General features: G+C 38.8%; 25 protein-coding genes across 37 annotated transcripts; 12 read left to right on the top strand and 13 right to left on the bottom strand.

Moving 5' to 3' along the window:
- Positions 1-21,748: 21,748 nt before the first annotated feature.
- LOC117135087 lies at positions 21,749-33,454 on the top strand. Its single transcript, XM_033295024.1, has 3 exons — positions 21,749-21,836; positions 32,981-33,339; positions 33,447-33,454. Exons 2-3 carry the CDS (start codon positions 33,024-33,026, stop codon positions 33,452-33,454), a joined length of 324 nt encoding a protein of 107 aa, XP_033150915.1. The 5' UTR covers positions 21,749-21,836; positions 32,981-33,023.
- On the top strand, positions 33,425-48,352 carry LOC108596789. The gene is made up of 3 exons (XM_017982892.1): positions 33,425-33,499; positions 38,008-39,757; positions 47,677-48,352. Exons 1-3 carry the CDS (start codon positions 33,477-33,479, stop codon positions 47,878-47,880), a joined length of 1,977 nt encoding a protein of 658 aa, XP_017838381.1. The 5' UTR covers positions 33,425-33,476; the 3' UTR covers positions 47,881-48,352.
- Positions 48,353-48,725: 373 nt separating this feature from the next.
- LOC108596790 (kinesin-related protein 7) lies at positions 48,726-49,591 on the bottom strand. Its single transcript, XM_017982893.2, has 2 exons — positions 49,106-49,591; positions 48,726-48,896 (listed from the first exon to the last, which is right to left on the bottom strand). Exons 1-2 carry the CDS (start codon positions 49,492-49,494, stop codon positions 48,740-48,742), a joined length of 546 nt encoding a protein of 181 aa, XP_017838382.1. The 5' UTR covers positions 49,495-49,591; the 3' UTR covers positions 48,726-48,739.
- A 164-nt stretch (positions 49,592-49,755) lies between these two features.
- Positions 49,756-53,656, top strand: LOC108596786 (cullin homolog 1). The gene is made up of 4 exons (XM_017982891.2): positions 49,756-49,850; positions 50,509-51,634; positions 51,696-52,739; positions 52,804-53,656. Exons 2-4 carry the CDS (start codon positions 50,759-50,761, stop codon positions 53,203-53,205), a joined length of 2,322 nt encoding a protein of 773 aa, XP_017838380.1. The 5' UTR covers positions 49,756-49,850; positions 50,509-50,758; the 3' UTR covers positions 53,206-53,656.
- Positions 53,657-53,885: 229 nt separating this feature from the next.
- Positions 53,886-55,600, bottom strand: LOC108595458 (probable lysine-specific demethylase 4A). Its single transcript, XM_017980699.1, has 3 exons — positions 55,302-55,600; positions 54,374-55,243; positions 53,886-54,315 (listed from the first exon to the last, which is right to left on the bottom strand). Exons 1-3 carry the CDS (start codon positions 55,550-55,552, stop codon positions 53,952-53,954), a joined length of 1,485 nt encoding a protein of 494 aa, XP_017836188.1. The 5' UTR covers positions 55,553-55,600; the 3' UTR covers positions 53,886-53,951.
- Positions 55,601-56,290: 690 nt separating this feature from the next.
- LOC108595246 (putative inorganic phosphate cotransporter) lies at positions 56,291-59,094 on the top strand. Of its 3 annotated transcripts, none has more exons than XM_017980447.2 (4): positions 56,291-56,405; positions 57,531-57,740; positions 57,792-58,246; positions 58,310-59,093. In XM_017980447.2, exons 1-4 carry the CDS (start codon positions 56,369-56,371, stop codon positions 59,048-59,050), a joined length of 1,443 nt encoding a protein of 480 aa, XP_017835936.1. In that variant the 5' UTR covers positions 56,291-56,368; the 3' UTR covers positions 59,051-59,093. The 3 variants fall into 3 exon arrangements, with proteins under 3 accessions (XP_017835936.1, XP_017835937.1, XP_017835938.1); XM_017980448.1 differs by lacking the exon at positions 56,291-56,405 and adding an exon at positions 57,320-57,363 and having other exon boundaries at positions 58,310-59,094; XM_017980449.1 differs by lacking the exon at positions 56,291-56,405 and adding an exon at positions 57,389-57,423 and having other exon boundaries at positions 58,310-59,094.
- Positions 59,095-59,824: 730 nt separating this feature from the next.
- On the bottom strand, positions 59,825-60,971 carry LOC108595743. Its single transcript, XM_017981031.2, has 4 exons — positions 60,815-60,971; positions 60,626-60,758; positions 60,419-60,567; positions 59,825-60,361 (listed from the first exon to the last, which is right to left on the bottom strand). The coding sequence occupies exons 1-4, from the start codon at positions 60,937-60,939 to the stop codon at positions 59,995-59,997; spliced, it is 774 nt and encodes a 257-aa protein (XP_017836520.1). The 5' UTR covers positions 60,940-60,971; the 3' UTR covers positions 59,825-59,994.
- A 41-nt stretch (positions 60,972-61,012) lies between these two features.
- Positions 61,013-62,334, bottom strand: LOC108596354 (ribonuclease H1). The gene is made up of 4 exons (XM_017982016.2): positions 61,933-62,334; positions 61,604-61,878; positions 61,265-61,535; positions 61,013-61,207 (listed from the first exon to the last, which is right to left on the bottom strand). Exons 1-4 carry the CDS (start codon positions 62,260-62,262, stop codon positions 61,103-61,105), a joined length of 981 nt encoding a protein of 326 aa, XP_017837505.1. The 5' UTR covers positions 62,263-62,334; the 3' UTR covers positions 61,013-61,102.
- Positions 62,335-62,388: 54 nt separating this feature from the next.
- LOC108594963 (tRNA methyltransferase 10 homolog A) lies at positions 62,389-63,359 on the bottom strand. The gene has a single exon (XM_017980097.1). It carries the CDS (start codon positions 63,337-63,339, stop codon positions 62,389-62,391), a length of 951 nt encoding a protein of 316 aa, XP_017835586.1. The 5' UTR covers positions 63,340-63,359.
- Positions 63,360-63,533: 174 nt separating this feature from the next.
- On the top strand, positions 63,534-67,768 carry LOC108596351 (ribonuclease 3). Its single transcript, XM_017982008.1, has 3 exons — positions 63,534-65,082; positions 65,140-67,452; positions 67,516-67,768. Exons 1-3 carry the CDS (start codon positions 63,534-63,536, stop codon positions 67,650-67,652), a joined length of 3,999 nt encoding a protein of 1,332 aa, XP_017837497.1. The 3' UTR covers positions 67,653-67,768.
- Positions 67,769-68,228: 460 nt separating this feature from the next.
- LOC108596352 (mitochondrial-processing peptidase subunit alpha) lies at positions 68,229-70,351 on the bottom strand. Its single transcript, XM_017982010.2, has 6 exons — positions 70,198-70,351; positions 69,745-70,126; positions 69,272-69,688; positions 69,065-69,205; positions 68,507-69,011; positions 68,229-68,440 (listed from the first exon to the last, which is right to left on the bottom strand). The coding sequence occupies exons 1-6, from the start codon at positions 70,239-70,241 to the stop codon at positions 68,271-68,273; spliced, it is 1,659 nt and encodes a 552-aa protein (XP_017837499.1). The 5' UTR covers positions 70,242-70,351; the 3' UTR covers positions 68,229-68,270.
- A 415-nt stretch (positions 70,352-70,766) lies between these two features.
- Positions 70,767-71,133, bottom strand: LOC108596357. Its single transcript, XM_017982019.1, has one exon. It carries the CDS (start codon positions 71,076-71,078, stop codon positions 70,797-70,799), a length of 282 nt encoding a protein of 93 aa, XP_017837508.1. The 5' UTR covers positions 71,079-71,133; the 3' UTR covers positions 70,767-70,796.
- Positions 71,134-71,258: 125 nt separating this feature from the next.
- Positions 71,259-73,080, top strand: LOC108596355 (protein lifeguard 2). The gene is made up of 3 exons (XM_017982017.1): positions 71,259-71,683; positions 71,904-72,175; positions 72,237-73,080. The coding sequence occupies exons 1-3, from the start codon at positions 71,638-71,640 to the stop codon at positions 72,834-72,836; spliced, it is 918 nt and encodes a 305-aa protein (XP_017837506.1). The 5' UTR covers positions 71,259-71,637; the 3' UTR covers positions 72,837-73,080.
- A 42-nt stretch (positions 73,081-73,122) lies between these two features.
- LOC108596353 lies at positions 73,123-82,923 on the bottom strand. Of its 3 annotated transcripts, none has more exons than XM_017982011.2 (4): positions 82,766-82,923; positions 81,638-82,122; positions 75,125-76,001; positions 73,649-73,902 (listed from the first exon to the last, which is right to left on the bottom strand). In XM_017982011.2, exons 2-4 carry the CDS (start codon positions 81,779-81,781, stop codon positions 73,649-73,651), a joined length of 1,275 nt encoding a protein of 424 aa, XP_017837500.1. In that variant the 5' UTR covers positions 81,782-82,122; positions 82,766-82,923. The 3 variants fall into 3 exon arrangements, with proteins under 3 accessions (XP_017837502.1, XP_017837500.1, XP_017837501.1); XM_017982012.2 differs by having other exon boundaries at positions 82,784-82,923; XM_017982013.1 differs by lacking the exon at positions 82,766-82,923 and having other exon boundaries at positions 73,123-73,902; positions 81,638-81,781.
- Positions 77,179-77,807, top strand: LOC108596356 (calmodulin). The gene has a single exon (XM_017982018.2). The coding sequence runs from the start codon at positions 77,247-77,249 to the stop codon at positions 77,694-77,696; it is 450 nt and encodes a 149-aa protein (XP_017837507.1). The 5' UTR covers positions 77,179-77,246; the 3' UTR covers positions 77,697-77,807.
- Positions 82,924-83,515: 592 nt separating the features above from the next.
- LOC108597424 (protein lethal(2)denticleless) lies at positions 83,516-86,237 on the top strand. Its single transcript, XM_017983979.1, has 2 exons — positions 83,516-83,680; positions 83,958-86,237. Exons 1-2 carry the CDS (start codon positions 83,638-83,640, stop codon positions 86,123-86,125), a joined length of 2,211 nt encoding a protein of 736 aa, XP_017839468.1. The 5' UTR covers positions 83,516-83,637; the 3' UTR covers positions 86,126-86,237.
- Positions 86,238-88,423: 2,186 nt separating this feature from the next.
- On the top strand, positions 88,424-89,416 carry LOC108597425 (tudor domain-containing protein 5). The gene is made up of 3 exons (XM_017983980.1): positions 88,424-88,527; positions 88,729-88,955; positions 89,013-89,416. The coding sequence occupies exons 2-3, from the start codon at positions 88,737-88,739 to the stop codon at positions 89,400-89,402; spliced, it is 609 nt and encodes a 202-aa protein (XP_017839469.1). The 5' UTR covers positions 88,424-88,527; positions 88,729-88,736; the 3' UTR covers positions 89,403-89,416.
- A 767-nt stretch (positions 89,417-90,183) lies between these two features.
- LOC108596480 (tudor domain-containing protein 7B) lies at positions 90,184-97,306 on the top strand. 5 transcript variants are annotated; one of them, XM_017982251.1, is made up of 8 exons: positions 90,184-90,408; positions 92,142-93,518; positions 93,577-95,277; positions 95,688-95,806; positions 96,324-96,585; positions 96,646-96,797; positions 96,853-97,001; positions 97,062-97,306. In XM_017982251.1, the coding sequence occupies exons 1-8, from the start codon at positions 90,190-90,192 to the stop codon at positions 97,280-97,282; spliced, it is 4,200 nt and encodes a 1,399-aa protein (XP_017837740.1). In that variant the 5' UTR covers positions 90,184-90,189; the 3' UTR covers positions 97,283-97,306. The 5 variants fall into 5 exon arrangements, 4 of the variants coding, with proteins under 4 accessions (XP_017837740.1, XP_017837744.1, XP_017837742.1 ...); XM_017982253.2 differs by lacking the exon at positions 90,184-90,408 and adding an exon at positions 90,590-90,779; XM_017982254.2 differs by lacking the exon at positions 90,184-90,408 and adding an exon at positions 90,608-90,682.
- A 241-nt stretch (positions 97,307-97,547) lies between these two features.
- Positions 97,548-98,416, bottom strand: LOC108596483 (mediator of RNA polymerase II transcription subunit 8). Its single transcript, XM_017982260.2, has one exon. It carries the CDS (start codon positions 98,332-98,334, stop codon positions 97,573-97,575), a length of 762 nt encoding a protein of 253 aa, XP_017837749.1. The 5' UTR covers positions 98,335-98,416; the 3' UTR covers positions 97,548-97,572.
- Positions 98,417-98,491: 75 nt separating this feature from the next.
- On the bottom strand, positions 98,492-99,883 carry LOC108596482 (peroxisomal (S)-2-hydroxy-acid oxidase). The gene is made up of 3 exons (XM_017982259.1): positions 99,611-99,883; positions 99,281-99,553; positions 98,492-99,222 (listed from the first exon to the last, which is right to left on the bottom strand). The coding sequence occupies exons 1-3, from the start codon at positions 99,739-99,741 to the stop codon at positions 98,532-98,534; spliced, it is 1,095 nt and encodes a 364-aa protein (XP_017837748.1). The 5' UTR covers positions 99,742-99,883; the 3' UTR covers positions 98,492-98,531.
- A 235-nt stretch (positions 99,884-100,118) lies between these two features.
- LOC108596481 (peroxisome assembly factor 2) lies at positions 100,119-103,395 on the bottom strand. 3 transcript variants are annotated; one of them, XM_017982257.2, is made up of 5 exons: positions 103,328-103,383; positions 103,147-103,252; positions 102,549-103,085; positions 101,719-102,486; positions 100,119-101,653 (listed from the first exon to the last, which is right to left on the bottom strand). In XM_017982257.2, exons 2-5 carry the CDS (start codon positions 103,168-103,170, stop codon positions 100,256-100,258), a joined length of 2,727 nt encoding a protein of 908 aa, XP_017837746.1. In that variant the 5' UTR covers positions 103,171-103,252; positions 103,328-103,383; the 3' UTR covers positions 100,119-100,255. The 3 variants fall into 3 exon arrangements, with proteins under 3 accessions (XP_017837746.1, XP_017837745.1, XP_017837747.1); XM_017982256.2 differs by lacking the exon at positions 103,147-103,252 and having other exon boundaries at positions 103,328-103,395; XM_017982258.2 differs by lacking the exon at positions 103,328-103,383 and having other exon boundaries at positions 103,147-103,262.
- Positions 103,396-103,570: 175 nt separating this feature from the next.
- LOC108595147 (transcription initiation factor TFIID subunit 5) lies at positions 103,571-105,992 on the top strand. The gene has a single exon (XM_017980313.2). It carries the CDS (start codon positions 103,624-103,626, stop codon positions 105,736-105,738), a length of 2,115 nt encoding a protein of 704 aa, XP_017835802.1. The 5' UTR covers positions 103,571-103,623; the 3' UTR covers positions 105,739-105,992.
- Positions 105,993-106,141: 149 nt separating this feature from the next.
- LOC108595391 (periodic tryptophan protein 1 homolog) lies at positions 106,142-107,651 on the bottom strand. Its single transcript, XM_017980617.2, has one exon. It carries the CDS (start codon positions 107,586-107,588, stop codon positions 106,200-106,202), a length of 1,389 nt encoding a protein of 462 aa, XP_017836106.1. The 5' UTR covers positions 107,589-107,651; the 3' UTR covers positions 106,142-106,199.
- Positions 107,652-108,009: 358 nt separating this feature from the next.
- LOC108597252 (protein spinster) lies at positions 108,010-118,914 on the top strand. 3 transcript variants are annotated; one of them, XM_017983706.2, is made up of 9 exons: positions 108,010-108,852; positions 113,489-113,846; positions 114,560-114,886; positions 115,363-115,624; positions 117,027-117,125; positions 117,191-117,370; positions 117,429-117,573; positions 117,646-117,855; positions 118,162-118,914. In XM_017983706.2, exons 1-8 carry the CDS (start codon positions 108,507-108,509, stop codon positions 117,756-117,758), a joined length of 1,830 nt encoding a protein of 609 aa, XP_017839195.1. In that variant the 5' UTR covers positions 108,010-108,506; the 3' UTR covers positions 117,759-117,855; positions 118,162-118,914. The 3 variants fall into 3 exon arrangements, with proteins under 3 accessions (XP_017839195.1, XP_017839194.1, XP_017839196.1); XM_017983705.2 differs by lacking the exon at positions 115,363-115,624 and adding an exon at positions 114,959-115,220 and having other exon boundaries at positions 108,507-108,852; XM_017983707.2 differs by lacking the exon at positions 117,646-117,855 and having other exon boundaries at positions 108,507-108,852; positions 118,162-118,912.
- Positions 118,915-119,711: 797 nt separating this feature from the next.
- Positions 119,712-120,828, bottom strand: LOC108595715 (trypsin eta). Its single transcript, XM_017980998.2, has 2 exons — positions 120,581-120,828; positions 119,712-120,521 (listed from the first exon to the last, which is right to left on the bottom strand). The coding sequence occupies exons 1-2, from the start codon at positions 120,793-120,795 to the stop codon at positions 119,795-119,797; spliced, it is 942 nt and encodes a 313-aa protein (XP_017836487.1). The 5' UTR covers positions 120,796-120,828; the 3' UTR covers positions 119,712-119,794.
- Between the last annotated feature and the right edge of the window lie 6,116 nt (positions 120,829-126,944).

Here is a 126,944-nt window from a genome sequence, read left to right as displayed (position 1 = left end):
ACCTATAGTCAAAGTTATATTTTAGATCTGCTGTAGGCGTTGGCATTTGGCTTTGACACATGCAACACCCACACAGACACACACACGCGTTGGAACATGGACAGGTGCCCAACAGTGATACGAGTGACAATTGAACAATTCCACAGGCATTTTATTTTTATTTTTGATATGTATGCTATACGAGAAAAGAAAAAATTCAATTTCGCGCTACTTATTTTGTTTGTTTTTTGCTTGACTGCCATTTGGTATTTTTATTTATTCATTTCACAAATGTATAAAAACAGCTTTTGGCAGCATATAGAGCGCTACTATATCTATTAGAAATAATAAATTTATTTTTAGGCGCGCGCTTTTGCAGCTAAACTTGATTGACGGCGAACAATGGCAGTAAGTTTAGCTTTTACAGTGCGACTTTGACGCACATGTGGCGTATACGCAATAATAATGTTGATTGTTAATTGCAGCGTTAATGCTAAAGAAAAAAAACTTGATGACGCTGCTGCACGCAAAAACGCCGCACGCAGCACGCCGCAGCACGCAGGCCGAGATTTGAGCGCTTGTTTGTATTGATTGTGCTGACAGTTCAACGCACTCTCTCGCTCTCTCACTCTCAACTCAAGTGCCCAGTGGCCATTACCATTGAGCCCAGTGGCCATAAAATATTATTAGATTATGCCGCTGTATGCGCAGCATTCTGAGCATGTAATTCGCATACAATAAGCGTCAGAGACAGAGACAGAGGCAGAGACAGAGCGACAGAGCGACAGAGCGACAGAGCGTCGGAGACTGAGAATGAGACTGGAACTGAATGCAGAGACAAGAGCTGTTAGCAGCTGAATGGAAAACGAAATGAATTCACATGAAAATGTGTTTTTGTGCTTTTTACGAGCTGGGCTTGTTACTAGCTTTTGTTTCATGCCCATGCCCATGCCCATGCCCATACCGTTGCCATATATGCTGACTTTGTTTGATAAAACTCAACTGAACAACTGAAGGCAGCATAAAAACATAAAACAAAAAGAAATGACCATTAAATATATGTATATATATATGTATATAGCATGCCCGCTCGTAATAAATGTCCAACACAGCAGCTGGGATAACATTCAAGCACATGCATAATTCTACACAAAAGTAATCACAGTCTATTGTTGTTGGCTTTAACTACTTCAAATAGTACCTGCTAGCTAATCATAAAGCAAACACAAAAATATAATAGCTCCTGTTTATGACAATTGCCAATGGAGTTTCAGCCTTTTAGCTGAATTTAATTGACTTAAAACCGTTTGCTGCATTTGACAGTTTTCAATAGCCCAGCAAATTAAATGTAAACAGCGCAAAATCTTTTCCATTGTATGTCCAGCTATCAATGCAAGTTGCTTTTTATTTTTTTTTGTCACAGCAGCAAAACATGTTTTTATCAGCAATGCAAACACTATAGACTTAAAAAAATTTCATTGTTGCATGCAATCAATGAAATTGATGATTGTGCTCTGCAAAAATACAGCAGCAGATATAACTATTTACATTGTGCTTGGCTAGACTCTGTAAATAAAATGCACACACAGCTGTCTTGTAGTTTGAAGCCGAAATAAAAATAAATAGAAGCATAAATAAAACATTTTGAGTAAGAATTAAATTATATTATATTTGTTATAAAAGTTAAAAAGAAATAATATTCTTATATATATAAATAAAAACTAAGTTAAGTAAAAAATCAAGCTGAAATAAAATTAAATTGAAATTTGAGAACTTATTTCAACTTTAAACATTTTAATAATAAGAATTAAATACATATAATTCTGAAAAAGTTGAAAAGAAAAAATATTGCTTAAATATACATATATGAACATAAATGATAAGCTAATTTAAAAAAAAATCAAGCCGATTATAGCAAGTTTAATACTATGAAATGATGTTTAAATTTGTATTAGACTTAAAGATAGAGTTTTGTTTATACTAAAAAATAAAGTAGTACTTGATTGTTTATATTGGTGCAGCAAAAATTCTTATAAATAGTAAGATCAATAATAAACAATAATCAATAAAAAGAATTTTATGCTTCAAAAGATTCGCTTTAATTATGGAATTGTAGTTTGATAAGTATTTAGCTTAGCTACTGAGTCTCCCAAAGTCGCATGCGCCCAACTTTGCCGTGCGTGCTTTTTTACACCAAATACTGAACAAACAAGCCAACTGAACCTTGTTATCCATTTTATACGCACGTATTTTTACAAACGCACAAGTCAAATTAGTTTAACAAAATTTCATTTGTAAATATTTCATTTTATTTGCATTTGTTTTTGCGCCTTTATAATTAAATTTTAATGCGTCAAGCACAGCATAGCAGCAACTGCAATTCACAAAAATTAATCATTGAATAGAACAGAATTGGCAAAACTATAAATTTCTGCTGGCCAAATGGGCATTGAATAAATGATTGAAAATCAATTGCGCTCAAGCGCCGAAGCGTTGCTAGCTAAATAAATTATTGAATTGCCGAATAGACAAGTTGAGCAATGAGCGATTTTTAAATGCTCTGTGTAGTGAAAGAAATAAATTATATTTGCTTAATACAAAGCGATTTCTCACTGCCAAACTATTGCTGCTAACAAGATTTGTTGTTGTTGTTGGTTGTTTTGTAAATTGACATTTGTTATATATGGAGGTTTATGCAACTGTGCATAAGTTGTGCTTATATTTCATATGCTTATAACTGAAGAGAGTGCACTGGAGAGACAAAAGTGTATTGGGGGCTTATTGGGAGCGCAGCAGCAGCAGCAGCAGCAGAATCTTCCAGCTGGCTGGCTGGCTGGTTAAGCAAATGACAATATATCATGGCTTTATGCCACGTATGTGTGTGCGTGTGTGTGTGTATGTGTGTGGCACGTTGGTTGGTAGCTGGTAGCAACAGAAAGCCTTTGAGCCAGCTTATGGCATGTTTATGTGCAGGCATTTACTTTACTTCCCTTCTACATTTTTACTTTTTGCTGCTTTTGTTGCTTTGGCTTTTGCTTTTGTATGTGGGAGTTGCGGGTTAGCACGTTGTAAACGGCTTAAGCTTTGGCTATAAACTGTGGGGTGCGCGCGGAGCGTGTAACATTTGAAATTTTTGGTATAAAGGCTGGCCAAAGTCAATGGCAATTAAGTGCCAGTGCCAGTGCCAGTGGCAGCAGCATGAAGTTCAGTTTCAGTTGCAAGACTTCTTCAGTTACTAAGCGCACTGAACAAAAGCGCAGGAAACGCGTTTAAAGCGTTGCTAGACATTTTCTGCTTTGCACTTCCGTCTCCGCTGTGTGGCAAAGCAAAGCAGCAGCAAAGCAGCAGCAAAGCCAAGTGCAAAGCTCATTGTCATTGTTATTGTGCTGTGGCTGAGCTACGCTTATGCTTTATCAACTGCTGCCCAGACACGAAAATCAGGCAGCCCCCCTCCGCCCCAAAGTGCTTCAAAGCAATTGAATCAAATTTATTGTCCACATCCGTTGGCTCCATCATTGTCCACAGCGTCATCGCCCAGCGCCCAACGCCCAACGCCTGTCATTGTCAGTTTGCCTGGGCATGTAATGTCACGTTCTGTCTTTAGTAGGATCAAGCGCACAAAGTATGACGGCAAACGTTTTCAAAATGAAAAATTAAATATACTCGTAAATGGGATTTACGCGTAGATTTTTAACGCTAAGTGCCCCCACCCCCGAACACTCAAAATTGTTTGCCAACTGCCAATAAAGCGCATACGACAAGTACCAAACATTTCCAAGTTTTGTTACAAAAGTTAACAAAGCCTTTCTTTTAGTCGCAAGTAAACAAGAATTCCTTTACTTAATGATGTGAGGGTACTAGCTACTTCACTAGCTACTGCACAGCATAAAGTGAATTTCATTTAAATGTAGCGCATTAAATTTTATGCATTTTCGTTTCAATTTCTTCAATTTTATTTTCATAATTAATGTTTAATGAGAATTTTGTTTTAATTGCACATTTTAATAAAAGCAACAAATATATTTGATTAACTTGTACAACTTTTTCAAGCATTTGCTATTATATATACAAAATAGAATTCAATTCTTCAATTTTCGCAAATTGTTCGCCATTTGCATTTAATTACAAAATTTACTTGTCCACTTTGTAAATATTTGACGCCTCAAGTTACATGCGCTGCTGTAATTCGAAGAGATATTTTTAATTTTATTGTCACGTCTTTCACATTTTTTGGGGGCTCTGTAATTTGAGCTCGTCACTGTCAACGATTGGACGAAATTTTAAAATGAAATATTTTGCGTGTGCTATTTTTTGTAATTACCAACAATTAGGCAGCTAAATTGACAGTTGCTGGGTTAAGTTCTGCTAGTGGGTTTTTAGTGCTGCTGGTAGGTGTGGGTGGGCGTGGCACTAATTTTATTTACAGCAAAAGACCGTCAAGTACGTGCCATGAATGCGAGCAGCTTATTAAGACTGCTGCCCAAAAATAACAACGGAACCAAATAAATTCCGCGTACAAAGGAAGTGAGTGAGGCAGGCTGTGGATAGTGGTTGAGCATAAATGGGGGTGGGTGGAGAGAAGATGTGCTAAAACACATTTCCGTTTTCGGGGGTGTGAAATTTGCATGAAGCCTTTGTGGGCCGGCGGCGGCGGCCTTTTGACTTTTCACATTTCACTTTGATGGACAACGCAGCAATGAAAATTAATGCCAACGCTACGATTGTATGTGTGTGCGTGTGTGTGCTGCTGAAAATAAATTTTTAAACAATAAAAATCGTTTTGTCTTCGATAAACAGCAAGCGTGGCATTCATCCAAACTGGAAGACTTTTCAATGCTTCCCCTCGCACTATGCATGTTATAAAAATAGACAAGCAAACAAATAGACAAACAGACCGAAAGACAGACAGACAGACAGACAAGCTGGCAGTGGTATAGATAGATTGTTGAGACTGCTATATAGCAGGTCTGGTGGCAGCAGTCGACGCATTATAAAAATATAAAATGATCTGATGGCCCCAAACTTACTCATAGAGCCAACACCTGCTGTTAAATCGGCATAAGTATGATGATGATGAGGAAATCGCGGCACAGTTACGCGCAATAGATTTGATTGAGAAAAAAATCGCAGAAATGATTTCACTTGTTGCGCGCCTATTGCTTAATTATTGCTAAGGGACTCCCAAAGGTTATAATTTAAAAAAGTCAGTTTTAATTTATGTAGCAAAGTTTCTTTATTCGCACGAATTGAAACGTGTTAATAATAAATATTTCGCTTTTATTTACCTCAATTTAGGTTGTTTATTTTGCTAACGGCTTGAGAGTGTTTACGAAAATTGCAAATGGCACAAAATGCGGAAGCCTTTGCACAAATATGAAAGCGTAGATGAGATGTGGCAAGTGCAAGTGGCAAGTGGCATCCGGCAGCGGCTTGAGTGCACTTCAATAGCCAGGCCAAAGATCATTAGCCATGAGAAATGGCGTCTGTTGTGTGTATTAACCCTTAAACAACTATGGGGGGATAAACTACTGCTGTTGTTGTTGTTGTAGCTACTGCTGCTGCTGCTGCTCTTGGTGGCAAATCGAAAACGAAATCGATTTAGCTTGCAGCGACTTGAATCAACAAACAGCAAACTGAAAACTGGAAATAGCAAAAGGCACTTGGCTGGCCCAAATTACACAAGCACACACACACACACACACACAGACAAGCACACACACACATGCATTGAGTGTGGCCCAGCAGCCAACTGACGTCAGAGCTGGTTTCGACAACACTAAAAACCGCAACGAAAATGGCCATTGAAAATGTAACAACGACGTCAAACGTGTAACGGATTTGTCAGTTTATTTGTTATACGCTATTGTTGTTATTATTGGTCCAATAAATACACACACACACACACACACATAAATCGAGTGTGTTTTATTTTAGCTGCGTGTGCTTTGATTTTGTGCACCAATTACCGCTACATTTAACGCGCCCCAAAAGTAGGCAGCACCTGGGGGGCGAATGAAATAAATCAACAGCACTGACAAAATATTGAAGCGTCGCAATTTGCTTTTCGCTTTTCTCTTTTTTTATTTAGTGTTTGTCGTTTAATTGGAGTGTGTGCAGCACACACATACACTCGTGCCACTTGCCACTTGCCACACACACGCTTTGAGTGGCACATTTGACAAGCGTGTGCTAAGCGCTGCCTGCCACAGCAAATACAATTTGGCATTGTCAGTTACAAAGCGCCACAAAAGCCGCTGAACTCCTTGGCATACATGCAATTCCGAATATGTATATAGACTATATATATGTATAGTATGTAGTATGTGAACTGGCGGGCGCTCGCTGACAAGCTGACATTATCACACACGCACCAATGTGCGCTCTCTTGTCGTAAAGTGCAAATATGCCAAAGCCAGAGCGCGACCCCAGCAAATGTCCACCACATGTGGTGGGCGAGTTGCTCGCCTCGCCTATTTGCATCTCATTAACAACGTTGCTAGTCCAACTGGATGGACAAAGGACAATGCGATGTCGCGATGTCGTCATCAATGCTTGTCCAATAAAACACAAAACAGTTTGCAACAAATGCTGTGTCCTTCATTCATTCAGTTATTGCTGCTGTTGCCTTCAAAACTGTCGCCTGACATACTCGAACATTTATATTCTTGTAAATTTGTCTGAGCCAGCGCAACAGCTGTAGTTGTTAATAACAATTAATTTGGGACTGTCTACTTAACAACGCTGTCGTATGTTTAATATAATTTATTTAAATTGGAGTTCGTTTTAATAAGTTAATACACAATTTACACAAAAGCTTAACAGATCGATAAGCAATTGTCGAACATTTTCAATCGATCAGCATATTTGAGCAACGAAAAAAGCGTCGCTATAAATTAGCATGTGAATAATTCCTAAGTTCAAGTGTATTTGTGATTTATTTCAGATTTTTAAATATTTTTTAATTGCTTAATATTTTGGGTGTAATTTTTTTTTTCGATTTGCAAGGGAGGGGGCGGAAATAATACAAAATAAAATAAAAGCGATATGTCCTGGGTAAAGGAGCACCTTTTATTATTAATTTATAAATTTCACAATTAACCAGGTCGATAAGCACATGCCGAACATTTGCAATCGATTAGCTTTAATAATCGCAATCTAAAATAAAATCTATGTGTACACACTACGCAATTGAAGGACGCTCAATTTGAAAAAGCGTCGCTTTAAAGCGATCAACTGAAAGCTCATTTAACATATGTTAATGGTAATAAAAACTTCATGGTTTTGTTTTTGTACTCTAACTAATGGCTTAAGCATAGTAGCTTTAGCAAATATTCAAATTGTTTTTCAATTTTATTGCTTTTATTGCTTTAACTTTCTGAAGTATATCTCGCGATCTTAAAATGTTTTGCGTTTTCAGCTCGTTTTGCTGCTTATTGTTCCAAGGTTTCCATAGAAAATACTCTCATAATTTTCCGTAGATGCTATGTGCATACATCGCGACGTATGAAAGTCAAACACAGCTAAATTAAGTATACGCTCGATAGTGTGGCTTGAGCTATAAACATTTTTTATTTACTATTGCCACAAATTAATACATTTTTACGCTTAATGAGCAATGTTACACTGCACATGTCCTGCGCTTTTAAGGACAGCTTGAGTGATGCGTATGCTTGTGTGTGTGAGTGTGTGTGTGTGCCACGTTGTTGGTAGTTAATGTCACGAAATTTTGATAAATTGTTTTATGACCATAATTTGTGCAGTTTTAATGGCGTGTGCTTTTTATGCCCAGCCAGCCAGCCAGCCAGCCAGCGAGCGTTTGCGTATTAGCGCGCTTTATGTGTCAGCCATAAAAGTGTAGCGTAGTCGCACATGATTATGCTAATAGTTAATAGAGAAGTGGCAACAAAAACTGAGTTTAATCATTTGTAAAACATTTCGCATTTCACTTTCATTTTTATGGCAAAACAAACATGCCACTTTTATTTATTCAACATTTTGTTGAACACGCGCGCAAATAATTTACGAGTTGCTTCAACGCTTCTGGCCACAAAATAAAACACAATTTACATACCGCTATATAGCTTTAGATATACATACATACATATGTATATAGGCTCATATATATATTTTGTACATATATAGCAAGGCTTACGTGCTGGCCTCGGGGTTAAGGTTGAGCCGCTAGACTTAAATCTACATGCTTATATCTCTTGTATGCTGCTGCTGCTGCTGCTGCTATTGCCCCCTGAACCGAGGGCTATTTGCGCTTTATGAACATGATGATTTTGTGTTCTCGGATAACTGTTTACATACAAACCTCGTTATTGTTGTTGCTGTTGCTGTTGCTTTTGCTGTGGAAGCTGTCAAAAGATTTAGCGAAACGTTGCTGGAGCAAGCGACTGTCGAGTGGAAACCAATCCCGTTAGGCTTTTCGTCTTGACATTCTAATGCATTCTGCACAAAAGAAAAAATATATTTATATAAATGCACAAACATAGTTGATTAATAATATTTACATTGCGCTGCAAATAAAGAATTTAAACAAAGAAGAACATTACGATTGTTGAACCCAAATTGGAACTCGCAATTCATTCCTGCAGTTCATTATCTTGTTCCATCATCACAGCGATCATTAAAAACTATTCGTTTCACTAATCAAAGTGTATTAAAAAGTTGGCTGTGCTCAATGTGCTTTTTATGGTTGATATTAAATAAAAAGCAAGTCCAATTTATTTACTTGTAGTATGTTATTGGAATTCAAATTATCTTATTATGTAAAAGCTTAACATTTTTAGTAGCACTTACGCCTTGGAGCCACAATTTATTTATTTATTTAACAGCTAAAAAATATGTTCGATTTGTTATGCGTATTCATTTTTATTTGCGCACAAAGTTGAAACAATTACTTGACTTACAGCTGGGATTCTATACTGACGATGTGATCATCATGTGAACATTTGGAGAAGTAAAAGCAGAGAAATTATGAAAGAAACAATTGATTAACTAGCTTTGATAACTTTCATTTTTTTGCATTTGGTTTAAGGCACGAGAGTTCGCGTTTCAGCTCATGAAGTGCTGGACTTGAGTCTGGGGGACAATCGATCAGAACACATCCTTCCAATATTTAGCCATTGATGCGCAGCTTAAGGATAAATTTGTATGGAGTTGCGCCACTCGAGGCAGATCAATAGCAACAGAATTATCAGGAACGCTCAGACTTACATCCAACTAATTGCAATGTTTCGATTTGCATTATATAAACATTATATAAACATTATATAATGACGACCTAAATTGACATTTCAATGGTTGAACAAGTGAACAAATTAAAGTTGGGCGCAACAAACTTATAAACACTTTGACTTGAGTATCACCGCATACACACGGACAGACGGACGGACATGGCTATATCGACTCAGTTTGTCTTGCTGATCCTTCTTACTGCACAACTTCATAATACCCTATTGCATTTTTTATAAAAATGTTAAAGTGTCAGAACAGAAGAAAGAAATTATAGCATTGAGAAATTAGTAAATTGCAAATTGTAATATCAAAGTTACATCATGACAAATAAATTGAAAATTGGTAAGTGTATTGTAATTTAATCTAAAATATACACCCTGACAAAAATCCAAATAAATTGCTCATATTATGGTAAATATGTATTTAGTGAAGAAAATGTTGACATTTCAGAATATCACATTATGGGGGACAGTCTTGTTTTCGGACACATTGTCTCAAGCGTTCGTCATACAAATGAGTATCTAAGCATTGGCAACCCATTCTACACAAACGGGTGCACGCTATGACGGGTTCGTTGCAAGTTGATAAACAAGTCGATCCGCATTCAGAGAAAACTTCATTAGCACCGCATGGTTCAGTAGTACTTAAAGGATTATATATATATTGGGAGTAACACGATTGTAGGCCGACCAATAACAGCAGAATTGTCAAGAACTTCATCGCTAAGGCTTCGAAATGAACTAACTAACACATTTCGATTTGGAAGCCTCTTTATAGTTGGGATTATATAATGACGATGGAAATTGCAATTTGAATGGTTGAAAAATAGGAAGTAAAAACAGCAGAAAGCGATCTTAACCTTGAAAAATTGGCAAGTGTATTGTAATATAAAAGTTAAAAGTTGACAAAAATCCAAATAAATTGCTCATTTTATATTAAATATGTATTTAGTGAAGAAAAGGTTGACATTTCAGAATATCACATTATGGGGGACAGTCTTCTTTCCGGACACATTGTCTCAAGCGTTCGTCATACAAATGAGTATCTAAGCATTCGCAACCCGCTCTACACATACGGTTGCACAGTACGACGGGTTCGTTGCAAGTAGGTAAACAATTCGATCCGCATTCAGAGAAAACTTCATTAACACCGCATGGTTCAGTAGTACTTAAAGGATGATCTTGTTCTTGGGAGTAACACGATTGTAGGCCGACCAATAACAGCAGAATTGTCAAGAACTTCATCGCTAAGGCTTCGAAATGAACTAACTAACACATTTCGATTTGGAAGCCTCTTTATAGTTGGGATTATATAATGACGATGGAAATTGCAATTTGAATGGTTGAAAAATAGGAAGTAAAAACAGCAGAAAGCGATCTTAACCTTGAGAAATTGGCAAGTTTATTATTACATAAAAGTTACACCATGACAAATAAATTGCTTATTTTATGGTAAATATGTATTTGTTAAGGAAAAGGTAGACAGAATTTCCTATTATGGGGTACAGTCTTGTTTTCGGACACATTGTCTCAAGCGTTTGTCATACAAATGAGTATTTAAGCATTGGCAACCCACTCTACACTTACGGTGGCACGCATTGACGGGCTCGTTGCAAATTCGTATACAACCCGATCCGCACTTGGAGAAAACTTCATTCACACCGCATGGTTCAGTAGTACTTAAGGGATGATATATTCTTTGGGAGTAACACGATTGTAGGCCGACCAATAACAGCAGAATTGTCAAGAACTTCATCGCTAAGGCTTCGAAATGAACTAACTAACACATTTCGATTTGGAAGCCTCTTTATAGTTGGGATTATATAATGACGATGGAAATTGCAATTTGAATGGTTGAAAAATAGGAAGTAAAAACAGCAGAAAGCGATCTTAACCTTGAAAAATTGGCAAGTGTATTGTAATATAAAAGTTAAAAGTTGACAAAAATCCAAATAAATTGCTCATTTTATATTAAATATGTATTTAGTGAAGAAAAGGTTGACATTTCAGAATATCACATTATGGGGGACAGTCTTCTTTCCGGACACATTGTCTCAAGCGTTCGTCATACAAATGAGTATCTAAGCATTGGCAACCCACTCTACACATACGGTTGCACGGTACGACGGGTTCGTTGCAAGTTAGTATACAATCCAATCCGCATTTAGAGAAAACTTCATTAACACCGCATGGTTCAGTAGTACTTAAAGGATGATCTTGTTCTTGGGAGTAACACGATTGTAGGCCGACCAATAACAGCAGAATTGTCAAGAACTTCATCGCTAAGACTTCGAAATGAACTAACTAACACATTTCGATTTGGAAGCCTTTTTATAGTTGGGATTATATAATGACGATGGAAATTGCAATTTGAATGGTTGAAAAATAGGAAGTAAAAACAGCAGAAAGCGATCTTAACCTTGAAAAATTGGCAAGTGTATTGTAATATAAAAGTTAAAAGTTGACAAAAATCCAAATAAATTGCTCATTTTATATTAAATATGTATTTAGTGAAGAAAAGGTTGACATTTCAGAATATCACATTATGGGGGACAGTCTTCTTTCCGGACACATTGTCTCAAGCGTTCGTCATACAAATGAGTATCTAAGCATTGGCAACCCACTCTACACATACGGTTGCACGGTACGACGGGTTCGTTGCAAGTTAGTATACAATCCAATCCGCATTTAGAGAAAACTTCATTAACACCGCATGGTTCAGTAGTACTTAAAGGATGATCTTGTTCTTGGGAGTAACACGATTGTAGGCCGACCAATAACAGCAGAATTGTCAAGAACTTCATCGCTAAGACTTCGAAATGAACTAACTAACACATTTCGATTTGGAAGCCTTTTTATAGTTGGGATTATATAATGACGATGGAAATTGCAATTTGAATGGTTGAAAAATAGGAAGTAAAAACAGCAGAAAGCGATCTTAACCTTGAGAAATTGGCAAGTTTATTATTACATAAAAGTTACACCATGACAAATAAATTGCTTATTTTATGGTAAATATGTATTTGTTAAGGAAAAGGTAGACAGAATTTCCTATTATGGGGTACAGTCTTGTTTTCGGACACATTGTCTCAAGCGTTTGTCATACAAATGAGTATTTAAGCATTGGCAACCCACTCTACACTTACGGTGGCACGCATTGACGGGCTCGTTGCAAATTCGTATACAACCCGATCCGCACTTGGAGAAAACTTCATTCACACCGCATGGTTCAGTAGTACTTAAAGGATGATCTTGTTCTTGGGAGTAACACGATTGTAGGCCGACCAATAACAGCAGAATTGTCAAGAACTTCATCGCTAAGGCTTCGAAATGAACTAACTAACACATTTCGATTTGGAAGCCTTTTTATAGTTGGGATTATATAATGACGATGGAAATTGTAATTTGAATGGTTGAAAAATAGGAAGTAAAAACAGCAGAAAGCGATCTTAGCCATGAGAAATTGGCAAGTGTATTGCAATATAAAAGTTAAAAGTTGACAAAAATCCAAATAAATTGCTCATTTTATGTTAAATATGTATTTAGTGAAGAAAAGGTTGACATTTCAGAATATCACATTATGGGGGACAGTCTTCTTTCCGGACACATTGTCTCAAGCGTTCGTCATACAAATGAGTATCTAAGCATTGGCAGCCCACTCTACACATACGGTGGCACACATTGACGGGGTCGTTGCAAATTCGTATACAACCCGATCCGCACTCGGAGAAAACTTCATTAACACCGCATGGTTCAGTAGTACTTAAAGGATGATATATATATTGGGAGTAACACGATTGTAGGCCGACCAATAACAGCAGAATTGTCAAGAACTTCATCGCTAAAGCTTCGAAATGAAATAACTTATACATTTCGATTTGAAAGCCTTTTTATAGTTGGAATTGTATAATGACGATGGAAATTGCAATTTGAATGGTTAACCAACAGAAGGCAATAGCTGATGTTAGATGTTGGTTATGTAACCCTATTGCGACTTAACTGCAATTGAAGCTAAGCCTTGCTGCCAGCGCAACTACGAATAAGGAAATAAATGTTTATTTGGTTTATATTCAGCCTGAAAGCTACAAAATTTGTACTAAAAATCATTGAGTATCAAAAATAATTTTGATTATTTACGTTGGATGTATAAAATAATGTTGTCAAGTCTACTGATTAAAATGGAAATATTGTTCATCTGTCTAAATCTGGAGCTATTTTGTTTATAGTCTCACAAAGCTGTAATTCGATTAATTGGCACTTTATAAACTAAGTGGCCAATAAATTTGGTGAACTTTGTTTTAATTGAGGAGCAAATGAACAAGAGCATATGGCTGAGTAAGTGCTACAAATTGACGTGAGCGTCGGCTAAAGTCCTTGCAACATTTAACATGCAACACACATGTATTACCTGCCGCACAAGGATCCATCTATGTATGCACGTGTGTGTGTGCAAATAAAAGTTTAAAAGTGGCGCATCATAGTTGAAATTTTATGACCAAAGTGTTGGTCTCTATCGCTCTCTGTGTATGTTGAAAGTTTGCTTCTTAAAAATAATTTGGCCTGTTGTTTAATGTGCAAAATTGAAATAGCCAAGTGTCCCCCCCCCCCCACCCCCCTCCTCGTCTCACTAGAGTACGCTTCGTAGGTAGCCAAAAAACACAAATATGGCAATTTAATCAAGTTGTTGCCTAGTTTATTTGTCAAGAGAATAACCAGACTGGAATGCGAATTTAATGTGAGCCAAAGCAATTTCGAACAAAGTGTTTATTCAAGCTTAAAGTGTTACCAAATAGTTAAACTTTCAACAACGAAAAAAAAAAAAAACAAGATAAAATTTGCACTGCACTACAAATTTTTGTAGATTGTTTTGCTATTGTTTGAAATTAATTGCAGATGAAAATCAATTGTCTACGAACAGATTGGATCTGCTCAAATGTCATTTCAAATTTAAATACATGATAGCAAACGAAATGAAACAATTTATACATGTTTTTTATTTTAATAGATTTGGAATACCAAACAATCAAAAAAAGGTCAAATTTAAATATTTTTTCTTCTGTTGTTCTGGGTGTTTATGCCTGGCATATTAAAAATAGTAAATACTATAGCATAACTATTTTTAATTCATTTTATATACTATGGCGAAACTGACAAATCTTAGTAGATTTTATTGTATATATGTATATAATCAATTTGAAATTTTCGTACGATTTTGTAAGCTTGTGCTTTGCTTATAAATTACCAGAAGCAATACTGATAAATACTAAACGATTTAATTGTTTACAGAACTTAACATACATCATACTCCAATTTCAACTTCAAATGCTTTGCTTAATAATATTAAATATTTGATTTGCAAACAACAACGCGCTGTCAGTTGGCCAATCAATTGGAATAGTTTGCGCTATCAACAGCAGCCGTTAAGCACGTGAATTGTTTTTCATACACATTTAATTCATTTCGCTGATCTGATCGGACGAAAGCGTGGGAAGTCAAAAAGTGCGTTTGTGTGTGTCTGTGTGTGTACACAGTTCGATAAGCTGCAGCAGATACCCGCATTAAATGCTCGTTAGAAGCCAAAATGTTGCCCCCTTTGCTTGCCGCGTGCCGCCGCGCGCATTGGCAGTGGCAAATAATCAGAGCTAATCAACGCTTGAGTTGAAATTTACAGGCTAAGAGCCAAAAAAAAAAAAATTTGGTAAGCAATCAGCGCCCCTGCCCCCTGCGCTTGGCTTGCTTAACTATTTTGCGTGTTACATTTTTTGTTCGTCTAGTTTCATGTTTTTATTTTTATTTATTTTTTTGTTTGTTTTAGAGGCAATGCGCTGCGCGTCGTTGTGGCTTATCGCATAATTTGAATAAAGTAGCTGCAATCTTGTGTCAGTTTATCGCAAATTAGACTACAACAACGAGCGACATAGATAAAAACAACAACAACAACAGCAACGACGACGACGACATCAGAGAGCAAGAGACAAAAAGATTGAGACTTGAACTAAGCGAAATCTAATTCGAAAGAGCTGCTGAACACAAAGGCCCTTGAGCAGTCAACTTTAAAAACGCGCACGCTACTGAATTCATGAAAGAACAAAACAAAAATTATTCAGCATGTGCTGTGTGCTGTGTGGTGTGGTGTGGTGGGGGGAAAGCTTAGACAGCGCAAATAATTGCATTACAATTTGCAGGCATCAGTCGCTGTCAACGTAAACTGATTAAGCTTTACACATGCTACATAAAATTTGAGTAAATCTAATTTATCAATAGCAAAATTGCAGCTGCCAGTTTTGCATATGAACAAAAACCAAAAAAACAAGAAGCATAAATAAATGAATTTTTTATAGTTGTTATCAGGCGGGCAGCTATTAGTCTGTTGGGTATTAAATTTGAAAGATTTGCGCGTTTACCTTTGTATAAAAAATCACTTGTAAATAAATGGAAAATTCTGTTAAGAAAAATTTCCACGAATCAAAGGCAATTGCTGTTCTGTTTATTTTACTAAATACATGAGTTTTGCAGCTTGCCTTTTATTTTGGGGCTACGACAACGCGGCGTATGCGTTATATGCTATATTTATTATGCAAAGCGTCGTTTACTTATAAATATCTAAACGGCATGTTGAACTCTAAGTAGAAATTCAATTGTGGGCTAGCATTACGCAGCGTTCCTTTGCGTTTGATTGATTGATTGACACACACACACACACAAGCATATATGTAACTGTATGCATTTACCTATTAGTAACTGTAAACATGTGTTTGCCATAGTCGCGTGCTTGTCGCCGCTCTTTAAACAATTTTATGCAAATAGCTTGCTGTTTATTTATAGCTTTACTTTTGCTTTGCAGTCTCAAAAGAATTTCTCGCGCGTTCATACGCGTATACGTGTCGTATACGCAATGTTGTACTATTAACCAGCCAGCTTACTTTTATTTATTTACTTGCACTTTTCAATATACATGCGCGTATATATTTATCATTTTTTATTTGCCGTGTTCATTTGTTCATTTACTCTCGCATGTCATCATTGTATGTTTTTGTTTATTTATTTATTTCTTGAGCTTTTGCCTCATTTTCATTGCTGCTGCTGCCAAAGACGCGAAGCGTCGTAAGTGAATATATGTGCATATGAAAACAGAGCAGAGCAGAGCAGAGCAGCGCAGCTTTTGCTATTTGCCTGCTGCATTCGAAATTAACATATTTCCTGGAAAATGATGCCACTCCTGGCACTGGCACTGGCACTGGCCTGGCACTGAGCGCTATTCAAATTTATGGCAAATGTTTATTTCAACACATTTTGTTAACATGTTGCTCTTGCTACATTATGTGTCACTTACCTCTTTGCTGCTGCTGCTCGCTGCTGCTGCTCGCTGCTGCTTCAATTGTAATTGCTTGTAGTTTAGTATTTTAGCCACATATTCGTTTTTGTTTGTTTGTTTTTGTTTCGTACGCTTAGTTGTTGTTTACATTTGTTTATCCAACATTTTCTGCCAAGCAAAATCTATTACACTTGGCCTAACGCACACACACACACACACAAAGGTTTGTCTTTTGTTTTTCTTTTTGATTACAAAAATATATATGTATAGAGATTTGGCGTTGATGCGTTAGCAATATTTAAACGGCTGGCAATATATATTTATTGTATTTATAATTATTGTATACAGTTGGGCTAGCTCAGCTGTTAGCAGCTCAACAGCTGATATTTACTTGCAGTCGCTTGCAAACACCGGCACTTCCACTTTTAAACTGAGACCAATTCGCCTTGCGTGCGGCTATTTATATGCCCAACCAATTGGCCGCTCTCTTCGTTGCGAGCGAGCGCGCGCTCTTTGCTTAAGCTGAAGCTGCGCGGCTACGCTCACACACTTTTAAGAGAGCCAAAGCGCTCGCGCTCTCTTTGCAATACTGCAGCCTTATCAGCGTTGCGCCTTATGACGTCACTGCATTGCTCATTTGCTAAATTGCACGTGTTAAAGCATTTCTTTGTGTGTGTGTGTGTGTGTGTGTGTGTGAAGCTGTGACCATAAATTAGCAGTCAACCTTTTGAGACACTGTAGTTGGACAAGCGCCTTGTTTATTTACATATTGCTCTCGTTTGCTGCTGCTGCTGCTCTCGCTCTTTTTCTCTTACTCCTTTTACATGACGCGTTTGGCCACAGGGCAAGTTGTTGTTTCTCGGTTTGTTATTTTTCTTCTTTTCTTTTCATTTTTTTTTTTTTTGTGATTTTGACTGGCTTTGTGCTATTGTTTTGCATGCGCTTCGTTAACATTGCGCTTTAGCTGTTGAATTATCTTAAATGGCGCTTTACTTCAACTTTAGCATTCCAGCTGTCATAGAAAAAGTTATAAATAGCATAATTTTAATGAATAGCATATTTTGAGTTAATTAAAATTAAAAGCGAGTGTACTCTTCATTTAATTAATTACGCTTGTAATGAGTTAAAACCAAAATACATGTGGCTTAGTTTATTAACATCGCAACGCATATTGGCAGCTTTTTGCATTGCATATTTTGCAGTTAATAAACCAAGCAAAATCGCATAAATTATGTGATATGTAAAGTACAAATTGTTATGCATAAAATCATAACAAAGGCGATTTTGGCTAAAGTAATGCTCGAATCCCTAGAAAGCAAAACATACGCATCATAAATTTTGAGCACTTTTTTTTTTTTTGCTCTTTGTTGAATCTTTCAACAACGCATTTTACAACAGATTGCCACTTCAGCAGCAACACACACACACACACACACACACACACACACACACATACATACATAAATATATGCATACGCATAGCGATTGGCGCTTTTATTTTATCGTTGCCTACTTTTCGGCACTCAGCCATGTTGTGCAAAAGAATTTTGGAGCAAAGTCGTGCTGTTTCCGCATGGAGCTTGGGGTCTGGTCTGTTGGCTTTATTTTTAGCATGGCAGCATAATTTTTTATTGATTGGATTTCAGTCAAAATCACTTCCGGCAGTAAATTTGTTATGCCAGCAGCCTAAGAACAGACGCTTGTCGCTTTTTGGAGTTAAAACGGAAGCTGAAACATCAGAAGAGCAGAGAGCAGAACAAAACAAAAACTACATTGCAATGTTATGCTCTTTGATTTGTTTATTTGACTTTTGTTAAGCCTGCAGCAGCGCTAATGGACAACAAAAACAAATGGCAAATGTCAACTGACAAAGAAACTTTGTGTTTGCATAATTTGATATTTGTATCTGCACCCTTTTATTTTGCTGCTGCTGATGCTGCTGCCTCAGGTCAAACATATACAAATGCAAAATAATAAATTACATCAGTTTGTTTCAAGTTTGGGCCTTGTTATGTGTGTGTGGCGCGCATTTGATGTAATTCAATACTTCAATCAGTGACGAGGTTAATGTCCTGACTACAAGGCGACAATAAAAGCAAAATCAACAAGAGTCAAGAGTCACAGCCAAGAGCCAAACAGTCAACGCAAATGAAGAACTCAAAACAGTATGAGCAACTCGAGAATACAACAACTGCTCTATTACTTCAGCTCACCCAAAAAAAAAAAAAGAAGAGGAAAATTAAGCAGCAAGGCAGGCTTGGGGCCACTTTAAGATAAACATTTATTTAGCCATGTGCCCAGCGGGCAGCCAGCCAGCACAAAATGCGCCGCAAATGAAGCAGTAAAGGCCTAACAACAACAGAGCAACGAGAGTTACATGAGCTACCAAATACACTAACAAAAAAAAGAAAAATATATGCACAAGTTTTATTTTAAGCTGCAAAGGCAACTGCTTGAGATTAACAATTTGTTTTGGTATAAAATTTGTTCAAGCTAAAGCAGCTGCTAAGCTCTAGAGTATAGCCGACAGCTGCTGCTGGACACACACACACACACACATACAAACACACACACACACTCGCATACGCTACGCAGTAAGCAAAAGTAATGACGACGCTGGCTTTTAAAATAAGACACAGCTCGAAGAGAGTTATGACGTCACAGCTGAAGAGCGCACACATAACTGCAACTGTGGCGGCCATTTTGTATGTGCGCCTGCGTCAAATTGCGCCATAAGAACGCAAAAGAGACTTCCGGCTAAGCGCAACCATATGACATCATTGAAAACAATCGCCAAGCTTTGATAATGAAATTATGCGTTTGCTTCTATGGACACGCACACAAAAATTTATGTGTATGTGTGTGTGTGTGTGTGTGTGTGTGCGTGTGTGTTATGTGCTTGAGTCGGTGTGAATAGTTTTTGGCTTCTGGCTTGGCGCCTTGCTGCGCTGACGTCACTGTCACTTGTCGTTGGCTGTGCACTCGATTGTAAAATTGGCAAATAAATAGGATTTTATATTTAATGCTTCTTGTTGCAGGCTCGAGAGCTCGAAGCTCAGGAAGCCAAACAACAAACGCCCCAAATATCATCATAATCTTGATGTTGATGTTGATGATGATGACGATGTTGTTGATAATATCGTTAGACTAGTCGCTGTGTTCCCACCCTTAGCTTGAGCTTTGTAAGCGCTTGACGACAAAAGGTCAGGTCAGCTGCTATTGAGTGGCGAAGGTCATGGATGAAACACACACACACACACACATACACACACTTTGAAAGTTGAGTTTGAGAGCGAGTGTGTTGTGGCTAATTGAATTCTCGCCACGTGCACAAATTTAAATTTTTTTTTACGAATGCTTCGCTTTCAAGGCAATTAGATTGCAGCTACCAACAGCAGCAGCTGCATGTGCTCTTAATCATTTTATGACAATAATAAAATAAAGCAACACCCATCAGCTACCTTAGTGCTTGTTATAATTTGCATAACACCCTGGGGCACATTCCCGTGGGGACCTTTTCGATTTTGAAATGAAGATAACTCCTAGTTCGTCATTAAGAGATATGCTTAAGTAAACTTCTATTCGTTAATTAAAGTGTTGTGCGTCGTTTAACAGTAATTTAAATACAAATTGTAGAGTTAGAGCTCTCTTCCCTTTATAGCAGCGAAATTCACTGTTAAACTCTCTTCCTGAGTTCCGCATTTATCGTTAACAAATTTATTACTAAATGTAACAATTCAAGCTTTTAGTGCTGGCCTTTATATTAAACTTTAGTTTGTGTGCAATGCTAAAAATTAAAAATAAAAACCGATTTGAAAAGTTGTTTTGCATGTACTTAAGTCCACAGGGATTTACTGCTAATTAAAACGCTAAAGAAAAAAGTAAAGAAAATTCTGAACTTACTTTATAACAAATCTGTCCAGCACTCAAATATGTTACATAGAATATAACGCATTAATATGTTATATTTATTTTTTTTACCTATTTATTATTAAAGATAGAGAAGTTTACAAAACTAGACTAACTTAGTTGGTAAAGCGGTGGCAACAAGGCCTTCGGCTTTTAAGATTAATGATATTAGGTCTTTTAGTTTAATTACATTTTTCACATTGTATTTTGGCTACTTATTTTTAAATTAAAATTTAATTTTTATTTATGTACATTTTGAATATGTTAAATTTATTTCTCAACTTATCATTTAACCAGCTTTTACTTTTCATTTCATAGTTACGCCTATTAAAGCTTTAATATGTTGCTGGCTTGCTTGCCACGTTGACTCCTTTATTTTTGATATTTTACGCGCTATTACCCGCCATTTTGTGCAGCATCCGGTAGGATATATATATATATATATACACATTGCATTTTGCTGTTTCCTTCAGGCCCGTTTCCCGCTTCCTGTAATCATAATTAAATGACGTCAATGCTGCCACAAATACTTTGATGGCCTCCCAGTGTGTCCTGCTCTGCTCGCTGCTCACTTCAACTCTCTGTGTTTGTTTCTGTGGCCAGGTTTTGGCTGCAGCTTCCACATTTTATGGCCGCGTCTGTCTGCGGTAATTTGGCCAGACGTTCAGGTATTTGTGTAAGAAATACTTTTGTGGCTCTTTAAAATTAATACGTGTCATGCAATACAATAAATATTTATATGAAGCATTTAAAGTTATTGAGCATATACAAGAATTTAAGCAATTTACATCTGGTAATATAATACTAGTTATTTTACTTATTTGAGTTTATGCTGAGTAAGTTTGCAATTTCATAATATTTTAGCATTTCTTTAATTTGATCGAATTACTAAAATAGAAGTTGATATTTTCAAAGGTGTACTAATATTTTTGCCACCAGTGCGAGAGTGCTATTATCAATATTAAGTATAGCCTCAAAAGTATGCAATGACTTGGAGAGAGATTGAACAGATAAGCACTGACAAACGCTTCTCCAACAGTGCTGTGAACTCCAAGACTTTGGCTCAATGCATTCAACGAAAAGACGACAAGTTTAGCGTGATAAAAGCAGAAGCAGCAGCACTGATTGCAGAAGCGACGCGCAGCAACTTAACGGCAATCTTTGAGAGAGAGAGAGAGAGAGAGAGAGAGCGCGCGTACGAACGTGAGAGCGCCAAAGCACATGCAGTGTGTGGGACTCGCGCTGGTGTCTTGGATCGCACGTCTTGTATTTTCAGTTTCTTTTTGCCAGTCGTACGCGTCGGTCGATCGGTGAGCTGCGCGCAAACGCAAAGCAGACTAAGTAAAGCGGGCAGCATACGCAGACGCAGCAGCGGTAAAACCTAATAAAAGGTGCAATAAAATAATTCTAAGTGTTGTTGTCAACGGCGGCAAATAATTGCACATGAAATTGCTTGAGTAAATAATAAGTGTGCGACACACTTTTGTGCCAAAACTGTGAAAAACAAAAATAAATACAAAACTGTGTGCAAAACTAAAATGTGCATTAAATTGTCGGCAAAAAAGAAAGAAAACAAAACGCAACGAAGAGTAGCAAAGCCGCAACAGCAGCAGCAGCAGCAGCAGCGCGGCAGCGCAGCAACAGTAAAATAAAAATCCGAAAGAAAACAAACAGAAAAGAAATTGCATAAGCTGATTTTGGCATGCGCTTTTAAGCATCATCATTTTTTATTTACTTTACTTACACACTTCTTCGCAATGCAATATTTTGTTTATGAAAACGAGAAATACTAATAAAAAAAAATATGTATATGTATATATAATGTACATGGGAGCTGACCAGTTGACATTTTACAACAAATGAAATTAAATAAAATTTGCAACTTGAGTGCTGAAGTGTTGGTGGCTAACAAACGCATTTAATTTAATTGAAAAGCTTTAGTTTGTTTTTGTTTATTCGCAACAAGCCAAAGCGCAATTAGCATAAACGAATTACAGCAACACAAGCAATTAAATTAGTCGCCGGCACTTTTAGGGCTTTGATTCGTGGTTTATCGAAATTCGCATTAATTAGATAAGCCCCCCACCCCACCGACCGCGGAGCACGCCCCAGAGAGTTATGCAAATCCATTACACAGTCTCTACCAAAACTGACAAAATGCCAAACAACATTTGTTGCTGTTGTTGTGTGGCTGCTGCTGCTGATGCTCAACAATTTTTCAATACTGTAATTAATTATGAAATTTTTGCGTTGAAATTTGTCAAATTGTTTGACAAAGCTCATTAAACATTTGCTGGCTAACATGCATTCTAATGAATGACATAATATTTAATCTTTTTGCTCATTTTTCTTTGCAACTTATTATTGCATTATGCACATCATTATTTTAAATATATTTGCTGCCATAAATAATCTGTAGCTATCAATCAGCTATTGTTGCTGGCATATAAACAAATACTAATGTCGAAACTCGTCTTCAGTGGTTATTGATAGAATGCGAGCATTATGAAGAAATGAAGTCATTTAAATTAATTATACAGCCCATTTACAGTTGTGTGTGTCTTAAGCAATAAAAATTGTGTGTGTGTGGGCGTGGGTGTGGTTTACGTTTAACTCGCTAGCTGGTTTTATCAATGGGTTAATAAGCTATTAAAAATAATATGCTATTAATAAATAATACACTGAACAAAAGTAATGCAGCAAATATTTGATGTATGCAACAATTTTGTAGATTAGAAACCTTAAGTGATGTTCAAGTATATTTTTGAAATTCTTTGATGCTAATTTATTAAATTTCGCATGAAAAACTAAGTATAGTATTTCAATAATGAAACATATTGTATAAAGAGTTTTTCGAATTGTTTTTATTACAATTTCATTTCTTTCATTTGCCGCTTTGAACTCTTTGCTGCCTTTTGTTTAACCTCTGGCTGTCTGTCTGTCTGTCTTTATAATTATGTTTAACATATGTTGCCTGATTATGTTTATATGATTATGAGACGTGCGAAGTGAACAAGCTGCGCACATCTGTTGTTTGTTTTATTTATATTTTTTGTTGGGCGTTGACTGTGGCAAGCGGCAGTTGCAACAATTGGTTGCATTCAGGATTACAGCAGCAACTTAATCTAACTCTTAGCCGCAATGAGCAATTTGTGGTTACACTGGCTGACAGCTGCATTGAACCACATGGCAAACAAATTTATATTTTATTATTTGCCAATTTGCATAAATAGGCGCTTCAATGAGCTGTTAAAATCGCTTAATTAAATGCCAATATTATTTGTTTATGCGCATATTTTCGGAAAATTTTTAGCGTTAAATTAGTAATAAATTAATAAACATAGACAATTGTCAATGCAAGCGAGTTGGCGATATTACAAATTGTCACAGCTACAGTGAGTGTGACAAAGCAACGCCCCCACTGTGGACTAACTTATATGGCAAGAGTGAGATGAAGCAATCAATTGTTTAAATTTATGTGAAATTATTGCAGCAGCTGTTGCTTTAATTGTCAACAAAATATTTAACAAGCAGGCACAGCACATAACTGTAAATTTAACAAATTAACTAATGACGCAAAATGGCAAAAATTAATTGTCTCAAGCAAGCCAAAAGTTGCTATAAATAACAATTGATAACAGTAAGCATAATAAATAATGCAAAAATATTGTTATTGATTTTTGATATTTGATATTTATTGCAATTGATCGACTAATCAAATTTACACGTGCTCTGCATGTAGCGCATATATCAAAGCTTTAAATACAATAACTTTTATTTTAAAAGACATAGTCAGTGAGCCGCTCTAATAAGTGAAAGGGTCGTCGAACCGGAATTGGCTAAAATAAATACAAAACAAAAAAAATCGCATAGCAAGCAAATTTAAAAAATAAATAAAAGCGCTTAAATTATCAAAAATATCAGCAACGTCAGCTGATCAGCATAAAGAATTCAACTAAAAAAAAAAAAAAAAAAAAACAAGTTTCTACGCAAAGCTAGCTAAATAAATTTTTAAATATACAATATATAGACGATATAGCTTTTAATAACTTTATTGTGCGCAAGCAACAATAATACGAAAGATTTATAAGTAATAAGTTTGTATTTCCGTTTTTAATTTGAAAGCAAACATTTTTAATTTTTATTATAAATAACTGCTCTATATAAAATATATAGCATTGTGAACTAAGCTGCTTCCCAAACTAGTTGCTTTATGTATAGCTTAACACGCTCAACTAGTTCATTAAATCAATACGTTCTTTAAATTGTTTCCCATAGCTCTACAACTGACAAACTATTAATAAATTAGTCGCGACGTGTTAAACAATTAAGCAATCCAATTTGAAAATAGACTATGCAAATGCTAACTGCTTAAACTGTTTGGTACAGAGTTCAACAAACACAGCACAACACAAAATATAAAAAAATAACAAGCAATAAAATTAGTTTTTAGTCAAGTTCAGGGCACCCGTGACATCGATTTATAATATCAACTTTCAATTGATTTAAATGGACTTTAATTGTTTGCTATCGCCTTTTAATGCAGACAATGGGCCAGGCCATATAGACTTGAACCAGAAACCCACAAATGCTGTGTGCAGCTAATTTTCATTATAAACATAAATATAAATATAAATAACGCGCTCGCGCTCGCGCTTTGCCGTCACTTAAATTGGCATGAAAAGCGTAAAATAAAAAGCGCGCTTAACAAGAGTTAACAACGGGCCCATTTAAACCAGTTTCTCGACTCGACTCGACATTAGCATGTTGACGACAGGCCCAGAGAGACAAAAAGGCAAATACTATAATGGTCTGGGTAGGGAACTCAATATATTTGTGAATGTTTGACACGCTGACAAACAAAAGAAACAGCAACAAATTGTTGCACTCGCCATTGATGCAACACATTGAGAGAGTTGACAAAACGGTTACGGCTTTGTTTTATAATAATTCAGCGATAAAAATATTAATATTCCATATAAAACATTATATAATAATAACAATATAAATAAATGCATATTATTTATTTTATGAGTATTTATTTATCGTATTTATTGATGTCTAGTTTTAATTTATTGGCATTTATTTATTGTTAACATATTTTATTGTGTGTTTCGTACATTTTATTTTTGCAGCTTTATATAATTTAGTTTTATGCAAACAAAATTTAATTAAATTTTTTTAGTAACCTTTAACTTAAATGAATTTTCAAATAGCGCGTATTTTAATAACTAAACACAGTAGGCAGCCAACTATATTTTAATTAATTTTAAGCAATCTACACTTAACCCCTTAGTGCACAGTAAAACTTTCGCAAGCCAACTTATGACGTATACGCTGCGTATGTCGCACAGCTTAATGCAATTCAAAAATGAAAACAAAAGTTACACTAATTGGCAGCTAGATGGCGCAAGCAAACAAACAGTTAAAACCAAACATATGAATTTTTGTTTTTCTTATATTTTGTTTTTCAAGTAGTTTTGATTTTTGGTTGCCGTTGACCTAAAAACGCGGATGTCCGGCCGGCTTTAGGCCATTAACCATTTGGCTATTGTTATTGTTACACAATTTCAAGTTCAGCTGCGCAGACAATAAATTACAAATGTTTGGCCGCCGCCGCTTACACTTGTTGCTCTCATTTGTTGTCGCGCTCGCGAACTCTCGCTTTGGCTTTGGCTTGGCTTGAGTCATGAACTTAGCGCTGCAAATTAAATGTCAAATGTGATGTGCTGCTGTCGCTTAAAATGAATTGTTGCTGCTACGTGTGCGCCTTTTGCATTTGGAGCGCAGAGAGCTGACGCTGAAGCTGAAGCTCCAACTGATATTGACCTTGAGCAATTTAAATGATATGAAAAGACCGAAGACACCAGGCAGACGTTCGTTCACATCGACAGCAAACAAGTCTCAATAAAATGCTGACTGCTTTTAAAAGATAAAAAAGCACACAAAATATATAAACTTGGCATCGTGAGCGGCTGCTGTGCGCCACCACTCGACAATTCTTTGTTTCTAATTTACAATGTCAAGTGTGTGTGTGGCACTAAAGGGCTTCAAGTTCAGTATCTATTGTTTAAAAATAAGTCCAAACATGCTTTAAATATATCACAGCTTTGCTTTATTTTCTTATCAAATTGTTGCTGTCATTTCCCCGATCTACGGCACGTTCTGCATATTTTTGAGTTAAGCGTTTAATAATCACATTTATCATTCGCTTAGACGCTTCAATTATAAAAAGCATTCTAAAGACGCTTTTGACACACAGCTGAAGGCTATTATTATAAGCATATGATTTATCTCGCCACTAGCTATTAACTAAGCTTGTATAATTAGCAAATATGCATGTCTGTCTCTCTGTCTCTATCTGTCTCTCTTTTGTTTGTGCCAAACGTGTAAAATCAGTTAAAGTGCAGGCCATAAATATCTATAGAAAACTGGTCAATAAATTTATAAGCAAGCGCAGCAGCTACCACTTAGAAGCCCAAAGTCAACTCATTGCCAGTCCCATATACGAGATTATGTAAATCTTTGGCTCACACTGTCATTAGAACAGTTACAAATAGAGCTTGGCAAATTATGCAAAGCTCAGCCCGCACGCCCTTGAGGCACTTGTGGAGTCTCTCCACAAGAGTCTAGAAATCAAATTCTGTTGTCGTCGTCTTTTTGTGGAGAACGTCAGCTGTGCAATTAACCTTGTGGCCCAAACTATAAACACTGCCAAGCATATTACCAAAGCAGAAGCATGCGGTTTAAATATAGAAGGCTCAATGTCTTGACCACAGTCAAAAGCTATGCGCTTGCTATTAAATCAATTCGCATTGCATACTGAAATTCAAATATATGCTAACAATATAAAAATAAACTTAAAAACTAACTTGTTTTGCATATGCGCATATTTTTTTTTAGCTTTTAGATTTATTTTCGCATTTGCTTTCAAGGCAATTTCACAACTTTCGCTTGCTGTTTTCCATTTTCTTGTGCAGTGTGGCTAAATTTAGAATTAAAGCAAAAATAAGTTGCACAGTTACAGTGAAACTTGTTTAGAGTGTCAAATGAAATTAAATAAAATAAAATAAGTCGAACAGCAAAATAATTAAAGCACAAATATATGTAATTAGTTTAGAAATTTCAGCTAAAAGCTGCTTATAGTATTAAAAATACATTAAGTTGTTGAAAATATTTAGTATAGTATAAGAATTAATATATGTAAATAGTTTAGAAATTTTTTTTAGGCTTGTCTAAAGAATAAAAAATATATTTAATGCTAAAAACATATTAATTCAAATATAATGTATTCAGAAATTTCTTTTTTTTAGCATTAAGTTATTTAAATAAACAGCATTAATTTATTTAAAGAAATATATGCAAACAGTAACGAAATTTCTATGTAAAATGTATAGCAATTTTTTTTAAAAGCATATTTAAAGTTTTGTTATAAAAATGAAAGTTCTAGCTTTATTATTCTTGTTTATCAACAAAAGCTACGCAGCTGCAATTTATTGTTAACACTAGAGTGGCAACAAAAAGTGCTGCTCGAGCTTAAGCTGCCTGCCATGTTGAAGTGCATAAGGACATGAGAACATGTGGCACACACACACACGCACACACACAGTAAGCATTGAGAAAGGCTAAGCTTGTTGCTGTTGCTGCTTGCCCGACATTTGCGACTTGTTTCATTTTTAATCTGGCCAACAAGTGCAGCACTCATGTTTGCTTTTTTTTTTGTGTGTGTTCGTCTGAATAGACAAATGCATTACACTCGTAATTGTCAAATCGAGTGCCGAGTGCCACAATTTGTGGCAGTAATAAAGAAAGCAGGCTAAGCAAGGCTATGGCTTATGTACTTCAGTTAGTAAATAGTTGCAAAAGCTAAGCTTAAAATATGTATAAACAATTGCTTAGCTATAGCTTAGAGTTTAGACATTCAACTAATTTGCCTACAGTTGCTTTTGTTGCAAGGGCCGCAATTAGTTGCATTAACCCACTGCGCTTTTTATCACACACACACACACACTAACACACACTCTCTTGTAATAACATGGCATTAGTTGAGTTCAGGCCGCATTAATTGCAAAATTTGCTAGCGCTCTTTGCCAACTTGTCGCAATAATCATTGCAAAATGTCGCTTTGTGCCTTAGTCCGACTAATTAAAGGTTTTGTCTTTGGGCAGCTTCGGTGAACGCCTCAATGACAAGCATTTCACATTGCTGTTGCTTTTGTTGTTGTTGCTGTAGCGGCAACGAGCCATAAACTTGCCACTTCCACACACTTGCCAACAGCCTCGACTAATTAACGCAGTTACTTAGTTATATATCACAACTGCTTAATTTTTGTTCAGCTACGCACTTAAAGCCAACACTTGGGCCACTAACTGCAACTTTAATTGAAAATTAAATATATATATATAAAAATGTGGCAACGGCAACTTGCATAAGCTGACATTGTTGACCTTTTCTTTTTCCATCTGCCCCAAGGGGCGTTGGGTTGCAGTTTTTTTCACTTTTTCATTGAGTTGGCGGCAAGTTTTTGAAATGACAGCAACATGCACTTAGTTAAGATGGGCTTATTGTCTGCAAATTTGCAATCGACAGTGGTGTGAACAGTGTGCCAAAGTTAGAGATAAGTAAATAGATATATAGATATGCATATGCTAAGAAATATTGTGAAGCAAGCTGAAGAAACTTATGCTGCTCTAAAAATAAAATTGGCTAATGCTAATTCTTCAATAATTGTACCCCTATAATCAATAATTATCTAAAGAAATTCATTTATAATTAACTAATTACAAATTTTCACATAAAAAATGTTTACATACTACATTTATTTTAATTGAAATGAATGCATTCATACATCGAAATATTGTGTTTCATTCAAAAGTTTATAAAATTGATGCATCAAAATATGTTTAAATTTTAATAACATTAAAAAAAGAATTACTTAAAGGCAAAAATTCTAAAACTTGCACAAAAGTTTATTTTGCTTTAGTTTGCTGCTATTTATTTATTTAAGAGCTTCTACCATTCATAAAATTATACGCAAAAGAAGAAGAAACTTAGGGGTAAAAAGTAAAGAAATAAAGAAATTCAATTACACAAAACAATTTTAATAGATAAAAACTTTAAAAAATTTGCAGAATAAGTTGCACTCAGTCAACTTTATAATACACTTTAAATTAAAAAAACTTTCATTTAGAAATAAAATAAAAGACAAAATAAAAAAAATGCGCAAAATAAGTTGCACTCACTTTAAATTGAAAAACTCTATTATTTAGAAAATGACAGCACTCAAAATTATAGAATTTTTATAGCATACGCAGCAATTAAATGAAAACACATTTTTAGCGCTTAAGCTTAAGCCAAAGATAATAAAATTGTTTCTACTAAATTTTAAATAGCATAGCAGCATAAATAAGAAATTTTAGTCTAAAGGCTTAAATTTGCAACAGAAAGTTTTCAAACAAAATGTGCAAACTGAATGGCAAACTCTTAATCCGATTAACACTTGAAGTTATACCACTGTGCGAATTTATGCAGAAGGCGTTGATTGTTGTTTTTGTTCGCTTCGTTTTTGCGGTAAAATTTAAACGTTGCCAGTTTGGCTTGCAACATCATTTTGCAATGCTCTATGCAAAAGAAGCAACACATAAATATATTTCTATTGTCTGCAACTTGTTGGCTATAAGCAAACTCTTTCTTTTGTTGCTACTATGTATGTGTGTGTGTGTTATTGGCTGATCGACAAATTAGTTTGTTGTCGCAGTCTTTTGTTTTAGGGCGAACCTAAGCGCAAAATTCCATGCACGTCAAACTTAAATTAAATACAAATTCAAGGCTCAAGAGCTGCTGCTGCTGCTGCCTGGCAACGCCAATCGAATTGCCAATGTTTAATGATGTCTTTGTTTGTACAGCAATTGACTCATCAAACCAAAAAAAAATTAAATATAAATATAAATATAAATAATTAAAGCTACCGCCCCCGGCACTAAGCAGCAGACGCCAAAAACTGTACTATAAATAAAATACTCACGTTCGTTAGCAAGTCCAAAAAAAACAAGCGCACAAAAAACTAAAAGAATGCTGCATATATATTTAACAATATATCAAGTGTTTGCTCAAGTGCCGCAAGTCGAGTTGCTTGAAATATTTATTTAAAACTAGGCTTGAACTACTAACTGAAGTGAGGTTAGGAAACCAGGCGAGTGAAGATTGATGTGCCCATCAGCAGCGTATGTTACACTCTGATGATTTGTGCTAAACATTTTTTTAAATTTTTTCAACTGTCATTTGCATTGTTTTTACTGTCACTTTGAATTGTCACCTGTTGCGCTGTAGAACTAGAAAAACAAAATGAAAAACTTGCCGCGGCTAATGCTTCTATGTGTGTGTGTCTGTGTGCTTGTGTGTGTTTGTCATGTTGACCATGGCACAAATGTGCATCCGCAGTGTGTGCCATCGTCGCATGGCATGCGGCAAGCGTTTGATTAATTCATAATTATGATTGTTATTAACATTAAGGCCTGACACAGAAAACAATCAATTGAGGCGCCATTTATGCTGAGCATCTTTTAATATGCGCACAGTGGTAACGAAAACAATTAAAAAATATATTTCGCTTGAGCAATGAGCTATAGTAAAAATCGAACAAGAACTGCAGAGCGCAGTTTATTATATATAAAATATTAACTCAAGCAAATGCTTGACTAAAGCGTCTGCTAAGTTTATATATAAGATATTTTATTAAATTTCATTAAATTTAACACAAACTATAGAGAAAATTTTATTATATATAAAATATTAACTCAAAAATATCCTTTACTAAAAGGTCTCTAACTTTATATGTATATACAATATTTTATTAAATATATTTTTGGTAGCAAATGCACAAAAAGAAGTTGGAAGTTATCTTAATGTATAAAATATTAACTCAAGCATATGCCTGACTAAAACGTCTGCTAAGTTTATATATAAAATATTTTATTTATTATTTTTGGCAGCAAATGCACATAAACTAGTTGGGTGTTATTTTAGTTCAATGCAAAGTGTGCGTTAGTCCTTAACAATTGATTAATTACCTAAATATATTTATAAACTAGCTGCTGGCTCGCCCACATTAGTTGACATGTAAGTCAATGTTGACATTAAGTTAATTAATTCTAGTGTAAACAGCTGTCAACTTAAATGAATATTTTGTTAATGGTTTATTGTCAGCATTGACATTGTATAAATTGATTTAGTTATCAACTAGTGTTAAGTGCTGTTTTAAAAAATAGTAAATCAGCTGTTGAAACTTAAATTTTAAAATATATTTAAAAGCTATTTTTGAAAGAGCTCAAGAACTTGAAGAATTGGAAGTTAGTGCTAAGAAAATTTAACCTGAGCTGTGCGATTAACTATTTAAATATATTTAAAAGCTATGCTTGGAAGTAGAGCGCAGCGTAACTAACAAGAACTAGTTGGTAGCACTGTTGCCAGATTTTGAGAGGCAAACAAATAAAGCGAAAAATAAGCTAGAATAAGCTAGATTCTAAATTTGCGTCAAAATTCATGTGAAACCCTAAAAAAAAGAGTCTAAATTAATGAGAAAAAAACTGTCAGTAGTAGCAGCTGGTAAATTTCATTCAATTATGAAGACATATGACCAAAATTTAAATAAGCTAGATTTCAAGCCATAAGCTACCAACTGTCAAAAAAGCTAGATCTAGCTTATAATAAGCTAATATGGCAACACTTAGCGCTTAGCTTTGCTCACAGCAAAATTTTAGCTGGCAGTGCGTCTTTGTTTAATTACTTAAATATATTTAAAAACAAATTTTGGCAACTACAAATAAATTTATAACTTTGGCTTAATAGTTTAACAGTTATTCATACTATTGTCGCTAGCTCATCAAACCTTTTTTTGCAATCTATGCATAACTTTGCTCACTGACAGCTGCTGAAGTTAATGCCCGATATGTTTCCGCATTAATTTTCTCCCTAAGCTGTTAGACCCATCGTAACTCTGAACCTGTTGATTACCACACAGCCTGAGAGACTCGACTCGACATGCACACCCACCACAGCTCAGAGCTTGGCGTAGGGTGAAGCTGCGACTACGAGTTGGAGTTAGTGCTGACAGGTTATGCCAGGCAGCCCGCCGTCTTCATTATATGCACTTATCTATAAATCTGGCTGTCTATCACATGCAAACTATAAGCGCAGACAGGCGCGCATTCAATTTTGCGCATTATGTGCGGCGAGTTTAATATGCCACAAGTTGCATAGGTCAGTTTATCAGGCAACAAACGGCAAACAGCACAAACTGCTGTGTTGGTCATAAATTATGTTGGGAGGCGCATTATGCAAGCTGAAATCTGTTGCTCGCCAGATTTTGTTGCGGCAAGTGCTAATTAATGCAACGCCATGCAGGGCAAGCAAACAAACTAAAATCAAGTAGCCGCAGTGTGTAACAAATAGAAGCGCACAGGCGGCCGCTTAAACGTTTAAAATTGTTACATACCAAATATATTTATTTAATGCATATTGTTCGCTCTCTTTGCAGCTAAGACTGAGTCAGCATTTGTGCGCGTGTGTGGGCGTTAGCCATGCCCATTTGCAAGAGCACGCCGTCAACGGCAACAAGCAAAAAGAGCAGCACAGATATATCCGCCGATCATGTTACGGAGGCGGCCCAAGTGAAGCGCACTCGTGAGCAGGCCTACTTCAATTCCTATGACTTCGATGCCATCGAGGTGCTGCCCTATGACGATGATGAAGACGATGATGAGCCGGCTGCGGTTCATGCTGGCGGCGGCGGTGGCGGCAGTCGCGCCAGCAGCGGTCGCTACTCCGCACACAGTGGCAGCAATAAGTATGCCTATCAGCTGCAGCAGCGCCTGGGCAATTTTTTTGGCCATAAGTCTGCCGCGAGCAGCAGCGAGACAGCAGCAGCAGCAGCAGCCGCAACGTTGCCCGCAGCAGCAGCAGCAGCCACAACCAACAGCGCTGTTGTTGCTGTTGGCGCGCAGACAAATGAAAATTTTCTGCTGCCGCGCGCTATGCTCAAGTATCAGTATCAGAGGTGAGTGTTGACACAGCATTTACCTTCAGGTTGCCACAACAGCAACAACAACAGCAACAACAGCAACAGCCAATTGCAATAACCTTGCTGCATTGGCCTTGGGACAGACCACAAGACAACAGAAATTAAAAAGCACAACAACAACTTCAACTTCAGCAAGCGAGCCCTTTGCAATGACCGTAACTATAATTTGATTACGATTATGACTTTGAATCGCAGTCGTAGCTGCTATGAAAAATCTCTGCTTGATTTTTTTCTTGCAACGCTTGCAGCGAAGCTGAACATATTAATTAGGTTAGCCGCATAGGCATTAAATTCATAGAGAGCAACTAATTGAATGCACACAAAGCATGTAACAAGCTAAAAGTACAACTAGAATGCACAGTCGTAGGCAAAAGTAATGCTACAGCAAGCGCTATGTATAAAGAAAATAATTGAGCAACTTTTAAATGTAATGAAAAGTGTTTAAGACAGTTCACATGCATTTTTATAGCTTTCAACTTATTTTAAAAAATATATTTTCATGAAGAAATATCTTAAATTATAGAGCTGCAAGTTTTAAAATATAAAACTCAAATATCTAGTTCAAGGAAATTAATTATATTCACTTTTAATTATGAGCAGCGTCGTATATTTTGTCAGTCATTTTTTAAATTTTAATATATACTTGAAATTATATTTTAAAATAAAGAACAGCAAGTTTTAAAATATAAAACCGATATATCTGGTTCAAAGAAATTAATTATATTCACTTTTCATTTTTAATTATGAGCATCACTTTTAAAATTTAATTTTTTTTCTTATCGCAAATTAAAAATAAATGTTTGCTTTTATAAAATTTGTGTTAAAAAAATGCAATTAAATTTTTTGTTAAATATTTTAACACATTACATAGTTAAAATGTAATTTTTTTCTTAACGCAAATTAAAAAGAAATATTTGCTTTTATCTATTTTTTGTTAAAAAATGTAATTAAATTTGTTTTCAATACTTAAACACATTACATAGTTGAAATGTATATAATTTCTTAACGCAAATTAAAAATGCTTAATACTTTTATCAATTTTGTGTTAAAAAAAAAACTTTAATTAAATATTTTTTTAATATTTTGACACATTACATAGTTAAAATGTATTTTTTTCTTAACGCAACTTAAAAAGAAATGTTTGCTTTTTATCGTTGAAAAAATTTAATTAAATTTAAATAAATATTTAAAGTTTACTTTTAATAGCAACTGTAGCTTCAAATTGCTGGAATTTTAATTATTTATTTGCTATAAATTGTTAGCGTAAATTTGTTTAAGTTTGTACAATTGATTGGCAGTTATCAATTAAAGCTGTAGCATACTGCTGCACATGACTGTTTGTTGTTGATTGTTGGCTAGCAAATCAATCTCAATTGCTTGGCCAACAGCCAATTAGCTTAGAATATTTGCTCTAGTTGGCTGCGCAACTTTAGTTTTTGAATATGTTGGCAAAATTACGCATACGCCACGCTGCCGTTGACAACTATTGTCTTGTCAATGTGGCAGCTAATCAAATGCTGCATGCCACATGCCGCATGCCGCACGCCACATGCAGCTGGCAGTTTTAGTTTATGTAAATTATGGCTGCAACTGCAAGTTGCACATCTCGAAGTTCAAGTTGCACGTTGCTTGCAATGCGGTTTGCTCTCAGTTATTTTATTTTATTTTTTTTGGCGCCTGTCGTTAGCCTTCACCTCTTTTAGCGCAGCAGAAGCCACATGACTTGGCAAACACTTGATGGCGGTCAACAACAGCAGCAGCAGCAGCAGCAACTAGTTGCTGCCACAAGCAGCTGCAACAATTACGTTTATTAATTGAAATTAAAGAAGCGACATAGGCAGCTGAAGGTCAGCGCCAATTTGGGTTTCAAATATGCATTTAAATATATTTGCAATTTATTGTCAATTAATTGGCAGCTGTTTGAGTTTCAAGAGCAACTAACTAAAGTATGCAAGGTTTAATGAAAATCCCTGCATTATTAATTAAACGCTTAGCAAACTTAGGAAGCGAGCATTAGTTAATGGGCTGCGGCTTTGGCATGCGGCATACAAAATTGTGTATTAACCTTCAGGTCAGTTTTATTAGCCACATGCAATCAATTTGGCTATAATTTATATGCAAGTACATATTTGGCTGGCCAGCATTGTTATGCCAGGGTCAATGAGCCAAGCGTCCAAGAGCCATGTGCGAATTTAATCGGCAAATAAGCGCTGCAGCAATTGCGATTAGTTTAAATGATTTGGCACTGATTATCAGCAGCATGGCATACAAATTTATTATAAACTGCAAAATAAACAGAAGGACGCTTATTAACGGCGGCTGCTGTTGCTGCTGCAGTTAACTCTTGGCGCATAATTTGTTGTGGCAGTCAAGTCAACAGCAATTAGCGCTTAGTAGTTTCTAATATGCTTTGCTAACGGCCCATGTAGCTAACGCGACATGCAAACGAGGCCTGAACATTTTAATTAATACAACCAACGAAAAAAAAATAAATAAATACGCCAAATATTGCAAAATATTTCATGCCTCAAGCTTGCGATGGAACGTTAACCTTGTCGCTGTATGTTTAACAACAAATACACACACACACACACACACAGTTACAATTTGACCAAAAAGTAACAACTGCAGCCAACAAAACATTCAAACGCAGCTAAACAACCGTAACCAAGTCCAAGTCCGCGCTCTAACTGATCGCAACTTATCAATTTTGGTTTCATTACGCGCAGCAGCAGCAACAAAAGCAACAACAACAGCAACTGCAGTTAGCGACAACATTTAAACCGTTATTACGTAATTTACCGTTTGCTTGCGGTTTGCTACTGACCCACTGCCCCAAGTTAGAAAACCCAGGCGGGCCTCTAAAAAATGTAAGCGCTGCGCCGACTCGCGACAAATTTATGTGCCTCGATAAGCGCTCAAGTCTAGCACAAACAATTACAATAAGAGTCGATATATTGCAATAAAAGAATCGAAAGAATAAAATATGGTAGTCAAACTTATTTTATTGTACCTCAGTAGTTACAGCGCCAATTAGTTATGCATAATTATTGATAATTAGCTTATCTTTCAGCACTTAAAAAATCGAGCACTAGAAATATTTTATGACTGCTTCGTAATTAATTCTTTTGCCTTCTTATAATATAAATTTTCTTCTACCTAAATATAAATGTAAAAAAAAATTAACAATAGAAATATTTTATGGCTTGCTTCGAATTTTTTACTATCGACCGCTTGTAATTAATTATTTTTCCTTCTTAATTACTTTTCCATTTATACTTTTTAGAAATATTTTATGATTTTAATTTTTAACCCTGCTTTGAAATTTTGTTTATCGACCTGATAATTAATTATTTTTCCATCTTTATTTCTTTTCGATAAATTCATTTTAATTGAAATATAAAAATTTAAAACTTAAAGTAGCCTTGCAAAATAAAAAATATTACAAATGTTAAATAACATTTCTCGCTCGTAATTAATTCTTTTTCCTTCTTAATTAATTTTAAATAAATTTTTACCAGCTTAAATTTAAATATATAAAAACTTTAAGTAGCTCTGCAAAATAAAAAAAATATTACATATTTTGAATAACATTTTAAATTAGAATTTTAGCATTATACGTTAATGCTAAAATGTTTATTAAAATAAATGTAGTATTGATTTTATTTACCTTTTGAGTGTTTTTGGGTTTTTTCCTTAAATTTAAACCATTCACTTTCACGCTGCTAATTCAAATACATAACTTACTTTCTATTTGTTATAGCCGCGTTAACTGCTAGATCGCTGGAAACTTAGAATATTAGCAAAACAGCAGCATGTTGCATTAATGTGCAAAGAGTTAACTGTAAAAATTAAAGAAACTTCAGTCAACACATAAGTAGAAACAAACAAAAAAAAAATAAGAAGAAAAAAGCGAAAAAAACAAAAATTCAATTGCAAAAGTTACTCAAGCTGAAATCCTGTTTAGAACGAGTTTCAGTTCAAACTCGGAATTGAATTTTGATGTTGAATTTGAAATGTAGTATGGCAAAAAAAAAAAAGCGAAAAAATGTTTGTGTTGCTTACTTTTGTATAACTGCACTTAAAGCTCAAGCTTTAATTTAAATATTGATACTAAGTGTGGCAATGCGTCTGCGTCAAATGCGTCAAGTAGCAATAAAATATTAAATTATGAATATGAATGGCAACCGGTTCAAAAAAAAAACAAAACAAAAGCAGCAGCTCAAAATTTAAACGTAGAATCTTTAAGGATGCAGCCGTAGCTAATCTAATCGCAGCTTAAAACAGAAATTGCAGACAAGTTGGCCAAGTGTTGCTAAAAATAGTTGCGACTAACCCAGAAAACTGCAACAACACAGAAGCTGGAAAATCCACTTTCGTTAAAAGTTTCCCTTTCAATGTTTTGCCATTGGCAAAGCCAAACACAAACAAAATTTAGTGCACTTTTATTTTCTCACTCTCTCACTCTCTTTCTCGACTTGTAGCAGCGTTGGCGATGGCCATGCGACAACTTCAATGTCGGCAGCAGCGATGAACATCAGCAATGCTCTTGATAGCCAGACGAGTTCGTCTATGGCCTGGCCAGCTAAGAAACGCTCCATAGCATCCAATGCCAGCAGCACGCACACCACAGACTCGGGATTGGGCAACAATACGCCAACAAAAACAAAAATAATAACAACAACAGCAGCAACAACAAAAGTAATTGCAACAACAGCAGCAGCAACAGCAGCAGCAGTCAATGGCTCACACTATTCCACCGATAAAAGCGGCTCGTCCGGTTACTACAGCTCCCATGTGTGCTCCACTTATTCGCTGGACGAGCATATCTATTGCGAACCGGTCATAGATATCCTAGAAAATAGCGAGCAAGCAGCAAAGAGCAGCAGCAACAGCAAATTGGCAGCTTGTGGCAAGCCAACGAAAGTGTTGGCGATTAGTCAGCGATTGGACATGCAAAATGCCGTTACCCAGGCGGACTCAGCTGCCAAGCAGGCCGCCGCCGTCGAGCAAGTGCAGCTGCATCTACAGCTACAGCAAGTGGTGCCGCACTATAGCGACAAGCTGCGCATTCTGGAGACAAGCATAGAGAATTTGGATAGACATTTAAAAACATTTCCCTGCCTAACGCAGCAGCAGCAACACCAAGAGCTGCCGCCGCAGGAGCGCAAGGCGCTTATGGCATTGGACATAAGCGAGAAGCTGCGTTCGTACAATCAGCTGCCCACCATTGTGGAGCAGCTGCAGGTGGAGCACTCGGATGACTCGTTGCTGGACATTGATTTGGATGCATTTCTGCTGCGGCCCAAGGGGCAGCAGTCCAATGCGCACGCTGGCATTGATAACGCCTGTTTCCTGAGCGATGAGCAGCTGGAGGAGAACAACTACAAGTGTGCCAAGTATATCAATTCCTGCCCCGAGGTTGCTTATCGCCTGGAGCCCGCGCACAGCAGCAGCAGCTCGTACGCCAAGCGCTATGAGGATCAGCTGCACTTCCAAAGCACACGCGAGCTGCTCGAGGATGTGCGCGATAAGATTCGCCTGCTGACACCCACGCCCACGACGGACATACCGCCCGAGCTGGACGGCATGATACAAACGCTCAAGGATGAGCTCGAGTCGTATCTGAAGCGCATGAATCAGCACAGCGAGCTGGAGCTGCGCCAGCTCTGCAGCGGCCTGGGACGCCAGCAGCATGTGCTGCGTCTGCAGAACGCGTTCGAGCGTCGACGCAGCTACGCTGGCGGCGACTATGAATCAGTGCGCGAGATCGCTGGACTCCCTGGACTGCGGCAGCAAGTCCTTTCCATACGCTGTGCCAGCGATCCCAATTTCAAAATGAAACGCAAATCGATTACGGAAATCTTTCCCACAGCCGAGTGCTATGTGGAGACCATGACTATATCGCGCAGTGCCACGCCCACCACGCCGTCCACTACGCCCACACCGACACCAACGCCATCGTCGTACGAGCTGAAAACCACAACCACAACGATCAGTCAGCTGCAGCGCAATTTGAGCTTTCAAAAGCCCACACTGTCCACTCATCACTCGCAGTCCGATCTGGGCGGCGGCATTGCCAGCGACAAGGTGGACAATGTGGCCGAGTGGCATCGCAAAAAGCCGAGCATCTGGGAGATGTACTACGGCACCAATCGGCTGCATCAGTCGCTGTTGGGCAAGCAGCGACACGGCGAATTTGTCATCGGCAGCACGCATCCAACGCTTTCCTATGTAAGTAGACAACACAACATTATACTGCCAACTGATATACTGTAATACAAATTGTTCTTTGGAGCATATTATACAGCTAACTGTTATACAGAGCTGCATATGCAAATTCAATCTTTACTTTTTTGTATTTTTTTATAAAAATGTCTTAGAACAATGCTAAGTGTAATACAAACCGTTATACATCTTTATTTAATAGTTTAACCATCATTATGTCTTAGAACAATGCTAAGTGTCATACAAACTGTTATACAGCTTTATTTAGTATATATTTTAACTAGCATTATGTACTTAGGCGGCTATATCAAAAATCGTTGCTTTATACAAACTGTTATACTAGATTTGTATTCGAAAGTCTTTGCATTCTACAAAAAATAATTGAAGCATTTTTTTTAAAATTGCCAATTATGTATATATGCTAAAGTGTTATACTGATATATAAGGTTTTCTAGCAGCATTACGTATGCTTAAGTGTTATAAAATCTGTTATACAACATTGATGCAAATAGCCAAATATACTAAATGACCTGACATTTGTTTTGTTATATGCTGTTATACAAACTTTTATACTAAACTGTTATACGTAGCTATAAAATGCGTTTATTACACACGTTTTGTACTTATTTTAGTAGCAACTAATTGCTATAAATCACCAATAACTATTGCTAGCTGTTATACAAACTGTTATACAAACACTTTGTGTGCATTAGATATAAACAATAGCAGCGAGGTCAGTCCACAGTCCACAAGCTTATCGAGATTAAAGCCTTTGGAGCAACAGCAGCTGGCACACATTAAAAAGCATTAATCATGAATTAAAGAGTGGGTGCATCAGCAGCTCATTAATTTATTAATAAAATAGCTTGCAGTTGTTTTCATCTTTTTTTTTATATACTATACGCTTGCACTTGTTGCCGCTTGCAGTTCGTGCTGGCTTCAATGCATTTCATCCTTGGCCGCAATGTGACCAATTTTGGTAGCTTCATGCTCATAGCTCGTAGCATTGACGGTAGCAGCAGCCACATTATCGTGAGTGTGCTACTGGCTGTGGCAGCTGCAACACCCCCGCACTTAAATTGCAATGCCAGCAACAGAAAAGCAATAGCAGCAACAGCAGCAGCAGCAACAACAACAACGTCAACGGATGCGTCTACGCCGGACGTCATCAGCATTGACGCCATTAATTTTATTATTGTTGAGCACATGCTCCAACACACACACAGCCAGCACTATTACTGTTCTTGAAGGGGTTTATTATGCGACAGGCGATATGCGATATTATCGCTGTCATGGCCTATTCGATTTGGCAACGAGCGAACGAACATATTGGCATTATGATTAACGATGTGCGTGCCGCAGAGGCGGTGGCTACTGTTTAAAGCCAACTGGTGTGTGTGAGTGTGTGTGTTTGTAAGTTGGAGATGTGCCACACAAGGCGCTTGGCATATCATTAAGACATAATTCGATGCTTTTGTAATTACAATCGTGTCATGTTTATAGAACAGCCAGATAGTTCAACTATAATTGTTATAGCCAACAATTGAATGCAGGTGTGAATCAAAGGCAATTGAGTTTAATCGGCTGGTATGACAGTTAATATAACAGTTGGTTTGGCACCTTTACATATTTCAGCATTAGCAGTGCAACAATTTTTGTAATTATGTTAATGATTGCTATTATGACAGTTTATAACAAAAGTACGCTCAAACATTTTGTACATTAAAAATGCAAATGCAAAAATGTTTATTCAGCTGCTTAAATTATTAAGATAGATATCTAATGCGTATGACAGTTATTAAATCAGCAAATATAATAGTTTCTCATATTTAATCTTTAGCAGCATAGCAAGCAGTATAACAATTTGTATAACAGTGCGTATAAGTATTTTTTGTTTGATATTATGACAGTTTATAACAGCAGTAACGTTCTGCTTTCTAACAATTATTTCATATTATATATCAAACAATTTGGGTTATGTATAACAATCAAGGCAAATTAAATTATTGACAGTTAAACTATTTCATATTAAATATTCAGATTTAAATTTTATATAAAGTACTTGTGGTAACAATAATATATATATCAAACAGTTTGCTTTTGTATAAGAATTAAGCAAATTAAATTATGACAGTTAAAGACAAAATGTTGTGCTGTTTAGTTGTCTATTTAACAAATAATTTCATATTAAATATTCAGCTTTAAATTTAGTTTCTTTTTGTATAACGTATTTGTGCTATCAATAAGCTGTATGACAGTTGACGGCTTATGCAATATCCGCTGAACTAATGAAATACAAATTAAGAATTTCGAGGGCCTTTTAAGGCCTCTTCGCTTTGAATGCAGCCAAGAATTTCAATGAGTTTTCACTTTCAATGCCAGTTAACAGCTGCTTAGCTGAATTTTTGGTAAGCAGAGGGCGTCGGTTTATTAACCTTAAAAGCAAATTGCTGGCTTGGTAGCTTCAACTTATCAATAATACACGTTCTCGTGTGCTATTTGAACTTGAGGTGCGATTATAGGTCGCGCTGTTTAATGCAAATTCAAATAGTTGTTGCTGTGGCAAAAAGGTAAAGGAAACAACAACAACAACAGCAGCAGCATCAAGAGCGACGAGAAGACGGCGAAGTTTAAACTGTACCGGTTAACCTTAAAATTCCGTTAAAAGTGCCAAGCAGCATCAGGCCGAACAAGTAGCTGACCAACTGACCGCCATCGATGCGGGCAACCAGATAACAACAACAGCTTGGCATGCAGCAGCAGCAGCAGCAGCAACAAGTGGCAACTAAACCGGTGCAAACCGCATTGTTGCCCTACAACTTGTGTATATGACCTTTAAGGACGTTTCCACTGGCGCAAGCAAGGATGCCAAAGAGGCAGACAAGCTAAATTGCTTTAGTTGCCCCGCATGCCTCTTGCTGCGCCTTGGCTTGCTTGGCCGCAAGCCTCCGCGAAAGCGAAACTCGTCCCACGTAGAACTCGTTTGCTACTTGCTATCATGAATGCCAAAATGTAAACCAAACAAGCAGCAACCAACAACAACAAGCTGAGATGTAAGGCGATCTGGTAACAAAGTTGCTGCTGCTGCTGCTGCTGCAGTGTTTAGAAGTGGCTGCCACAAAATGTTGCAATACACCCATCAGAAACAGAGACAAACAGTTGAACAGTCAACGGCAACTGGGTGTTATGGCAATTTCCATTTGGCCAAGAGCGTGCGCACACAAAAGTGCGCCAAAATGGTCGCAGATTCGATGTTGCTGCTGCTGTTGTTGTTGCTGCTGCTGCTGCAAGCGACGACATGATGTTTATGCTTTTTTGGTTAGTACAAACATAGATTGCTACATACATAAAGTATTTGTATGTCTTACATAGATCAGCATGCAGTTTCCGCAGGCTAGCTTAAGGCTGAAACGAGGGTGGCTTGAAGCGTTTAATTGCAAGCGTCGAAATATAGAAATAGTGCAAAATAAATGGCATAGAAGTTCATACATTTTGTTCTCTCTCTTTTTATTTACAATCTGTAAAGTAAATTTCAATTTTCCAATGAACTCTGCAATAGTATATAACATATTTTCAGTTTGATGGATTCATCTATCGGGCAGATCGAGAATGTGCTATCTTTTCGGTCTTCTTACTTTTAAAAATACATAAATAAAATTTAATTTAATTAGCTTTAATTGTATACAGACTTACCGTTTAGATGAGTTAAATTGCTTTTATAGTTTGCCAGCTACTGAGCAGATGAATAAGCTAAATTCTGGCTACAAATAAGCTAGCTAGCTGCCTAAACTCGCTACTTCCTAGCGTTTAATTGTATATATATTATTTTTATATTTTTGGCTGCTTTCACTTTACAATTCTACCTATTAAATCTATCAATATATCTATCTATTAAATAAATTTATAATTATTAGACAAAAAGTTTGCAAATTTTGATGCCGCTCATTAAATAATTTTCATTCGAATGAACTTTAAAATATGCCAGATTTATTTGCAAATATTTTGCGCTATTTCATTTTCAAATTTGCATTTATATTTTGTAGCTAACTTATTAATTTGCTGCATAATACAAATTTTGATGTTGTTTTAATAATTTTGTTATACAGCTTGTTTTTATTATCAAAGGCTTATAAGCTTAAAATTCACTGCAAAAAATAATAGTTGGCTTTATAGCTTAGTGTACTTAAATTAATTAATTATATGCAAATCGCTACTTGCACATCCGCCTCAAAAGCTGCCTGCTATGCAGCAGCGACTGAGTCAGCATATTTATATTGTTGTTGCTATTTGAAGTATTGCAGCTACCCTCGCTAGCTGACGCTATGTTATTTAGCCAAGGCCTTCAATTTGTAATTTGCAATCTAGCCTGAGTGAACTGCCTTTTGTGCCTGCGGCGCTGACTCAAGCGGCCTGCGAGCTACAAAATTTTCTTCTCGCTAACTTACATAAGTCCAAGTCCAAGACAGTGGTTAGCCTTAGGGCATTTGGTCAGCAGCGCGGAAGCTGGTTGGCCATGTTACACAAAGTCTAACTTGAAATTTGCACAGATTACTCATACGTCATGTGCAACGGTGCAGCGGCAGCGGCAAATGTTTGGTTAATGAAGCAGTAGTGGCGAAGTTGGCAATTTGTTATCATATGCCACGCCCACTCGCACACGCTTGCAGCACATTAACCCACTGTTGACCACTGATTGATTGACTAGGCGAGAAAGAGAGCGCGCGAGCGTTTAGCTGCTGCTGCTCCTGCTAGCCTAGTTTTTAGACAGTTTTCCGTCATTCCAGCTGTTTGTTAATGTTGTGTTGTGGTTGTGGCTTTGCAGTCACTGTTGAATGCATTTTCAATGCTGCTGCTGTTGCAAAGAAAAGTGCAAAAGAAAACAAAAACTCAATCAACAAAGCGCCTGTTGCTTGCCAAAGCGCAATAATTGCATAATTATTAAACACACTTACGCACACAGACAGACAGACAGACCGACTGCTTAAATTAACACACTTGGATTTTTGTGCATAATTTAAATATGCTTAGGCCATAAGCTATATAGATATAGAACTGATATTTACACATATTGACAGCTTATTGCCACACTTGGCAGCTTTGCGCTAATTAAAAAATATTGCACCAAATCAGCAGCAGCAGCATCAGTTGAAATGCCAGACAAAGCTGTAAAGCTGTCTGTCTGTCTTGGCGCTTAGTTTACCTTAAGCGACTCGATCGAGCAGCATGAGAAATACAGCAGCTGTAAGTGAAGTTTTAGAAAAACAAAATGCAGCTTAAAGTTTTCTTTGCATATTGAGACTTCAAGCCATAATTGCATGTCCCTCACTCCAATCAAAATTAGTTCTTAAAACCAAAACACATGCTGTGTGCTATACGTGCAACAAAAACTTGGATTTTCCATTCCACACAAATTTATGTGTATGTAGCATACAAACATAAGCAAAGTACGTGCTAAAATTTGTTTTCACCCAAGCGGCTTAATGCGCTCGCATGTAGTAATAACTACATTTAAACTTGGCCAACTCCCAGTCGAACAGCAACTATATAATATATATATATAAACGTTTCATATGTAGATTGGTTTCAATGTCAGTGTTCGAAAAACAAAAAACGTGTGCAGCACATTAAAAAAGGCGTCGTAACTGGCTATTGATGGATTTTCTTTTGAGCCCAAGCTACTTATTTCAAGGCCAGGCCATGTTGGGTGGGAATTTACAGGCAGCAAATTTGTTAAAAACCAGTCAATATATATTTGAGTTATTATCACACGCCAATTCCCGCTTGCCACTTGCCACTTCCCTTTGCTTTAACTATTAATTTATGGCCTGGCATCATTTGCAAATTAGCCATAAGACTAATTTTGGTCATTGAAGCGTTGTCCATAAATTTAATATTTCAAGTTAAAACAACGAAATATGCTATACAAGTTGGTTTAATGTTAATTCAATTAAGAGCCCGCGCGCATAATTAACAAATATTTATTACGCTGCATACATTACAAACTCATTCACGCTGTTCAACAGCTGCTCCAACACAGCATAATGCCCTCCAAATCAATTTCAATTTCAATTGCAATACACACACACACACACACACAGACACATTTACGTATACGCGATATGCCACAGCAGGCTAATAAAACCGTTACACGCGAGCAAACACACACAGAGAGAGAGAAGTTGAGGCTATGCCGTAATTTCGCCGTCAAAGTCGACGCTTCGATTATGACGCTCAAAGTACTTTGACTGATAATAATAGCAACAACAACAATAACAACAATAAGGCATAACTAACCTCAGACAAGGCAAAAGCGCAAAATCAGCCAAGGGGAAGATTGAACTAAAGAAGCAGCAGCAGCAACAACAACAACACAAACTAAAAAAGAAGCCGGAAGGCAAACAAATACCGCAAAGTTGTTTTCTTTTTAATTTCTCATTTCATTTCTCACACTAATCGCTCTCTGCCTGTCTGTGTGTGTGTCTGTGTGTGTAAATGCAAAACCCATTGACAACAAACTGAAACTGAAACCCAAACTCGTAATAATCGGGCACGGCAAGAAAAAAAATATAAAAAATGATCACCCAAAATGAAGCGAAGACAATGCAATGCGCGCAAAAATAAAAATAAAACAAATAAAGAAAGTTATTTACAACAAAGTCGAAGTTTGTATGCGCTTTAAATTGTTTGCAAGTATAATTTAATTTGCTTTTTTAAACACTTTGCTTAGCTAAGGCAAAGGCTACAATATTTATTACACACTTTGAATAAGCGTAAAAATATAGTTATGCATATAAATCAAAGCCCACGCGCAATGAAGTGCAAAAATGCGAATTGTTTAGCGCTTACAGCAAACACACAATCATCTCTAAATATAGGTGTGTGTCTGTGTGTGTGTTGAAAGCACTTTAAAGTTGAAAATACCTACATTGAAATTACACATGAATGCCCTTTTAATGACTACATTGCGTATGCGTAACTTTCACTTGCTAATACCTTTGCAATTGGATACGTATCGTCGAAACAGATCTACACAGATCTAAACAATTATATTTTATTGACTTGTTACAGAATTCAATGCATATCCACATCCGGGCAAAAAGATTACACAATCTTTTTTTTACACACATATCAGAATTAATAAAAATCCCAAAAAACAACAATTTAACGCTTTAGCGTGTTAAACAATGTTGTTGCTTTTTGTTTTCAAGGTTGTGTCGCTAAAAATGAAACCGACAACCACAAAAAAAAAATGATGCGCAAAACGAACGCTTAGTGGGTCAAACTTTTATGCATTACATGTGTGTGTGCGTGTGTGTGTGTGTATATATATACTATGTACGCATGTGTATTCTGTTTGTTGGTCGCGTGTCACGCCTTAAAAGTTATTGCAAATATTTGTGCATGCTTAAGCCGTGATTTATGCCAAAAAATTAAAGTTGGGCAGGTCAAGCTTCAATAGATTTTAACAAATAAATCAAAAAAAAAATTGTAAGGCGAAAGGGTTAGACGAGGTCTTAAGATGATCAATGCAGTCACTACTACTATATGTATATATGTTAGTTATTATGTACAATCAATCGACATCAATGTCAAAGCAATCGACGGTCCAGTCAGTTAGTCAGTGATGGTCAACTTCCCCAATATAATTAGCATATGCATAATCGATTTACATAAAAAATAATAATACAAGCCACACATGAGGCTAATCTTTAAAAATTTAACGCCAAATTTGAATTACCATTAGCTTAATTACAAATCTTATATAAGCATCAGCTTAAGCTAAAGTTAATTAATTAAACGTTTTTACAAATTTAAACATAGTGTTTGATTAGCTCAACGGTCTTGCTGCTACTTGCTAAATTTGTATACACCTGTTAATGCAAAAACAATATAAAATATATTTTTTGTTTATTTTTGTTTCACAGCCATCATCGCGACCCGAATCGGATTTTACACTTGATTTGCCGCGCGCCGAGCAGCTGCGTCTGAAAATGGAAAAGGAGAAGAAGTTTCGCCAAAGATGTCGCTTCATTACCACGTTTCTAAGTCTGGTATTCTTTCTGTTAACCGTTATGGTTGTCAGTTTGGTTTTAACGCGTGGCAAGCGCATGTTTGGCAGCATGATTTAGCCCTAAACTAAGTTAATTAACTCTAAGTTAGCCAGAGCATTAATTCAAACTCAAATTACAGTGCCGTAGTAACAAATATTAACAAACAAACAAACAAATAAATAGATAGACCGCGAGCAGAACAAATGGGCGTATGAAAATAAAATGAAATAATTTGTAGTCTTAGGCTTAACATAGTAGTCAGTCATTCAACACTAATATTGTTTTTTTTGTGTCTTTTTGGGGAATTATCAACACGTTTTGTTGTGCGCAGTATTCTTAATTAAATTATTTTTTGTGATCTTAGCTCTTAATGTAATTTTGTGCATTTTGTATGTGAATAGTATGAAAGAAAGCGAAGACATTTCATTTACATTTCAAATGCATGTTAATTGTATTGCCTATAAGTTTTAGTATAAGTGTGAATTTGTAATTTGTGTGCGCGTGTGAGTCAACAAAAATCAATAAACAAATAAATAAATCAACAATTATGTACCGAAATAAGCAATGCACTCGTTTACATATTTAAATACACATACACTTTAGCATTTATTGTATTCAAAATTGGTTAAGAACAATTGCTTAATGTTTACATTTCAATTTTTTATCACAAATTCTTTATCGTTGAACTTGAACATTAAACTATGTTTTGTGAAAGAAGTTGCGACAAAAATAAACTTATGTTTACCATATAAGGCAAGTATATATATGTATATATAGAATTATAGGCATGGTTAGTAACTACAACAATATCGTAGGTTTTTAATCTACAAATTACAATTACAATTCTTACAGAGAGCAAATGATGAGAAGGCCAATTAGTGTTATTTGTTTTTCTGTTTCTAATGAGAATCTTGGTATCTGGCAGCTATTGCTGCTCTCATAATATGCGTATGCTCTGGCGCACCTCGAACAGTGTGTGATCCTCCTCGTCATCACTATTCACATCCTCGATGGCCATGGGCAAAGGAGTGAGCTCCTGATTGGCGCGATCACCTTGCACGCCGTACTTACGCTCAGCACGCGATAAACGTAAACTGCAAGTAAAATGGTCGACATTAATAGGCTTATCAGCAAATTTAAGCATGCATGTGTACATATAAATTGATTGATTGAATGCGTTGTGTCGCATACAAAACAAACTGTAATAATGATGATAAGGTAATTGTGTAGTGTACATAAACTTTCCAGTGACCCACAAGTCTAATACAATTTCTATTAAATGTTAGAAGACTCTCTTGCTTACCGATATAAACGTAAAACCAAATACAAAAGAGCAATGCTGCTTATGCCCACAAACATATAAAATAAGCTTGTATATGTTTCCGGCAAGCCTGCGTTATTGTTTAATTTCGAATGCTCAATCTGTACATCTTCTACGGGCAGTTTTGGTTGTGAACGTTCCGAGATAACAACCACATCTTCAGTCGTAGCTGTCTTTGTTGCTGCAGCCGGCTGTTGATTGGGCTCTCCTGTTTGTTGTTGCTGCTGCTGCTGCTGCTGCTGCTGCTTTTGTTGCACTGCCACATCATGTGCCAGTTCCTTCTTAACGGACTTGGCAGCTTCACTTTCTAATGGCGTGGCATTGCTTTGCAACAGAAAAATAACCAGCAATAGCCAAAGAATTTGCTCCATTTGCTTCAATGCTATTTTTATTTTTATTTCGTTTTTTATTTACACTAGAGCGGAGCCGAATTTCATTATAAAGGGCTGGAAAGCTCAGTTTATTTCATCACACAGCTGAGGCGCTGCCAACTTGCTACAAAAATGTTACTATCGAAATATCGATAACATAGTAGCCCTGCTCAATTGAACTAATTCTGAACAACTCCATTACGAATGCACTCTGGCAGCACTGTGCAACTTTTTTAGTTGAAAGAGCTGATTTGTAAAAAGGCTAATAAAATCCATTTTAATAGTTAAATTAAAGTTAAAAACTAACATAAATTGCACATGAGACGCACGTATATTATATACACACCAGGCAACAGGTAAAGCGCAGCTCACGCATATAAAATAAAGAAATTTCACAAGCAGTAAGTAGCCAACAGTGCTGTGAAAATGGCGAACAAAAGAAAAAAAAAATTGTGTGTGTGCTCCAAAAGGGAAATCACGACGTCACAGTACGAATGCCAAAAGCGAAAAATGAAAATCTTTATTGAATTTAACTAAGTGCAATGCTAATAATAATTTTAAAGCAAGTGCCTGGTGTAAAGAGATATAATTTTATTTACAGTACGATGCAGTTTTAACTGTGTATGCGTCTGTGTGTGTGCAGGTTTTGTGTATGTGTGTGTTTATTTAACCAGGAAGTTGAAAACTACTTTAAGTCGCTCGTACAAGTTGCCACCTTATGATTAATGCTTACATACAGACACATACACATGTAAACAATGTTGATATTGATATCGTAACTTTTGTAGGCGCCTTGAGCATAACTGTGGGTACGTCTATGTATGCATGTGTACAGACACACATGCACACACACACACACATTTAATTTCATTTTGTTTTATTTTTTTCTTTTAATGGAATTGACATTGGAACTTCTTTGGCAATTGTGCAAAGACCTTGTTTGGCATTGTGTGCTGATTAAAGTGAGGCCTACTTTGATTCAATTAAACAAACTTTAATTTTTTATATTTGCAGATTTAAATTACTACAATAAAATAGATAAAGACAAAAATATATAATCATATTTCTCTTATAAATTGTTTACATTTGATTTGCCAAAATTCCGACCAAAACACCCAAAACAAGAACAACATCAGGCAAACGACGCCATCAGGATAGCCAACCCTCCGCATCCGCCACCTCCAGCACCTCGTCGCCAGTTGTAGCCGTTCTAGGAGCGCCACAGCAACAAAAGCAACAGCAAACGGAACGGCTAGAAGGCAAAATGAACCGTTCAAGTAATTCACAGAGCACACAACGACCAGTCAATTTAGATGACATCTGGAAAGAGCTGGTCGAGGGCATCTTGCAGATATATCAGCATGAGAAATCACTAACACGCAAACAGTACATGAGATTCTATACGCATGTCTATGACTATTGTACTAGTGTTAGTGCTGCACCCAGTGGACGCAGCAGTGGCAAGGCGGGCGGTGCTCAGCTCGTAGGCAAGAAGCTGTACGATCGCTTGGAGTCATTTCTTAAGGACTACCTAAGAGGCCTGCTGACCACGTTTCAGTCAATTAGTGGCGAGGAGGTTTTGCTCTCACGCTACACCAAACAATGGAAATCATATCAATTTTCCAGCACCGTGCTCGATGGCATTTGCAATTATCTGAATCGTAATTGGGTTAAACGTGAATGCGAGGAGGGTCAAAAAGGCATCTACAAGATCTACCGCCTGGCTTTAGTTGCCTGGAAGGGTCATTTGTTTCAAGTGCTCAACGAGCCGGTGACCAAGGCAATACTCAAATCCATTGAGGAGGAGCGACATGGCAAGCTAATTAATCGCGCCTTGGTGCGTGATGTTATCGAATGCTATGTGGAGCTGAGCTTTAACGAGGACGACGCTGAGGCCACCGAACAAAAGTTGTCTGTATACAAGGATAATTTCGAGCAGAAATTTATTACTGACACATACGCTTTCTATGAGAAAGAGTCTGATGCGTTCCTATCAACCAACACAGTAACCGAGTACTTGAAGCATGTCGAGAATCGCCTCGAAGAGGAAAAGCAACGCGTGCGTGGACGCAACACCAAGAATGCCATGTCCTACTTGCATGAGACTACAGCTGAAGTGCTCAAATCGACATGCGAACAGGTGGGTTATTAAAAACAAATGCATTTAAAGCTGTTTATTTAATTTGACGTTCATTTTGCAGGTGCTGATTGAAAAGCATTTGAGATTATTCCACACCGAGTTCCAGAATCTTTTGAATGCCGACAGAAATGATGATTTAAAGCGTATGTATTCATTGGTTTCGCTCACACCGAAGAATCTGGATCAGCTAAAGAAAATACTCGAGGAGCACATCTTGCAGCAGGGCACAGAAGCCATTGAGAAATGTTGCACCAGCGAAGCGGCCAACGATCCGAAAACCTATGTACAAACCATACTTGATACACATAAGAAATACAATGCGCTTGTATTGACAGCATTTGATAATGACAATGGATTTGTTGCCGCACTGGACAAGGCCTGTGGCAAGTTTATCAATTCGAATGTTGTAACAAAGCCAAACAATGCTGGTAAATCGCCAGAATTGCTGGCCAAGTACTGCGATTTGTTGCTCAAGAAATCGTCAAAGAATCCCGAGGATAAGGAGCTTGAGGATAATTTGAATCAAGTGATGGTCGTATTTAAATATATTGACGACAAGGATGTCTTCCAGAAATATTACTCAAACATGCTGGCTAAGCGTTTAGTTAGTCACACCTCGGCTTCAGATGATGCTGAGGCCATGATGATCTCCAAGTTGAAGCAAACATGTGGTTACGAATACACTGTTAAGCTCCAGCGCATGTTCCAGGACATTGGTCTGTCCAAGGATTTGAACTCCTACTTCAAGGAGTACCTGAAGACTCAAAATATCTCTTCAGAAATTGATTTTGGCATTGAGGTGCTCTCCACCAATGCCTGGCCCTTTACACAGAACAACAATTTTCTCTTGCCCTCGGAACTGGAACGCTCCGTGCAGCAATTTACCCTATTCTATTCTGGAAGGCATTCGGGACGAAAACTCAATTGGCTGTTCCACAAATGCAAGGGTGAATTGATTATGAATGTTAATCGCAGCAATGTAGCCTATACGCTGCAGGTGAGCACGTTCCAAATGTCCGTGCTGTTGCAGTTTAATGATCAGCTTAGCTTCACCGTCCAACAACTGCGCGACAACACACAATCCCAACTGGATAATTTAATACAGGTAGAGCATCAAAGACAGAGTAATAGACTAATATGGCTGCTAATAATTTAAATTTAAATTACAGGTGTTGCAAATACTGCTCAAGGCCAAGGTTTTAACCTGCATCGATAGCGAAAACGCTTTAACCCCCGATTCGACTGTGGAATTGTATTTGGATTATAAGAGCAAGAAGCGTCGCATTAACATCAATCATCCGTTGAAGACTGAGCTTAAAGTCGAACAGGAGACTGTCACCAAGCACATTGAGGAGGATCGCAAGCTATTGATACAGGCAGCAATAGTGCGTATTATGAAAATGCGCAAGCGTCTCAATCATACCAATCTAATATCAGAGGTGCTTAATCAGTTGTCCACACGATTTAAGCCCAATGTACCCGTCATTAAGAAATGCATTGATATTTTGATTGAAAAGGAATATCTGGAGCGTATGGAGGGACATAAAGACACCTACAGTTATCTTGCTTAAGTTTATGTTACACATATAATAGAATTATCGTTCCCAAAATTATATTTTGCCAACAACCATTAGAAGATATCGATAGAGCATGCCTGCCAGTCGTCCTACCAATTTCCCACTCTCTCGCCCTCTGTCTATTTACATAAGTAAAACAATCACTGTGAAAATCAGTCCCCTTCCCCTACTGCTTTTATTAGGCACGTGTTTAGAATGCGTGCAGTCCATCAACATTTTATATAAACTTCATACACATACACGAATGTTGTGCAATTTGTGCGAGTTCATCAGCTAACGTACATCAAATATATATATATACAACTATAAATGTGCAAGCACAGTTATATATTTCATGTATACATTGCTCTATTTCATCATTTTCTTTCCACTTTTTTGATCAAGACCTGTTTTACTGAGTTTATTGCTGTTCATAATTTTACGCATACATATATAGTATACATAAATATAAACGAAACAAATATAAATTTGAAGCAGCTATATTAAATGTAATAATCTCGTTGTTTTATTTCTTGCAAAAGTTCAGAAATTCAAAAGACAGTATTTTATGGTTTGTATAAAAACGACAATCTTATTTATTATATGGTATATTTACATGTTTTCTTTTTACAAAAAGTTAGATTACTCTTTATTTGTATACATGTAGGTACATTGTAAAATGTTTTTATGTATATATATGTATCTAAAATAAGTAATTACTAACAACAGAGATCAGATAAGCTGGCGTGCGCTCAAAGATCTCAGTCCTCATCGTCCAATGTTAAGACCTTGGTCTGAAAACGCATTCGCTTAGTATTCTTAACAATGCCGTTGGTTAGTAAATTGGTGCCGGGCTCACCAGGTAAATCATTCCAGAGACGTTTGATGCGCACCACAGCAATGGAATTGAAATCGTATTTCTCTGCTGGCTCAGCTGGTGGCGTATCTGTAGTGTTGGCTGTGGCCGGAATGCTTGGCAGCTTGCGTATCTTGACAACAGCTTGCTTCAGGCGGCTACTGCAGGAGCTGCTAACGCTAGCTTTGTCATCATCCTCGCTGGATTGCATGGGCAACGAACAGCCACGCTTTTGTGGTAAGCTAGACTTTGTTTTAGATGATTGACAGCTGCAAGAAAGGCAAAAGGTTACATATCCTCATTAACAAGTGCAACATGATTACGTACCTTTCCAGCTGTTCCATCTGGTATTCATTTAAAGTAGGCGGTGAAGCAGCGCATATTTTTCCAGGCTTCTCTGGATGGCAACCGTAATCCTTGCCCTTTAGCCAATTTTCATAGCGCTCTGGCTGGAAATGCCTTACAAATGTCTCCATAGATATTTTGACCATATCGCTGCGACATTTGCAGATGCTTGCTCGCTTGCCATATTCTATCCAACGTTTTGATGCAAAATTTGTGGACTCGGCACCATTGAAGCCATGATTAAAGCCCGCGTGGTATCCAAATGGAAAAGTTATAATTATTTCTCCTGCCTCCTGTGTTATTTTGTTAAAAGGTATATTATGTTGGTTCAAAACCTTTGGGCTTATCATCGTCATCTTGTGGCGCAAATATGCATTGCATTCCTGATAGTTTTCCTTAAAGGTTTCATTAGCAAGCTTCTCTAGACGCGTTCCGTAGGCAGGTGGTATGGCATACCATGTCTTGGGCATGCCAAAGTGTAAATAATTAATGGAATATAAATCCATGTCTTCAGTATGCCAGGCAAAAGAGCTCTTCCACATTCCGAAATACAGGTACGCTGTGTTAACACCATCAATCTCTATACCATAGTCAGTATTAACTAGATTTAGAATTGTATCAAGTCGTCCAATGTTCCACACATCCAAGTCATCGTCACTTAATGTTCCTTTAACATCCGCTGCATATAATGCTGATATGTATGTTATATTCTTCCAATACTTGCGCTCCAGATCATCATAGTCGATGTGGCGCGGCGTCTGATGCAACTCCGAGTTAGCCTTTTCCATAAACTGACGCAGCGTCATCTGGCGACGCTGTTGTATATTAATTTGTTGATAAAGTCCATGAGCTCTATTTAAATGAAACATAAATAAAACCGTTGGGAAAATATATTGCTTAATTAAGTTACCCCGTAACTACTTGACAAATAGGTGCCGGTATTGTCATATTTATATTTTCTATATCATATCCGGATTTTCGCGGCTTCCACTCTCTAGGGGGTATTATTTTGACTATGCCCGCTTTATGTGCTCCTCGCGATTCCATATACTCAATATAGGCGGAGAAGTTGACAAATTCATCATAACTGGGCCGGAACACCATGATCCGTGGCACAGTATTCTGATCATCCGTATCAAAAGACAAACGACTAGACGACATTTTAAAACAATAAACACATTTCTTTTTTATTCTTTCAATTTCTGTCAAGTAGACTGTACTGGATGACAGTGTATTGGTCGTAGCTTGAAAGTGCTGTAAAATGTTAGGCAGGTAGCGCCTAACTGCCAACAACTCGAACTGATTATTTAAATGAAGCACGCTGAGCCATAATTTAAATTTATGAGGCCTGCAATGTAAACGTAAATAAATAAATACTTTACACGCGATATGAGAAATTATTCATTTAAGAAAATAATTTGACTGTCCTATGATTCACTAAACTAATAAAAGTAGTCACAATTTAAGTTAAGACATCGTCTGCATTTAATATATTTTTTTATGACTTGCACTTATGTAAATGCTGTACTTCCTAAGAAATCCAAATATGACTGGAATAATCTTACTTCACAGGAATAAAAGATCAGGTCATTAAACACATCTTAGATAATTTTAACTGAGATAAAAAAAATCTATTACTTTTAATTAAGTTAATTAATTAACACAAAAATCTCATGTTTGTATCTATGCAATACATAGTGCACAGAAATTCCAATAAAACAATGCAATAAATCTAATTTATTTTGGAAACAAGATAAATCCGAACTTTATTATTTTACGGTTGACGATAATGACAGCCGCCAGTATCTCGAATCGGACAACGCCAGCAGATAAAGGTTTCTTGTAGCCCCGTATAAAAGCGCCAGGTAAAGGCATTTCGTACTTCAGTTGTTGATCAAACGCCGCAGACGAAGCACTTGGACTAAACTCAATTCCAAACACATACTCAACACAACAAAGTAACGATTAGGATCAACAATGGGGTTCGAAACCACAGCGGATAAACTAGAAAGACGTAAGTGCTTTGGGGTACATTAGATGCCCAGCATTAGATTAGGAATAGAAAATGATTAGAAATTAATTGAGATTGGTTAAGCACAAAAGCAATACAAATTGAAACTAAGCCTCTAGAGTGATATTGCAAAGTTTCCATTCTAAAATTAATCCCTATGAGGTTATTGATACGATTTCAAGTCAACAATTTAAGTACTGAACACTCGTATTTTATATTGACAATGCGGCAAATTGCAATCATTCTTACTGGAGCATATTTAGCTGATAATCGTGCTATATAACAATAAGAGGAAAATAAGCCATCACTTGACTGACAGCCTGTCTTATACGTATACGCAGCGCACACTTCAGAATATAAGACTTGGCTGCCAGACAGATCAGTTCAATTTCCAACGGTCTGAATAAGTATGCTCAATAAAATTTATAAGTGAAAAGTTGACAACAACTGATACAGATTCATGCGAAAAACGTGTTGTTTATTCTCGCATAATATAAACAATTGCAAAATGCATATTTACTGTCTACTCATCAAGATATCTTGGTTATCAAAGCAAAGCTGAAGTAACTTTTTTCTTTTGGACTATTATCAGCTTAGTAGTAGTAACGAGACATTACCCCTTTTTGCCCGTTGTGGAACGACCACAGAGTCCAACGACGTTAAATTTTTCCATTGAGCTCAGACACGGCGTTTTGCCTTTTGTTTTCATCATTGACATTTGTTAATGATAATGACACAATACTTGTAAAATAAAACAATCAAGTAATACACGCGCACTATCAGAGTTAAAGTATATAAAACACACAGATTTTTTTTTGCCAAGTAATATATGCACAGGCCATTTTATTATAAATTAAAACGTGCAGTTAGTAAATTAAATCACTCGGCATGGTTTATTTATTGCAAAACGAACGCACTCCACTACTGTTTGGTGTAACTGCACTAGTTAAAACGAAAAATGGTTAATTCAAATCTAAATTTCAATTATAGTTTTAGAGAAGGAGCAATAAACAGTGTCACAGTTAAGCACGTTCTAGAGCTAATAAGGCTTTATTTCTTTAAGGATAATAAGTTATTAAACAATGACGGAATCGAAAGTGATTAACACAAAACTTACTTATTTTACAGCAAACAATTTTGGCGCACGCCATTGGCAGGCCATATTGCTCTTTGTTGGCATGATGATCAACTATTTCCAAAGAGTGGACATCTCAGCTGGTATAGTGCCTATGACACAGTCCACTGCTGGTGCTCCTTTTTACAAATGGGAACTCTCGCAGAAATCCTTAATACTAAGCAGCTTCTTTTGGGGCTATGTGGTGGCTCAAGTGCCCGCAGGTGCGTTTAAAATAGTGTTTAAAAATATGTAATATATATGTTAATGTTTAGGTCTTTTGGCTAAGCGCTTTGGCGCAAAGAATGTCCTGTGCATAGGCACCGCGGTTGGTGGCATATTCTGTTTCTTCCATCCCATGGCTGCTGCGGGCGGTTGGATACAGCTTTGTGTGCTACGCATATTAACAGGCCTGGTCCAGGGCACTGTCTATCCCTGCATGCATACTTTATTATCCAAGTGGGTGCCACGTACTGAGCGTGGCTTTCTCACTACAGCCGTTTACTCCGGCGCACAGTTTGGAACAGCAGTAATTTTGATCAGCAGCGGCGAGATTTTTGAGTCCAGCATGGGTTGGATGGGTCTGTTCTACATTTCTGGCGGCTTGGGCGTCGCTTGGGCTGCATTATTTTTTTGGCAAGGTGCCAATGAGCCCGCCGTATCGCGCTGCTGTAGCAAACTGGAACGGGACTATATTGAAAGCCTTACCGGCAGCAATGCTGACAGTCAGGTATGTAAAACAAACTGCTCATCTTTTAATAAGCTTTTATTTATTAATGTTTGTTTATTTTAGTCATTGGCTGTACCTTGGAGTTCTATATTTAAATCTGCGCCCTTCTATGGGCTGTTAGCGGCTCACTGCGGCTTTACCTGGGGCTTCTACACCTTGCTCACCGAACTTCCCAGCTATATGAGCAGTGTGCTCCAGCTTGATGTCAAATCGAATGCGCTACTCTCATCCCTGCCTTACTTTGCTATGGGCTTCCTTTGTTTTGTGGTTAGCCCCATCTCAGATCTGCTTATCAATCGCCATGTCCTGTCGGTGACCAATGCGCGCAAGCTTTTCAACTCCATTGGCTTGTGGGTGCCCATGGCTTGTCTAATTGGACTTGGATATATGACAGCAGATGATAAAATTAACGCAATTGTGCTGCTCACACTGGCCGTTGGCATCAACGCTGCCTGCTTCTGTGGCTATCTAGTAAATCATATGGATCTGTCGCCGAATTTTGCGGGTCCCATGATGGGTGTCACCAATGGATTGGCGGGTGTTACCTCAATTATAGCACCTTTAGTAGTGGGGGCTATTTTATCAGATGAAGAGGATCCCAATCAATGGCGTGTGGTATTCTTCATCACAGGCGGCGTCTATTTGCTGACCAACACGCTCTTTGTGATCTTTGGCAAAGCTACAGTGCAGCCTTGGAATGATGCACCCAGCTTATCCAGCACCATGACTTTGCGCAATCATTTAGAAACAGATTCTAGAACTATTGTGCCTACGACAGACAGAGAGAAAGAGAATCGCTTTTAAGTAAATAAATCTTGCTAGGTTTTAAGATATATTTAAGTTGTAAATAAAATTTAATTATTTGTTAATGTCAAAACAGTTATTATGTGCCTAAGACTTTAATACTTTTATTTATATTTTAGAAACGAGACAGATTTTACTTTGACCTCATTAAAATGTCTTTACTCTTAGATAAGGTTCTGACTCAGTTCAGTGAAAGCTGTCTACAGTTAAGATAATAGAACGGAAATAATCACGAATTTAAAGCAAAACATGTCTAATCCATAAATCTACGCTTCCAAAGCGGTACTAAAATTTAAATACAATTAGCTTGCATTTATGACTTATTTTTATAATGTTCACACCTTTTGGTTTATTATTTTATTATAGCTGCTGAGCACGATTATAAAGATGTAGAAATAACAGCGAATCGCTGCCTATAATTGCTAAAAACTTAAATTCGCATTATGCCATGACTTTTGTTATTGTTATTGAACTACACACACTTGTATATATACAATACTAGTCAAGTACGCTTAATCTAACTACAAACAATAATCGTAGCCTCGGCAATTTATGCTGATAAGCTAGCTTCATTTTGTTTGTACAATTTCCAACTAAAAACTTTTTTGGTAATACCAGAGCACTTTGTCTAATCAAGAACATAAGTTCACTTGAGACGTTATATACAAGAGCTTAAGTTTGATGTGTTTACCTCAAACTATTTTATGTGAACAAATAATGTAAGTGTTAATGTTAGCAATATAAGATTTATGTTCTATTTGACAGAGATCAACTATAATTATAACTACGCTTATGTCGTTGTAAAGTTTGGAATTTATTAAGCTGGTAACTAGTCTATCTTCGTCTGTACGCACCTTGATATGAAACACTGCGACTTAATTTAAGTTATTTTAAGGAAATGTAGCAAATTTGAATAGTCTCTTCTTTATAGATTTACAATCTTTTTAATTAGACTTCAGATTACGTTGTTCGTTAAGCTGCTGATTAAGCCGCTTAGGCACAGATTGCGTACGCAGCACAGTCCAAATAGACATCGCCCAGCTTAGTAATATAGTGGCATATAATATGAATGGATAAGCTTTGGCATTGCCTACAGGTATCTCGGCACGCAGCGGCTTTAATAGCTGAATGTCCAAGTCTATGTGCTGCCAATTGCATTCGCCGTTTGCCTCTAGACTTGTCTGCTTCTCCTCAAAACTACTTTGTGATTCATTCAAGCAGTATAGCTGATCTGATTTGTGCTGCTCCAATTCAAGAAGCGGACAGTTTATAAAAAGCTCAGGCAAGCCAATTGATACAGTATTAAAGGAGCTGCAATGCATAAGTGGCATAAGTGGGTGATTGAAATTGCGTCATCTACGTACTCACCGCTTATCACTTGCAGCATGATAGCGAAAATGTATGGGTAGTACTAAGGTCTCCGTTATCTTTGGTGCGCCACGCAATAACACGTTGAATGGCTTAGCATTCTCGGTTATGATTTCAATGTCGACGAACTTGGGGTACACTGCACTTAGCTGCAAGTAAATAAACCCATGAAATAAATTGCTGAGCTAAATAAATAAACACAATTACTTTTTTTAGGCGTTCCAGCTCCTGTAGTTCATCGGTGCTAATGTAGACACCAGCTGGTAGCGGTTGTGACAAAATAAACTCACAATTCATGCTTGCCGGTGGATAATCAAACTGAAGCGTATACATTAGCTTTCTAGTTTTAAAGAAATTAAATTAGTTCGTTTAAATAAATTGACTTTGCAGACAAACCTGTGCATGCCGGCTTCGTCCATTTCTATATGCACCAACGGCAAGGATTGAGACAACGCCCCTTTTATACGTATCATAATTATGAAGACTAATATCACATTTGTATAGTTTAATTTACCATACATGTTTTTAAAGCTGGTTAGAAACACAACTTAAACAAAACCACGCAGAATTTCAATTGTAAACAAACACAGCTGAGGGAGTGCTGTCAACTTGTCAAATTTATTAAGCTGCCAACTTGATGAAATCCTTGTGGCGCCCAATGTATACATTTCAATTTAGTTACAATCAAACTCGCTTACGATTTAACTCTTTGTATATCTGTGACCCTTCACGTGCCAGCTTGTCGGCCATTTCATTACCCTTAATACCTTTATGTGCTTCAACATAGTTCTATAAAATATTAATGTAAGTAAAATCAATTGTGATTAACAGAATTTTCATACACACCCATTTTACTCTAATTTCATCATTTTGCAACAGTTCATCCAATTCTTTAAAATCGGCTACGTTCTTTACAGGCTCGTTGTTCTTTAGACGCCAGCCACGTCGTTTCCAACCCGGCACCCACATTGTTATGGAATTGATCAGAAATTGTGAGTCCGTACAAATGCTAAGTTTTTCAATTCCTAAATCTAAAGCTGTCTTAATAGCATATATGGCGGCTTGTATTTCGCCTACATTATTTGTAACGCGTCCCAACACAGGCTTGGCTGCATTTCTGAAAATAAAAAATAAGTCAAGGTAATTCCATTTAGAAATACACTGTCTATTTAATTTACTACTCACAGTTCATGATCATCACCAAAATAAACACCAAAGCCAGCACAAGCATTGGTACGTCCATTATTTAAGCAGGAACCGTCTGTATATACAATAACATAACCCCCAGAATCAAGGGAAAATTCATGTCCACCAATTTGCTTAAGTGCAACTATTTCCTCAACTTTGCAGACATGGCGAGGGTGTTTAGATTTAGACAATGCCGTACCATCATCATACGCTTTGCGCTTAGGGCCGGTGGCGCTGGTAGTGAAGCCTTCGACTTCGTTCATTGCCGCCATCTGAAATTCGGTTGTGATATGAGCAAGGGACAATCTTTTGTGGTCATCACTTACCAAATCCTCCTCAGTAACAGCATCTTCTGTGTGCTCTACATCTTCTGGCCAATAATCTGCATTGTCTGTATGCTGCTCTTGCTTACTTACAGCCTCTGCCGCATAATTCTGACATGCTCCAGACTGATTTGGATTTACAAACTCCTCCGCTTCTTGGCGTGTGTTGAACTTTTTGTAGATAGCGCCCTTAAAACCTTTCACCTGTTGCTCACACTGCGTCCAGTTAGCATAAATGCCTACCTTGCGTCCTTTTGCAACTGCGTAGAAAGCCATACCGCGCTCAAAACTCCTTACATTAGAAAGTAATTGTTTACATAGAAGACCAAACATTCTGAGTGATGTGTGACCAGAGTTATAAGAATGTTATAGACTTGCCAACTGAATATAAAATATGCCATATGATTTTGAAACCTGTTGTTTTATTTGTTTTAAGCAATTTTATGAATGAAAACAATGTCAACTTTCATTTTCGTCCCCATTTGCCACTGCTCCATGCTCTGGTGTCTCCTCCGGCTTCTCTTCCGGTGAATCGGAATCTGCTTTAGCATTGTCATTCTTTGCTTTGGCGCCTTTACGTGGAGGTATTGTGCCCAAAATGGCCTGCGTCCAATCCTGTCCAGCCGCCACGCGTGTTAAAAGCTCAAAAACATGAAAAGTACTCAGTACGGATCGTGTTTTCATATCTACGTGCTCGCTGAGAGGCAAGCGTGCCGTTTGGATACCCGCTTCAGTGGCGCGCTGATGACACAAGCCTTTAAAATGATTATGGTCTACCAAGCCACCAATCACATATGTGTAACCTGGGCTTAGCTGCTGCAACACTATATCCGATTCACAGGTGAGGTAGACGAGCTTCTGCTTATCAAACAGCTCCAAATGTGTGCTGTCAAAATGGTAATCCACATGCCAATTCTCCCAGCCATCGTTCTTTTTAAAACAATCGTGAATGTTTCCATTACGTTTGATGCCTGTAAAGTGCAACTTGACTGGTTGTTCGGCACGTCGATTTATTGTATAAATGCGTAGACATTGCTTTACACACTTGGCTATGTCCCGTTCCTGCATAAGTTCATCATAATTCAAGTCAATAGCAACACTTATGGCATTTTCCTGATTGCCGGCAACTTGCAGCTGGCGGCGTTTCAGCTCCTTGCGTGAAGGACCTGTATTTAATGGCAGTCCCTGCGCCTTGGCCTCTTGACGCTTCTGCTTACGACGCTCTCGCTCCTTGTGCCGGCGTAATTTGCGCAACTCCACTTGTTCTGCATGTTTTCGTTGCTTTTTCAGTTGGTTTTTGCTTAAAGGTGTTCCAGCTGTAACACCCGGACAACTGCTAAGGCTAATCTCTGTTGCGGGCTGCGCTGACTCATCCGCTACAGCTGCACTTTCATTTATATCATGCTCCATTTTAACAAATTGTACTCTGTTTATTATTATTGTAACTTAGCACTGTTAAGTTAATATAACAGCACATGTGTTGCTCAGTTGGCAATGTAATGGCTGCCTGTGCAGCCCTGCTAATTAACAGTCTATGTTACAAAATGTAAACAAAGTGTTTCTATCGCAAGCAAATTAGAAATATTTAATTATTACATTTTAAGATGTACTATCAACCACCACCACCGCCGCCTCCTCCTAACATTCCTCCACCTCCTCCTCCACCGCCGCCACCTGAAATAGAAGTGAAGCTTACACCACCAGGCGTTACAGATGCAATTCCATCTGCAAATAATATATATCAGCAGCCAATTTCGACAACTGAAGCATCCGCCAGTTCTGCTTACTATAATTACGATACTGCTGTGCCACAATATCCGGCATATAACGCAAGCGTGCCGCCGCCAAACTATGCAGCCAATTCCACTGCATATGGATATGAAAACTATTTCTACCAGGAAGGCGCTTATGCAGGCTACGCACCAATAGCCACTCCGACTTCGACCTCTGCACCTCCACCCCCACTTCCTAATTATCCAGCTCCGCCGACTTCAGATTACAAATATGAGCAACCGACTGCAGGGTATAAATATGAGGAACCGACTGCAGAATACAAATACGAGCCACCCTATGAAAGCGATGCTTACGCTCATAAACATTCAGAACGACAGCGCCAGGACTATGCGCCCAGTTATCGTAGCAACAATTCCAGGTATTCTAGCTACAAACAAAGCTATCAGCATTACCAAGGCAATTACAAATATGAAAATGATTACGAGCAGCGTTATTATCAGTCACGCTCGTCACGCACCAGCTCCGGATATGCTTCGTATCCAAGTAAGAGCTATGTCAAGCGCGAAGATAGTGTAAGCAGCAGTGCTTCAAAACCAGAAACTGAGCGCGATCGCCTACTGCGTCAGTGGTGTGCCAACTATTGCGAAAAGCCAGAGGATTACATCAAAAAAATGTCTGCATTGCGCGAGGCTGAAGCACCCGTGGATTACTGGGTGCGCTCTTCGCCCGCTGAACTCTACTATGAACGCAGCAAGGTGGCGCAGGAAGTGACCGCTAAGGTTCGTCTGCACAAGCTCTGTGCGCTCTTTGACGATGAGCTCAATATGCGCGCGGATCGAGTGCGTCAAACATTGCCGCCATATGTGCCGCCACCCAGAAAGGCGCGCCGTCGCGTCTGCAAGCATAAACACAAGTCCGAGGCCTGCTCCTCCAGTTCTGACAGCGAATCGGATGATGATTCTTTTAAAATTGAGCAAGATTGCTGCATGGAGGAGCTATCACGGAAGGTGCATCATCCGCAGCGTGTGCATGCCGATCTTTGGCACAATGATGCAGGCGAAATGAACGATGGACCGCTTTGTCGCTGCTCAGCAAAATCCAGACGCATTGGCATACGTCATGGCATTTATCCAGGAGAGCATATTTATCCACTGTGCGACAAGGATAGCAACAATGCCAGCAAACTTTATCACTATAGAATAACAATATCGCCGCCCACAAACTTTTTGACTAAAACTCCGACCATTATTAAGCATGATGAGCATGAGTTTCTCTTTGAGGGCTTCTCGCTGTTCTCTCATGTGCGCCTCAGCGATCTGCCCGTGTGCAAGGTGATTCGATTCAACATAGAGTACACCATTGAGTATGATGAGGAGCAGATGCCAGAGAACTTTACCATACGTGAATTGGATTTGTTCTGTAAGTTCCCCTCACTGCAAAATATGATTGCGCTAAAAATTTAATTTCTTATTTCAGTTAAATACTTATTTCATGAGCTGCTAGAGTTGGTGGACTTTGATCTAATGCCAATTGGCGCGTCGTTGGGATTCGATTCGTGTCCAGCGTTTCATTTTATGCCACGCTTTGTGCGCGATCTACCCGACAATGGGAAGGAAGTACTAGCCATGTGTGAAGTGCTGAAGTACTTGCTGGATAACTCAGCAAAGTTGGTGGAGCGCCAGCAGCTGCTGCATCTCAACCAGATTAGCCAGCATGAGTGGCAAAAGTATGTGGACTTTATCAAAGGCATGCTGGTAACTAAGCCAGGCCATAAACCTTGCTCCTTGCGCGTGGATCAGCTTGATCGCAACAATTCTGATTTGCCCGAGTGCGAGGATCGCAAAACGGGCACTTCCCATCCGGCCATAGTGCACTTTGGCATACGTCCGCCGCAGTTGAGCTACGCAGGCAATCCAGAGTATCAAAAGGCTTGGCGTGAATACGTTAAGTTCAGGCATCTGATGGCCAACATGTCAAAGCCATCGTTTAAGGACAAACGCAAGCTGGAGGATAAGGAGCAACGTTTGCAGGAGATGCGCACGCAAGGGCGCATGAAGCGTAATATTACCGTTGTCATTAGCTCTGATGGCTTCTATCGAACCGGCATTATGTGTGATATAGTGCAGCATGCTATGCTTATTCCCGTGCTTACGGGTCATTTGCGCTTCCATAAGTCACTGGATCTGCTGGAGGAGAGCATTAACTACAAGTTTAAGAATCGTTATTTGCTGCAGCTGGCCTTGACGCATCCATCGTACAAGGAAAACTATGGCACTAATCCGGATCATGCTAGGAATTCACTTACCAACTGTGGCATACGCCAGCCGGAATATGGCGATCGCAAGATTCATTATATGAACACACGCAAGCGTGGCATCAACACGTTGGTCAGCATTATGTCCAGATTTGGCAAGGATCAGGAAACCTTATCGAATATAACGCACAACGAACGTTTGGAGTTCCTGGGAGATGCTGTCGTCGAGTTTCTTAGCTCTATACATTTATTTTTCATGTTTCCCGAGCTGGAGGAGGGCGGCTTGGCCACCTATCGTGCAGCCATTGTGCAGAATCAACATTTGGCTTTGTTGGCCAAGAAACTGCAGCTGGAGGAGTATATGCTATATGCCCATGGCTCTGACTTGTGCCATGAGCTGGAGCTGCGACATGCCATGGCCAATTGCTTTGAGGCTTTGATGGGCGCGCTGTTACTGGATGGCGGCATCAAGGTCGCTGATGAAGTTTTCACAGCTGCGCTGTTTCGTCAGGAAGACAAGCTCCTTAAAATATGGAAACATCTGCCAGAGCATCCGCTGCAGGAGCAGGAACCATTAGGCGACCGCAGCTGCATTAATTCCTACCGTGTATTGAAGGATCTGACCAAGTTCGAGGACTCCATTGGCATTAAGTTTAAGCATATACGTTTGCTGGCGCGCGCTTTTACAGATCGCTCCATTGGCTTCACGCATTTGACACTGGGCTCTAATCAGCGCTTAGAGTTCTTGGGAGACACAGTGTTGCAGTTAATCTGCTCGGAGTATTTATATCGCCATTTTCCAGAGCATCATGAGGGTCATTTGTCTTTGCTGCGCTCCTCGCTTGTCAACAATCGTACACAGTCTGTGGTCTGCGATGATTTGGGCATGCCCAAATATGCTGTCTATGCTAATCCCAAAGCGGAGCTTAAAACCAAAGATCGCGCTGATTTGTTGGAAGCCTTTCTGGGCTCCTTATATGTGGACAAGGGTCTATTGTTTTGCGAACAGTTCTGTCATGTTTGCTTATTCCCACGCCTGCAGGTGTTTATTATGAATCAAGACTGGAACGATCCTAAGTCGAAGCTGCAGCAATGTTGCCTCACTTTGCGTACCATGGACGGCGGTGAACCAGATATTCCCTACTACAAGGTGGTGGAGGCTAGCGGGCCAACCAATACGCGTGTCTATAAGGTAGCTGTATACTTTAGATCCAAGCGTTTGGCCACTGCCAGCGGCTCCTCCATTCAGCAGGCCGAAATGCACGCTGCCAAGCAGGCGCTGGATAATTCACGTGATCTATTTCCACAATTGGATCATCAAAAGCGTGTCATAGCTAAAAGTATTAAGAAGCAGACGGGTAATGAAGTAGACGATTCTAAAGATAAAAAGATTAAGCAGGAGCACCCAAGCAAGCCACGCCTTGCAGGCCCGCTGGCGGATGAGTCTCACTTGCCCAAGCAGTACCGCATGCATGAGAATATATCCAGTGATGAATTGCCCGACGATGATGACACTGCTCCCAGGCATTCTCCATGTAAGTTTATGACCATACATTTTTAAGAATGCGCAAATAATTTTACTTTACTTTTAAAATTAGCACCGGTGCCTAGAAATCGCTTCAGCAGCAGCTACAGCAGCAGTGGTGATGATAGTGATGACTCTGGCACTCCACCCAAGCAACGACCGCGGTTACAAAGAACCAGCTCAGCTTCTTCATCGACTTCTAAATGCTAAAGCAATATATTAAAACGAATTTGAAAAATTTGCAACATAAATAAGAGTATAGCTCTAACGTTACTTGGACAGCAAATGTGTAACTTGACACCTCTATTTAGTCAATAAAAATAACACCAATCAAAAATTAAAACGCTAATGTATTTAATTTATAAACTTACAGGCGCTTGGTTGAAGCAAGTCTGGTGTAGATCAAAAATACGCATACGCATCGTGGGCACAATTTAAGCCTTTTAATATAACAGCTGCGACTGCTACTCGCTAACTGCCGTCTACAGCTGGAGCTGCTGCCCAACACTAAACAATGATAGATATGTTTACAATACACTTGTGTCCACAACGCTCTGCTACCATTTTATAAAAATATGCCAATTTTATTGCTTTTGGGAAAATTAAGCCAAGTATACGTGAACCAAAAAAAGTGGATTTAAAAACAACATAAGCTATAAACAGCAATATGGTTCAATTTAATTGAACATCATTACTGATGCTACCAGATAACAAATGTTCTTGGCCAAAGTCATAAATCGAATTTTATAGCAATCTAGGCCCAGGGTTATAAAAATGCAATCCGAATTTAACAACGCGTGTTTAATGCAAGTTCTGAAATTGTTACAGCTACTTGAATAGCGACAAACGACGTCCAAGCGAACGCCCACTGTTGCTTAGAGCGTTACTTATATGCGTCATCTCTGGCAAATTCTGTATGTCGCCACGTGCAGCTACCGATGGCACCGAGCTGAGCAGTCTTTGGGCCACACGTTGTATGTCAGCTGCACTAACTTTTTCTGCAAAGGTGCAAGAAACAAATAATTAGCATCATATTAATGTCAATATGCAGCTGAATAGTTTACCAATCTCCTTGATAAAGTGCTCCGGTCGCTTGCGATGCCCCGTGACCAGCACTTGTCGACCCACATCTTCGAATACCACAGGTCGTGACTCGAGGTTCATTAGCAGCATGGATTGCAACTGTATTTTGGACCTCATCAGCTCCTCTCGCCCCGGTTCGGTAGCCATATTTAACAGCTCACGCGTTAGCACCTCAACCATATCACGCAGATGCTGTGGCGGTGCACTGCCGTGTATGCAGAAGAGACCGGTATCTGCATAGGCATGATTGTATGCAGTTGCGCTATACATCCAATGATACCGATTTAGAACTTTGGTATAGAGACGCGAGTACATGCCCTTGCCGGGGCCACCAGCTGAAAATGAGCCGCCGCCGCCCATCATTATGTTGAGCACACACAAAGGCACAAAGTCTGGATCTTGATGGGAGCAGCCCTCAAAGCCGAGCACCACATGCGCCAGCTCTGGCAAACCAGCGGCCGCATAGATCGGAATTTCACAGTGTTCCTTAAAAAAATGTGTTATGTTTATTTAAAATCTCGAAAGCTTTTTTTACTTACTTTGACTAAACCACCAGTATATTGCGCTACGGAGGTATCCACTTGTTTGGGACTGTCGGCACTTACGTCTTCACATATCCAAATTGCCTCATCTTCAACAAAATATTTTCTGACATGTTCTACCAGTTCGTCATGATCAACCTTTATATAAAAATACAAATTTACAATTATTTTCGAATCTAAGTTGATCGCCCACAGTCAACTTACGCCGACGCCTGCAATAACCATACGATCTGGTGTATGATGATATTTCAAATAGTTCATCAGCACATTACGATCAATATTTTCCAGTTGCTGTGGAGGGCATAACTTTGGCAATCCCAGCGTATTGTCTCTGTAAGCAGCCGCATGTATCATGTCCATCAATATGGGCTCTTGCTCTGGCCGCATGCCTAATGTTTCCAGCTCAAAGCTGACTGCACGACGCGCTAAGCTCACTTCCTGATCACTTAGCGTGGGCCTCAAAGTCACATCGGCCAGCAGGCGTGTAACAGACTCAAGCGCACGGCTATCAATGCTGGCGGCATAAATTAGCGTGTCTCGTGAGCTCTGGCAGTCGCAAATGCCGCCATTCTTCTCGAGCTCTTTGAGTATAGCATCCTTGTTGGGAAAATTAACTGTGGACTGCATGTAAACACAATTAAAGCTTTAGACCATATTTAATATAGTGCTGTACTCACATTGAACGCAAGCTTTTCCAGAAAATGTGAGACGCCACTGGGATAAGTTACTTCATAGCGTGGTCCAGAGTCCAGCACTAGACCAACCGTGCAGAACTGTCCGAAACGTGGCTCCGACGCAATGCGCAGTCCATTGACTAACGTCGTCACTTTTGTGGTAGCACTCTCGGCCAGCGGCTCTGCATAGACAGCGGTTGGCAAATTGGGCAGTGCTTCGGTGAGAGGCGGCAAGTCCGTAACAATTTCTTTAGACGGCGTGTTTATCTTATGAGGCCCGCCTTCGTTGTATCGCACGCGTCCAGTGATTTGTCCAATGCCTGTCCCGCTACCAATTTCATCACCGCCAACTGTTGTTACTTTTGTAGCGAACCGTCTTGGAAATCTGATTGGATAATCGTGAAAAACATTAACTGTTACCGGGGTTTGTCAAAGCACACATACAACGATACTTACGTGCGCCAGCAGGTTTTGAGCATACTGAAGCTTCGTACGTTCATGATTTGCAGGTGATTAGGGCCTGAGCTTGAGCGTTAACAACGATATTGAAATTTTTAAATATAGAATTTTGTCAACCTTTCAGGAAATCTGTTTCAAAGGCATAGTTTTCAAGAAAAAATATTCTCTTCCTCTTATCAGCTGTCAACTAGATTCGATAGTATCGGTGCCTGCGAACGTTTTGGGGATTTTTATCTGGCAGCACGGTTGCCAACTGGCAGCGCGATTAATAAAACAAGGCGTTTTATATGCTTATAATCACAAGATCTTCGTGCGGAGATTAACTAATAATGCCCAAAAGTAAAATTAATACCGTCTTATAAGCAACTTCGTTCAGAAAACGTATACATTTTGTGTTTTGGGGTAATTGATAAGGCAATCGACACACCACCACATTCTTATCAATTCGCATCGACTAGTCGATTCGTTTGATTTTCGAAAAATTGGAAAGTTTACTTCTGGCCTTAGGCACTAAAATTGTTCAATTCAATTTAATACTTTTATTTACATTTCATAAATACATTTCGAACGCATTAGGAAAAATACATATTTGAACATCAATCGAAGTTGAAGCGGCGCTTGCCATCAAAGCGATAGCCATAGGCTGCTGTGTTTTTTATATCCACCAGAGCTGGATTACGATGTTTAAAGAAGCTGCCATGTCCAAATGCTGGACGAGATGCACTATTGGGAATGCCATCCACTTCACGAGGATAAAATGCTTCAAACATACCAGACGGTGGCAGACAGCACTCACTTATTTTAGTATCATTTGGATCATAGGCATTGACTTGAAATATCAACAGCATTATCAAAAATATATTAATTATTGCAATCATAACTGCTTGTGTCCAAACTTGTTTCTTGTAGTTGCGCGAAACTTGTTTCAGTTACTTTGACTCAAACTAAACTGGAGCTCAATACGGGCTTTTAATGTTGTAGTACTTAACCGAAAGCTTTACCATTTCAATTTCTCGCGCTCTTGTGTTACACGAACAATCGCAAAGTTCGAAATTCGCAACACTGTTGATGGTAGTTTACATATCGAAGCACGACCACAACACGAATTGGGAATTTCCCAATTTGATGAAGTAAATTCTAATAGGCGGTGTTTAACCAGAATTATTGCATCTATTAATAACAGCAGAAAACGCGTTCAAGTGCAGCCGGCTATCATTTAAGCGTTGGTAAAAAGCAGCTAACAAGTGAATGTGCTTAGTATTCTGCCAAAAGTGAATATTTCATATGTATTTCGAATAAAAGCACGACCCAGGTTCATCTCTTATCGTCTGCGGACTGGAGTCAGAAAAATTGTTTGTGTGTTATCAACGACGGATTAAGTGCGGCTTTGAATAACGTTATATTAAAATCCAGTAATATACAGATTAATACTAAAGCATGTCGTATAATCGCATGAAAACTGAAGAATCAAATAACATATCAGGTCAGTCTTAAATGCCTCAACTTTGTATATATTTTGGCCAGGCGTCGAAGTAAACATTAATATACAAGACATGTACATACATATTTAACCTGTCTGGATATTTGCTTATGTATGCATTTGTCTGCGAAAAAAGGGAGAAAATTGACCGGCGTATGACGCATTACTTTTGCTTGGAAGAGAACAAATACATTAACATTGCATACATATTTCAATTTCTTAGTGCCACTTAGCAATGGCGAACGTTATCCACCCATACCGCTGCCCCCACCTAATGCCGCCGCAGCAGCAACAAAAGAAGCAATGGCAACGGAAAATAATATAAATATGACTGGGATGAATGCGGTGCCAATGATGGAAGCTGGACAAATTATAATACCGAACACGCAGGTTCTTATTGTACCCGGCACCGATACCATGGAGGCCAAAAATATGATTTTTAATGATCAATCTATAAGAAAGGGTTTCATTCGCAAGGTTTACTTTATATTATTGGTGAGTTAAAATTGATATTATAAAATTCACTTGCTTAATCTATTGATTTTTCAAATTGCAGACGCAGTTGCTGTTCACGTGTGGCGTCATTAGCATCTTTATGTACCACATGCCCACTAAGTATTTTGTACAAGAAAATCCAATCGTGGTATGTGTGGCGATGATTGCCAATTTGATCATCATGTGCTCAATGGTCTGTTGTGAGGTCGCAAGACGTCGTTTTCCATTGAATTTTATATTGTTGGCTATGTTTACGGTGACAATGTCGCTGATGCTTGGCGCCGTCGCCAGCACTCTGGATGTGGATATGGTGCTCCTGGCTGTGGGCATAACTGCTGTAATGGTTATTGCACTGTCGATCTATGCCATACAAACCAAGTATGACTTTACAGCCTGGGGTGGCGTTTTGATATCTGTTGTTATACTTTTGCTTATACTGGCCATTGCCGGTTCATTTTTACGTACAAACTTTGGAAATACGGCTGTGTCTAGCTTGGGTGCATTGTTGGCTAGCTTTTTGCTTATCTATGATACACAATTGATTATGGGCGGCAAGCACAAGTATCAGTTTAATCCTGAGGATTATATATTTGCGGCTTTGACGCTTTACTTGGATGTGGTGCGCATATTTTTGTATGTGTTGCGTTTGGCTAAGAGATAAACAGTTAACTGCATTTACTTGAATTTTCTATGAATCGAAATTTATTATTGTGTATCTATGTGAATTTATTATGAATTATATATGCTGGACTTTTTGACTCCTATACATAAATGTACAACAAAACAAAACAGCACGCTAACAATTATTTAAATATTAACCATAAAATGGTGCAGCCAAAACTAATATAGTATAAATGTAAAGCAAATTATTTATGTAATTGTACTTATATATGTGTGGCAAAGAATAAAGCTAAAACAAATAACGTTTGTTTATAATTCAGTGTTTATTTATATTTTATTTGTTAAGTTTACTTAGCTTAGATTGTTTCTTTTGTTTTTGGCTCATTTGCATATGGTACATAGTTATATAATTGTATTTAGTTAATTGAATTTATTATGTACGTTGTGTAACTATTGAATACAATCACAAAATATATATGTATGTATATAAATACGTATGTATATTTATTTACAAAAGTGTTTCAAGTTAGGCAGACGTATCTCAAATCATAGACTGTCCAAATAAGTAACTAAGGCGTGTTTTTAACTAAATCTAGCACTAAATATTAGTTAGAAGCTGCTGCTCTGCACTGGTCTGGCACATGTATGGCCCAAAACTATATAAACCTAAGTAACTAAATCACTAAAAATTTTCCTCTTCTCGTCTGTATTCAATGTTAAACACAAACAAAATAAAAAAATAATCAATACTCTATTAATTATAATAAATTTTTTCTAAAGCAATAAGTTATGCTTTGATCCAGCGGCTCCTGAGTGAGTGTGTGTGTGTATGTGTGTGTCTTGTCCGACAGCTCAGTCCTCCGTAAATGGATGATCGGATGTGCTGCTGCTATTGCGTCGTCGACTCTCCAATATTTTGGTGGCCTGCTCCAGCGTCTCCTTATAGAACATCGGCACAGCGGCATTGGCGGGCAGCGAGTATTTGGTATCATCCAAATGCCAGGTTACACCCAGCACCACATTGAAAGCTGACGCATCATAGGCATGACAACCGGAATAGCGATATGATGGTTTTTTGTTATACTTGCATCCATTTGATTGAGCACCTGCAGTTAAAAAGAATAATTATCAGCACAATATTAACCCGATTAGCATTCAAACATATTCACTAGAAGGCCTTATCAATTTAGATAATTATAATAAACCCAATTAGTTTAGCCTATGCTGTAGACAATAATGGAACCCACACATTTAGGTAATAAAATTGAATTATTTTGTGGCATGTTATTAAATTAGCAATTCTCAGCTCAAGATGTTAGCATACAGTGTGAACTATTAGTGGATAAATTGCATAGAACTACGCCGGAGTTTGATATAGCGGATGTAAATCTGAGGCGTAAGCTAGTGCGGCGTTTCTACTGTTTACTAATGGTATGTACTATAAATCTAACCGAGTTGGATATGACTAAACTTATATTACATATTTAATAATTCAATTCAACTGAATCATTAAATTTCATTTGTAATCTACTTTGATTTATCTTCATGCCCCCATAAACATTTAAACTGTTTAGCTGGAAATACTGCTAGCCATACCCTGTGTGGAACTCTTACTGAACTTTGAATGGTTGTGTAAACAAGAATACATGAGACTGGGAATCGTTTTTATACAATTTTGTATATACATTTGGCTGTACAAATGGCGTATCTGGCGACGTCATCCTCCCTACAATTATCTAGTATATCTCTTAACTGCATGCTGCGAGGCTATCAACACAAGTTTTTTTATCTCCGAATTGGGCCAGACACATTGGGTGCGTATAGCTTGCATAAATATTTATGCCCCAAAAAAAATAATATACGCTTCAATTTGCAGCTGCATGCCTATCCATTGATCATGATAACTGAATTAGCATTGCTTGCCTTGTTTAGTAAACAACGTATAATGAAATTCACACTTGGCATAGGTGTAATTATTATATTTCTGATCTTTGGCAGCTTTTTGGTTATAGCCAAATTTCTGCACATGTTCCAGGAGCTTTTGCTTGGAATTGCTTTAACTTTGAAGACTACATATATTATCTACGATACACATTTAATGCTGAGCGGCAGACATGGCTACAATGTGGGTCCCGAGGAGTATTTATTTGCAGCTAGCAATATACATGCGGATATGCCCAAGGCTGTGTGGCTGCTAATCAAATCATTTGTGTTGGGACCATTTTTAACTATTTTAAAGGTACTAAGAGATTGCCGAACTATGCAAATTTGTTGAATTTTGTAATGTAAATAAATGTGGAAACTCTCTAAACATAAACTGCAGCGTACCAATTGGATCGATGCATTCCATAGTAAGCGCACATCTTAGCCAGGGCAGCATTATCTTCTCCGTAACGAATAGCGTATCGACAAAGAAAACTGCATCGAGATCGACCATGCGCAGAAAATTAAAATCATCCGCATCGGATTCAAAGTAATCAAACATTTTGGGATGCGTACGCGAGGATACAGCTGTGGGCGTATTCCAGCCAAGTACGCCGGAGACCATGACACGCTTCTGCAGCTCCTGCAGCTCGCGCTGGCCGCCACGCAAGCGCATGTAGTTCTCAGTAAAGAGCACGCACTTGGCGCGCATTAGCGCGTCCTTAATCACAATGGGGCGATATGCATGCGTGCGCTGATCATCGACAAACGATGGAAACTCGGATAGATCGTAGGTGATGACGGCGCAGCGACTGCTGTTACAGTAAGCACTCAGTGAGCGCAACTGCTCCTCGCTGACGCCCAGATCGTAGATCAGCAGATACTCGCTGGGCAGCTTCGTGGCTATGTTTTGTGCCCATAATATTGCCGATGCCACCTGTCCCTCCTGCACATAGGTAACTATAGTAAAGTTCGCCTTGGTGCCGTTATACGGCGTAGTTATGCGTTTACGCTGACTCTTCTGCTGCCGATTCGTGGCGCTCTGCAAACTGTTGCTGCCCTGGTAGCGCAACTCATTCAGCTCCTGCTCCGCGTGCCTGCCCACAACAGGCGTGTCTGTTTTTTGTTGTTGCTGCTGCTGCTGTTGTTGTTGTTGCTGTGCGTTTGCCAGTGGCTGCTGTGATGCATCGTTGGTGTTGAGGGACGAGCTGAAGCCCAGCAGCAACAAGTACTTTGGCTCGAGCTCAAGTTTCTTTCGTTCCAGGCCAACGCGCAGATTTTCCTGTAAGCAAATGATTTACGATTAATAAGAACTCATTCTCGAAAGTCTTGTTGCAATAAAAATTTAAAAATATTTATTTATTATATATACATATATGTTTATTACTTATAGTAGTTTAAATAGTTTAAAAGATACAAAATAGTAGCTGTTTTATACTTATTTTAAATAAGCAAAGCTTTTATTCTTTCAATTTATATGAATAGCGCTGGAGTATTTGTTTATTTGAATTAGTTTAAGAAAGGAATTGTTAAATTACGCAGACACAAGAGCTTAATCTTAACTTCAAGCCTTATTGTATATTGCTCTAATTGATTTACTTTTAAAAGCAAACTGCTGAATATGAAAAATACCAATTATTAAATTACGTATACGCCGCACTTAATCTTAACTTAAGCCTTATTGTCTACTTTCCTAAATGGTATACAATTTAAATCAAATTTGCATATCAAACTACATGCTCAAAGTGCCATCGATCAATATACAGAAGCTCTGTGTTTTTTTGTTTCTGTTTAATACTAAGAAATTGCTCCCTTTCCCAGGCAAGTTTGCTAAATTGCTGTTTACCATGAAAGCAAAGGCCTAAAAGCCAAATGGTTCATACATACATTGACATATGCATATGTTGGCAAACAGTTTGTTCAGTCGAAATGATTGTTTGTGCCTATGGGTAATGGATGGGCATGTGGACGGGACGGGATGTGGCGTTGAGGGGGTTCAACTAGGCCAGGCTAAGGAAAATTAGCTTTGTGACAGAAGCGCACACTCAATGAATGTCAACGGCGCAAATCGCATGACAACAGCTTGACCTCTCACCCCAACCAAATCGCTCTCTCTCTCTCTCTCTTACTACTCCTTGCTTGATTTCTCTAGAGCAAAAGCATTAGTGTGTCAAGGACCAGGGGCTTTGCCACTTTGTAGCATTATCGATCTCATTTATCAATTGATGTTCCTTTTGCCTTTTGTATTGGCATTGAATATTTATAAATGAATAGTTAGGCGCCAACAAAGTTTACTTTGAAACACAAGTTTGTAAACGAAACTATTTTAAAACATGTTTAAATTACACTGTTACAGAAACACTTGCACAGTTCATTACACTGTTATACATGTTTTATTTTTAGTTACAAAAATAAATACGAAAAAAAACTAAACAAAAATAAACGATAAAAACTACAAAAAACACATAAAGCCTACAAAAAATCACAAATATTTTATTTAGCATAAATTGTCGTATCAAAATCGCAAATGGATTTAACTCCACAACAGTTTGCTTGCTTTAGAGAGGTTTTCCAATATCTTAACCTAGATGGTGATGATAGCGTTTCGCTTAGAGAGTTCCTGACTGTTATGGAAGGATTAGGATTAAATCCGTTTGAGGGCGATGTACAGTCACTCATCAATGAAGTCGATCTGGATGGCAATGGTAGCATCGAGTTCAATGAGTTTGTCGCCTTGATGATCAACAGATTAACACAAATTTATAAGGCGGAAGACATGATCGATGCATTTCAAGTATTTGACAAATCCAATTCTGGTTATTTAGATGCTGGCGAGCTGCGTACCGTATATTTGGCATTGGGTGTTAAGATAACCAATGCAGAGATTGATGAAATTATATCTGCGGCTGATTTCGATGGGGATGGTGTTATAGGCTTTGATGATTTTATACAAATGATGACTGAACATGTTGAATAGGATGGTCCAAGCTGGGGCTATTTTTTTAATATCTAATAAGAACTGATCTGAATGGTTCGGCATTATTGGATTTTGACAAAATAGTCTCAAGTTGGAAGTAGCTAAATTTATAAAGTATTTGATTTAATAATAAAATACGGCAAAGAAAATGTTTAAATGTTTTGGATTAGCAGGCCTTGAAATAGACTATAACACGTCTCAGTGCTTTCAACTTTTAGTCGACTTGCTGGCATACATAAAACAACATAGCAGCATTAAAAATTATACAAATTTACAATAAATATGGAACCAATAAAAGAGGACGAAACATATTTCGAGTTACATGACGCCTTTATGGTATACGATCCTTTGGGCACGGGTAAGATCAGCAGCAAGTCGTTGGGGAATGTGATGCGTTCGCTGGGACAGAGCGTAACGGAAGCGGAGCTTTATGACATAGTCGATGATATTGATATGGATGGTGATGGCGAGGTGGACTTCATGGAGTTCTATCAAATGATGATGAAGCGCTTCGAGGTTGTCTACAAGGATGAAACGCTCAGAGCGGCATTTCGCATCTTCGATCGCGATGAGGATGGATTTATAACCTCAGCCGAAATGCGCACTGTTATGTTTAATCTGGGCGAGCGTTGCACCGAAGAGGAGTTCAATGAAATGATGAAGGAAATCGACGCCGACAACGATGGAAAAATTGGGTACGAGGACTTTGTGCACGGCGTGCGCTCTTAAAATAAAAAATATATATGAAGAGTACGAGTTAGTGCCAGTTGTTTTTATGGCCAATAACAGCCGCATTCCTTTTGGGACATAAAAAGTAGCTGTGGACGCCGAGCCAAAGGGCTACGCTCCAAACTCGGCTATATAATTTACGAACAGTCACATTCAAGTGTTGCACGTGAGCCAGCGATTTCAATGCTGATTTGGGTTGGGTTTGTTGATATATATGTATATAGGTTTATATGCGCGTGACTCAAAATGGTCGCATGTGCCTAATGATGGGCGCACACTCCTAATGTGCGTGTGTGTGTGTGTGTGAGGCGACATTATGAACACGAAGACACATGAGAGTCTGACAATAACGATTTGAGCAAAGGAAGAAAAAGGATACGCACCCCTCAATAAACTCTATAAAACTGAAAAATGTTTTAAATCTAAATCAAATTTTTGAAGATAGTTTTCAGTATTTTTATAAATACTGCAATTTTAACTCGAATTTTCAAAAGTTTTTTTGATTTTGTTTTATGATTATGAATTGAAAGATAAGCTAAATCGTAAGCTTTAATTTTGAACTTGTGTATAAAAGTCTGTGCCTAACTTTGCCCACATACTCTATCTATAAATATAGTAGTAAAACAATGTTGATTACATGAACAATTTAAATATTTGAGCATGCACACGAACAGTTAAGAAATACCTTGTAAATTCTAAGCCACGCCAATTTTTTTCATTTTTTATTCCTTTGATATTTAATTGCATTTCATTTTTTTTGCTGGGCACTGCAGTTGGCAAACGTTTGCATATAGACTACCGTTAATAATAGTAAATTAATCAGTCGCAGGTGCTATAATAGCACTACTATCTATATCAATAAAATAGATTGCATGCCAGGCAACATATGCTAGCTGCTTTTAACATTTTAATGGACTCATGGTTAAAGTGCAGCGGCGACTTTTATTGAAATGTTCACATTTCACATTTAAAAATTTTAAATTTCTGGCTATTAGCTATACAACTATAGCCTATTTTCTCGCAGTGTTTGTTTGCCAATTAAAATAGGTCTGCCTTTAGAATTTCTATGCACACAGCCTTTGAACTAAGTTGGGTCTGGGGTCTGGCAGCTTTATCACTCATTCGTGGGGTATATCTATTCAATTATTAAAACACAATATCGAAGCTATTATTATGACACATGTGGCAATGTGAGCACACATTTCATAGAGGACAATGCAATTAATTGATGTCACTTGCTGTTTGGCGGGGGTCAAATGTCAGCTGTAAGTCGCAGACACTTTAAATGAACAGTTGACTCGACGCTTGAAGTCAAACGAATATTAATGAATGTAGATTAGCCAGCATAAAAACTTATAACAATAATAATAAAAGCATTTTTTTCAGCGCAGACGTGTAAACTTATTTATACGCCATCATTAATTGCAGCTGCATGGGTTCTCAAAGTTTATTTATTCATCGTCTATAATTTAAGGAGACTACACTACTTTAAAAACCCATAGGCTAACGGAAACTATTGACGTCATTGTCATTGACGAATTCATTATTATACGCCTTTTATAATATTGTTTACCCAATTCCTTGCTATTGTCACAGTTGTTCAACAAGAAAATGCAAAACACTTGTCTCACTTTTCTCACGAGTCTCTCTAAGTCGCTTCAATTGCCACAGAGCTCGTTCTAAGGTCTATTGCAGCCAGAGTAGTGCAAACAATAAATACTCACATATACTATAACTATATATAAATCAAACCTGTTGTATCTTTTAATACAATGCTAGACCCCAGCGGCTGGGGTGGTGACTAATGTTCTACAATAAATAAATAAAATTTAATTGCTGTTTGAAAGTTTTCGTTTGTTTTGATTGAACGAGTTTTTGTAATCTATGTACATATGTATATAGGAGATTTTCCTATAACAAATCGTTTAACGATATGCTAAGTCTATGGGTAAATTGATTCGCTAGACATATTGATTGATAATAGGCAAGTTGCAGTGTTAGAGTCTTTAGAAACTATGAGTAAAGTTTCAAAGTTAAGGCCTCACAACTATTTCATTGCCACGTAAGCCTTTAAAATTATATTTTTGCCCACTAAAATATTCCAATTTTCTCTTTAATTTACAAGCAACACATGCGGTTTGGTAATCTAAAACGCGCAACTTCAACCGCAAATGTTGCTTAACGCTAAAAACACATTCAAGTATGAAATTCAATATGCCGCTAAAGTTTTTCACGGCAATTCAATTAAAGTAAACAGTTTCGCTACATACCAAATGCTAAGCACACAAAACGGTTTCCAGATAAAGCCAAAGCATGGCTAATTCAAATGAGTTCAGAACAGAAGTGTAGGCAGGTGTTTTACTTGTACAGTTTATGGAAATTAAAGTACTGGCCTCACTGACTTTTGCTTAAACGAGTGGGCGTGTAAATATTTGCTTGCTATCCCTTAACTATGGACAAATGGCCAAAACAAATATATAGAGAGACAAATAAACGATGATATCTTTTTTTTGGGAGTTGGCAGCGTGCTTAAAGACATGCATATGTATTTCAATTTAACTAAAAGCTTCTTCCGTTGCCATTGATATGCCGGCTATTAGCCATTGACTTTTTGGGGCGTGTCCCAATCAGTCAAGGCCATTGACTAAGCAAATTTTCTTGTACTGTTGCCAATAATAATGTATACTGTTCTATATAAAAACAACAAGAAAATTATAGTTGGCTAAATCTAAGCATTACGCATGCCAATCTACAGTAGAGACTCGCTACAAGCAACATAAGCATTACTCTGCTAAGACTTAAGAGTGCTTGAAGTAAATTTAAAGTGCTTTTCTCATTGTATTGTGCTTAGTTAGTTGAAAATTTGTATTATTAAGCGTTAACGAATTAACCTCGTAGCCTTTAGAGAAGTTTTACAAGTTTGTTAATTAACAATTAGGGCCAATGAACCTTAGACTGACAATAAATGAAATTGAAACTTTCAATGAACCGCAAAAATATGGGAGAGAGTGGAATGTGAGAGCGAGAGCGCGCACATTAGTCACGTATTAACTGTGATAAGAGACTACGTTATCAGCTTTGCTCTTTTTAATAAAGAGTTACGCCCTTCAGCATGTTAGGTGCATGTAAATAAAGCACGTTATATAATATACATACAATGTATATATGTATGTAATTGGTAGTTAGCTTATTTTACTAAACTGCAAACTCACCTGAAACTCTTTGAGCTGTTGATGCGTCTGCACCACAATGTGCTTGAATGAATCGTTTGGCTCGCCGGCAGGTCCGAAGGCGATAAAGACGATCGTTGCGATTATCACACCGATTAATATTAGTATGAGGTGCTTAGTTCGCATGGCCGCTAAAATGGACTTTGTATTGGCTTTATAGGCAATTTTGCGTGCAAAAATGCGCTTCAATGTTAGTGAGGCCTCCAGTCTGAAGGCCGTTGTTGGGGTGCTGCAGCCGCTCCGCCCTGCTCTGCTTTAACTATGCGCTGCTCCTCACACAAAATAATATGCGATATTTGTTGTATATCGTATTGATAGCATTCTAAGCTGCAGCGATTTGTAGCGCGTTGTCTTTTGTTTGTTTATTGTTTGCTTTCTGAATTTCATTTGTTAATTAAATCGCTGCTGGTATTTATGTGATTAGCATAGTGTTAGCAATCAGACACATGCATTGTTGTATATGTAATCTATAAAATATAGAATTTTCTCGAATTATTTGTATATGTTGACCCGATCGCTTAAAATGTGACTAACTAAAAAGTGTTTATAGTGCCACGATGACTGTTTAATGCACTCTACAAATGTTTTTATTCATTATTCCACCAAAGCTTTAATGTGCAATTTAATGCGGTAGGTCAAAGTTTCGACCACATTTTTATCGACTCAATGATAATGAAATAAAAAAAACATGACAAATTGTTTTGTTGTTTTTTTTTATATTTATTACTTTTTTGCTAACCAAGTCTCATATTGTTTTACTTGACAGCATTTTTTTCGCACACATTAATTTTCCATCTCACACACACACACACGCACGCTATCTCTGCCCTGCCCTGCGCCTTTTTTCGCCGAGATGCTTTTATGGCGCTCGGCCAATGCACACAAGGTGAATGCTTAATATATTCCTATTATTTTTTGTTGCTATTGCAAAAATCACAATTGTTTTTGTTGTTGCCTGCATATGCATAAATATCAATTCAATGTGGCGCTTCAGGCACACAATAGGCGCCGACTTTTGCTATTTGATATGTGATGCCGCCGCCGACGACAATGCTTTGCACATTGCCGCCTTTACGTTTGTTGTTATTGTTAAAGCTTTATTGCACTCACACTTGCACACTCACTCACTTGTGCACATATTAAACTGACGGCTCTCGTGCGGTTCTCTTTCTTTACATAATTTGCCGTGTTTGCTACACTTTCACTTTCTATGTCTATTTCTTTCTGCGATTTTTCAGCCGTTCGACATGTAAACAATATTTCGACTGCAGTATGACCGCACTTTAAACGCAAACAAATGCCAAGAGTTGATGTGACCGCGCATTAAACGGAAAGAAATACCAAAAACAGATGTAACCCCACAAACAAATACGATGCTCAGTATGGATGTTTCACAGTTTGAGAAGCATCGCTACTTTCCCGATACAATTGTATCATAAATCGATATCGCTAGATTTAAATTTGAATCCGGATGTAAGAATTAGGTTTGTGGGGCACTACTGGGCGGTGGCTTGTAAGGCTATGTTTGAGTGGCACTACAGGAAGGAAGAACTCGTCAACGCTTGCCTCCCGATCAGATGTGGCTTATTACGTTCTGTTTACGTTTATGTTACGTCCTGTTTACGAATGGGTTGTGCTTTTATGATTTATATAAATGTAAATGAAAAGTAAATAAAATAAGTATGTAATAATAAAGTAAAAAATTTAGAAATAAGAATTATTATTTTATTTAATTATTCGATTTCTACTGATTGTGAAAGATTGATATATCGCATGTAGCATCTATTGTGTGCCGATATTTAATATTTTGATAATGCTACTAATCTGGTCACACTGAGTATTGAAATCGGTATCGTTGAAGGGTGATCATGTATAGCAGATAAATGCTACATAGTTGAATTTAGAAAACAAAATAAAAAAGAATTAAGTAAAGTAGTAGAAACGCGTTAGAAGCCACTTTTACTATCCTGACAGTATTGATAATGAACATATATAGTAAATTGCGCAATAGAGAACACGGGCTAGGTAAGTACTTGGGTTGGTGCGCGGGGAAATTGACAACAAATATTTTTTGGCGCTCGAAATGCCTCCTTTCGCGGCAAAAATTCGAGCGCCAAAATAATTAATGAATTCCAACTAAAAAATGTTAGACAAGTTTAATCATCATTGCATTAAATGCAAGTTGTAAAGACAAAGTTGTTAATTTTGCTGACTTTGCGCAAAATATTGCAAGAGTAACTAGAACGTAAACAAAGCAAATTATGAAATAATTTTTCTCTTGCGCTCTATCTCTCTTGCTCAGCAAATGACCACAGCTATGACTTCGCACTGCGTCGTCTATGTGTGGCACGCCAGGACAGCTGGCGCGGCATAGCACCTGCCAACTACAGTCCGGACTTCAATCCAGAGCCGCCTATATTCTCTGCAAAGTTTGCCAACTGTGACGGATATAGACACATCTTGGCCATAGCTAATGAGGATGGCAAAATAGCGCTGCAGGACACGACACAACGGAACCAGGAGCCAGAGGAACAATCGCTTGGCGCACCACAATGTCACTTTAATGCCGTGTTTGATCTGGAATGGGCGCCGGGACAAATGCGGTTTGTGTCCGCCTCTGGAGATCATACGGCGCGTCTCTGGGAGGTTACAGGCTCGGGCATATGTGGGCTAAACTCCTATGTGGGTCACACGCGATCTGTGAAGACTGCAGCATTTAAGCGCACAGATCCGGCTGTCTTTGCCACAGGTGGACGTGATGGTGCCATATTAATCTGGGATATACGCGCTAATCTTAATATGGACTTGACCTCACGCGTTGATAATTGTATTTATAGCGGACATACAGGTGGTCCGGGCACGCCGCAATCACAACGCAAGCAGCGCAGCCGCACACCCAAAATGTCCAACGCCGGCAGCAATACATCCAGCAGCATTACTGGCTTGGCATTTCAGGATAACGACACGTTAATTAGCTGTGGAGCTGGCGATGGTGTTATCAAAGTTTGGGACTTGCGTCGCAATTACACGGCGTACAAGAAGGAACCGCTGCCCAGACAAAGTCTCCCCTATGCCGGCCACTCCACATTCAAAGGCTTTACCAATGTCATTGTAAATGCAGCGGGCACTAAACTCTATGCCAACTGCATGGATAATACTATTTACTGTTATAACCTGGTGTCCTATGCGCCCAAGCCTTTGGCCTGCTATAAGGGTTTGTTAAATTCTACGTTTTATATCAAGAGTTGTCTCAGTCCGGATGGCAAATATTTGCTAAGTGGCAGCAGCGATGAGCGTGCTTATATTTGGAATTTGGATCATGCGGAGCAGCCACTGGTGGCTTTGTCCGGACACACTGTCGAGGTTACCTGTGTAGCCTGGAGCGCTAGTCATGATTGTCCCATTGTGACCTGCAGCGATGATGCAAGGCACAAGATTTGGCGTATTGGCCCAGCGCCGGATACGCTTAGCGCGACGGAATTTAATGAACAGTATCGAGGCCAGGCCAGTTATGTGCGTCAGTTTGAGCGACAAAAACCGCAACAACAGCTGCATGAACTGGAGTCTACGCCGCGCTCATTAAAGCGACTGATGGAGCAGAATGAGCGCACGCCCAGCAGCTTGGAGCCCAGCAGTGGCAAACGCAGCTTTATGGACATGCTGGGCGAGGTGTCGGGGGAGGAACAGCCGCTGCTAAAACGCATCAAGCCATTAGAGTCTAGGGGACGTCGCCTGTTTGCGCTGCCTGCAATAAACGAGGAGCAGCTGGTGACGACAGCAACGCCTAGTTGTAATCAGGAGAACAGTGCAACGGATGTATCACCGCTGTCACTGACCAGCGCTGGCAAACCGTCGCCATCACCGCTTAGCGAGCAGCATGCGAATCATATGCTTTACACCTCACCGCCCACCACATCTGCGCAAGCTTTACTGCAATCGCAGTTGCAGGTCACGCCGTTAATCTACTCGCCCACCTCGAATCTGCCCAACTATGTGCTGGATGGTGAGGCGCCACATTTGGGTATTATGTCACCCAAGCGCAAGGCCAAAGAGAAGGTCGACTGGCTGACCAAAATACGTAAGCAGAAGCTGTTAACCACTAGTCGCGCCTCCAGCTTAACGCTTAGCGATAAAATGCATGAGGATGTTGCGGCTACTTCACCCGATATGCTTGCCTCGCCGCGTTTGCAAAGCCTACGACAGTCCGAGTGCAGTCCACGTTTGCAGGCCACGCCACGCCGTCGCATTTCACACACGGATAATGGCCTACATCCCCGAACGCCCACCTCCAGTCGACGCAACAGTGAGACTACGTTGCTGCGTTTCTTCAGCGTGCAACGCAGTAAAGATACAACGCCGCCTCGTTCCGAGGAGTTGAGTGCACAGCCTGCCAGCTCTAGAGAAGCCTTATCTACGCTACATGCGGCCACGCCCCATGCCAACACAACGGCTGTGGGCGGCAGCGAGTGAATGTTAATCCAAATTGTTAGGCTAAGCTAATGCTAAATGTAATTTTAACTTTTAATATTTGTACAGTTTGCATACAAAAGACTAAATATAAAATAATCTAATATATTAAACCAGGGACCGCAAATACAAAAATAAATAATTGTTAACCACTTTTTTTTACACACATTTTTTTTCAATTGCTTATCACATTACCAAAAGTTTTTTTTTCAATTTAATCTCAAAAATAGAAAAAAATTTAAAAGATAATTCCAATACAAATTCTTTCTTACAACTTGATATATAAATAATTTACTATTAAGAATATTTCGATAAGCAATTGGAAAACTAACAAAAAACATTTAGTCCTACAAGGAGTCTGCTATTTAAGTAAAATAATTTGTAATGTCTAATTTAAGAACTAATAATATTCTTTAAGTATTATCTGGAACAGAAATGTAATATGCTAATTGGCTGGCTCAACAAATGACAATACAAACCGAATCTTCTGTAGACACTAGCATTTGTATAGAATGTCAAAGCTGATGCCTAGACAAATAACTGAAATTCTTCTAATGCTTGCTCTGGCTTCTTTGGCCCAAACACTGCACACAGCAGATGACTATGAAAACTCGATACCGCCTTGTGGTCAGAGCCCCAAGAGCGACATTGGCGAACGCTTGGATATGTACGATATGGATCCCAGCAAATTATTCAAAGCACTCGACAATAAAGACGGCAAAATTGATGAAAACCTATTACGTAGAAGGTTCAAGTATCCCATGAAAGAGGAATCCATTCATGCACTCTTCAGAGAGCTGGATTCTCCCATGTTGTCTAACCCTGGGACAAATTTCGCAAAAGCTCGCAATAACAAAGCAAGACCCAAGACAACCGAGCAGCACGATGCGCAAGAGCTTACTCATCGGGAACGTCTTAATAAATTGGCTAAAAAGTTGGACATATTGCGTAACACTGCAGCAGATCGACAATTCGAACACATAAAGCACTCGGAGCGGACACGCGTGCGCCACCGAAAGCCAACCCAACGACGCTTGACTGAAGGCTCTAGAGAAAATAGTGCGAGACAGCATACCCCGCCTAGAAATCTAAAATTCTGTCAAAAGTTAGATGAATTCACTGCCAGGACTACGCGCAAGGTGTGCACCACAACCACATGTAGCAGCTCCACCACCAGGAGCCCAATCACAACAACTAGCTGCCCGTTAGACCAAGCTAAAGAACAACAAAAGAAAAAGATATGTAAGAAAAAGTTTAGAAAAAAGAAGAAACATAAACCAAGATTAGAAAGTGCCGCTGTGCAACAGATAATGCAACGTTCGATGAATATGAAAAAACATTCGTTGCGCATTATAAAGAATCTCAACATGTTAGAACTGGAGCTTATTAATAGATTTGAAACGGGCAGCTGCTCTAAACATAGGCACAATCCAACGCAAGAGCCGACGCCTGAGGATGAGCCAGGACCTGGTCCAGATCCGGCTCAAGACTATAAGCCTTTAAGCAACACTACGGAAGACAGCCAAGCCAAAGAGCGTTTGGACAAGCCTACAACTCCACCAACGACTGCAACTACTAAAACAACCAGAGCTCCAACAAAAAGTACCCCATCAGCACTTAAACATAAATTGAGCTTTTATTTTGGCCTGCGTCCATTGGATGCTAATCAAAGTAAAGAGGAATTAAGATTAGCCTTGAAGGAAGAGCAAAAGCTGGAGCAAAAGGTGCGTAAAGAACAGATACAACTGGCAAAAGAATACAAAATACATTTGATTAAGGACAAAATCAAACGAGCCCATCATAAAGTGGCACAACCCTCAGCACTCCATAAGAACCAATTTGAGCTACAAAATGCTTTGACTAGTTCTAATCAAAAAGCGCTGTGTAATACTAATTTTAATCAGTTATTTTTAAATGATGAAGATGTGCAACCAACACAAAGCAGTCATAAGAGTTATCGAAAAAAGAAAAAACGCCGCAAGAAGAAGAAAAAACTAGCATATGCTCCTATCTCACAAGGAATTGCTGAGTATCAGCAAGCCGTATCATCAATCTGGGCAAGTCCACAACTTCAGCAAATATTGAGCAAGAGAAAGTTGGAAAATATCTAACTTGAATTGGGAAACACACACTTTTATTTTTTATCCTTGTACATTATATTTTTGATATTTTTAATGAGTGAAATACAAATAATTGGTTTTTAAATTTGCCGGCTTGTTGAGTCATAAAAATCGATAGGCAAAGCGTTGGCTTTGAACAGTGCTCAACAATTTAGACTCGAACATATTATTTCCCATTCAACTGTCAACGTTAAAGCGGGAAGTTTTAGCTGAAACATTTGTGTTTTTAAATAATACATGTTGATATTTGTTTTATGCAAAACTGCATATTGTCCGTCAATTAAGGTGAGTTCCTAAGTAAACATAATACCACCAAATTAATAACACTTGGCTGTTGAATTGTAAATTTTGTTAAAATAACGGCTCTTTGGGCAAAGTTGTTGTGTATATGTATGTATGTATGTATGTTATGCTCGTATTGGTGGCGTCATAGCCGCTTAGTAGTTGATCGCATTTATAATTATCTGCTTTATTTTATTATTGAAGTTTTTGTGATGAAACCAGAAGAAAAAGCGTTCTATTTAAAGCAAATCACCCAGGTGGTGCGCGCCTTAATCGTCTCGACCAAGCCACCGGTTAGTTTAGATGATATCGAACGGGATTACAGAGCTACGGAGGGCGAAGGGTTGCCTTATCTGCGCTTGGGCTATAGAACCACACGCGACCTACTGGAAGACACTAAAGCATTCGTTATTAAAAGAACTCACAAGGGGGTTAGTCCTTAAAATTATTGAATATTAACTCGTATTAATCATTTATTTTAAACACAGTATATAATTAGCGCTCATTACAATCGTAAGACCGCACATATTGCTTCTATGGTACTCAAGCAAAAGCCGGGAAAGCCAAAATTCAAAGCTGCGCGACCTCAAGCTCCTTGCTATGATAACAATTATTCGCATAGTCAAGAAAGCAACGAAGAACCAACTTGGAGAGTGTCGATGTTCCGTCTTCGTTGTGAAATGGAACAGAAACTCGAGTATTTATATCGCCAGAATCAGGAACAACAACGACGTGAGAATATTATGTACCAGCAGCAGCAAGATCTGCTAAGAGATCTAAGACAGCTATCAATGGTAGTGCAGGAACAGCAGCAGATGTTAGAGGGAATGTGGCAGCCAGAAATCAGGCAGCCATACAAAAAACAACGCTACATGTAATAGAAAAGTAGAAAATAAACAGTTTACTTTCAAATTTCATTGAGTTTTGCGCTGCATTTGCAATATATCGATAACAATAAAAAATGAGTGCTGGGAAGCAAAAGTTTTATGCAAAAGAGAAGCCAAGTGTCATTATACTGTCAACGTAAAAGCGGAAAGTCTAAGTTGTGAAAATAAGCGCGTTTGAAAATTATTAAAAATTTGTGTAACTAGATTTTAAAGACCCTTTTTATTTAAGGTAAGTAATATGTGCTATGTTTACTGTTTTTATGTTCTGTGCAATGAAAAGAAAGAAAAAACACAAGAAAACACTTCAGAAGAATTTTGTCTATTTCAAATAACGGCACTTTTGGTAAATTAACATGGTGGTCAGCAAAAGAAGCGAAATTTGTTCATGCATACAAAATACAAAATACACTAGCAAAATGTACATTTTAATCAAGAACACAAAAGGAAATTCCTTACGCACGTTATAGGACACTTGACAAGGCTCTTCGCAAGGCTGACGCTGCGCCGGCGTCTTACTGTGCTGTTTTTCGCTTTGTCAGTCTTTATGTAGATATGTATAAATGTATGTATGTATGTAGTTTGCTGTTGACAGAACGCATTATCTAAGTTTTTGTGAACGTTTGTGTGTGTGTGAATAATTTCGTCTTTGCTAGCATAGTTGTAGCTGTGGGTGGTGGTGCCAGTATTTTTAATCTATTTGCTGATCGCATGTTTGGCATTGCCAATACTTTTACATAGATATGACGCTCACACTTTTATTAAACTTTTGCAGCTAAAAATGCATCTGGACGAAAAGGAACAATATCTCAACCAGATCGCCATTGTAGTGCGCTCGTTAATCGTTTCAACTAAGCCGCCGGTCAGCTTGTCGGACATTGAGCGCGATTACAAAGCCGTGGAGGGTGAATCTTTGCCGTTTGTTCGTCTGGGGTATAAAAGTTCATATGAACTGCTCGAGGATACTGGTGCATTTTCAATATGCAAAGGAGGAACGGGGGTGAGAAATGTTGATAGTAGCAAATCGACATACATATGTACATAAGCTGCAAGCAATGCGCGCGCATTTCCAATTTTACCCAACTAACTCTCGCACTCTTTCTCTCTATCAGTCTGTTTTTGACGCTCTAATTTGAAGCTTGCAGCTTTTGGGGCTTTTGACGAGCGCATTGCGGCTGTGGAGCTCTCAGTACGTGTCGGTGCCTCAACACGACCAGAGCTGCTCCACTGCTGCTGTTCGCCGCGCTTCCGTATGTGCGTGTGTGTGTGTGTAGGTGTGTGCGTGTGTAAACGTGTATTGTATGGGGCTTGGCTTGCCACACAAAGAGGCAACGTGTCAACATCGCGCTTCTGTTGTCGCTCAGCAAAAGTGTAAACAATGTTTCTTTTATTTATTTATACGCTTAGTCTATAAACTAAATGCTTTTTTCTATTTAGCGCTGTTTCTCCAAGTGCGTGGTTTGCATGTGTGTGTGTATGTGTTTGCTATTGTGCTGATTAAGCGCTTTTAAAAATGCAACACACACATTGGCACCAAAAAAAAAAAAAATATTAAAAAAGAAAACAATAACAACAAGCACATGCAAAAACTACAAACTGTATCTGTCTGTGTGCCAACGAATTAAAAAATATTTTCGTTGGTCTATTTCTCTCTCTCTATCTCTCTGTGCGCTCTCTCACACAGTTTACCGCTCAACATAACGTGTTCATGCTATGAAATTAAAGATTTCTTTTACATTTTGCTTGGCAAGAATTTTGTTGGTGAATTCGAAATGCTGCGCTTTTGATTATAACAGAAAGTGACAACACATAGCCGCGCTCTTAAACTTTTTTGCTTTACTTTTTTATTATTTTTTCGTTTATTTGTACTCTTTGCTTTGCTTGCATGCATGGTGAAAGTGAACTGAATGCTGCGAGCTTAATGAACAAACAGTTTTATGCATTTTCCATTTGTTGTTGATGCTATAATTTATTTTTAAATACTGGCATTGTTTCGATTTCAATCGTCATGCGTTCATTCACTGCAGCACCTTGTTGTCGCCCACTTATCAGTGGACTGGCTGTCTGTCTGTCTCTCACTTCTTATATGCATCCGCCTGTTTCCAATTGCGTTGCGCTTAGCTTCTCCCACGCTCAGCTGGCTGGCTGGCCTGTTTGGCACTCAAGCGAGCCTACAGCAGCGTTTCCCATTGCCAACTTGTCTATGGGGGGATGCATAGTCAAATCAATAATGCATGAGTGCAGTTCTATATGTATACACACATGCCAATGTAAATATAACATATTTTGTTTTAGCTTCTATATATACACGCTGTATTTCCTCAAAGTAAAATATTAAGCAATGGCTTTCAAACTAAATAATGTACATACATTTTTTTTGCTATTATTGAGGCTATTTTAATTGACCTTTCGCCCGCTTTATTTAATTTAACTTTCAATTATAAAAACCCAAAGCTAAGCATAATATATTTAAAAGTTATAAACCTTATTGTTGTCATTGTGTAATAAAATAGTTTTGTATCGCACGCTTTCACTATTTCTCACATTTTTGCAATTGCATTTGCATTCTGTGCCGCATTCCCTTTAATTTTAAAGCGTTATCACGTCTTAACGCGCTTGCCCATATGTGTGCGTAGTTGCTCAGCCAATTGTTTCAACAAATAACAAACTCGTGAATCATAATGAAAGTGCAATTAATAATTTTATTTATATAATTCTAATTTTTTTTTGCAGTACATAATCAGGGCCAATTACAATCCCAATTCAGCGCACATTGCGTCTATGGTACAAAAGCAAAAGCCAAGCAAATCCAAGGGCAAATTTACACGTCCTCAGGCAGCACCTGTGCGCCATAACGTGCGTCCGCCCGTAACTTACAATCACTACACGCGTGCACCTGCCAGCAGCTACACCAACAACAACAACTATAGCTACGCACAACACCAAAGACACACTGAGGAAACTATCTGGAGACAGGAGCTGTTGCGTTTGCGCCAAGAGCTTTGCGTGGAGTTTCGCAAATTGCGTTGCGAGCAAGAGGTGCAGCAGCGCAACGGAAACAGCGCTCGTGAATTCCAGTATCTAATTAAAGCGCAAGACGAAAAAGTTAATAGGAGATTTCATCAGCTGCAGGTACAGCATCAACTGGAGCAACATAAGACTGACCAAGTCATACAAAAGCTGCAAAAAGAACTGGAGCTCAAGGTCAAGGCACAAGAGCAGCAACGCAAAGAGCAGGGTGAAATTAAGAATCTGCAGGAAGTTCGCACAGCATTACAGAATCAGATATTAGCGCTAAAGCAGCGTAAGCAACAGCTAAGCAATCAAGAAGAGCAGCTTGTGCAAGAGCAAAAAAAGGCGATAGAGCAGCGTGAGCAAGAGCAAAGAAAGGAAAAAGAGCAGCGCGAACAAGAGCAAAGAAAGGCTGAGCAGCGTGCGCTAGAGCAAATAAAGGAAACAGAGAAGCTTTTTCAAATAAAGGCTGAGCAGTTTGCGCAAGAGAAAAGAAAGGAAAAAGAGAAGCGTGAACAAGAGCAAAGAAAGGCTGAGCAGCTTGCGTTAGAGCAAAGAAAGGAAAAAGAGAAGCTTTTGCAAGAGCAAAGAAAGTCTGAGCAGCGTGAGCAAGAACAAGAACTCGAAATTGATTTTAAAGGAATTGTAAGGGAGCTCAGCAAGCAGCAGCAGCAGCAAAAGATATTGACTGATAGAAACAACAACAGCAGAAATATGAACGGCAACACGGCTACGGCTACTGCCGCTGCTAGCAGCGATGCTACTACGCGCAAGCAGAACTTACGCCCCATACTGGGCAATAGTGCGCCCCAGCGTCCAAATGACAAAATCTCGGCTGAGGCTGCTGCTGCCGCTGCTCCCTATAAACGTCCGCTGCATACACGCATACAGCATCAGCCCACGCGCAGCGCTGGCTCTGTAAACTATAGACTTAAACAACAACAACAGCAGCAGCAGTGCCCAACGACACCAACAACACCCCCAACACCTACGCTGCCTATTACGCCACCAGAATCACCAGAGAATAGTCAAAATGTAGCCAAAAAGCAACAGTCTCCGAAGAAGGACAAGAGCGTACAACAGCCGCTGCTGCAGCAGGTTAGTTAACTTTTGATATTCATAAGCTTTAGTTATTGACACTTTTTTCTCTACGCAGAGTGTCCAGCTGCCCAAGCAAGCCAGCGGCTTTGAATTTAATCCAGCTTACGATGCCATCTCCTTGTTGCAGCAATATTGTGTGGCTCACAGCTTTGCGCCGCCAAATTATGAGTACTACAATGCCCACAAGAGTAAGCGTGTGCATTGCAAGGTGCATATTGGGTCTAGAATTTATACCAGCTATCCGGAGGATCATGCGGATGAGGCGAGCGCACGCCAACGCACCTCGGAGTTGGCTATAGAGCGTCTCAAGTCAATGGAGGCACGCAAACCGCAAGTTATGGCGGTGCAAGGTGAACAGTTTCTGCTGCGTCTCTACCAGGAGCTTGTCAAGCATCCGCATGGCATTGTTAGCCACAAGTTGCCGCAATGGTATGAAGCTACAGTAAAGCTACAAGTGCCTGGCAACTGGGAGTCGCTAATCAGTAGCTCTGACAAAATGCGTCTAGAGAGCAGCAACAACATGGTTATAGTGTTTGCCAATACGGATGGAGTGCAGCAGCTACAGCCACAGGCAAAACCGCTGCAGCAGCAGCTGTCTTATGATAAAAACGCGCGTATGCCAGAGCTGCAGCTGCCCTGGTCGGATGGTCAACAGGACTGGAGCATGTACATCACGCACTGCGATAGCACCATGCATGTCTGGGCACGTCTCATTGACCAGAGCTCGCAGTTTGAGCAGTTGACTGAGGAGCTGAATGAGTACATGTCGCAGCCGCAGCAGCGCAAGGCCGTGCAACAAGCGCCCGTGGAGACACAAATCTATGTGGTAGAGGTGAGCGACAATTGGAATCGCGTGCGCATCATGTCGCTGGATGCGGAGCAGCGTCAGTGCAGCTGTCACTTTGTCGACTTTGGCGATGAAGTCAATTTTAGCTTCGACAACATTTACATGTGCCCTACCAAATTCTTAAAGCTGCCACCGCAAGCGGTCTGCCTGAGCATGTACGCTTTGGACAAGTTTGAGGAGCATCCGCATGCGCTGCCTGTGCTGGCCAAGGAGCTGGCCGGGCACAGCGTTGTCACGCGCATTATTACAAGCGCTGCGTTGTTCCAGCAAGCAGGCGGTTGTAGCCAGGGCGTGCTGCTGTCACCTGGACAGGCAGGCACACAGTCGCTGCACAGACGCGCCTGCATCATAGGCACCTTCTATGACACTTCCACGTCGGAGGACATACACCTCAATGATTTGGTGGCAAATCAAATCAATCGCAATACACCGGCTCCCATGCTTAAGCTGGATCAAAAGTCCAATCATGTTATTGTCTCGCACGTCAATGACATGGGCGATCTGATGGTGCAGCTGCCCAACGAGGATCTCAAGTTCGTGCAACGCAGCATTGCGCGCATTATGAGCGATAGCAGCGAGCAGCAACGTGTGCAGTTTACGGATCTGTTGCACGATCAGCTAGTCTGCATCTGTGATGAGTCTAGCGATGGCGTCAAGCATTGGTATCGCGGCATGTTGGCAGCCAAACCGAAAAGCGCCGACGAGGAAGTCTTCGATGTCTACTATGTGGATGATGGACGCATGCGCAAGACGCACATTTCCAACATTTATCGCCTGGAGGCCAATAATCTGGCCCTAGCCTCGTATCCAGCACAAGCTTTGCGCGTCCGACTACACGATGTACCGCCCATCGATACGCAAATGTTGGAACGTTTGCGTAGTCTGCTCAAGCCGCAGACACCTGTTCTGGTGAGTTCTTTTATTGTTTACTTAATGTTAAATTCAATTAGAAGGTATACTCGAAGTATTGAACATGTGATCAAAGTGACCTAGTGACCAGTTAATTTATTGTTGAGCAGTTAACCTTATTCATTCAATTGTTCATAAACGATCCCGTTCATAAAATGGAATTTCGAAACAACTTATGTTGATCTTTTTCAAATGTAAAAATTATAGTAATTGGAAATATCCCAAAAATTCTTCTGCTTTTGACTTCACATTCCGTTTCTATGGATAGTTATGCATTGAAAATCATTTGGTGTCGCAAACTAGAAGCTCAATTATGATTTTAGACAATGGGTGAACATATTTTGAATCCATAATGTATACGTTTCCATCTATTGAAAGATTGAATTGATTGAATGCGATTATTTTTCCAGCTCAAGGTCATGGAGGGCGCCAACGATAAATTACCCATGGTCACAATCCATGTTCGCGGTCAGGATAGCCTGTACTTATGTCTGAACAGTGCCATACGCATGGAGCATGAAGTGCAAAGGTAAGTCATTTGCATTTTCTGATATTCACAACTCACTCATACACATATACTTACATACTCTCACACACACACACACACATCACACAACGCGCACACACACTCAGACTCACACACACACTCAACATGTAAAAACAATCAAACACACACTACTCTTTGATCTACTGTGGTTTAATGATAGTTTCTAATTAGTGCTTTCAATAAACTGGAACTGACGTGAAACTATCGCTACAAAAAATTATCTCAACATTAACAACCGACTCCTTCAACTCACAACATCCCGTAAGCTAACTGTTGTTTGTCGCTTGTACGTACTCGCATCATCTTTAACTTCTAAGTGTTCATTATTCATCCAATGTATATAATATTATAAACAAAAACCATCGATAAATATAAATACATACATTCATTTTATGTATAGCTAAAGTAAGCCAGAAGCCAGTTTTTTCTTATGAGCTTTTTACACACATCCACTCCCATATTTCCCTAAATCCTTAACTGATTCGCTGCTGTCAATTAGTTCGACACGTCTGGTGCCTTTCGACGATGGCGGCCTGCACTTCAGTTCCAGCGGACAGCTTATACGCCGCAGCAGCTTTAGTTCAACCGTCTCCAGTCACAGCAGCGCCAGCGATCAGCCTAGCCTAGCTTCGCCGCCAGTGACGCCGCGCAAACCCAACGCTGCTTTACTGCCGCAACTCAAAGAATACGAGGCCATACCTGCCATAGGCGCATACTTTGAAGTACGTGTGGCGCTCTCTGTTAATCCTGGACATTTTGCAGTAAGTATCAAGTACACGACGAAAACATGAGCATATCTAAGCACTTTATTTATTTAACAGGTACAGCCCTATAAGTGGTATAACCAGTTCCAAAATCTGATGAAGCAACTGCAGGCGCATTGCAAAAGTAGTGCCGCCAAGAGCGTAGAGTCCGGTCAGCTGGCCATTGGCCAGGCTTTTGCGGCACCAGACAGCGATGGCGTCTATCATCGGTAAGCAGTACAACTAACAACAATAAGCATAATCCATAACTCCCTTTGATTGCAGCGTAAATATACGCAAGATTTACGATGAGATGATACAAATACGCTACGTAGATGTGGGCGACGATGGTGTGGTACGTTGTGATCAGCTGCTGCAGTTGCCAAACGAGTTTCGGGAATTACCCATGATTTCGCTTCCGGCACAGTTATATGGTATGTTAAACACTCGTCCTTCAGTCGCATACATTTAGTCATTTTTACTGCATCTTACAGGCATCCAGCTAGCTGATGTGGACTGGACACAGGAAAACTGTATACGCTTCCGCAAGCTGACGCTGGGCCAAAAGTTTATTGGCGCTGTGCGTCGCATCGATATGCTCAAGGATGGACGACGTGCGCTTAGCCTCGAGCTCATAGATACCTCCACGCCGCAGGATATTAAAGTGCATGAGATTCTTATTAGCGAGAAGCAAGCGCAGCCCGCCGCCTCATAAGCTAATGTATTTTTATTTAGCAAACGATCATCATTGTGATGAAATATGGATATTAATCATAACGAACTATTTGGAATTTGTTTACGTTTATTTTCTGTTAAATTATATGAACTTATGTTATACCCACATAAACATATACATACATACACACACATAGAGATGTATACACAAATATATATTTATGAGCTGATAGCTGACATTCCGCGCCTAGTATCTAAGCACACACTAATATGTATGTATATGTTACTCTGTTGTATTCATGCCAAACGCAACAATAAATTATGATTTTGCTACCGAGAGAAAGGATGTACTTGATTGGCGGACTTGATGTTCGTTTTTACTGCCGACGGCGCTTTGCCCAGCTGCTGCACATTGCCTGGACTCATAGATGGCCCACCCATTGGCGGCGTGGGACCGCGTATGGATGGCGGTACCATCATGCCAGGCCCAGGTCCATAGTTAGCCTTAAATTGTAATCCTTTGCCCATGCCAACAGCCGCCACCAGTAGCTGCGTGTCGGCCATGCTGCTTGTCTGTTGTATGCCAGTGCGGGAATTTGACTCTATCTCCCATTCCTCGCGTGCCTTGCTGACCATATCCAGTACATGCGATACGACCTTATTGTACTGCGTAACCTGCTTCATGGCAGCATCATTGGTTAGATTAGATGCTTTCTGTTCGTTCTGTTGCATTTTCTGTTCGGTGACAGGATCAGGACGCGTACGCAGATAATCCGGCACAATGTCATGTGAAAATACCGGCACACGGCCCTCTGTAAGGTTGATGAGCGCCTCATCTCGATCCATGGAAACAAGCAACGGAAGTACGGTCCGATTACGCAGTGGAGGACATTGCTCTTTAGCCAATATCTTGGTGAGGCCCGTTAAATGGCTTGAGATCAAAGCAAAGTTGTCCAAAAACGTAGGCCAGTTAATGTCCATATACTCCATTTCCAATTTCTGTATCATTGCAAGCACAGATAGCTTCAAATCGACCAGCCGCTGCAACACTGCATCCAGCGTAATCTCAAAGTGCTTCTCCTCGCGCTGCATCTTTTGAGTTGTGCTCTATATTGTAATAATTTAAGCTGCAATTATTCTTTCACAACTGGTTGTTTTGCATTATGTTGAGGCTGCCAGACTAATAAAATATGTGATGGGCACAGTCAATTCGTGCGTTGGTCACACTTAGTTTTGAACAACGCTAAAATCAAACGATCTGGCAACTTTATTTCGCTTAAAAGTGCAAATTATAATTTTGAATAAGTTGATTCATGGGCTACCATTGCCGGCTGGATGTCCGCCAAAGTTTGGCAACCAGTTAAAGCCATCGTGATTTCCAAATCCTTGCGCAATACGCTCAACATTTGCTCAACGCCGCTTTGTCCATTGTAAGCTAGAGCATATACAGCCGGGCGACCAATGAAAACAGCTTTAGCACCCACTGCCAACGCCTTGAATATATCATTGCCTTGCCGAATGCCACCATCTAACATAACAACCAGGTCGTTACCCACTGCTTTTACGACCTCGGGTAGTGCTTCAATTGATGCGGGTACGGTGTCAATCTGTCGAGCTCCATGATTGGACACAATGATGCCGTCACAGCCAAATTCACGCGCTAGTACAGCATCCTCAGCTGTTAGTATGCCCTTGGCAATGATGGGCAAACGCGTCAATTTCTTCAGCCAGCTAATATCCTGCCAGGTGATGCTCGCGTCAAATTGGCTAGCCACATATTCATTAATGCCAGATCCACCCATAGTGACAACACCATTTGCTTGATCACCCTGGAAATTGGCTAGTCTCAAATGCGGGGGTAAGCTAAACTTGTTGCGTACATCCGCACGACGATGGCCAAACACGGGCGCATCCACGGTCAGGACAAGCGCTTTGAAGCCTGCGCGCTCCGCACCACGCACCAGCTTTTCGGTAAGAGAGCTATAAAAGCAATTTTATAGCTATTAAATAGAAAAGATACACATTTAATTTAACGCACCGCTCTTTGTAGATGTATAACTGAAACCACTTGCAAGTGTCGGGCGCGCCTGCTGCCAAATCCTCTAGCGACGTGGTGGATAAAGTGCTCAAAATAAAAATGGAACCAGCTTTGCCAGCAGCGCGCGCATTTCCAATTTCTCCATCGCTATGCGCCATCTTCTGCATAGCTGTGGGTGCAATGCCCAGAGGCCACCCTAGCTGCTGACCTAAAATTCGGCAGCTAGGGTCCACCTGGGTGACATTGCGTAGAACGCGCGGTCGCATACGTAATCTGAGTAGACATTATGGTATGAGTGGAAAATTTCCTTTAGTATGCGCAGCTTAAAACCTGTTGAACGCTTCACGATTCAGCCCCAATGTGAACTGCTCTCCTGCTCCACTTTTGTAATAGTCCAAGGCATTCTTCTCCAGCTTGCTGTAAGCCTGACGCTCAAAATCCTCTACACAAACCAGCTCCATGTTGCTTAGTAATAAATCTTGCTGGTTTAAATGTAATATGTCTGGCTACAAATATGAGACTGAAACGGAATACGTCGGAGATTACGAGATGCGACCGCTGCGTCTGACCAAACAATAGCTGATAAGCTAAATTGAGGATTCAAATGACTGCAGATAAGACACTTTCAATCATTGTATAAATTTTGAATAAACAATTCTGTTTATTACAAAGCTACGACATGGAAAGTACGAACTTACCTAGTTCACTAATTTTTTAATTATATCATCAAATTCAGACCAGTAGTGTATGAACTTTTGCCGATTGAACATGCACTGACTTCGTTCCAGAATAATAGCAATACATATTTACAATATATGTACTTTAGGTCTAAATTTTAAACTCACGATTTAATCGTCAACGATGAGTTTTATTTTTCGAAATCAACAATCAACTTGGTAAATACAAATCAACAATATTAAAGTTAATGCTTTCTATGAAAGATAATAAATACTTACAGTCCCTGAAGTTATCAATTTACACGCTATATGTAGCTTTAAGGTTTTTAAAATACTCCAAATCAGTTTGGCTTATTGAAGGCACAAATTTGTTAAACGAAGTAGCAAAGTCACCCGACTCCACAATGACATGCTCCGATTTCAGCTGCTCCGCTGGCAGCTCAGAGCTCAAATGTTTATTTATGGTGCGTCTAACGGCGGAGAGCCAAGCATTGGAGCAAATTGAGTACAAATCGGCGCCACTCATCTCCTGCTTAAGACGTTCAGCAATTTGATCAAGATCCACATCACTGGCCAATACAAAGCGTTGGGTTTGTGCACGCAGCACTGCTGCCTTGTCCTCCGACGTGTCGCAGGGGCCCACATAGAAGAGCTTGTCAAAGCGTCCAGGACGCAGCAGCGCTGGATCTATTAAGTCAGGTCGATTGGTGGCAGCGAGTATAAATATTGGTTTTGTCGCATCGCCATTGGACATGCCGTCCATCTCGGCCAGTAACTGCGACACCACACGATCCATGACGCCACCCGAGTCTCCTGCTACACCGCGATTCGGCGCAAGTGAATCCAGTTCGTCCAGGAACAACACACAGGGCGCTGCAGAGCGAGCGCGTGTAAAAATTTCGCGAACATTCTGTTCGCTCTGGCCCACATACATGTTGAGTAACTCCGGTCCTTGCACGGACAAAAAACTAAGATTGCACTCGGTAGCCACTGCCTTGGCCACAAGCGTTTTGCCCGTGCCGGGCGGACCATAGAGCAATATGCCGGAGCGTCTTAGATTCTTGCCCATGAGATGCACATGCTTCAAGGGCAGTCCAATGCTGCTTTGAATTTCATCTTTCAGTTTGGAAAGGCCGCCAATATCCGACCAATATACTTTAGGCACCTTGGGTGCACCCAGACTATCCGCGAACGAGCTCTGCATATCAGTTAAGTTCTTGGCAAAGTGCTCCAGCGTTAGATGCTGTCTACTTTGCAGACGCTTCAGACGTACAGCATTATCATATAACAACTGCAGATCGCCTAGCAGAAAGCCCTGCGACTTGGAAGACACCTCCATTAAAAGGGACTGTGTTTCGGGCCAATTGGAGCAGAGTTTGCTCATATACTGCGACTGCAGCTGCAGAGGGAAGAGCGGCAGCTTTGACAATGCTCTTTGGTTGTAGATAGCGTCATTGAAACTTTCACGCACATGCATCCACTGCAGCAGCTCGAAGCGCTCTGACTGATTGGGTGTCTCTACGCTGATGATTTCCAGAAACAGACTCTGTATCATGGGCTTTAGATGCTTGTCGCTGGTTAAAGCTATGACTGCCACCGGGTGCTTGCGATCACGCGAGAACAGCTCCTGAATTTGCACATGAAATGCGGATAGCAAACGTAAGTCTTCGTTGCCCTCGTTATCTATGCCAAATATCTATAAAATACAAAAATTATGTTATTAGTTTAAAATGAATGCCTGCAGAGATTATCAGTTCGCACCTCGAAGTTGTGAAAGCAGATGAGCAATGGTTCGCTTAGCAAACTCTTGGCAAACACCGCCTTAAGCTTCATTTCCGTATGCGAAGGCACTTGCGACACAATTTCCGCACAATCCGCACCATATATGTGTAAGCCTAGCTCGTGCGCAACAGCATTAACAAGTTTAGTTTTTCCGGCGCCACGTTCACCTTGCAGCAAAAAAACGGGAAAGATGTGCTTCGAGGATAGGCATGCGGAGCGTCTAGGCAGAAAGGCATCTAGCGATGAGCGCAGCAGCTGATAAGGCTGCCGAAGTCCACTGGGATAGTTGGTAGCAATTGCACAATTGTCCAGCAGCTGGCGTGGCAAAAAGCTATGCGCATGCGGCACTTGCACCAAGTTGCTAAAATTCTTAGCCACAATAGCGTGCAGCTCGAACTCACTGCCCTTAGTTTCCAGATGCACGCATCGAAAGAAAACCTCATGCAAATAGGCAAAGATGAGATAGTAGTGAGCATAGGCAGCTGTGCCAACCAGCTGAGCGTTCAACTCAATGCGATAGATGTGTCCACGATGCAGCAGACGCGGCGTATTAAAATAATTGCTCAAGATGAGTTCGGACAACTCTGGCGGCAGTTCGTGTGGACTATTCAGCAGATAGACTTGCGCCTTGGTTGCTATAGTGGGTATGATCTGCTCATCGCTGAAATGTTCCAGCTGCACCCAACAATTGCTGCGGCTGCGTTTGCTGCTGCGAAACCGATCCAACAGATTGCCATAAAAGTTTTCCTGAAAACCACAATTAACCATAGCGTTAAAAAACTAAGAATATAGAAATATAATCTACTCACATGCACATAAAGACAATTCTCGTGACTGTGCGTGTTTTCAATGGGTAGTAGTTGCGCCACAATGGTATGTGGCGTCTCTTGCAGCATATGCTTGATGAGCACATCGGAATCGGTTGTCTGATTAGAGGCAGTGCTAGTGGCTCGCTTGCTCTTGCTGCGAATGCTCTCACGCACAATTAAATTGACAAAGTTTACATCATCGGACTCGGCATATGTATCATAGACATGCCGGCTAGCGAAAATGATGTGCTCGGACTTGATAAGTTCGTTTTTAATCAACAGCTGGTATAGTCGATTGGGCAGAGGCGTTAGCAGAAACTTGTCCCTGAAGTATTTGGCATAGCGCCAATATAATGCATATGTCAAGTACCCTGGGTAGAAATACCAGGGCCACTTGGGCACCAGCAATTGTACAGCCGCATTATAGCCCTCAATTAGTTCCTGCATGCGGCCCGTGTAACTATAGATCACCTCATTCCTGCCATTGCCGTTTGATTCCTGCTCCGTGCTTATCGACGGACGCCGCACGATTTTTTTCTGAGAAATGCATTTTTACCCAGATTAGGCATACATTTAATCAAATTCACACAGCACCTACCACAACACTATCATTATCATTCATGATTGGAGCACATAGAATACAAAGGTTATTATGTGGACAGGCAAAGTCTAATTGGATTTGGAATTGGGTTGACAAAACTACACTGAAATAAGCTGTTATTAATACAAATACACGTTAAAAGCATTTTAAGCAACACAAACAGTATTTATGAACATACCTTTTTAACAATTACCCTTTTCTTCATGTCTCGTAACTCTTGTAAATGTTGTTATAGCAATGATTACCATATAAAAACAAAAATTCACAAAAACAACTGTTGAAGAGAGCGTTGCCATATCCATGTAGTGCTGCCACATAATTTTTTTTAGCACTAGATGCTTGCTGTAATTGTTACTTTTACTAGTAATTATGTAACTATAAGATACTTGTGAAAATCACTAGTATATAACCCAAAACAAACACACTTGATATTTGATAAAACAAATTAAAAAAGTTTGTTTAAGTGTACAAATTATGAGTTTAGACATAACGAACGTAAATGGCGGCCACGAGATTGCGCCACCCACGCAAAATAAAAAAGAGCTGCTTTGCCTGCTCAAGCTACTTAAGAAATACCATCTAAAGGGCACCGAGGAACAACTGTGCCAGGAGGCAAATGTAAGCAGCGCCGAATTATCTGGAATCTGTGAAGGTGAAGTTAAGGCGGTACTGAGTGCAGTGCTATCTTTAGGTGGATCCGAACATGAACGCACACAAACACATGGATCATATGGGGCGGAATCTAAAGCGGCAACGGAAGCAAATGCCGCGGAGGCGTTGGCAAAATTTATTGGTGACGATGATTTTGATGCACAGCAGTATGAACAGGCTTACGAGGAACTGCGAACATTTGTTGAAGAATCGCTGGACATATACAAGCACGAGTTATCAATGGTGCTTTATCCCATATTGGTGCAGATATACTTTAAAATGCTGGCCAGCGGTCAAGTGGACAAAGCACGCGCTTTTATAGAAAAATATAAATCGGATTTAGATGGTTACTATATAGAGGGCCTGTTCAATCTTCTGCTTATATCCAAACCAGAGGAGTTGCTCGACAATGATCTGGTAGCGGCCATGGAAACGGACAAATTTGTTATACGCATGTCTAGGGATGCCCACTCTCTGTTCAAGCGCCATATACAGGACCGCCGGCAAGAGCTCGTGGCCGACATAGTGGCCAAGTATCTGCACTTTGATACCTATGAAGGCATGGCGCGCAACAAGTTGCAGTGCGTAGCAACCGCGGGATCGCATACGGGTGACGCCAAGCGACAGGATAACAAAATACGTGTTTACTATGGCTTGCTCAAAGAGGTGGACTTTCAGACGTTGACCACGCCAGCGCCTGCGCCCGAGGAGGAGGATGATGATCCAGATGCACCGGATCGACCCAAGAAAAAGAAACCTAAAAAGGATCCGCTGCTATCGAAAAAATCTAAATCGGATCCCAATGCGCCTGCCATTGATCGCATACCGTTGCCCGAGCTCAAGGACACGGATAAGCTGCTCAAGTTAAAAGCCTTACGTGAGTCAACCAAGCGACTACCGTTGAACAAGGATCAGCTGCCATCCGCCGTCTTCTATACCGTACTCAACTCTATGCAAGGCGTGACATGCGCGGAAATTTCCGATGATTCTACTATGTTGGCTTGCGGGTTCGGTGACTCTACCGTGCGCATTTGGTCACTGACGCCAGCCAAGCTGCGTGCACTCAAGGATGCGGATGCGTTGCGTGAACTAGACAAGGAGTCAGCGGACATCAATGCACGCATGCTGGACGAGCGCAGCGGTGAGATGACGCGCTCTTTTTTGGGCCACACTGGACCAGTTTATCGTTGTGCGTTTGCCCCGGAGATGAATCTGCTGTTGTCCTGCTCCGAGGACACCACCATACGCCTGTGGTCCCTGCTCACTTGGTCGTGTGTGGTTACCTATCGTGGTCATTTATATCCTGTGTGGGATGTGCGCTTTGCGCCACATGGCTATTACTTTGTCTCCTGCTCCTATGACAAAACTGCACGACTTTGGGCCACTGACTCTAATCAGGCGTTGCGTGTATTTGTTGGCCATTTGAGCGATGTGGACTGCGTACAGTTTCATCCCAATTCAAATTATGTAGCCACTGGCTCTAGTGATCGCACTGTGCGACTGTGGGATGTGCTCACTGGACAATCGGTGCGTTTAATGACCGGACACAAGGGCACGGTAAGCTCGCTGGCATTCTCAGCTTGTGGTCGGTACTTGGCCTCGGGTGCTGTGGATCACAATATTATTGTATGGGATCTGTCAAATGGATCGCTGGTCACCACCTTGCTGCGGCACACTAGCACCGTATCCACCATTACCTTCAGTCGCGATGGCACGCTGCTCGCTGCTGCTGGCCTGGATAACAATCTAACGCTTTGGGACTTTCACAAACTCACCGATGACTACTTAAGCAATCAAATAACGGTATCGCATCATCAGGACGAAAATGACGAGGATGTCTATCTGCTGCGGACATTTCCTAGTAAAAACTCACCGTTTGTCGCTTTACACTTTACGCGTCGAAATCTGCTCATGTGCGTGGGCTTGTTTAAGAGTTAGATCTGATCAGCATACTAACTTTAGTTATAGTTATAGTTTACAGATAGCATAAGTTCAAAATGTGCGATTGTTAGAGTCACTTGCCCCTTTGCCGATTTGTACAATATTTTTTAAAAGCTAGCATTAAGTTGTATTACTTTTTAAGCAAAAAGTGTAATCAAGCTGCAAATTTTCATTGTCTTGTCGATATATAAGCCGCAAAAGTTCAATATTGATTGATGAAAAATTTTTAAAACGTTATCAATTTGCTTTGCAACCTCGTCTTAATATTTACGATATAAAAACTTATTAGAATTCAAAAATTAAAAATTTGATATAAAAAGTATCATGTATCGTGTAATAAACAAATTAATTCAAAGCTTTTACAGTTTATACATTTATTTATTTTAATCTAATGTATTTATACATATCGTAAATAGCTTTCACTATATAGCTACAATTATATTAAAAAATAATCCAAACTACTCCGCATCTGGCAGGCCAAAGGTGCGACGCACAGCCTGTAAGTTCTTGATATTGAAGACGGAACAGCGCGGGGGCTTCTCTCCGCCAAAGGCCAGTGTGTAAGGATCTTCTGGACATTGTCGCATACACTGCAGGCGACCCATATTAAAGTCATGCTCATAGACGTGTTTTGCCTCGCTGCCATTGAAATTCCAGATCTTAAGCGTGCCTTCTGTGGACGTGGAAGTCATCAGATTGGGCATTTGACTGTTGAAACAGACACCAGAGATCTCCTCGTTGTGCGCCTTAATGGACCACAGCAGCTCGTTGGGCTTGCGCTTGTCCGCGTAATGCAAACTGCCATCGTTGGAACCAATGATAAAGTAATTAGTCTCTGTGGGATGCCAGAGCACTTTCTCAACCTCGCCGCTGATTTGCCATTTGACAAAGGAAGAGTTTACATTGTCGGCATCGCGACAGTCAAAGAGACGTACAAAGCCATCGGCACAGCCTGTCAAGATACTCTGCGCTTCCTGTGGATGGAATTCAATGGATTGCACCTTCTCCTCAAAGGCAGTAATGGTAGTATGTGGTTGCCCTTCGTCCATATCCCAGAGTATAAGTGTTTGATCCACGGAACCACTGGCCAATATATGCTCGAACTGTGAGTTCCAGGACAAATCCAACACGGCATCCTTGTGGCCGTACTGCTCCTTTTGCTGCTTGCGACTGCCCTTGGAGCCAAGCTTGAATGTTGGCTCTATGGAGTCTTGTATATCCAAATCCCAGATGGTAATGATTGGATCCATGCAGCCAATGGCACACATATTGCCAGGTTTGTCGCTGCCTGCATCATGGTTCATCCACTCAATGCACAGTGGAAAACTTGGCAACAGAAAGTCGTGGTGTGTATATAGTGCCTCCTCCTCTTGGTTAAACACCCAGACTTCCATGCTGGATGCATCATCCTGCACATGTCCGACCAAGACCAGATTATCTGTGGGCTTGATAACTTCATCTTCAGCTTCGGAATCCTCATCTTCGTCTGGCACCTGCTCATCCGCGTCAACCACATTCGCTAAATTGGACACCGTGGCGTTTGGCTCATTGTCATAGTTATCAAAATCAAATTCATCTTGCCGATTTCGATTCTCGTTGCCGGCACCTGGCTCTGCGCTATCCACATCCATGTTGTCATCATTTCCATCTTCATCCTCGTTGTCATCATCATCATCACCCGATTCATCATTAAGCATACTTTGTGTCTCGCCAATAATGCGCGCAAGTTCGGATTGTGTGAGAACAATTTTGTCAGGACGCTCCTTGGTGACGCCTCTTGGCACAAAACATAGCGCAGGCACAAAGTCAATGCTGTGCTCCGCCGGCCCTTCTTCCGCCTCAGTCATTTTATTAAAAGTATAATTAAACAATTAATTGCGAAATTGAAAGCACGTGTGAAGACGATGCAATCGGAAATCGATTAAACTTGTACAATCAGTAGACTTGTTGATATTACATCGAAATATCGGTACTATACGATATACCAGACTTTATACGATATTTTTGTAATATATGTACATGATTGCTTATGTGACGTTCAGCAATTTTTATTAAACTATTAAATGCATTGATGTTTTTATTTATATTTATAATTTTAAATATTTTGCCGCACTGCTTTCACTATATAATTGTAGATAATACTCGCTAGTTTGTTGCGGTGCTTGCATCTCGCTCGCACTTGCTTGGAATCTTACTCTCCAGTGTTGCCAACTCTCGTAGCTGCAGTGTTAGGCGATGAATGCGGTTTTTTGTTGAACAAATTGTTATTGTAAATTTGTTGTTGAGCGTGAGCAGACGTGTCGCGGAAGCGTTATTAAAAGAAAAATAGAGAAGCACTAGCGCTGCATAATATGTTAATAAGTTAGTTAAATACCGCAACCAACAATAAAAGCGCATACGTTTGGAAACTCGTTGATTAGTGTAGAAAAGTCTGTTCAGTGGAAATAAATGCAAGTGCAAGAAAATTTTCGCAACGCTTTGACACGCTGCCAAAAAAGTATTTAAAGTGAGCGCAAAGAAATCTGCCAACAGCATATTTTTACATTCTCGCTTCATATCCACTTTCGTGCATCGCGCGTTTGTTTGAGAGTGCGTGTGTGTGTGTGTGAAGTATAGCAATATAAAAAAAGACTGCAAAAATAACGCCGCATCGTTTTGCTGCTGTACCAAATAAAATAAAAACTTTCAACACTACTGCTATTCAAAGTATCCGTAGTTGTTGTTGTTGTTGTTGTTGGGGCGTGTGTGCAAATTGTGTTGGTTGAATGTCGCAGAAACACCAGCAAGCCTATCAACCGCTACCAACTGCCGTAGCCGCCATGGACAATCCGGCAATGAGCAACAGCAGCAGCAGCAGTGGGAGCAACGACGATGTAGCCGGTCTAGCACCCAGCGGCTTACCTGCCACATATTCATCACAACAATTAGTGTCGTCAGATTCCGATTCAATGGAGGAACGCCAACGATTACGTGGCGGTGATAATATTATTATTAATGCCCCAGAGGGAAGACCATCGTGCCTTAGATCCATTGGTCACTCGCAATGGTTTACCGTTGGAGTGCTCTGCTTTGTCAATTTAATAAACTACATGGATCGTTTTACAATTGCGGGTAAGTGTCGGGGGGCAATCTACCAAAATTGATATCTATTAAATTTATTTATACCAGTTAATGGAACCCGCATGCTGCGCTAATTGCAGCACGCCCGCCACTTCCTCTAATTGAATTCATTTTACGTCCCTATGCGCTCGCTCTCTCTCTCTCTTGCTCTTGCGCCTACTGATCTGCGCTGCGGCGTCTGGTTTGTTGCTATTTATTTATAGAGATAAACGCATGGCAAATATGGTGTTGGTTTTTTGTATTTAACTTTGCGTTACGTCAGCGCATTACGTTTGTTTACGTTCTAATTGTGACGTAGCAATTTGACAATAAAACCAAAAAATCGTCTGACTAATCACAATATGATGAAAGTTGAATCACGCCACCCTGCGCCAATTCACAGTTTTTTTTGTTAACACCATTTTATCTATTTAAATTTGAAAAAAAGTTCAACCCCGAGTGCTTAGCAATCAATCAGAAATTCCATAATATGTGTGTATGTAATCTTAACACTTTTGTGCGAAACGAGCACCTGATATAAAGTTAGCCGCCTTGCCCCTCGTGATGAGACGTATACGTGTCGGATAGTGCAATAAATATAAACAGTGTAATAGAATTTCAAAAAAGTTTTCCATATATTCATATGAGAGCTGAAGTAATAAAAGTAATTTTGTAAATAAAGCGTTAACAAGCTTATAAACAAATCTCATTTCAATTGTTTATTACAAGCTGCAGACTGTAAACTGTACTTATGGCTTATCAGCTTCAGCAACAACTACTTCCAACGCTGCTGTAATGCGTATATAGTAAAAATGGCCTGACTGCTGTAATATATATATAATTATATATATTTATGGTCTGACTGTTATGTGATTCATTTCAACTTAACATTTGTTGTATAAATAAACTTGTTTACGCCGGTTAAATATGCACTTTTAATTTCAAAACCAGTTGTACACTATCGTCTAATGTCCTATAATGTTCAGTTAGTGCATATACTATATTTAGAAAATCAGTTTGTTCGCTAAGCTTGGCAACTGTTATTTTTGATTTAAAAAAAACTTTATCAGCAAAATCAATGGAAATGCATTATCAATGGAAAATTTACAAAAACTAGCTTTAAAGCTAATTAAATAAATATTATAAATAGCCTATTAGGCTGATGAAATGTCAACAAAGAGCACACAAGTTATCAATAATTACTTTCTTTAAGCTTCTGTAATGGGTTTGGGTCTCGCATGATTTGGCTTTCCTTTTGTTTTTGTAATCAGTTAGAGGAACTCATGACTAAAGCGATGTGACAGGAAGTATTAATACACAATATGAAAATATATGTATACGCAAATTGGGCGATAAGTTTGCACTGAACGCAGCATATCCATCATTATATACTGCTTATTCATACGCTTATTCATTAATTATATAAAAGAAATACATTCATTTATATTTGATTTGTTGTACTCACAGTCAGCCAAAACGTTGTGGGTGCTGCACTCAATTTAACGTGCAAATGTTGAACCCAGCCGTAGTATTGACAATTAGTTTTGGCAGAGCTGCTTATCAATATAATTAGACATATTATTGACGCCTTATCAAGCTTAATGCGCAATTTTTAAAAGTTGTGCAGCAGCTGCAGCAGCAATTTGCACGTGGCTAAAGAACCGTTAACCGTTAGCCATGTGATTGGCATTGCAATTTGCGTGTTTAAACAAATCCAAAAATTTATAAATGCTTTGCAGCATGGTCAGCCTTCATTGCTTGCGAATATCTATTTCAACACTACACTCATTAACATAATTCAAGTCTGGCACACGTCGTTTGTCCATATGGACAACTGATGTTTCAATAATATGTCAGGGCTGAATTCATCATGTTTGTTTTTAAATTTAAAAAATCAAATTTAATGCAATTAAAATATATAAAACGTAACAATTTGTTTCTTAAATTAATGTAAAGTTCAGTTATGCTGACCTTTGCCAGCCCTGGTTTAGATGTCTTACTGTTGCACACACGCATTTAATTATTATTGCAAGCCAACAACAACAACTACAACAACGGCCTTTATGGCAAAACCTCTCAGTTGACCCCACAACTTGGTTACGATCTCAGACTTTAAAATAATCGCATGATTCGTGCGGAAATTTTATTTGTTATTGTGTTTTCATTTTCGCTTTTTGTAGGTATCGCATTTTATCGCCTGATGTTTAGCTCGCTCTCTCTCGCTCTCACTGTTTTCTCATTTTTTACGCTGCCGCCTCTTGCATATGATTTGAGTAATATATCTTTATTTTAAGTATTTATTCATTGAGCAAAATATCTGCTGATGTTGACAATAATTTTACAGTGAACTTTGTGCCTTTTGAAAGCAAAAACAAGTTATAATCAAACATGCATATTATGCATATACTACCTATATCAGCGCCAAGCGATATAGACTATACAACAGGCGATATTCTACGTAAGACTTTGGCTACTATCCAAAACCAAAAATTAAATACATTAATTGTTTAGCACATAGTTTAAGAGATGTGCCACAAAGACAACAACAACTTGTTGTTTAAAATGCACAAGCAACGATTACGTGATAGTTTTTGATATATCATCAACATTTTGAAGCGTTTTACCGTTTCTGTTTTATTGTATTTCCGCTGCATAAACTTTCATTTTGATATCAACGTTGAGACAAAAATATTTATATTGTTTTTATACATTTTTTCACCTTTAGCCTAGCCTGCTTTCAAACTATCAATATTTATCAAGCATGCATTTGAGCTCAGCTGCACTAATACATATTCGAACAGTTAGGATCAGACAGACAGACACATGCAATATTCATTTGAATGCAAAATATGCACGTCAAAGTAAAATGTGTTGAGCCATTTATTTGTTTGCAGCGGTCTAGTCTTTTTTTTTTTTTTTGTTTTCTATGTCAATGACCTGTAAAAGTCGCAGCAGCAGCAACCTGTAGAAAAGTAAAAAGCGCAAATTGAATTTTACAACAACAAACAAGACTAAACTACAGCGGCATTTAATAAAAGAGCGGCTTTTGTAAGCGTTTTCTATTTCTCTTATTTTCTCATGTTTAGCGGTGTACAAAAGAAAGTTGCACTTGCCCTAGAGAGCTTTCGCTGAAGAGTCTAAAAAAAAAAACAACAATGTCATGCAATGTGCATACACTTTCAAAATAAATAAATTAAATGAAGCGAAGATCTCAAATTGTAGCAAAGCTGTTTTTGCAGAGTTTGCAAATCGCTGCTTGACGCGTCTACAATTTTCAAGGCCAATTTGCAATCGTGTTTAAAGCCACGGCAACTATCTTTTTTTTTTTATTCATTCATATTAATGAGTTTTTGGTCGTGCGAGTGCGTTCAGTATCCATTCTTAGTAACAGGCGTCAAGTTAGTACGACTAGAAACAAGTTGAACGCCAAAATTCAGTTCCGTCTGAGAGAGCGCGCCAAGAAGAGAGCGAGAGAGAGCGCGCGGCGAGGCAAGCCAAACTGGTTCTAAGTGACAATGCTCTCAGTGCCGGCTAAAATATGCCGCTCTCGCATATGCATATATATGTGTGTGTGTCTGTTTGAAAAAAATGCAGCCAAGCCTGCAGTTCCCTTCACACTGCTCCCACTCTCTCTCTCTCACTGCCTCTCTTTCAGTCTGTGTGCACCCACCTTCGCCAAATATGCCATAAACAAACGTGTGGGCCTTGCGAATATCATCTGTAAATAGTAGAAGTGAGCAACTTCGCACATACATACATACATACATACATAGAAACAAACATGCATATGCACATATTGCTGTTGTATATGTGTGCGTGATTACACACCCCACATTCATTTCATGGCGCGCGCGTCGTCCCCGCAGTCGTTACGTCACTGGCTAAACAAACGCGCTGATTGGTTGAAAAACATCGTACGATAAATTTCTCAAAAGCCAAAGCGTGCAAAAGACCCAGAAAAAAAAAATTAACACAACAATAATAAACTAAACGTTAGCCCCGAGTGTACGAACGACTTTTGCGGTAGCGCTGATTCACTCGTTAGACTTCGTGCCACGTCAAAATGACTCGACAGTGTACTCGTTTCACTACTAGCCGCTGCTCTCTCAACTTGTTGAGCATCGCTCTCTATGCGCTTATCTTCTTCTTCTTATTGCTGTTGTTGCCGGCGCCAACCTTGCTCCCACTTCCCCACTCAACCCTTTTCAGCGATCCGCTCGTATAAGCTTTGTGTCAATAAAAATATTTGGGATTTAGGGGGGCTGAGTGCTGCTGTACTTTGGGCGCCCAAGCGCTGATTCGCATAGATACTATGTGTAGATATAACATTGAGTATTTAACAGTCTTTTGGGCTAGGTCAGTTTAGAAATATTATTTAATGGCGCTTGCATATCCGCTTATAAATTGCATATTATTATTTGAAAGCCGGAAGCTATTTAACAAACAAAAAAGTCAGTTGTTCTCAAATATTTTTCAACTGTATGCCAAGCAACAAATAACAACGTTTAACTGATTATAATAACAGGCCACTCTTTTTTTTTTTTTTGGTCCAGAGTTCAATTTGCTGTTATTTTTAGCCTACGCCAACAGCTGTTAACTGAATTATATTAAGCGCTATTAACTTATAATGTTTGTTTCTTTTTTGCAGGCGTGCTCGTGGACGTGCAGTCAGACTTCAATATCGATAACGATAGTGCGGGCTTGTTGCAAACAGCTTTCGTCATCTCGTATATGATATGTGCGCCAGTATTTGGCTATTTGGGTGATCGATACTCGCGCCGCTGGATTATGGCGGTGGGAGTGTTCCTCTGGTCAACGACCACATTGCTTGGCTCGTTTATGCATCAATTTGGTTGGTTTATCACATTTCGTGCCTTGGTTGGCATTGGTGAGGCATCATACAGCACCATTGCGCCAACGATAATCTCGGACTTATTTGTCAACGATATGCGATCCAAAATGCTGGCAATGTTTTACTTTGCCATACCCGTGGGCTCTGGACTGGGGTAAGCAGCTCAAATACAATTGCAATTGCATAGATTGACGTGGTATTTATAGTAGTAGTACTAAGATAAATAAAGCAATCAATTAAAATTGCTAAATAATTGGAAAATTAGCTGTCTAGACTGAATAAATAGACTCCTATAACATAATTCGATGCCAAGTTGTTGTTGCTTAACTTATAACCAAAGTGTTTATGTCCAAATTGATCTTATTGCTGTCGAAATATATAAAATGTCATTGCTGTATATTTTTATAAAATATCAATTGTTAGTAATACAATGCTCCACATAATTTATAGCCAGACAAGGTCTGCTTATCAGTAGGGCCATTATCAGTGTCGTCGTCTGGCAGTGGCTCAGCTCACGTGTTGTAGTCCATGGTGCTACGAGCTTGGCAATGCCTGCCATTGCTCCCTGACCTGATTGCAGCCGTGAGAAAAGCTTGAGAGCATTTCACCTTTATGGCTGGGGGGGTTAAGTTTAAAGTTTAATTGCGCACAAATTTAGTTATTTATAGTAAGCAGACGCAATTCTCGACGGCGGCGGCGGCAAATCAAGTGTTTAATTTAAACTCAATTAGACAACCTTTGTGTTTAAATCTTAATTGGGATCAATTGGCCACCAAATTTATGCAATTGGCAATGCAGGCAGCTGCTGCCATCATCATCATCATTGACATGCAACTAACTAATTTAAACTTTGGTTTGCATTTACAGTTATATTGTGGGTTCAAAGACGGCGCATTTTGCCAACAATTGGCGCTGGGCGCTGCGTGTGACGCCCGTTTTGGGTATTGCGGCTGTGGTGCTGATACTGATGCTGAAGGATCCGAAGCGTGGCCAGAGCGAGGGCGCAACGAATGTGGTGGCCACCAGCTATTGCGAGGATATTAAGGATCTGTTGAGAAATCGCTCGTTTATGCTTTCAACTGCGGGCTTCACCTGTGTGGCCTTTGTGGCAGGTGCGCTGGCCTGGTGGGGACCCACTTTCATTCACGCCGGCATGAAGATGCAGCCGGGCAATGAGAATCTGGATCAGGATGAGTAAGTTTGCATTTATTATTATAATCAATTCAACAGCTTTTGACGTTTGTTGTTGTTGTGCGAAAACAAAAGCATTTCGTATATATTTGGTCTGGTGGCCATGTTTGCCGGCCTAATTGGTGTGCCGTTAGGTTCGGTGCTGGCGCAACGCTTGCGTCTACGCTACGAGAACTGTGATCCCTACATCTGCGCCTATGGACTGCTGGTGTCGGCGCCGATGGTGTTCCTAGCCCTGATCATGCCACGCACCTCGGGCGTGCTCTGCTTTCTGTTTGTCTTCATGGCACAGGTGTCGCTCAATCTGTGCTGGTCCATTGTGGCCGATATGCTGCTGGTAAGCCAAGGAACAACAACAACAAGCATAGCAACAACAACAACAACAACAACAAATGCGCGCTCAACTAAATATTTTTATTTATGCTGCCTTTTTGCCTTTTAAACTTAATCTAACGCTCTTTGATGTTGAAACCCTTTAGAGTTGCCTTTAAGTTTGGCGTAATTACCATGATTGCTGGTCTAATTGGCGTGCCACTGGGCGCGATTTTATCACAATATATCGTCAAGCGTTTACCGACCGCCGATCCCGTTATATGCGCTTTTGGCCTGCTGCTTAGTGCGCCGCTTCTAACTGGCGCTTGTTTGCTCGTCTCTAGCAATTCACTTGGCACCTATTTCTTAATATTCTTTGGCCAATTAGCTTTAAATTTAAACTGGGCAATTGTTGCGGATATACTGCTGGTAAGCACAATTTTTGGCACTATTCAAACAAAACAAAAAAAAACACAAATTGTACAAAAAATTTCCAAACGTATTTGCTTTTTTAATATTTTGCACTTTTCGAGTAACACACATTTTTGTATCATTTTAAATTTGTGTAAGAAACAACAAATATTAATTTTTTACTGTTATAATACGCACGCACACACACACACACACACAAACACACACAAACACACAAGTTAACACCTGTAATACGTACATATATTTATTTGGTTGTGGTAAAGTTTTTGTATTTATCTTATATTTGGTTTGTTGTAAACTTGTAAAGTCTTCTTTTCTTTCTTAGTCATTTTCACCCCCTCACAGCTTAACTTTCTTATTTTGGGGTTGGTTTCTTATGGGCTCCCAAGTTGTTGCAACTACAAGAGGGTGCAAATATACAACCTCCCCCAAAAGCCATTTGCAATTCTATGCAGTATTTGATTAAATTTCATATGAGATACATAAATTATGCTTCAACTCCCCAAAGTCATTTTGCTGTTTGCCAAAGCAATCAAATAATTTACACAGCTCTTTCTATTTTATTTATTATATCAGCAGCTGATCTACAGCTGATCTGGCAAACAACCAAAGTATGTCAATTGTCTCTGCCTCTTGGTGTTTTGGCTATTTTGGTCACAGCAATTCCGTTTTGGCCTCAGTTCATATAAAAATGCTCTTCCTAGTGTAATGGCTACGTAAAAAATGTTAGCATATAAATAGATTTTCAATTGGTTACAGGGCTTCAAATCGTAGTATGATTCAAATTCTAATCTATCGATATTGGGTAACGCTAATCAAAACGACTGGTGACCTAGTAGCTTTGCATACTTATCACATATTATCATACCCATAAACAAACACACATATAAGCATATATACACACGTACATGCTTATAATTATAACAGTAAACAGTTAATTACATTATTTTGCACAAAATTGCGCTTCAGCTCAGACACAACAAGAAATTGCCACAGTCAAAAAAAAAAAGCAGAAGAAGAGAAGCATAAATTGGTTGGTCGGTCGCTTGAGCGATTTTCAAAACTGTTCCCAGTGGCGCGCCCACACCAGCTGTTCCTACTTGCTATCGATTAATTGGTTGTACAACGCTGTGCAAGGCGAGCGCTTAATCGCTACATTCTTATCTAGCGCCATCTAGTGAGAGCTTTTAACACGACAGCATAATAAGAGCTTGTAAGGAAAACGAAACACTTGTTGACTGTGGTATTTGCACTCACACACACGCATTGCATACATAGAAAGCACACGCTATTGAATTGTTTATGTTGTTGTTGTTAATATTGTTGTTGGTAATTAATGCTTGTTTAGCAATTTCAGTACATAACACTAATTAAATTTATATTTTGTTTGCTGCATTAGTATGTGGTAGTGCCGGCGCGACGCTCAACAGCCGAAGCTTTCCAAATTCTCATCTCACATGCGCTGGGAGATGCCGGCAGTCCGTACCTGGTGGGCGCAGTAAGTTTTTAGCACTCTACATGTAACTGAATATTTAAAAATTTTAACGTATTTTGCCTGCACAGATTTCTGTCGCTATTAAGAATCATCTGCGTCTAAGCAGAAGCGATGAAAGCAGCAGCAATAAAAGTCTGGAGAGTCTCTCACTAACACTGGGAAATGCCACAGAATCTGTGATGGAAGCATTCAATTCCACAGCAATAAATAACACGAGCACGGATATGCCACTAAGGGATTTGAGTCAGGTAAGTGCTTGTTGATAATTTGCAAATGTTTACGTTGCTAAATTGTTAACTATTGCAGAAAGCGGAAGATTCTATATCCTTTGAAGCCCTGCAATATTCGCTATTCTCCACTACTTTTGTGGAGGTGCTGGGTGGCATATTCTTCTTGATCACCGCCTGCTTTATACTCAAGGACAAGTTCAAGGCCACACGTGCCACTTTAGGTAAGCATCAGCCACACATTTGTACTATAAATTTGTATATATATGACATTAAACTTTCGTTTCGATGTTCAGCGCACAATTTGAATTTGGCGCCAACAACACAAAATAAAAATAATGATATATTTGATTCGGATTGCCTGGTCATGTGCACCGATATTGCTTTGCGTGAGCGGGAGCTTGCGTGAATATATCTCAGCAATCAGAATGCATTAATTTAATGCGATGTTCGAATCGAATTAATTAGTTGTTTAGCTATTTTGGCCAAGCAGTTTCTTTGCATAGGTGGGTCTACAAAATTCTAAAAAGAAGATACTATTTGTTTGTTTATTTGTTCGGACTAACAGTAATGTTGTTAAGCAGCAAGCCTCATCAAATTGTTACACACACACACACACACACAAGCGCCTAAACAAAATACATTAGCTGTGTAGATTTGTTTGCATTTTGTCAGCGTCCTAACTTCGGGTATATGCAAGTCCTGCTTCAAGAAATGTCCCTAACCTTTTGTTACATTTTTGTTCTTATTGTTTGAATTTACTGCTTTTAACTATTTATACTCATGCCTTTTATGTATTTTGTTCCTTGCAGAAGCCAATGCTGCATATGCGCGTCAACGGGAGCGGACAGACAATAGATCAGAAGCCTAATATCAGCCCATACGCGAAATTTTACTGCGATCCCAGGCCAATCGTGTTTTGGATGAACTAATACTGACTGAAAATCATCTTTAAATTAATTTATATCACACAACCAAAACATACATGCATACTTATACATAACTATATGCATGTATTCGATATTTTGTCTTATTGTTCTTAAGTTGCAAATGCGCTTGAAATTGTTTTTTTTTATTAATGGAAGCGCGCGTGTTCCTATCGGATCAAATGTACAATTGCATATTCATTTGTATATATACAAATACATGATACGTACTAAAGTAGATAGTCTATAATGTCTATATCATAAAAACAATCACGAGTCATATGTTCATGTAAAAAAACCATTATTTTAGCCAAGACAAAAGCAATCAAAAGTGTGTGAGAGCATGTTCCATACTAGATCCTCTAAAAAGTGCTTTTCTTTTATAAATAGTTAAATAGATTTTAGTCTAAGCTATGGTTAATTGTAAATAGTAACGCAAAGAATTGGAATTTAGTTTAAATGTTTGTTTATCTCAGGCATAACGCATGAAATGTTTTAATGGGGTTTACAATTTGTATATATAGTAGCACCCGGCCATAAGTAATAAGCACATAGTCTCTGAATATTAAAAGATAGATATCTAGATATCTTAATTAAGATTAATTATTTAGGTATATATAAATATACACCATTATCTTATAAACTGAAATAGATAGATATCTAGATATCTTAATTAAGATTAATTATTTACGTATATATAAATATACACCATTATCTTATAAACTGTAACCATATTTTTAAATATATATATATATATATATATATATATATATACATAATTAACTATATTTGTACTTTACAATTGTAGCTAGAGCGTTTAACAAATTGGTTTTGAAACAAACTAAAGAAGAATAAACAATTTGAAATACTACAAACGCGATTTTATTATTATGTTGATTGCTATAAGATTACAATTTTACCTAATTCACACCGAATGTGAGATTATCAGTTTAGGGCAAATCTATTATGTACACGGACTTCTAAGTAAAATGAGTGATTGAATTCTGCAAAACCAAATTTAACTTATATTAATATGTATAGTCAGATTCTATTTTAGGCTTTGCTTCTAAATTTTCTATGTATATCGAGTTATTTCTGACCTTTTAAAGTTAGCTTATGTCAAAAATTCAAGAAACATGCTCAAATATTTTGTTGTCACAGTCACAGTTTCTGCGATAAATAAAATAAGTGTGTATGTTTCAATATGTTTTGCAATCAATGCAGCAAATGGAATTTTCCACGTGTCGAGTTGTCCGCGTTAAGCGGTTCTATCTTTATGAAGGTTCCTGCCATTTTTCACAGCTTCACTTTATTCTCTTCCAGATTTATTTTTCGGATAGTTAGCAACTGACTGCTGGGCCCATAACCTTTGTGGAATTTGTTGTGGTTCCTTCACTATTAAATAAGTAATTAAATAAGCTTGTTAATTTTAGCGATGTTTTTATAATTCAAAATGATCTACTACTATTATCTACTATAATTCTATGATCTACTAGATCGTACTTTTCAACAATTGCTCTCAGAACAGCAAAAAGTACGTGATGGCGATTGGTAACAACGATATTATCTTATATATACTAGCTGCAATACGTATTTGATGGTTAGCTTTTTCTTGCTTGTCCTCGCTTGTTCTTTCTTGCTTGTTCTCAAATCTAAGGCTCATATTAGTCTTACTTGCATTCAGCCAATCTTTGTAGTAAGCAACATCGGTATATAAAATGGGCAACGATTTGCTGCACTTGCTGCCCCAACTAACGATACCGATTAGCCTGCCCTCGCAGTTAAGTGCAGTGCCAGTATCCCAGCTGCATTTATCACTAGTTGTCTCATTGTCAGATTGATACACAGCACACTTTAGGCCCGGCAGCAGATGCCGTGATGTCAGATTGCTTAGACGCATACAGTCTTTAGCTTTCAGCAACTGCACAGATAGGATAATCTGCTGATCCATGTCGTTAAGTCGCTCACGATTTGTCCATCCCATCAGCTGACAGCGGCTATTAAGCGACAAGTTCAGCGAATTATTCATATCTTTGTCTGACAGATATGCATCGGGTGCGTCACTGTCAAGCAACAATAATGCTATATCCTGTTCATAACTGCTTAGATTAAATTGTTGCTGCATCATGAAACGCTTGGCTATAAGAAACGATTGCGACATATTGCTTCGTACATATCGAAACATATTTCCCACGATCACTTTAAAATCCGTTATAGGCAGCAAACTGCCATCATATTTGGACTGGCTGTCATTACGTAATAGTTAAAAATTTGTTTCAAATTGTGCTAACTGCTCTCCACTTACTCTACAAAACAATGCGCCGCAGTCAACACCATATTAATTTTAATTAGCGCACCACCACATATGTGTCCTGCACCAAATCTATAGTTGTCAATTCGACGTCGTCGCAAGGACACCAAATTGTTTACGGACCGCAGCACACCATTTTGTCCGAGACCACTGCTCAGCAATAGGAACAATAGCTGCAGAAGCAATAAAATATTGAAACCTAAAATCATCTTAACTTTAAATTTTGTTTATACAGTTTCCAGTTATTGTAGTTACAATTTTTACAAGCTGACAGTTAAAATTGTACTTATAATCTTACTGACAGTTATATACAAAATTCAATTATGAAGCGGTAACATGCAGAAGAAATCGTGTTAGACTCTATAGTTGCAGCATAGTAGAAAATTTATTGTTCACACTGATTGCAATTCGCTGCAGACGAGTCGAGCAAAGAGAGTATTAACTCCAAGGGTGCATCGTTGGTTATTATTAAAATGTGTAGTATCGAAAACAAAGTTAGATGGATATGTTGATGGCAGCTCCTCCAGCAACAACGACAACAACTCCAAGAACAACATTTCCAACAAGTCGAGAGCCAATCGAGCGTTGACGATTCAGTCACATTCAGCTCTCCAGCTCTCCGTTTATAAGACATTAATATTACCGATCGGGGCAGAAGCTTTGCTAACAGTGGATTCAATGAGATTTGCTCAAAACATAGAATTGAGCTGCCATGGGCAAGTAGAGCGTGATTTGTGTACAATGAAAAATACAAATAGGTAAGCGATCATGACAGGATGCATTAGAAGAATTAGCCATGCATTTTATCAGTGCTAGAGCTAACTATAATTAACACAGTGAGCACTCTTAATATGTAAGGAAGCTAGGACATTTTACTTGTATGTGATAATTAAATGAAGTTGAACTCACTGAGGTAACCAAAGAAAATAATGAAAAAAGTTCCGAGTTAATGCAGAAGTGTAAGAGCTGACAGAGGCAAAGAAATGTGTGTACAAGAAAATAAAAAATAATATTGTAATATTGTATAAATTAACTCATTTGTTTCGAGAATTTAAAAAAAATCACTTGGGTTGGTTTGCCCACTCAATCAATTTAGTTGTCCAAAGCAGTTTGGATTTAAAAGATATGCAAGGCGTTTTAAAGTGCGTTGCGTATGCCAAACTGCGATCTGCCCCTGGGCATTGAAAAGCCGTTAAACCTTATGGTACCTGAAGTGTCAACTCGTTGGAACTGCGCATTCTATATGCGAATTTTACTCGTTCGAAAGGCAGTTTACTTAAAACTTTGAAGACACCAGTTTCCTTAACGGATTAACAATTAACTGTTATTGATGATATATGTATGCTCTTAGGGCCATTTTGAAACTGCATAAAATAAAAACATCAGCTGCCAAAACTGTCTTTAATAATAGCGACAGTGATGGGTAGACCTCGGAATTCTGTGACGTCTGGCAGAGAAAGGGAGGCGTTCTACGATCTTAAGCTCCAAAGTCAACTTTTTAGTGCCTTTGGGGCCGCTACTTCATCACAGCCAACTTCAAGTTGTCCTTAACTGCAGCTAACTTTAAGTTGGGCTCTCTGCAGCCAACTTTAAGTTGTCCATCTATTACACTTGGTGTTTTTAAACAGTAGCAAAGTTACGAAACGAATATCGGATAAAGTTTTCAATAACTGAGTCACACTTCTTCAGGGCTGATACAAATAACAGCATACAACACTTCGTGAACATACAAGTATATTGGGAAAGTGAAAGCAGTTCAATGCTTGTACAAAAACCATCGTATACACTAAATATGCTAACCGTATAGTATTGTTATTAATACATTCATACATATTTATCAACATTTCCACAAATTTTGATAGCATAACAATAAACAAATTGGCGGGCTTATCAGAGCTGCGGCTATAATTGAGTTACGTAGCTATGAGTCAGCCTTGAATTATCAGTTATCAGTTTACACATCGAATGACTCACGAGGGGGTGTTCCAGACTCAGCCTTATCTGGCAAACAAATATAGCAATTAATCTATTAGTTTGCTGCTTGGCAAGTTGACTAATTTTCAATTGTTTAAAACTGCGCACAAACAAATCTGTTATGCAAAGAAATGTAATAATTTTACAATAGCACTTTATACAAAACAATTAGTTTTTAGCAGGGCAACCGCATAATTTTTCATTGCACTCAACATGTAGTGGAGCATACAAAAAGCTTTTATGCAATGTTTTAATTTATGTTATGCGCGTTTATTTAGTGGTCATGTATTCAGCAAACTTTTAATTAATATTTGTGTTAAATGATTTTAGTACAAAATTTATTTATGGCTGACTTTTTAAATGCTTTTGTGGCTGCAGCTTAATGTAGCTTGAGCCAATGTCCATGCAAATGTGGCAAGTACTATGTATACCATATCTCTGCAAAAAATTGATGACGCATGCAGCAGCAGCAGCGCACAAAATGTTGCACGAACGTGCTGCCATAATAAATCATGCGGCTGTTACTTGAGCATCAAACTAACTACTCTACGCGCGCGCCCCACAGTCAAGGCAAATGAGTTTTTGATAATATCAGAGCGCAAGAATAAAAAGCAGCAGACGAAATGCATTGACAAGCCAACCCCCTGCTAAATACAGTTAGAGAGCAGCACGCCCTTGTGGGTTGGAGCTTAGCTTAGTGCTTAGCCGAAAGAAAAAAATACGCGTTGCATACTTGCGTGCGCTTATATCGAATTTATGAGTGAATATCGAAACATTCGCTTAGCGCAAAATTCAACTTGCCAAAAAATATTCGCAATTTGTATGTTAAATATATTTCTGTTGTCGTATTTGATATGATTTAAAATTCTTGTCGCACAGCATAATATTATTTTCTATGTTTATATTTGCCATAAAAGCCAAATCACATGATATAATGATGCTCTTAAAAATTGCATTAAATATGCATTAAATTGGTCGAACACAGCCATTGCTATGCTCTATACACACAGACACACACACACACACACACACACAGATATATAATAAAATATTAAAATTGACAAAAGCCTGCAAGACGTGCACATTGTTTGATTTTGCCAAAAGCTTATTCGCTTTGGGGTTGGGCGTGGTTTTGAATGCATAAAATTTGTGCATTTGTCTCTTGGGAAACGCCTGCATGACAATCGCTTATGATTTTCTATAGTCATTTAAATCCAAACATTAAACAATTAGTTATTACTTATGTTGCTAGCAAACTCAATTAACCAAAATGCATTAAATTAATAATTCTATTAAAGGCAAAATATATTGTAAGCTCAAGCTCTAAATTAACATTTCATTCATTAGGCAAGCCAAAAGTTTGGTCTTTAAATGCCACGCCCACTTGCAGACGGTCAGCCCCCTAATGTGCTTGTCTGCAGCGTAGGGCAAATAAAAATGCTGCTTTAACGCATGAAATCACACAAAGATGCTAAAAATTTGAGGCATGACGTCTACCGTCAAGGATAAAATGTCCTTTGCCCAACGCAGCACCACACATGCATACAAAACAGCAGCAACAACAACAATAACAATAACAACAACAAAGGAACAGTTTATGACGCAGTAGGCCAACATTCTCTGCCTCATAAATATAAAAATTAGTTGCTGGTCAGTTAGCAAGTGTGGGTGGGTTGATGCCATTGGTCTTGACTTGACGGCTACGCTGGTCGTCCCACAATTAATTAATTAGTTCAGTTGACAAAAATTGTGGGGGTCGTGCCGCCCCGGATGTGGTTAGAGCCCCCGGCGTGTGTTTATGATTTTCGGACTGGGCTGTGTCTAGTGTGTTCGCTTACATGTATTTGTGTGTGTGTAAGAGAGTTCGTATGTTAAGTTTAACTCCAAGCTTAGTCAAGTTTATGCGTGGTGAGCTCATGTATAACGTAGAATTTTATTCTAGCCAAATTAGCTTCATAAGCTTTTCAATAGAAAGTCGGCTGAATCTTGGTAGAATAATATATGATAGCGTATTGTGCTTGTGTCATGATATAGATTAGAATTTTAAATATAGAGTTACCAATAAAAACGGAAATTATAGATAGTTAGCATTAGCGATATTTTTCGAACATGTTTTTAATAAAAAAGAATATTTTTCAACTATGCGCTCAATTGATGTCACAAATTTCAGCACGAATATATAAATGTTAAATGGATGTGAGTGTTGAACAGAAAATATGGAAAACAATCAACAAAGCTTGCCTACTTTTGAGGGCAAATCGATGGTGCCGATAGTGGTATCGATTGTATTCAACTAGAGCTGCCAATTGCAATTGCAACTTAGATTTATCAAACGATCAGCCTTAGCAATATTCAAGCTGCACACTTTGTATATAAAAATTCTAATTTGTATAATCAAGAACTTTGCTCACGCATAAACGAAGCCAGCTATATACATATGTATGTTTCTTTGCTCTTTTATAAGCGTGTTGCCCTCTCGCTCTCTCTCTCTTTGTGTGTGTGTGTGTGTGTCATTTTAGTCAAGGGTCATGTGGCATGTGGCCAACTGTTTTCATAAGCGTTGCAAATATTTTCACAAGGCCAATTAGTGGGACAGACCCAGTTGACCACACAAACACACACAGCAGCTGCTGAGAGTTGTTTTTGGGCAGTTGCTGCTGCTGCTGCTGATTTTAAATCTTCAACTACTTACACACACTTATGCATATATGCATGCGTGTGTGTGTGCGCCAGAGTTCTAAAATTAATAAGAGTGCAAAACTTTTATACTTTCGTTTTGGTTTTGTGCTTCTTTTTTTTTTGTTCTTTAGCCATTTTGTCAACGCGACTCGTGTGCAACATACTTGCGAACAAAAGTGAAAAAGGCAAAAGCAATAAAGTTTTCAATTGTTTCTTTCGCACTCTCTATGCCATTTTTTTCCCTTCCCTTTTTTTTTTTTGCTTAGTTTCTTTGTAGTCGTTGACTTCAAAGTTTTTAACTGGCGCTGACTTTAAGTGCAATTCAGTGCCGAGGCTAAAAAAAAATGTTAAAAACTTTTCCCTACTTGCTGCTGACTTTTTCTATTGTTCTTGTTGTTGTTGCTGCTGCTGCTGCTGCTGCTGTTTTGTGGCTGCCACATTTCGTTTTGTTTGCTGCAGTTTAAAAACGCATTGCCAAATGTGTCACACAAAAGTTGCAGTAGCTGCTGCTGCTGCTGCTGTTGTTTTTGTAGCATGCCACAATAGCTCTGCTTGGCTTGTGGCATTGCAGCTTGTAAGCTTCAGCCTTTGTCTTGTGTATTGCACATTTTGCACTTGACAAAAAACAAAAACATTCATCGCCATATGGACGCTAGCCCCCCCTTCAAATTTATCCCCTTGTCCATGTCACTTAGCAGGTCAGCAGTGCTCTCGGCAGCGTTTTGCGCACTTTGCGGGGCATGCAGGTGCAAAAGCGTCGCCTCTCTGTGGCAACTTGGCTGAGCACTTAAATGCTGACATTCATGCTTTTCAGCTTTTTCGCAATCACTTTTGAGTGCATTGCCAAATAACAATAACAAATGTTACAAACAAATGCCATACATCATGTTGAAAATGTTATTTTTTTATATTTCAGAGCAGCGAAAATTTTGCTGCAGTTCATATTTGTAGGCTGCAGTTATTTAATAAATACAAGAGCTTAACTTTTATTTAAGCTGAGCAGATATCGCTAAAGATTTTACTATCAGTAGTAAGCGCATTGGTTTAGAATTTCAAATTATGCTGTCTTAAATTTCATTTAAAATTTGCTTTGAAGAGAATTTAAAATTGTATAAGTAAAAGTCTACGAAAAGTTTATATATTTTACATATTTTATCAATTTAAATTCAATTTCAAAAAGTGTACAGCATTTGAAATTATAAACAAATAAAGTTGAACGTATTTAAACATTTGTAATACCGAATAAATTTGCAAACTATTACATTATTTACAAATTGCCTTTTATTTGTCATTACTTAATATTGTAATATTATTATAATTGTTATAAAATTGTTACTGCAATACTTGCAGCTAAAACGAATTGTCAATAAATTACTTAATTTAGTTTTAATTCTTGTTACTGTTACTGTATTTTTTTATAATCGAACCGTGATATTACTTCGAAAAGTTTTTTATTTTAAAAATTGAAAACAAATAACTACAATTTTCTCTGGCATTATTAGTGATTGCAAATAAAAATCAAATAAAATAATAGCCGTCTTATTATTTATTCACTTATTATTATTTCCAGAGCAACGGTATAAGCTTAGCCTCATCCATAACTTATCTATGCCTTGTAACCTGTTCCATACTTTTGTCTAAGCCAAACTGACACATTTCAGCAATTGTTGGCCACATGAATGAGTCAAGCAGATGGATTAATTTT

The sequence above is a fragment of the Drosophila busckii genome, chromosome 2R (genome assembly GCF_011750605.1).
Source record: "Drosophila busckii strain San Diego stock center, stock number 13000-0081.31 chromosome 2R, ASM1175060v1, whole genome shotgun sequence".
NCBI classification, from domain to species: domain Eukaryota; kingdom Metazoa; phylum Arthropoda; class Insecta; order Diptera; family Drosophilidae; genus Drosophila; species Drosophila busckii.
Note: the sequence above shows the minus strand (reverse complement) of the source record. Positions and strands in the feature narration are given on the sequence as shown.

Excerpts from the sequence above, each read along its gene's own strand:
- LOC108596790 (XM_017982893.2), bottom strand. The coding sequence starts at position 49,494 with ATGGAGCAAATTCTTTGGCTATTGCTGGTTATTTTTCTGTTGCAAAGC. Across the intron at positions 48,897-49,105 it reads TTGGTTTTACGTTTATATCG|TTTACGTTTATCGCGTGCTG; the intron begins GTAAGCAAGAGA and ends TTTTACTTGCAG.
- LOC108595715 (XM_017980998.2), bottom strand. The coding sequence starts at position 120,795 with ATGATTTTAGGTTTCAATATTTTATTGCTTCTGCAGCTATTGTTCCTA. Across the intron at positions 120,522-120,580 it reads GCGGCGCATTGTTTTGTAGA|CCAGTCCAAATATGATGGCA; the intron begins GTAAGTGGAGAG and ends ACGTAATGACAG.
- LOC108596354 (XM_017982016.2), bottom strand. The coding sequence starts at position 62,262 with ATGTTTGGTCTTCTATGTAAACAATTACTTTCTAATGTAAGGAGTTTT. Across the intron at positions 61,879-61,932 it reads CTGTTACTGAGGAGGATTTG|ATGGCGGCAATGAACGAAGT; the intron begins GTAAGTGATGAC and ends ACCGAATTTCAG. Across the intron at positions 61,208-61,264 it reads ATGAAATTAGAGTAAAATGG|AACTATGTTGAAGCACATAA; the intron begins GTGTGTATGAAA and ends AATATTTTATAG.
- LOC108595147 (XM_017980313.2), top strand. The coding sequence starts at position 103,624 with ATGAGTTTAGACATAACGAACGTAAATGGCGGCCACGAGATTGCGCCA.
- LOC108596357 (XM_017982019.1), bottom strand. The coding sequence starts at position 71,078 with ATGATTGCAATAATTAATATATTTTTGATAATGCTGTTGATATTTCAA.
- LOC117135087 (XM_033295024.1), top strand. The coding sequence starts at position 33,024 with ATGCCCATTTGCAAGAGCACGCCGTCAACGGCAACAAGCAAAAAGAGC.
- LOC108596480 (XM_017982251.1), top strand. The coding sequence starts at position 90,190 with ATGCATCTGGACGAAAAGGAACAATATCTCAACCAGATCGCCATTGTA. Across the intron at positions 90,409-92,141 it reads TATGCAAAGGAGGAACGGGG|TACATAATCAGGGCCAATTA; the intron begins GTGAGAAATGTT and ends TTTTTTTTGCAG. Across the intron at positions 96,798-96,852 it reads AGCGATGGCGTCTATCATCG|CGTAAATATACGCAAGATTT; the intron begins GTAAGCAGTACA and ends CTTTGATTGCAG.
- LOC108596786 (XM_017982891.2), top strand. The coding sequence starts at position 50,759 with ATGAACCGTTCAAGTAATTCACAGAGCACACAACGACCAGTCAATTTA. Across the intron at positions 51,635-51,695 it reads TCAAATCGACATGCGAACAG|GTGCTGATTGAAAAGCATTT; the intron begins GTGGGTTATTAA and ends TTCATTTTGCAG. Across the intron at positions 52,740-52,803 it reads AACTGGATAATTTAATACAG|GTGTTGCAAATACTGCTCAA; the intron begins GTAGAGCATCAA and ends TTTAAATTACAG.
- LOC108595391 (XM_017980617.2), bottom strand. The coding sequence starts at position 107,588 with ATGACTGAGGCGGAAGAAGGGCCGGCGGAGCACAGCATTGACTTTGTG.
- LOC108596789 (XM_017982892.1), top strand. The coding sequence starts at position 33,477 with ATGCTCAAGTATCAGTATCAGAG. Across the intron at positions 33,500-38,007 it reads CTCAAGTATCAGTATCAGAG|CAGCGTTGGCGATGGCCATG; the intron begins GTGAGTGTTGAC and ends CTCGACTTGTAG. Across the intron at positions 39,758-47,676 it reads CGCATCCAACGCTTTCCTAT|CCATCATCGCGACCCGAATC; the intron begins GTAAGTAGACAA and ends TTTGTTTCACAG.
- LOC108597425 (XM_017983980.1), top strand. The coding sequence starts at position 88,737 with ATGAAACCAGAAGAAAAAGCGTTCTATTTAAAGCAAATCACCCAGGTG. Across the intron at positions 88,956-89,012 it reads TTAAAAGAACTCACAAGGGG|TATATAATTAGCGCTCATTA; the intron begins GTTAGTCCTTAA and ends TTTTAAACACAG.
- LOC108595743 (XM_017981031.2), bottom strand. The coding sequence starts at position 60,939 with ATGTATGGTAAATTAAACTATACAAATGTGATATTAGTCTTCATAATT. Across the intron at positions 60,759-60,814 it reads GACGAAGCCGGCATGCACAG|AAAGCTAATGTATACGCTTC; the intron begins GTTTGTCTGCAA and ends CTTTAAAACTAG. Across the intron at positions 60,568-60,625 it reads AGCTGGAACGCCTAAAAAAA|CTAAGTGCAGTGTACCCCAA; the intron begins GTAATTGTGTTT and ends ATTTACTTGCAG.
- LOC108594963 (XM_017980097.1), bottom strand. The coding sequence starts at position 63,339 with ATGGAGCATGATATAAATGAAAGTGCAGCTGTAGCGGATGAGTCAGCG.
- LOC108596481 (XM_017982256.2), bottom strand. The coding sequence starts at position 103,354 with ATGAAGAAAAGGGTAATTGTTAAAAAG. Across the intron at positions 103,086-103,327 it reads AAAGGGTAATTGTTAAAAAG|AAAAAAATCGTGCGGCGTCC; the intron begins GTATGTTCATAA and ends TGCATTTCTCAG. Across the intron at positions 102,487-102,548 it reads AGAATTGTCTTTATGTGCAT|GAAAACTTTTATGGCAATCT; the intron begins GTGAGTAGATTA and ends TGTGGTTTTCAG.
- LOC108597424 (XM_017983979.1), top strand. The coding sequence starts at position 83,638 with ATGAACATATATAGTAAATTGCGCAATAGAGAACACGGGCTAG. Across the intron at positions 83,681-83,957 it reads CAATAGAGAACACGGGCTAG|CAAATGACCACAGCTATGAC; the intron begins GTAAGTACTTGG and ends TCTCTTGCTCAG.
- LOC108595246 (XM_017980447.2), top strand. The coding sequence starts at position 56,369 with ATGGGGTTCGAAACCACAGCGGATAAACTAGAAAGAC. Across the intron at positions 57,741-57,791 it reads GGTGGCTCAAGTGCCCGCAG|GTCTTTTGGCTAAGCGCTTT; the intron begins GTGCGTTTAAAA and ends GTTAATGTTTAG. Across the intron at positions 58,247-58,309 it reads GCAGCAATGCTGACAGTCAG|TCATTGGCTGTACCTTGGAG; the intron begins GTATGTAAAACA and ends TGTTTATTTTAG.
- LOC108596355 (XM_017982017.1), top strand. The coding sequence starts at position 71,638 with ATGTCGTATAATCGCATGAAAACTGAAGAATCAAATAACATATCAG. Across the intron at positions 71,684-71,903 it reads AGAATCAAATAACATATCAG|TGCCACTTAGCAATGGCGAA; the intron begins GTCAGTCTTAAA and ends TCAATTTCTTAG. Across the intron at positions 72,176-72,236 it reads AGGTTTACTTTATATTATTG|ACGCAGTTGCTGTTCACGTG; the intron begins GTGAGTTAAAAT and ends TTCAAATTGCAG.
- LOC108595458 (XM_017980699.1), bottom strand. The coding sequence starts at position 55,552 with ATGTCGTCTAGTCGTTTGTCTTTTGATACGGATGATCAGAATACTGTG. Across the intron at positions 55,244-55,301 it reads ATTTGTCAAGTAGTTACGGG|AGCTCATGGACTTTATCAAC; the intron begins GTAACTTAATTA and ends TCATTTAAATAG. Across the intron at positions 54,316-54,373 it reads CAGATGGAACAGCTGGAAAG|CTGTCAATCATCTAAAACAA; the intron begins GTACGTAATCAT and ends CCTTTCTTGCAG.
- LOC108596482 (XM_017982259.1), bottom strand. The coding sequence starts at position 99,741 with ATGGAGCTGGTTTGTGTAGAGGATTTTGAGCGTCAGGCTTACAGCAAG. Across the intron at positions 99,554-99,610 it reads AATCGTGAAGCGTTCAACAG|ATTACGTATGCGACCGCGCG; the intron begins GTTTTAAGCTGC and ends ATGTCTACTCAG. Across the intron at positions 99,223-99,280 it reads TTATACATCTACAAAGAGCG|CTCTCTTACCGAAAAGCTGG; the intron begins GTGCGTTAAATT and ends TTGCTTTTATAG.
- LOC108596483 (XM_017982260.2), bottom strand. The coding sequence starts at position 98,334 with ATGCAGCGCGAGGAGAAGCACTTTGAGATTACGCTGGATGCAGTGTTG.
- LOC108597252 (XM_017983706.2), top strand. The coding sequence starts at position 108,507 with ATGTCGCAGAAACACCAGCAAGCCTATCAACCGCTACCAACTGCCGTA. Across the intron at positions 113,847-114,559 it reads CCCGTGGGCTCTGGACTGGG|TTATATTGTGGGTTCAAAGA; the intron begins GTAAGCAGCTCA and ends TTGCATTTACAG. Across the intron at positions 117,371-117,428 it reads CACTAAGGGATTTGAGTCAG|AAAGCGGAAGATTCTATATC; the intron begins GTAAGTGCTTGT and ends TAACTATTGCAG.
- LOC108596353 (XM_017982011.2), bottom strand. The coding sequence starts at position 81,781 with ATGCGAACTAAGCACCTCATACTAATATTAATCGGTGTGATAATCGCA. Across the intron at positions 76,002-81,637 it reads AACAGCTCAAAGAGTTTCAG|GAAAATCTGCGCGTTGGCCT; the intron begins GTGAGTTTGCAG and ends ATTTGCTTACAG. Across the intron at positions 73,903-75,124 it reads GGAATGCATCGATCCAATTG|GTGCTCAATCAAATGGATGC; the intron begins GTACGCTGCAGT and ends TTTTAACTGCAG.
- LOC108596356 (XM_017982018.2), top strand. The coding sequence starts at position 77,247 with ATGGATTTAACTCCACAACAGTTTGCTTGCTTTAGAGAGGTTTTCCAA.
- LOC108596351 (XM_017982008.1), top strand. The coding sequence starts at position 63,534 with ATGTACTATCAACCACCACCACCGCCGCCTCCTCCTAACATTCCTCCA. Across the intron at positions 65,083-65,139 it reads ACGTGAATTGGATTTGTTCT|TTAAATACTTATTTCATGAG; the intron begins GTAAGTTCCCCT and ends TTCTTATTTCAG. Across the intron at positions 67,453-67,515 it reads TGCTCCCAGGCATTCTCCAT|CACCGGTGCCTAGAAATCGC; the intron begins GTAAGTTTATGA and ends TTTTAAAATTAG.
- LOC108596352 (XM_017982010.2), bottom strand. The coding sequence starts at position 70,241 with ATGAACGTACGAAGCTTCAGTATGCTCAAAACCTGCTGGCGCAC. Across the intron at positions 69,012-69,064 it reads ATACTGGTGGTTTAGTCAAA|GAACACTGTGAAATTCCGAT; the intron begins GTAAGTAAAAAA and ends CATTTTTTTAAG. Across the intron at positions 68,441-68,506 it reads GCACTTTATCAAGGAGATTG|AAAAAGTTAGTGCAGCTGAC; the intron begins GTAAACTATTCA and ends GCACCTTTGCAG.